This window comes from Diabrotica virgifera, chromosome 5, assembly GCF_917563875.1.
Source record: "Diabrotica virgifera virgifera chromosome 5, PGI_DIABVI_V3a".
Classification (NCBI taxonomy): Eukaryota; Metazoa; Arthropoda; class Insecta; order Coleoptera; family Chrysomelidae; genus Diabrotica; species Diabrotica virgifera.
In genome coordinates, this window is record NC_065447.1 from 37,891,030 (window position 1) to 38,035,208 (window position 144,179).

The following is a 144,179-nucleotide window of genomic DNA, read 5'->3' on the forward strand; positions in this document are numbered from 1 at the left end:
TTGGTATACATATCATACTAGTGACGTCATCCATCTGGGCGTGATGACGCAATCGATGATTTTTTTAAATGAGAATAGGGCCGCGTGTAAAATTTTTGAATTAATTTAATTAAGACAAAATAGCTATTTGTATATCAAGGGAAGAAAGTGCTACTTTTCCTCCCGAGAATGAAGTTTACTGTAATCATTCAAGGGAGGAAAAGACACTTTACTCCCATGTTATACATATGTTTTTTCCACCTTCCTCAAATTAATAACAAGTCATTTTCCATTTTTACTTAATTTATTTATGTAACTAACCAACAAAATTTATTAAAACTAAAACTAACAAGTAGGTACAATATAACTGTCAACTGTCAAATATAAGTCAAATTATTAATGTAAACATTGTTAAATCAAAATAACAATTTACTGTTTTTTACCATTCTGCAGAAATGTTTTATTCTGTTTTATAAATAAACGTTAAAATGTATACTTTCGTAATAGAAAATAGATATTCTCCCTAGGGATGAAAAGTACAACTTTGCTCCCCACAATCAGGTCCGGAAAAGTTTACTTTCGGTAGAGGTAGGTGGAAATAGTTATTTTCCTAACTAGTGCGGAAAGTGATACTTTTACGCACGAGACTGCCGTTGACCCGAACGACGCGATAGCGGAGTTCGGGCAAGCAGTCGAGTGCGGTGAAGACACTTTACACATGAGTTAGGAACAATATTTTTTTAGGGCCGTACGTTTGGAAAAAAGCCACAAAAAATAGAGTTAAATCAATTTTTGTTTATAAGTGAAAATACACAAATTAATTATTTGACAAGGTTGACGACGATTCAAAACCATTGTAATTGTCTACTGATCTGACTTTTAAATATTATGTCAAAATAATTTTATTTCATCGAATTATCAGTAGTAATTGCACAAGAGCTCTAAAATTATTTAATTTTTCCCGAGAGATACTTTGACAGTTTTAATTTCACGAGCCGAAGGCGAGTGAAATTATGTCGAAGTGTCACGAGGGCAAAAATTCTATATTAATTTTAGAGATCGAGTGCGATTTGTTGCGATTATTTCATTAATAAAACTGTTCAAAACCAAAATTTTATTGCAATTTATTTATGTAAGTACAAATTAGTTCAATTAAACACACAGTTATTATAAGTATTTGACGGTTGAAAGTAATCATTTTTATAATTTTTAAAACATTAATTGTCATTAATGTCACTGAATGTATTTTTTTCATAGCAACCAAGGGCATCTGACGTAATATACTTGACGACGGGAAATTATCAAAAATTATCAGTTTAGTTTGTATATCTGTAGCTTGAGTTTGAATAGCTTTGAATTTGAAAAATAAACATTGCTTTTCGCTTAAATTAAATGTTAAAACTGCTAAGAGGCTGGTGGGTGGCAACTAATATTGAATTAAGTGAAAAACAATAGTTGTTTATCAAATAAAACATTTTTTTTCTGTTTTAGGACAACAGTAAAATGTATTTCGAATTAAATAAATTATATACCTACATTCTTCTTTTGTCTCAATTTAATTAAAAAAAAATTATTTCGACTTTCTCATGTAACTCGTCCAAGAGACAATACACATAAATGATGCTTTTACACCACCTTCAAAGAGGGTAATTTATACAAGTACATACCTGAAATACCAGTATTAGTTTATCAACATCGTTAGTAACTACTTTAGAAAAGAAAGTTACAAATTTACCGGTACTTGATGGGTTACCGAAAATTTACCTGCGCGGCAGGGTTACCAGTTGGCCTGTAATTAGGATGGGGGATTAAAATAGTTACGAATTCACCGGGACCTATTTCGTAAACCGGCAGCTTTAACGAAAAATCCCGAAACAGGTAAATTTTTATATTTAAATTATAATTTTTTGGCATATACATCATACTCGTGACGTCATCCACCTGGGAGTGATGACGCAATCGATGATTTTTTTAAATGAGAAAAGTGGTCACGTAATAGCTCATGTGAAAGGTAATTTAATTGTCTATTCAGCAATATCAACATCAATATAATTATTTATACAGGGTGTCCAAATTTTTTTTAATTAAATTAATTGAGACCAAAAGGTGAATGTATGTAATTTGTTTAATTGTAAAATAAGCATTGATTTTCCCTTAAACGAAATGTTGAAATTTCCAAGAGGCAGGTGGGTGGCATCTTTAACGTTGAACTTAAGCGAAAAGCAATATTTATTGGTCAAATAGACAAGCTTTTTCTGTTTTCCGACAACAGTTAAACGTATTTTGAATTAAATAAATTACATATATTCTTCCTTTTGTTTCAATTAATTTAATAAAAAAAAATTTTTTAATACCTTGTATAAATCATTATGTTAATGTTTATATTAGTTAATAGAGAATCGAATACCCTTTCAAATGAGCTATTGCGTGACCCTATTCTTATTTAAAAAATTACCGATTACGTCATCAAGCCCAGATGGATGACGTCACGAGTATGATATATATTATGCCAAAAAAATGTAATTTAAAAATAAAAATCAACCTGCTTCGGGATTTTTCATTAAAGTCGCCGGTTTACGAAATAATTAATTTATGCCTTACATTATGGACGCACTGCATACAAGAGGAAGTTACAATGATGACTCAGAAACATCGGATGGTGTAGAAGCTGGTATAGTAGGGTGAAAGCAAGGGATACATTCCTGGTAAGTCTATCTAAGGATGAAACAATTTTCCAGGTGGAAATAACGGCATATCATCAATGCTTGGAAGAAATGAAAAGCCATTAAATTACGCACTGCTCAATTGCCATCTTCTGTAGAGATCAATTCTAAAGTAGTGTGGGATTGTATGGGTGTCCTAAACAAACTAGGAGAACGTAGCCGATTAAATAGCCAAACAAGGCTCATTAATCTCATTAATTGGACCGGAACACCCTTTTGTGGTGGTGCAAAAGCAGTAACAAGAATTAGACCAGGGCGCATCTGTAAAAATATTAGTACATTTCGATACCTCAGTTCCAGACTATTTCAAGTCTGAAAATCAAATTGTGGAGATAATTGCAAATTGAGTTTTGCGTTGCTTCGTAAGTTTAATTTTCATCTATTAGTAGTGGATAGATTTTATTGAAATTATTACACTCCATGGAACAATACTTCAGTTTGAATATGATATAAAAATAGGAGTGATTTTATTACCACAATTAATGTTATTTAAGATTATTAAAAATTGTTAGCGTTTGGAACTGATATTTTTACCAATTTTCAGAGTAAATTTAAGATTATTAAGGGTTGTTAGCGTTTGGAACTGACATTTATATCAATTTGCAGAATAATTTTGACATGTGTTCATAGGTCTCTGTACGAGTGACTATCAATAATACAAAAATTTCTATCGAGCAACCTTTTTTACTACATTTATACCCTCACTAAGGGGCACAGGCCTCTGCGAACCTCCCAAACAATGGTGAGACACAACAACACTACTTGGTGGGTTGCTCCTCAAAGTATTAAGATGACAGTACGCTAGCAAAGCGACGGTAGCGCAATGGCTAGCATAGGAGGTTCGTAATCCGGAGGTTCTTGGTGCGAACCTCGGTCCCGCCTCCCATCCTGCTATCGGGTTTTCCTCTTGCAATACAGCTAATGACCACGAAGAGCATGACTAATAGCCCACGTCAGTGGGAGAGACCCATACAAAAATCTGTGAACCAAGAAATTCTGTTTTAAACATCGCTAACAAGAAAAAAAGAAAACTACATCTAGGTTTAATACTTTATTTAAAGAATTATTTAATCAGTGTGAATCTTCTTCCGTCGGTCTTTCATTGGTAGATAGGCTATTGTAGAAGTCCCATTAAGGTCTTGGAATCGCTCCAGTCTTACATAGTGATAGTAAATCTTTCTTTTTTGCTATAGTAACGCCCGGTGGTCGAGTATACGCTGGTTTCATTGTTGGCATTTCTGTTTGTCGCCGAGTTCTTCTACGGGTGTTTATAATTTTGAAATACTCATCAGCAAATGAATTCTTGTACGAAATCAGATGTGGACTCTCTTTCCGTATTTCTATTATATGAATATCATTCCACTTAACTACTGCACCGTCCTCATTTATGGTGAAATTGTCCCCTTTCATCACCAAGGACTTTATGTCATAGAAGTCTACCATTTCCATGTGGTGTATGGTTGGCCGGTCTATTTAGCAAGGGAGATTATTGGCAGGAGTTGTGTTGGCACGTACAATGGTCCAGCCTTGAGAGCTCCTTTTTTTGTCGCTCTATCCCAGCATGCATTGCATCTCCTTCGTTCTGCGAATGCTCGACCACGAAAAATTTGTAGTAATCGATTCAATTTCCAGATTCCTCACACAAAACATAAATAGGGCTACAATGAATTTATTTTTATTTTGCCCTGGGTAGTTGTCAGAATAGAATACAATTTTATTTGTTGGATTGTCTTTCAAATAATTGAAGATGCAGCTTGAAGCGTTTTACATGTCTGCTCATATGGGGACAAGGAAAGAAGTAACAATAAAAATACTGGGGGGTCTAAATTGGGCTAGTAGAAGGAACAGACACGCAAACCTTCATGCGAACGACAGCTCATTTGTTGTGCGGTGGCTGGGTCGTAGATTCGTTAAGGGGGGTAGGAGGGTGTTAAGAGCACTAACTACCATAACCAATACAAAAGGGTACTTACTCAGACTAGAGGATCTTTCTACTATTTAACAAAAAGGACGCCGTTCGAAATAAATCCTCTGGTTTCCATATGGGTACTTAATGGGGGACATTCATCTTTGATTCCTCTTTGGGGTTAAACTGGGCAACATCTTTTCTCAATACTGGCTTCTATGCCATTTTCTTTCTTCGATACTAAAATTTATTTCATTTGTATTAGAACCTAGTTAATATTTTTCCAAGAAAGGTTACAGAAATAAAATGGTAGATACCCTTACAAAAACGTTTATTTAAAACTTCAAACTTTTATTATGTTTATTCAAAACTTTTGACTGGTTTTAAACATTACTAACAAAACAATTACAAATAAACTTGTTGGGCAGTATATATGTCAAATTAAATTTGACCCACTTATTTCAACACAAAAGTTTGACTTTGACAGGACATTGGAATTTAGCAAAATTTAAAAAACGTCTCATACCTCTTTATTTCAACAAAATCCATCGTCACAGGTCACAAATTACACGGGAAAAGGGTTTCATAATTTCGACACAAAGGCTTCATCTTCAATAGAACGGGAAACAAGACATCGGTGTCTTTTTGACATGAGGAGTGGCAGGGCATTCAAAGCGGGACAGGAAAGACATTTCTTCTGTGAAATCAGGGCTTGACATCATAAATAAGACAGGAAACAAAGGACAATGCCGGCTTCTAGAACTGCGTCATTAAGTCGTAGGAGTACTGATTTTCACCATACAAATCCATTATCATGGGTAAAAAAATCTTCCTAGGGCACTCACTACAGATTTAGATCTTCATATCTTCCCAAAACGACAATTCTACACATTACCAGCGAGACACAACGGGCAACGCCCTATTCAAGCGAGTACCAGCGAGCGGAGCAGATGTTACTCCCTCAGATCTTAAAACTGGACTAATCTTCTGACCTTCCTCACCTCTCTTGCTCGTCAAGCCGAAGCATTTCTCCTCGGCCTTCCGACCAGAGATGCGACCAATCATCTGAGACCACTCTCAGATCTTTTAAAATTCAGGCCAATAGTATAATGAGTTCTTCGCGCTCAAAAGAAAATACCCAGTACTTTTAACAAATTTTGTAACAGCGTACCAAATAAATATGAATTTTCCTAACATAGTGCAATGTTGTGCAATAGTTTGTAATACTCTAAACAGGGAAGGCTTTAAAATATTTTGGGTAAATTACTTCATGAAACAAATTAGAAAAATAGGTATTTTTTTGGGGATTAGGATATTAAATTAATGAATGATATTAATAAAATATTATAGCGGGAAATCCAACTGCTATAAGCTCCCTATTTCATTTACTTCGCGACGAGCTACTCCTTCGTGCCAGAAGTAACTGAATCCAGCTTTTTTTATTTCATATATGGGGAAATTATAACATGATAATCTTCTCTTGTAGAAGAAGTCACTTTTGCTGACCTCTGGAATTGTTTGCACCGCTTGAAGATCGAAACAGCTCACGGTCGTATCTTCCGATGAATTTTTGACGTCATTGTCCTTTTCAATACGACTCCTCCTTTTTTCCTGAATATGTACATTGAAGTTCCTTTGTTGGGCAATTTTTTTATCTGCATTCAAATTTTCGTAATTCATGCATGTACACATGTACAGCATGCATCTTTTTTTGGAGTAAAAAAAGCTATATTATATTCGGTATTAAATATGGATTCATAAAGATGTTTTTTCATTTGTACTTTATTTTCCTCGGTACATTTTATACTGTATTGTCTGTACATCTCCGTCAAATTCAAGTCACCTTGTAAATATTGCCGTTCTATTCGAGCCCTACGGTAATGGGAATCCATTATTGGAAAGGATTCGATATGCCTTCGAGCAAAATTCTTGACATCCTCGTGAATCCTTGGTCTCCCCGCATTGGGATTACCTCCTATGTTGACTTTGTCAACAAATCCTTCGTCAGTCTTCTTTTCTTGGGCTGTTGAAATCACAGCGCTATTTATATCTAATGTGTTCATAAAATATAATTTACATAGGTACTTTCACTTTGACGTGGTTTATCTCAAAGTAATATGCAAAATTGTGCGTCCGTGTGCCTTCTGGCTTTTTCACCGAATACTTTGGTATTACGGGCTGCATGCTTTTGACCAGGAAATCACGTTGACGATTGATGTCTCCTAGGTTCCAGTAGCTTTTATGCACTTTTTGTCTCGTCTCGTCATCAATTTTTGTTTTACATTTTAGACGGCACTTATCAGTACAGGCATCTCTTACTTGTCTAACTTGAACATCTTTCCCTGGAGAATTGACATATGCCTCACCATGATTCCTTTTATTTTTTTTTTATATTTTTAGCCCAATTTCTAGAGTCTCTAAGCCGTTTTTGAGTTTTTTTAGGTTCATTTGTTTGGTCAGTATTTTCTTGTTCTCTCTCTTGTGTCTGTACTGAATTTGGTGGTGGCGACGGAGTATTGGATTTCTTAGGCATGCGGTGGTGAAGATGGGGTCTTGGAGATCTGCGTCTGTACTGCATGTAGTGGTGGTAGGTGATTGGTGGTAGGATTGGATATGGTGATTGTAGTGGTGGCGATGGAGTGTTGAAGATCTGCTTTCGTAGTGCATGCGGAGTATTGGAGATCTCATCTGATGATTCATACTCATCTAATGATTCATAAGGGCTCTCAGGAATGAACACTTCATCTGATCCTGACGAATAATCGCAACTCGAAGAATCATCATGATTTAGTATAGTCTTTGTATAGTTGCACAGAGTTTGGGAATTATAAGCTGGAGTCATTGACGGGCAGTTGATCTCAAAGTTTTTTAACTCTGTGTAGGTTGCATCACTCAGGGAACTCTGAAATAAAGTCAAGAATTATAAATCTCAAATTACACGTACATAAGGTAAAAACGGACCTGTCAGTAACAATTACCTCGGATTAGTGACCTAGGTCCATTTTTATGGTGCTATGAGTTGACAACTAAATTTACTTAATCGTTTTCCTACCAACAGATGTAAAACCTTAACGGTATTGTAGGTATTTCATTATTGTTTATTACGTAAACCATTTCTTCGTTGTTATAATTCTAGAGATAAAATTGTAAATTTAGTTTTAAATTGTATCAGTTGATCAGCACCACACAGCTGGGCATTTATTTGTGATGATGATTAAGAAAGTCTATTATATATTAAAAACAAAAATAAGTAAACATTTTAATGTCTATTTTAATAGTTTAAGTACCTCAATATCGATGTCCATGTCTGTGTTTGGCATAAACTTGTTTGCTTCTGTGAGCTCCACTGATGATGAAACTCTGTTCCGATCATCTGGTTGTAATGGTCCACCCGTTATAATATCATTTTTAGCGCTTTAATTATTTTTATAATTATTTTCTTTGATCGCTTAATTAATTTCTTTAATTTTCTCGTAAAGGACCACTTCCGTGACGTCACACGTCCGCGTCTACGGAACACTTGTCGAATCGTTCCGTGACATTTAATTCATGTTCTGTGGTCGTTTGAGGTTCTCCTCTTTGAAGTAGCGAGGAAGGATGAAGACTTGACTTGTGGCTGTAAGTAAGGTTGGTACGTTGGTACCATGAAATGGCGGATGATTTCCAACTAGAGTCTGAATTATTTAACATCTTAAGTTTATTTAAAGTAAAAAGTTACCATCAAGGGTGGTCTGGAGTTAGGGAGACATGTGTGTGACACAACTCCTTTTGGAGTCTGAATAGGAATCATTCGGTAAGATTTATTTTTTATAATAATTTTTTGTTAGCCTTATAACTATATGTTAGCTTGTATAATATTTGAAATGGTACTTTCGTTGATAAATTTTCTGAGTCAACCCATTAAGTGAAATATATAGATTATTTCGATTATTTAATATCCATTCAAGGAAAATTATATATTAATAGATTTTGGTTAGACATAACCAAACATATGCAATTCTCAATTAATATTGGAAATAATTATCATTTCTCTGTAGGTTTTATATTTATTGAACATCCAATATTTTATAAATTCAATATATTTTTGCAGATACTCCCTCAGATAAATCATATTCAAATTTAACCTTCAATGTAATTATTATTTGTTCATATCGATGGCGTCACGACAAAAAGGCGTAAGCGCCAAAAATTCTAAATTTATGTTTTGGTATCAAAATAACATAGTTTTTGCGTCCTATCGACTATTAAAAAGACGCAGCTGTAAAAAAATTCCAAACCAACTAAAAGGGGCTTTGAATGTTCTAACCGCCAAACGAGTTTCTTAAAAGATGAGACACTGAAATCAGTAAGCGACAAGATCCGTAGTGGAAGGTGGTGCTTACGTCTTGGGTCTGAAAACGTGGTTATATCAATAAGATAAAAAATAACTTGAAATATTATTAATATTTAATGGTTTGTTAAGCGTTTAGTTACATTATTTATGTTGAGAAATCATAATATACCATAAGAATCCACAATGTTACCGACTGTCGGTTACGCCTTTTCAGAAAAAAATTTTGCGTTTATGTAACCGCCATTTGGCTATTTAAAATACACTATGACTTAAATTTGCCATAAACAAATTACTACTTAGCCGACTTAAATAAAGTTTGAACCTAAATAAAATATATATCTACTCTGTTGTATAGTCGTCTTTTTTTTTTAATTTTAAGTTATATTTTGGTAGTAATATTATTTTAAAAAACTAACATTTGAGTGGCGCTTACTTCTTTTTTTTAATGGTTTTAGAATGGTTTCTCGGGGGCACAAAATAATAAATCTTGCATTGCTATCCATTTTGGAGGATCTGGATAGTAATGTGCAGGAATTCAGCGGAAATAATAAAAACCATGGTTCATTTTCCACTGAAAATGAGATCCTCAATGAAGCACTAAAGCATGATATTCTTTTAGAGCCTATACTAAAAGACCATAAACAAGAACTCCAAATGCCTAGTTCTGTTCTAGATGATAATGCCATTGTGGATTTCAGTTTTCCTCTAAGTCCAAATTTGAATATTGACAGCCGTTTATTTTCGAACATTGATGAGACTGCCGAAGAAGAGACTGATTTATTAACCTGTGATAAAAAGCTTGTGCCTTACTCAGATAGTGATGATACTAATGATAGTAGTAATAATGCCGCAATAGTATTTAGTCCATTAGTTAATGATAAAATAGGTTGTAATGATTTTATACAAGATAATGATTCTTTATTAAACTCCGAATCAGATTCATCATCCTTGACAGTATTTCTTAAAAATGGGAGTGAAATTGACAGTATTAGTTCTAGCTCATCAACTGGTTTAATTTCTAGTAAAACATCAGGTAGTTCATCTCAAAGCACTCAACCTGAAGGTAGAGGACAAAAGAGAAAAAAAAAAGGAAAGTAATTTATTACGTCAATGAAAGTTACGTAACTTGGGGAAAAGTTACTGTAATTATAAAAACGAACTCGTTGATGAAAAAGTTTTGCTTCCTAATCCATGTTTAGGCAAAACATGTGTCAATCAATGTAAAAGCTTCAGCACTGAGGACAGAAATAGTATTTTTTAAAATTTTTGGAACCTAAGTAATAATTTAGATAAGAAACATTTCATTAATGGTTGAGTTAATGTCATACTCTAAAGAGAAAAAGAACAGTTTCTGATTCACGTCGTAATCTAACTTATCAATACTTTCTTTTGAAAAATGATGTACAAAAACGTGTTTGCTCACAATTCTTTAAAAAGCCAGTTTATTTTCTTGTTATAATTAATATAACGTGATAATTAAATTAACGTTATTTTTGTTTGATACTTTTTTACACAAATATAACTCTAAGAAACTCATAAATATATTGCGTATTGTTTATTTTGTATTATTTTTACTTAATAGGGATGTTCACAAAAAATTAAAAAGTCATTTCAAACATGTAAAACGATTAAGAAACACCCTAGGAATAATTGTACAAAATTTCAACAAAATTTAAAAAGCCTTTCTATAAAAAATCTTTATTAGAAATCTAGCATTATTTTAAATTTCAAGAACGCTTCTCTATTGGCCTGACGTCACTAGTTGCATACCCCAAGCGCGCGCCATTCTCATAGTGTTACTGTTTACCTGTTTGACGTTTCAGGTCATTTTATTTTGTTCTCTTCTTGTTTTATCAGGGTTAAAGTGGAGTTTTATAGTCAATTTGTTTAGTTTAAAGTGGATAGACTGTTTGTAAGGACATATTTTGGGTTTTACAAAAATAAACAAATAAAATGGAAGAAGGTTTTCAGAAAGCCGATTCGTATAAACTACCGACTGTAGTGTAGATGTAACAATGGTGTATGATTTATTGGCATCTTGTAAAAAAATAAATCTACCACAGCTTTACTGAGTGTATATTCCATATAATTTTCCATGTCTTCTTTAAGCTAAAAAAATAAATGCTTAATACTCCACAAAAAAAAATAGAGAAAGTTGTACGCATGCAGCATGCATATTGTATACATACATTGGCTGGTTATTACTTTACCTTAGTTAGGTGTATTAAAAATATTTTTATTCTTCTTCATGTGCCTTGTCCGTTGTGGACGTTGGCTATCATCATGGCAATTTTAATTTCATTTGAAGCGTTTCTGAATAACTCGATCGATTTTTGTCCAAATCATTGGCGTAAGTTTTTAAGTCATGAGTGTCTTTTCTTCCGGGTCCGCGTTTGCTCTCTATTTTACCTTGCGATATCAGTTGGAGTATACGATATTTATCATGCCTCATGATATGACCGAAATATTTAAGATTTCGCTTCTTAATTGTAAAAGAGATTTCTTTTTGTTTTCCCATTCGACGCAATACCTGTACGTTGGTGTGGGTCGCCCAGGATATTTTGAGGATACGTGGGTACACCCACATCTCGAATGCGTCTAGCTTTTTCATTAATGTTTCCATTATTGTCCAGGCCTCTGCGCCATATAGCAAGACCGGAAATAATAACATTTTAGCAGCCGCATTTTTAGTGGGAGAGATATTATGTCGCAATGGGTGAAAATATTTCTCAGGCATGTTGTTAAATGTTGCTATGTCCTTTTCAACTCTAGATCTTATTTCGGTTGTTTCGTATTTCGAGTTGACAACTGTTCCAAGGTAAAAAATATTTTTGAACTTGGGTATTATACATTTTCATTTCAAGCAATCTTTTCACTAAATTATTAATGATTTTAATATAATATAAAGTCATACCTATATCCACATGTAGTTATTTCAAGGTTTACTTTTACTGTATGTATTATTAGAATCCCGTTTTTAGGAATATCCCAGTTTAAGGAATACAAATTTGAGGTCCCGAAACTTTTTCATTTACTTTTTAAGGGGGTAGATGCAAAATCTTGGTTCAATGCTATTTAAATTCATTCATTTTTTTCGAATACTGAGAAAACTAATAAGTATTTTTGAAAAATGTAAATGCAGAAAGAACAATTACATTATTACCAAAGGCCGAAAGTCTCTGGAAAACTTCTATAATCTTTATTTTATTAAGTTAGTTCTTTAAGTTAGTTATTTTAAGTTCTAGCTGCAACAAACCATTTCTTTTTCTGTTTTAAATTGGCTGGAACGGTAATAAAAATCTTGTCAGAACTGTTTTTTGATGTATTTACACACCCAGGAACAAAACACCACTTATCTGGCTTTATTTTTTAAAATTAAATAAGTAAAAAACTGCGCACATTCAAATACACTGAGTAAATAAGTATACAAAACTAGTCGTCGATCAAAGACGTTACGACTGCTGACGTCACAGACCGTAGCCTCGCTGCAGGTTACCGTTTTTCTAGCCTCCAAGAAAATCAACATTATGAACTCATTTATCTTAAAAAATATACATTTTTAAACAGTTTTATGATTGTTACGTTTTTATGTACCTTGTAATCTATTGAATTTAACTATATTTAAAAATTAGTGAACATCCCTATTGTTATGCTTTAAAATGAAAAGATTTATTCTCCATTTTTATTATACTTCCGTAAAATTAAAAGGCGTACAAGTTCCTAAGCGACATTTTTTGATCAAAATATTTTTTCCAAATAGGCTAACCGCCTTTCAAAAAGGCTTAAACACCACAGAACCTAACATTAAAGGCGTAAGCACCAAAATTTTAAATATCTCATGTTTATAATAATTGTTTTATAACTAACATATAATAAGTCAAAATGCCTCAGTTCTATATTAATAAAATGCCAAAAAATGTAAAAAAAAGAAATATTAAGCGATGTTAAACGTTTTTTGTGTCTCCTGAAAAAAACTGTCAATGGCGCTTATGCCTTTCTGTCGTGACGCCGTCGATATCTTCACACCCAAAATAGTTCAAGGTTACCTGATATTAGTTTTTGTTCCATTTAATGGTCGTTTTTTTTTTGTATTATTTCTGCTAAAAAGTTTCCTCATTTATTTCTTCTCTTCACTTTTTGCTCATGTCTATATGGGAAATAAAACTGGGAATGTTTTTTAGCCATTTTTGAGAAACCACAACGTGAAGTCGTTGCCCCTTTGACCACCTTGGGAAACCATTACAGCCACAGTCAAATCACTCTGGGATTATGTCATTTGGGAAACACTTAAGGCGTTCTTGCTCCTGATTTTCATTCTACACCTGGACATATAGGAGGTACCGTTTCGTACCACCCAGGTGTTCATTTTGGGATGCAGTAGCGGACTTTTTAGGAGTCATTTGGATTTGTTTGGGAACATTTAAGTTTGTGTGTTAATTGTTAAATGTTAAATAATTTTTTTTCCAGATTTAGTTTACCTCTGGTTTTTTTATTTGACATATTTGTATACTATTGTTCCGAACTTATTTACGATCTATGGTAAGTTACTTGTGTGCACAAGGTAATCAGGCCTAGAAAATTAGGGTTTTATACGTTATTGGTTTGATATTTATTTTGTAATATTACTTGCTTGTTTCCCAAATATTTATTTGTTTATTCGCTTTATTCCATTTGTTCGGTTAATTTAGGTCATCGTTTCGGTATTTATCTCAGCTTCATTTTTATAACTTTTATTAATTAATTTTGCTAAATTTTATTGTATCTTCTTTAGTCAGGCTTGTGTCTGCTTATTTATAGGTTTCATATTCGTCGGTCTTTAATTTAGTTGTACGTAGCAAGCGTACTATAACCATTTAGTAGAAATCTCATGTGAGTTTTACCCTATATGTAAGTAAGAGGTACTTATACCTATAATTTTGTAACAGGTAACATGATTGTTGTTATCTTAGATAGATATAACTTTTGTATAACTTTTGTCATGTTAGAGTCACATTATATGCATTGTTTAACTCAGAGATTGTCAAAGATCTAGTAGTTATCTTTAATAAATATTTATTTATTTTGCATATCATTTCTTATTATTCCTTTATATTTACATTTACTCATATATTTAATATTTGACAGCAGTGTAAGATACCTGGGAGAGGGATCGAAGACCATTTTCCTGGCGCCCATGATTTGTTAGTTTTATTTATTTTATTCGTCTTTAGCAATTATTCATCTTCATTCATTTTCAGTACATTATTCTTATTTTATTATTTCATCTTTTAGTCATCATTACTATCTACTTAGAGCTACTGTTCTTCGACAGGCATGCAAACGAGCCGTATCCATCCTTGAGTGTCAAGTTGTTCTCTTGCATCTCTTGCTAGCCAATTTTATTCAGTTTGCCTCTGTCTCTTCCCACTTCTACGTCTATCCCTTTTAATCTCCCTTTCTGCAGTACTGCTGCAAAGTAGTATTTTTATTACTTCAGCCTTCCAGCGAGCAGCTATTTTCTGTTTATTTTCATTTTACTTCCACTTTCTTCCACTACACTATCTTATCATTATTTATTTTATATATCTAGCTTACAGTTACTTTCTTTTTCCTTACTTCTGTTGGAGTTTATCACTCTCTTTACTTTCACTCCAACAGAAGTTCTTCTTTTTTTTGTTTCATGGTGTTGTCGCCAATGGGCAGGGCTGAAATAATGAACAGAATTTTTAGCATAAAAAAGAGAAAATTTTACCAACAGACCCAACCCACTTTTTATGTTTTTTTTCTTTTAATACCTTAAAATCAATAGTCTAACCTAAAGGATTCTCTATTTACAATTTTGACACAGTTCAAAGAACATAATAATATGCTAGGCTAAATTATGGGAGGTAGAGTGATCAAAAACAATTTTAAAACATTGTTAAAGGGCAAGGGAAATTCCTACTCAACTATATTTTTATTTTATAGTCGTGCTCTGTAAAGATCCGTTTATTTTAAACATTTAAGGTTGTTGTGATCGTTAGTAAGGTATGTTCGTAGAGCAGAATGCTGATAAACGTACTATCCTAAATATGTATTTATACGTTTATTTACAGTATTGTTTCATTGTTGACATTCCGTAACAGTCTTTCCCCGTGGTGCAGTAAGTTTTACTTTTCTACGGGAAATTGAAACAATTCTGGCAACATTGTAAAGCTATATGTCATCATCATCATTCACTTTGACAGACCAAAGAAGCCATTTCAGAAAGAAGAGGGAGATAAACATAACCTATGTACTTCTATGCTAAAAAAAGAGAGTGTGAAAAATGTTGCCATTGAAAATAGTGAAAATTAAATTAAAAAAATATCTTATTTCCGTGCATTTCCATTGCAATCGGCATTAGAACAGTGATATTTAGTTATGTGAAAAAGAAAATTATCAAAAAGTATGTTGCTCCTATAAGTAAATATTACCAGTTAATTGTTTAAGTTAGTTTAAAAAGGACGTTATTTAAAACAATTGCTCAATGAAAGCAAAAAAACACACGTGTTACTTACCGCGATGTACTTTTCTTCATGTACAAGGGATAACATGTAAGCAATTCTTCCGATTTTTCGTTTCCACTTCGGGATGTCCATATTTTAAATAAAAGATTTAGAAATAACAATAATCTCCAGAAGCGGCTTTACCTATTGTGCAGGGTGTGCGGTGCACACTGGCGTCGGGATGTGAGGGGCGCCGAGCGAAAAAAAGAGCGGGTCCTTTAATTTGTTTCAACATAAAATATGCTTTAAAACGATTAATGAAAAATTACATTGACACTTCAGCGCGATTTATAGATTGCCGCCCGCCCGGCTGTCCGTCCAACGGACGGGCGGCAATCTTTTGATTCGTTTGACGACATACCGACAATGTTTCCGAAATCGGTTACGGAATGTATAAAGGTCAAATTGCTTGGGACTTACCGGGCATTTTCAAAGTCTTTTGTACACGAGTCGGTGGGTAATTTTGCGAAATAAGCTTTGACGGAATGGATTAAGTATTATATTTAAGTTAACATGTAAATATAAAATTAAGCGGCTTTTATCACTAGTAAGTATTGAACATGAAATAAAAATTGATATTATTCAAGATTTTGGTACTGCAAAATCACGAAAAGTATCTTTTTTATAATTGTCTGTTGTAGTATGTGCGTCCTGTAATAATTTGTTAATACATTATTTTTTTTTTAATAATCACAAAGGCGTCCTTTTTTATTCATCTAACCAATTCTTCCCTAAAAGTACTGTGGACTCAAGCCCCTCAAATTTCCTCAATCAATTTTCAACCTTACCTCATAGATAAAAAAGTTAATTTTTAATTAAATATTTTTAACAGATTTGGGTAGGTTGTTCTGAGGCCGTGAATACATATTGGCTCCCGACATCATTTAATATTGCACTATTTGCATCTGGTTTTTTGTTTACATTATAAGCGTACATAATACCCTATGTACTAGTGCTAGGTATTAGGTATTGTACCCTCGGAGATCCGTGGAAAAAATTTACACCCAAAATAACAAAATTCAGTTTGGCAACACTGTGTAAATGTTGATAGTAACAAATCATTTTTAAGATAAACACCAAATATTTTCAACCAAATAATGTTTCAAATATGATGTGCAAAACAATTTTTAATTGGGTTCTGCTAATGGGCTTGCTCTTTTTGTCATTAAAGTAAAAAAACTTCAAATTTCACTCACTAAATCATTATTGTCCGGTTATCGTCTTAATTATTTTAACTGTACTAATATCCGTCGAGTAATTCTGAATGGTTAATAGGTTGTTAAAACATTTTATCTGTGGCAACTTCTGGAATATCTTAAAAATATCGAGTTTCATTGATAAAATGTACATATGCCACATATCTTCGCTTCGACACCTACTCGACTACTCCATTTTGACTGCGCGTCTATCAAAGGGCGCCAGGGCATCGACTGCACAGGGCGCTAAATGGGCTAGAGCCGCCTCTGATAATCTCACAAAATTTTGAACACTAAAAACTATAAAGCTTCGACCATGAAAGAAAACTCAAAACAACACACTTCGACCGTCAACAACTCGGCGGCATCGGAATGACAGTGCCAATGTTGCCAGTTCCAGACCGTAATATTCCGAGTTATCATTCTTTGAAATTGGGAGACTAAACATAAATTTTGTTTTCGTAGCATACTATTTCGAAATGTAATCGTATGAAACTGACAAAAGTGATTTTTTTTTAAATTTCCAAAGTTGAATATTTGATTTTATGGATTTGTTTTATATCCAATCGACTTGTAAGTCTTTGTAACTGATAGAAATGATGATTAGGCACATTTCTTCATATTTAACTCAAAATAAAAAAATCTGACTTGTAATAGTCTGGAAGTGAGGTATCGATTTGGATGTTGAGAGGTGACTCATATTTTTTTGCAGAGATTGTTTGAAAATAACTATATATATATATATATATATATATATATATATATATATATATATATATATATATATATATATATATATATGTTCGGAAAGATTTCCGCGGTCAGGTAAATGAAAATTACTAAGTTCTCGGGAAGAACCGCGTTGAGAATTTATAACTCGACGTTTCGGCACCCTTTTTGGAGCCATTATCAAGAGGGGTATGGTTCCGTTCGAGTTCGGGGTCTCAATCTGCCTACTCCCCTCACTCGTGACGTACCAGTAGTGTCTTGTTCTCTAGGAGAACGGTCAAGCGGCACTGAGGTCTCAATCTGCCTACTCCTCAGTGTCGAGTGACGACCTGTCTTCGCCTGTGTAGCTCCTTTTATACTCTCAGTGCGCGCGGGAACTGTATGCGCGGGAGAGGCCTGAGTGGGATCGACTGACGTGGGGATTCGCCGAAGCAGCGGTCGCCATGTTGCCGGCAGTCTTTTGGCGTCATCGCGTGTGTTTAGGCTGTGAGGGCGTTTTTCAATTTCGATGGCTTCACGGATGATTCTCGATTTTAAGGAGCGGACAGGGGCGATGGTTTTTGCTTTCTCGAAATCTATTTGGTGACCTGTCTGAATATGATGTTGGGCAAGGGCTGAAGTAGTGTCGGAATGTTTTACAGATATGGAATGTTCGTAGATACGGTTTTGGATTCGTCGGTTTGTCTGTCCTATGTATGTCCGTGGGCAACTGGAACAAGGTATCACAGACCATCTGAAATAAATTCAATAAGGCAAACACTCTTACAAAACGGCTACCATAAAACCCAAATCAATAGGAGCATTCAGAAACATCTAAATCCCATTCCATCTAATAAAGAAAACTTGCCGCCCGATCAACCCAAAATCTTTCTACCTTTTATCAAAGGTGTCACTGACAAGATTAGTACAATTCTTACCCCTCTAAATATCAAAACCGTCTTCACTACTCACTCCAAGTTGTGCAATCTTGTCAGATCCGTAAAAGACCAAATCCCCAATGAAGACCATGGTGTCTACGAGATACCTTGTTCCAGTTGCCCACGGACATACATAGGACAGACAAACCGACGAATCCAAAACCGTATCTACGAACATTCCATATCTGTAAAACATTCCGACACTACTTCAGCCCTTGCCCAACATCATATTCAGACAGGTCACCAAATAGATTTCGAGAAAGCAAAAACCATCGCCCCTGTCCGCTCCTTAAAATCGAGAATCATCCGTGAAGCCATCGAAATTGAAAAACGCCCTCACAGCCTAAACACACGCGATGACGCCAAAAGACTGCCGGCAACATGGCGACCGCTGCTTCGGCGAATCCCCACGTCAGTCGATCCCACTCAGGCCTCTCCCGCGCATACAGTTCCCGCGCGCACTGAGAGTATAAAAGGAGCTACACAGGCGAAGACAGGTCGTCACTCGACACTGAGGAGTAGGCAGATTGAGACCTCAGTGCCGCTTGACCGTTCTCCTAGAGAACAAGACACTACTGGTACGTCACGAGTGAGGGGAGTAGGCAGATTGAGACCCCGAACTCGAACGGAACCATACCCCTCTTGATAATGGCTCCAAAAAGGGTGCCGAAACGTCGAGTTATAAATTCTCAACGCGGTTCTTCCCGAGAACTTAGTAATTTTCATATATATATATATATATATATATATATATATATATATATATATATATATATATATATATATATATATATATATATATATATATATATATATAACAAATGAAATAGAGAATGTGGAAAAATCCCCTTACGAATAACTCACACATCCACTATTTCTGGCTGGGAAAAATTTTTCGAATAGAATCAAAGATCCAAACACCAGTTCTTAGAAATGTGTTTCGCCCTCTTCAACCTCCGTGGGCTCATCGATAAAGATGAGAGGTTGAATATCTTTAGACACATTCCATCAAAAAACAACATCCGAGACATAGACATAACAGGAGCGTAAATCTACGCCCAACCTGAAAATGACAGTCTCAAGTTTTAATTCCCTAATTACTTTAGAGTAAGTACATATATATATATATATATATATATATATATATATATATATATATATATATATATATATATATATATATATATATATATATATATATGTATTTTATATTTTAGCTTTTATCGCTTTATACTCAGATTTTTATAAGTTTTTATATAGTTTTTACTTTAATTTATATTATTTACTATTTACCAAGACAAAATTTCATTGTTATGTCAGTATTTAACAACTAGGCTCTACATCCTCAAATAATGTAAGTACCAAAACATATAAATAATTTTTTAGTAAGGTTGTTCTGTGATATGCGGTGTTTATAGTGAGAGTATTAGCTCTGCATTTCTCAGAGCAATATTTTGTTATTTTTGTGTTTCTGGGGATCCTAGACACCTAGTTTAGTAAGAGAAAACTATGGTGTTTTGGATTTTTGATGGCACAAAGATAACAATTTTTATTGATTTTAGTTAGACTAATTGTTAAATACTGTATATTTATATTTGTAGTTTCCCTGAAGATGATAATAAACATTATCGAAAGCTTGGAATTATTATAAAGAGTTTTCTTTGAGATTGCTGCTACCCCAATATTTCAAGATAAAACACCTAAAGACCAATTATCTAACATAATCTACTGTATTCCTTGTGGAAGTTGTAATAAACAATAAATCGGCCAATCGTCTAGACACCTAAAAAGCCGTATAACTTCACACAAAAGTGACAGTAGATTATACCCTGATAGATGTTCCCTTGCAAAACACGTACATGATGAACAACATATAATGAACTACAACGAAACAAAAATACTTGCAATAGAAAATAATCTTAACAAAAGACTATTCCTCGAGATGGCATTTATCAGTCAAACAGATAATTTAATAAATAAGAAATCAGACGTCGAACATCTAAGTGAAATTTATGCTTATTTATTACAATTAGAAAAATAACATCAAATTTATAACACATTTTTAATATATAATTAACATAATAAAAAATAATATTAAATTTCTAAACTAAAAGACAACCGATATGTTAAATTTCAATTAAATAAACCTTTATGATATTAGCAATATATAACTAAACTATTTTTCTACATAAAACACTTAATAACATTCAATATTTAATATGTCTAGTACTTCACCTGATTGACATTAATCAACTTCAAATAAAATTTTCATTCTTGTCAATATAAAACTAATTTCAATTAATCCTATTACATAATTAACTAAATTTAACCCACATTTTATCAAAATTGCAGTATCTCGATGTCATCTAAATATCTTACTACCATCAACCTCAATTAGGTAAGATAAAAATTGTAAAAAACCATACTATAAAATTGTACCATTTTTTAAATATTGTAGCTTTCGTCTGATGATGCAGATGAAAATCAGCGAAATATAACGTTTTGTTAAACAGAGTACCACTTGGTTTTATTCAGCTGGATACCCAATAAACTTCAACCCCATTTTCATCTAAAAAGTCAGCTGTTATTTAAAGGATATATATATATATATATATATATATATATATATATATATATATATATATATATATATATATATATATATACTTAGGTCAGTTCATATTGTATTAGTTGTCAAAATATATTTATCAAAATGTCCTACTTATTCAATCTGAAGGTATAATAGGTTCACTATCGCCTCTTAGGTTGCAATGGGGCATGTTGACATTGCACCTGTGCTTCTCAGACAAACTAGCAGCTGCACTTTTTGTAGCTTGGCGTAAGCTGTTGTTTTGTGCTTTTGGCCACCATACGAGTGATGCGTACGTGAACATACTAGAAACTAGAAAATTTTGGCATTCGCTGACAACGCCTTAAGTGGATTAATGATTTTTTAACAAATCGGGATTTTTTGTTAAAGTTGGCAAATCGATGTCATCAAAAATCCAGTTTTAAGTGGTGTACCACAAGGGTCTGGTTTAGGTCCACTATTATTCGGTCCTGTTATTCCGGTCTTGAACTATGGTTGTACAGAAGGATCCTGAAGATACCATGGACAGACAAAGTCTCGATTTAAGAAGTACTACAGAGGATGAACACAACCGCAGATTTAGTCAACATCGTGAAGGGCCGTAAGCTGGAGTCCTTGAGAGATATAATGAAAAATCAAGGCAGATACGAGCTACTCCAATGCATTTTACAATTTAAAATTGAAGGAAAAATGGCCCCAGGACGAAGAAGAATATCCTGGCTTGTTAATCTGAGAGCATGGTATAGAAAGACCTGAACACAACTATTCCGTATAGCAACCAACAAAGTCATCATAACCAGAATGATCGCCAACGCTTAGAACGGACAGGCATCCTAAGAAGAAGATCTCCTTTCCAGAAGTCCGGTTTCTGTTTCTCTTTATTTTTTTCAAGAATCCGCGTTGAGTAATTGTTTTGTAAAAAACTATGTTCTGATAATTATTTGAATTTTAAATAATTACTTTACTGTCGCAGAAAACTCAAAGGCCTAAAGAGCAAACATATAGATATAAACCAAAAAAGTGTGCAGATGGGGTATTTTATTGATAAGGGAAATATTTTTTTGCGATTTAAAACCTATAGCTGGTAACTATGATATTAATTGGGTTTAGCAAAATCATACGTGACTATAAAAGAGGGTTTTAGCACGGCTTTTTGTAATAATCGTTTAAAAAATATGTTTAAAAGGAAGAACAGCAGCATCATCCAGCATTGTGGGTAAGTTTGTCTCGCTAATACAGTCACAATGGTCCGGGCGTTTCATATTCTGGCAACGTTGCTTGCTCTACAACTCAGGTAAGGCAATAGATATATATATATATATATATATATATATATATATATATATATATATAGTGGTTTGAAGTTTCAGCAATTCGGTCAGGTGAAATAAAATTCTATTTGTTATTTCTCAATATTTATTTCGAATTGCTGAAACTTCAAACCACTATAACACAGTACGGTCGAAAATATTTGTACTATATATATATATATATATATATATATATATATATATATATATATATATATATATATATATATATATATATATATATATGTTCGGAAAGGTTTCCGCGGTTAATACAATGAAACTTAAAGCTAAAATCAATATCAACAAAAGAATTAATATTAAAATTAAACTCACCAGGCTTCCGGGTTGAACCGCGTCGTTGGTTTCTAGGCCGAGCTTTCGACGTCCTCTCTGACGTCATCTTCAGGGCTTCCGGGGTCTCAGTCTCCTGAGGCTCCAGACACTACACTCACTACTCACTACTCACTACTTCACTACTCACTGCAATACTGTTGTTGCTGACGCTGGGGCGGTCATTTATACCGTGGACTGATGTGACTGACGTGGCTGTCGATGACGTGGCGGAGTGGGAATTAGCGCGAAGACTATTTGGAGTGGCGCGAAGATTTTTGACGGCTGGAATTGTATTTGTAGATGGAGCGGACGATGTTTTCTTTAGGAGGGGTCTCCAAGTCGAAGGTAAACGGATGCCGTCATCTCTTTTATTGAGACAACTTGGCCGTTTTTCGATTTCTATGGCTTCTCGGATAATCCTTTGTTTATAGAAGCGGATGGGGGCTATGGTTCTGGAGTTTTCAAAGTCAATTTTGTGACCTGTATGAAGATGGTGTTGGCCTAGGGCTGAAACTGAATCGGAATTGCGAACAGATATGGAATGTTCATAAATCCTATTTTGGATTCTACGATTGGTTTGTCCTATGTAAGATCGGGGGCAGTCTGCACAAGGAATTTCATAAACTCCGTGTTGTTCATTTGGAATGTTGTCTTTGACGGATCGGACAAGAAATGAAAGTTTTTGTTGGGGGGTAAATACTGTTTTTATTCCTCGTGGTTTAAGAATTCTGTCGATTTTGTCAGTAACACCTTTGATATAGGGAAGAAAAGCTTTCGTATGATCAGGATCTGAACGGTTACCGCGAAAATCACATCGATAGGAGCATCCATAAACTTCAATCTCCCGCTCAATCACAACCCAAAGAGTCAGATCCTGAAGATGGTGTTGGCCTAGGGCTGAAACTGAATCGGAATTGCGAACAGATATGGAATGTTCATAAATCCTATTTTGGATTCTACGATTGGTTTGTCCTATGTAAGATCGGGGGCAGTCTGCACAAGGAATTTCATAAACTCCGTGTTGTTCATTTGGAATGTTGTCTTTGACGGATCGGACAAGAGATGAAAGTTTTTGTTGGGGGTTAAATACTGTTTTTATTCCTCGTGGTTTAAGAATTCTGTCGATTTTGTCAGTAACACCTTTGATATAGGGAAGAAAAGCTTTCGTATGATCAGGATCTGACTCTTTGGGTTGTGATTGAGCGGGAGATTGAAGTTTATGGATGCTCCTATCGATGTGATTTTCGCGGTAACCGTTTTGGATGAGGGCTTGTTTTAAAGGTTCCGGTTCAACCCGGAAGCCTGGTGAGTTTAATTTTAATATTAATTCTTTTGTTGATATTGATTTTAGCTTTAAGTTTCATATATATATATATATATATATATATATATATAGTTTGAATATGATTCTGAAATGATTCTGAAATGATTCTGATGAATTTGAAATCAAAAAATATATATATATATATATATATATATACATATATATATATATATATATATATATATATATATATATATATATATATATATATATATATATATATATATATATATATATATATATCAAGCAGTAAATATTTATATGCTTGATATTTAAATATAAAGTCAAGAATACCATAATCTTATATATATATATATATATATATATATATATATATATATATATATATATATTATGATATTTATTTAATTTAATCAATTAAGCCCATTCGTACCTTTCGGTGTTGGGCTGTTTACAACTAGTTCAATATCTACATTTCAATATATTTTAATAATTATACAATACTTATTTTAACAATACAATTTTAATGAATATAAATTACTTATTTGACGCATCTTTCTGTCCATATATTTTAATCTTGTGGTTCTTCTTTGATACATCTTTTCCATGCTGTTCTATTTTGAGCTAATTGTTTTGCCATACTCTATTGCAGTCCTCTCTTCTCTGCTTCTTGTCTAACTTGTTCTTCCCATCTCATTCTTGGGCGACCTACTTTATTTTTCCCTTGTACTTTGACTTCATATACTTTTTTCGTTATTCTTGTGTCGTTTATTCTATGGATGTATCCCAACCATCCTAACTGTCGTTCCCCTATAATTGTCTCTATGGGTTTTATCTTTAGAGCTTGAGTTATTGCGTCGTCTCTTATTTTGTCTCTTCGTGTGACCCCTTCTATTTTTCTCAAGAATCTCATCTGTGTAGCTTTGATTTTTCTTTTGTTGTTCTTTGTTAGCTTCCACGACTCCCTCCCGTAGTGATTGATGGTCGAACCACTTTTTGGTACACTTGTGTTTTGACTTCTTTCGGTACCTCTTTCTTTCCAAAGAACGCATTTCTTAATGTATTATAAATTGTCCCTGCTTTTCCTATTTTATTGTTTATTTCTTTGTCTATTTTACCATCTTCTTCAATAATTGTACCTAAGTAGTTGTAGCTGTTTACTTGTTCCAACACTTGTCCTTCTACTTTAATTTTTATCACTTTTTTTGTAGTTGCCATAAACATTGTTTTATTTTATCGGTGTTTATTTCCATGTTCAGTTTTCTTAGTTCTTTTATATAAGTGATTCTTATTTGTTGGAGTTTCTCTTCCGTGTCAGCTAACAATACCGTATCATCCGCAAATAGTAATTCTTGTATTTGTACATTGTTCATTTTCCATTTTCCCAATATCATGTCTTTAGATTTCTCTTTGCATAGTTTTATTGCGTCATCTAGTACCATTGAGAAAAGTAATGGATTTAGTACGCCGCCTCGTTTTAGTCCTATCTTTGCCTGGAATTCATCAGATTCTTGATTGTGCGTCCTTATTTTTATTTTATTATTTCTATAAAAGGCTTTAATTATTTCTATCATATCCTTTTCTATTCCATTTTCTTTAAACATTTCCATATATCTTCCCTTCTTATTCTATCAAAAGCTTTTTTCAGATCGATAAAGCATATATGTATCTCTTTGCCTTTCATCAATAATTTTTCTCCTATTTGTCTCAATATGAAAATCAGATCTTGGGTACTCCTTGCATTTCTGAAGCCATGCTGGGATTCCTCTAATTTTATTTCTAGTTTTTCCCTTGGCCTTTTTTCAATTAATCAGTTATCAATAAATATTATTATATATACATTTAATTTGGAAATAGATTAAATAAATTAAAACTTTTTAAGTAGCGCATTGATTTTTTCAAATAAAATATTTCACCTAAACCTTTTCTCTCACTTATATCTATCTTCAATTTTCTATCTTCGTCTGCTAATAAAATAATAAAAAAAATTAATAACAAATTTATTCAAAAATTTGTCTTATATCTAGTTCTTCCTGATGTTTTCTTTGTGATACCTTGGCATTTTAAACCGTTAAAACTATATGCGTGGAGCCTCTCTGTCATTTGCTCGATCAACTTTATTATTATATTTTGTTATATTTTTTATGATATTACAGATATTTACCTAGTTTATTGTTGCCTATATAGTTTTTTATATGTTCTTAGCAAGTTTTGATAATATTGCCTTTTTTTAATCATGCATTTTATATTTAATTGATTTATTCGAAGAAATAAATAGTCAAAAGTTGAATGGGTTCAACAAGTCAAATAAATAGTCCTTTCAGAGACAAATTCAATAGTACAGAATTTATACTTTTTTATCCTTCTTTATTCTTTTCTAATTTCTTTGTAAAATATTTAGTGAAATTTTAAGGATAATATAATTTTTTTCTTTGATTTTTCTTCTTATGGTGTCTCATTCAATTAATGAATGTCATTGATTACTTCAGCATTTGTTATTCTATTCTCTACGGTTTTTGATTAGTTTTCATTTAACCATTCCATTGTGATCTAAACAGGTGCCAAAGATATGATATTTTGCACATTTTGATGGATTTGAGTCACTCCCTTTCTATCCTCATGTAATCAAGAACCTGTCTATTTATTATAGCTCTCCCCAGAGAATTTTAAATATTCTCCTGAAAGACCTCAAATAATTCTTGATCATGGCTGCAATTGTGAGTGCTCATATTAGACTCCCTATAGCATAGTTGGAACCTTCTGAGACCGATAAAAGGTTTTATCACGATTTATTTCATCTTGATATTTTATATCACTATTCATTTAGATTTTGCCTTTTTCCCACTATTTATTTTCGTGCTAAATTATGTTACGGCAAGATTAACTCTATCGCCTTTAAAGCCATATACTTGACTTCTCCATCAAAATTATATCATCTGCATATCTGATGCTTGATATTTTAATTCAAATAATTTCTATACCTTGTATATTTTGAAATTCTTCTGATCTTCGCTGTTTGTTGCCAGTCCAGGTTTCTAATTAGCCTTTATTATATCTCATACCTTTTGCAGTAGTTTAGTTTACCAAAAGCTTTCCCGAAATCAAAAAACGTGTTTTTACTTTTGTTTCTGATCCCTTTTATTAAAAACACCTAACAGTACAGAAGACTAACAAAAGAAATTCAAATCCGTCGAGGAGTCTGACAGGGATATATTATCTTATCGCCACTTTTATTTAATCTGTATAGAGAAGCCATCTTTCAACAAACACTCGCGTAAGAAGTTGTTGGTCTGAAAATAAATGGTGAGACGATCAACAATATAACGTATGCTGACGATACAGTTCTCCTATCGGAAACACTAGTAGAACTACAACATATCGTTCAAAGTCTCAATATATACCGTACCAGTTACGGCTAGAACATTAATTTAAAGAAAAACTAAATAGAAAAACTAAGTGCTTGGATCACAGACGATACTGATCAAACAGAAGAGATTAAACGGAGAATAGAAATTTCTGGATCAGTGTTTAGTAGAATGAGCAAACTCTTTTGCAATCGGGATATCAACATAAAATTTCGAATACGAATGCTTCGGTTTTATGTCGTTTCCACTTTGTTATATGAAGTTGAGCCTTGGAAACTAAAACCGTCGACCATAAAAAACATCGAAGCATTCGAGGCGTGGTGATATAGGAGCATTCTCAAAATATCATGGATCGACCGCGTCACTAACACGCCAGTAATCCAAACTTTAGACAAAAGATGCGAAATTGTAAATGATATAACAACTAGAAAGATGGAATACTTGGGCCACATTATGGGGGAGAGTGAAAAGTACGAGAATTTAAGAAATATCATGCAGGGCAAAAGAAATAATGTGGGAAGACGAAAAATATCGTGGCTTCGCAATCTACGTGATTGGTTCGGGTGTAGTTCGATTTAAATTTATAGGCGCGCTGCTAACATAGCTGCAGTGTCCATGATGATTTCCATTCTCCGCTTGGAGTGGCAGAAAGAAGAACAGTACTTATTAACAACCCAAACACAATGACAGAACTATCCCAGAACTCCATTACTACCATTGTTAAACTCTTGTTGATGTCGTTGATATTGTTTGAACTTAATCAATCTTACCGAACGTTTGAGAAGAATTTGAAATTTAAAACAGATTTTCTCGTATTCGATCCACTTTTTGATTGCTGCTTACTATATTCTCATGTGACTTATAACTCAAAGTTGATTGTACAGTTGTTGATATATTATAATACAAGATTTTTGTTTATTTTAATCGTCTTAGATTTATTTTCGTTTTTTTATATTTATCCTTTTTTTATTTTTCAGTTATGGAAATCCCCAACCTGGATATCCTGTTCATCCTCATTTCCCACCTGAAAATTGTGAACCGTATCCAGTGCACTGTCCTTACCCAATACCTGAACCAGTATGTGAAATTCCGGTAATACCACCACCACACTGTCCTCACCCAATACCCGAACCAGCCTGTGAAATTCCTGTAATACCATCACCACACTATCCTCACCCAATAATCAAACCAGCATGTTAAATTCCTGTAATACCACTACTACACTACCCTCATCCAATACCCGAACCAGCATCTGAAGTTCCTGTGATACCACCACTACACTACCCTCATCCAATACCTGAACCAGCCTGTGAAATTCCTGTAATACCATGACCACACTACCCTCACCCAATACTTGAACCAGCATGTTAAATTCCTGTAATACCACCACTACACTACCCTTATCCAATACCCGAACCAGTATGTGAAATTCCTATAATACCACTACCACCAAATCTCCCACATAGCCGACCAATCTTGGAGTATGATGATTGTGAATATCCGTATCGTGGATATCCTTATGGCCCCGTAAATCATGGTCCACTTCCACTACACCTACCACATGCAGGACCATTACATCTTGTTACCTAGTCGAGAATTTGTTGGAAAAAGGACCAGTAAAAATAATAAACTCATATTTTTTGCCGAAGAAATTGAAAAACTATCACCTAAATTTTCAGCTGCTGGATTCTTTCAGATCAATAGAACCATTTTGTCTGTGCTCTTTTCATCACTTGTGTCTTATTTTATAATAATTATCCAGTTTAATTCTTCATTCTAAGCTTTGTCAGGTATTAGGAAATAATGTTTAGTTCGCATAAGTTGGTATCATGACTTATATTTTATTGAATATGTACTAAAATATAAATGATTAACAAAAAATAATGTTTGAAACGTTTTTCTTTATTTACCTACATATATTGCTAATTTCAACAGTTGGTATACAAGATGACAGGATATGTCAAATTGGTAAGATTTAAAGGGTATACCGAAAACTATAGGAGAGGAGAGAAAGGAGGAAAGGAGTGACATCTAAACAAGTAATTATGTCACCACTTATTTTTTCGTTAAAGCAACAACTGGACCGGCTTACACACAGAGACGTTTAAAAAAAAAGCAGAAGATAGAGACGAATTTGCAATAGCAAATCCTCATTAGTGGAGCCAGCACTGGAAAGAGAAGAAGAATTATTGTCCAATCAAATGATAAACACATTCCTATAATATCGAGATACAGGGCGATTATTAAAAAATGTCGAAACATGTTGATACATGGTTGTTTTCGTTTTTTATTAAGAAAATTTTGATGGATATATTATGGAAAAATTTTCGGGAGTTTCTCAAAGGATTTCGTTTACATTTTTAAGTATCTGTCATCTGATATGGCATAGTATATTTTATTTATTTTCAGTCATAGCTACTCTGCAAATAAAATGTTGCCGTCATGTTAAAGGTAGTTAAAAATAAAACATTCTGTAACGCATTTTAACATTTTGTTCTGAGGATGGGACTTTTTATAGGCAAAAATAAAATAAGTATATTATAAGACAAGGGCATAGTGCTGACACAAATTCCATCAATATATCAGCTACGAAATATAGCTTTAACAATATGTTCATATTATATTCAAAATTAATATACTAAGCAGGGAAGACTGGAAGACAAGCTACAATGATGGCTCAAAAACATCGGATGGTGTAGAAGCTGGTATAGTAGGGTGAAAGCAAGGCATACATTTCTGGTAAGTCTATCTAAGGATGAAATAATTTTCCAGGTGGAAATAACGGCAATCCATCAATGCTTGGAAGAAATGAAAAGGCATTAAATTACGCACTGCTCAATTACCATCTGCTGTAGAGGTCAATCCTAAAGTATTATGGGATTTTATGGGTGTCCTAAACAAACTAAAAGACCGTAGCCGATGAAATAGCCAAACAAGGTTCACTAATATAATTAATTGGACGGAACACCCTTCTTAGTCCAGAGAAATAAAGTTCTTGTCGGGACACTTGAGCAGCCAGGTTGGAAATGGATTTTTTGGGTACTATATACCTAATATATTATAAATACAAAAATGCCCGTCACAGTTCGGACGAGAAATTTAGTTATTAACAAATAAGGGTCAAAACTGGCAGTTTTCTCGTTTAAATCGCTACATTTAAAAACAGGGTAAATAAATATCTTATTTATAATATTCTTCTTTTTGTAGATGAGCCAAGGTTTAAAATGGCACTTTTTGAATTTTGGTCCGATACTTTTTTGTTTCGGAAAGTGCAAAATAAAACTAAAATTTTAAAAATAAAAAATGTGCTAGAACTTTTGAGAAAATGGCCTTAACTTTCATATTGTACGATAAGTTGAGTCAAACATTCCGTATAATGCACAAAAAAATTTAAGACGATTCGTCAATTAGTTTAAATTTTATTTAATTTGTTTATCGCAAAGAGCTTTTTTTCGCAATGTTATTGTTCAGAAAATAATAATGACATTGCAATTCTGTGAAAACCACATGCAAGAATAATAGTTATGTTTTTAAAGTGTTGAAAGAAATCATTAAAAAATCGTTTTTATCACTCCGAAAAATGTTTAGTAAAATGGAGTCATTTTTGGCTTCAAAATAATTTGAATAACTTTGTTAATATCGACTATAGAGTAAATCTACTTTAGGATTTCAAAAGCTGGTATTTTATATGAATTTTATAAATAAGAAAAAAAACTTTTTGCCTAGGTTAATTAGGTTTAAAATTAGCCATTTTTATTCTTTAATTCGCAGTTACTTCTATATACATCAAATACTCCTGTAACAGTGTTAGTAACCATACTACTCCGAAACGGCTTGGCCGATTTTTATAAAATTTTACACGTTTATCCTGTAGGACGTTGAAGAGCTTTTAATCTATTTTTTATACCCATAAGTTATAAGGGGGGTTGCTCCCCTGACATTTTTTTTTATTTTTTTTGGACAAAATGGTCTACCTTAATTTTATATAATGTAGAAATAAAAAATACATGCAACCCTTAATTTTCACTCTTCTATCACCAGCCCCTATTGGTTAATAGCCATCTATATATTTGTATGTATACACCGTTCTTAGGCGTCAACGCCCTTCGGTAGGGATCTATGGAGGAGAATCACAAAGCCGGAAGCCCTTATCCCTTCCCGTACCGCTCCTCCATAGGTCGATCAGACGCCAGTTTATTCCAGACCAAGCCGTAGACTCTATTGAGTTTTATACTACGGCGTTGGCCTTTTTATAAATTTCATGACCTAGCTGAGGCTCGAACCAGCGACCGCAAATCGCAAATCCACTAAACTTGTCGATCGACTGAGCCCCAGCTAACTGGACCGTCAAGACCGACATCTATATATTTACATCTATAAAATTCTCCTGTCACAGTGTTAGTTTCCATATTCCTCCGAGACCGCTTGACCGATTTTTATGAAATTATATGTGTATATTCGGTAGGTCTTAGAATCGGTCGTAATCTATTTTTCATATACCTGAGTGATAAGGGGAGTTCTCCCTAACAATTTGTAATGGTAGGTGGGGTTGTGTGTACATAACGTACTCTATAAAACTACGAGAACAAACAAATTAAAAAAAATTATGACCAAAATCCATCAACAAGTTCCTGCGATATTAATCGCAGCATATGTTTGGAGAATCAGTTTCATTTTTTGAGTGCACGTATTTTAGTAATCCCGACCACGAATTAATTCCGTTCGGACGCCATTTTTAAAGCTTTATTAACCACTCTGTTGAGGTTCAAAATTTACTCAAACTTTTACACATAACCTATATATCTTCAACTTCAAAATGGCTCTACTTAGGTTGCTTAATTATTATAAACAAAGTAGCCGTCATTTAAATAAGAAAAGTGGCTAACTTTGACCGTAATTAACCTGGGTGAAAAGTTTTTCTTTCAAAAAGTTTTTCAAATTGCATTGTAGTTTTAGCCTACAGTCCATATTAACAAAGTTATTCAAATTGTGTATAAGCCAAAAATGACTATGTTATTAAAATGTTTTCTGAGTGATAAAAATTACTTTTTAATGTTTTTTTAAATGCTTTGACAACATGACTATTCTTCTTTCATGTTGTTTTCACTGAATTGTTGTATCATTATTATTTTCTGAACAATAACGTTGCGAAAAAAACCACTTTAGAATAAACAAATTGAATAAAATTTAAACTAATTGACGCATCGTCTTAAAATTTTTTGTGCATTTTACGGACTGTTTGACTAAACTTTTCATGCAATATGAAAGTCCTAAATTTATTTTCTCAAAAGTTATAGCAATTTTTTTGTTTTCGAAATTTTAGTTTTATTTTGCAATATCCGAACCAACAAATAATCGGACCAAAATTCAAAAAACGCTATTTTTAACCTTGGCTCATCTACTAAAAGAAATATATTATAAATTAAATATTTAATCACCCTATTTTTACCTGTAGCGATTTAAACGAAAAAACTCTCATTTTTGATCCTTATTTGTTAATAACTAAATTTCTCGTCCAAGTGTGACGGGCATTTTTGTATTTCTAATGTATTAGGTATATAGCACCCAAAAAACCGATTTGCAACCTGGCTGCTCAAGTGTCCCGAACATGGTATATTTTTGCCTTATTTCCCTGGTGTATCTGTGGTGTTGCAAAAGCAGTAACAAGAATGGATATAAGAAAGTGGGTCGCTCATATTTATCAGAATGACATTAGATATGTGGCACGAGTAACACGTGTTTTCGTTCGCTCTTGGCAAAAGTCTTTAGTTTTGTGTGAAAAAAGAAATTAACAGTTATAAAAAGACGTGTAGGTAATCATTTGATGGTAGTACTTGTTAAAAGTGTACCCAAATTTTGGAAAACTCCAAAAACAAGTCGTTATCAAAGATGCCGGATACAAGGCAAACGAAACAAACTCCACAGGCGACTCAAGATGGAATGTTGAGTGAAGAACTGTTAACGAAAATTTGTAAACAACAGTCTAATTTTATTACGAACGAAATAGTTGTTAAGTTTACACAATTCAAAGTCAGTCTGGACTCATTAATTGGGCAAGTTACTGAGAATAGGGAGAAAATAAATACCATATCCATGAATCAAAATTTGATCGAACAGCGCTATAAGCTTAATAATTTACTACTTTTTGGTATGGAAGAAAAAAACCAAGTGGGAAAATCTTTAGAAGACACAGTGGTAAAATTTTTAAATGATAAATTATCAGTAAACCTAACCCAAAGTGACGTAGATATGTGTTTTAGAATAGGTAAATTTTCTGATAAAAACAGTACCAGTCCTCGACCAATTCTCCTACGGTTTTTGTCATATAAAGTTAGAAGAAGTGTTTTTGATAGGAAAAAAATGTTAAAAGTTCCGGAATAAGTATTAAAGAAGATTTAACCACTACTGCTAGTAAGATTTTGAGGGCGGCTATGGAGAAATACGGGAAACATCGAGTTTGGACATTGGATGGAAGAGTTTATGCGTTAATTAATAATATAAAAAAGTGTCTTTCTGATCATTCATTCAACTAATTTTAAATGTTAATAATTACTTTATCGAACAGGTACTACTACTAGTTTTAGTTTCAATATAAATTTGTTTTAAACATGAATCAATTATTCTTAATGGGTTTTGTGTTTTATTAGTGATAAAAAATATATGGGTTTATTTTATGCTCGTTATTTTAACTGGAACGAAAGTTCTGCGTATTATCATTGTATTTATTATATTTCTTTTTCAATACTGGTTATTTATTTATTTAGGAACTATGATGGGTATTTTGTCAGGAGCAGCGTGCTCATTTTATTTGTTATATTTAATAGATTTCATACAGATTCTTTTTGTGTTGTTATTTTAGATATCAGGTACTTTTATGAAAAAATTTTCTTTTGCTTTCTTTAACGCTAATTCATTATGTAATAAATTTAACGAATTTAAATCTTATGTTTTAAGAGAGGAATATGATGTAATAGGTATTGGGGAAACTTGGTTTAATCAGAATATTACTGATCATTTTGTGCACATTGACGGATTCAACCTTATAAGGAATGACCGAATTACAAGAGGGGGAGGAACTGCAATATACATTCGATCTTCACTTAATTATAATATTCTTTGTGATTTTACTAATACAGATTCTGTTGAACAATTGTGGATTAGTTTCAAATTACATAATACAAAATACGCATTTGGAAATATATATAGACCCCCGGATAAAAATATAAATGATTTTTTAAGCGACTTTGAAGAAAATTTAGCTGAAATTTTCACACAGTTTGATGAAATAATTTGTGGAGGGGACATAAATATTGACATGTTAAAGGGGCCGTCCTGCAATAACGTAACAAAGTTTATTAACATTACAGAAATATTTAATCTACAACAAATAATTAATGAACCTACTCGAATCACAGCTACTGGTGAATCACTTATTGATGTCATTTTAATTTCAAATCAAAACGATAGTTACGCCACTGGATTCTGCAGATTCTAGGATACTAGAATCTGCGCAATAATACCTTATAAATAGAGGGACTTTCATATCATAATAACTTTTTGCTACTTGTATTCAACTTTTGCTTAACTTAGTTCAATTTGTTTAACACTTCTGTTGTTTCACATTTTTGATATATATTTTGAAAATAAAATACTTTTTTAAAAACTCCTTCTCGAACATCAAATACATAATTGGCGCAGTCAGTAGGATACGTGCGGGATCGGAAAAGACAATTTTACGCATACAGTGATAGAACTTTTTCGGTCTTTGGTGTTTTACATCGCAGCGCGTATCGAAAGAATCTCTACCCCACAGTGGTATCCAGCGAGAAGCAGAGTTCCAGAAGAAGCAAAAGTTCGGAGAAGAGAACCAGGTGCTCCAGATAACTGTAAGTGCCTTTCCTTTTCGCCTTTCCTTTCATATCTTTGTGAGGAAAGATAGATTAATTTTTTGAATTTTGAAAAAGAATACATTTTTGATACATTTCTGATACATTTTTGATATATTTATATACTGTTGCAAATATTGAATTTTATTGAATAATTTTTTGAAATATTTGAAAAATATTTATATTGCATATATATTTTTATTTTATTTACATACGTATTATTGTGTTAGATATTTTGAATTTGAATTTATATTTTATCTGATAATATGGCTACTGCAGCTCAAGCTCAAACACAAACTCCCCTTAATTGGGATTTTCTCAAATCAAAACTAAAAAATATTAGACCCTACGACGGAGATTCTAATAACCTGAACAAATTTATCTCAAGATGCGACGAATTAATGCGAACATATACTGTATATAAAGATGCAGATTTAAATAAACATATTTTGGAATGCATACAGGATAAACTAGTTGGAAAAGCAGAAGCACTAGTAGGAAATCGCATGGAATTAACTACATGGAATAGTATAAAGAAAGCATTACAACAATGCTTCGCAGATAGACGTGATTTAGACTGCTTAATGCAAGAACTGACACGAACAAAACCATATAAAAGTGAAAGCCTCCATAATTTTGGAACAAGGATACAACTCTTAAGAAGTAATGTAGCCCAAAGAATAAGTAACGATACTAGTATAGAACTTGCAGATAAAGTATGCCAAATTAACCATTGCGACAAGATCGCACTTAACACCTTTATTGCGGGATGTACAGGTGTTCTTAAAAATAATATGCACCTTAAGAAACCAAATTCTCTTGAAGATGCCATTGCATATGTCGACGAGTTTCATAATTTTGAAAATTTATATGGACATTCCAGTAATAATTTTCCAAAAAATAATCATAATTTTAAGCCACACAATTCTTTTAATCAATCTAGCAGGCAAACTCAGCCTAACAACTATTATCAACCCCTAAGTTCGAAACCCACACATCAATATCAAACAAATCCAAACTTTACTTATCAAAATCAAAACCCTTTCAATTCTAATTATTTTAGTCGTAATCAAGGTTATCAAAACCAAAATCCTTCAGGACCCAGACATTTTGAAAATCATTCCACATCTCAGAATCGTTCCACAAATGTTCGACCAGAAAGTAATGTCTTCAGGCCCAACCGAATTTCTAGTGATAGGTTGCCTAAGCCACAACCGATGGAAATAGCATCCAGAAATACATTAAATTCAAACTCTAGATCAAATTCCAATAGATACAATAATTATCGAAAAAATTATTTCCCAAGAAGAATTCCCGATACTATAGCTGAAGAGCTATACACAAATAATTATCAAAACGAAAATATTAATTCAAGAGAGCCTCAACATGCTAGTCAATTTGACTATTTTAGAAATCCTGAGTATGATGATGATCAAAATTTTTATATGGAAGCATTGGGAAGAAAACCGTCAACAGAAATATTTTTCAATAATCCCCTACCATATATTGAAGTAGGAAATTCAAAAATAAAATTATTGATTGATACCGGTAGTGCCAGGTCCTTTCTACGACCAAGTATTGCAAAAAAATATTTTCCTAATTGCATCTACCAGTCAAATGTAGATATAAAAACTGTTCTTAATAGTAAGACTATCAAATATCAAGCCGAAATACCAGCATTTCCAGAATTCGGAAGTGACTTTTATATCAATTATGTCCTATATGATTTTCACGAATATTTTGATGGAATCTTAGGATTAGAAGATATGATGAGAATGAATTTAGTTATAGATTTAACTAATAAACTAATTTATAACAACAATGTAATGATACCGATTAATTTATATCACCACAAAATAACGAGTATTAATATAAGAGAAGAAATGTATAATAATAAGAAGAGAAGATACAATAAAAATCAACATAGAAGAAATAATGGAAATAAAAGCAGAACATATAGAGATAGAGGGTATAATAATTATAATGAAGGAATATGTAATCAAAATTATTATCGTAAATATAACGATAATGGAAGAAGTTATTATAATAATAATGATAGAAGGTATAATGGAAATAAAAGAAGAATATATAGACGATATAACAAAAATACGAGAAGAACATATAGAAGATATAATGAAAATAAAAGAAACATATATAATCATGAATATTTTCTAGACCAAACTTCAAGAAATATCATTGCAACGAAGAATACGAAGCCATAAGTAAATTATGTAATAAGGACAGATATTGTTTATACAAACTCGGAACGCCCTAGGTTTTACGATTAAAATAAAGCATAAAATAGATTTATCTAATGATGCCCCATTTTATACAAGAAACTATAAATATCCAGAAGTTTATAAGAAAGAAGTCAGCAGAAATAAATTATTCCACTATTGAAAAAGAATTATTAGCTATAGTATGGAGTTGCAAATACTTTAGACCATACTTATTTGGAAGAGAATTTATAATTTTTACGGATCATAAACCATTACAATGGTTGTTCTCATTAAAAGAACGTAACTCACGATTAGTGAGATGGCGGTTACAACTCGAAGAATTTGATTATACAATTAAATACCAAAAAGGAACCCTTAACAAAGTTGCGGATTGTCTTTCACGAATAGACACCGACAATGAAATAAATGTACTAGAATCTGAATCTTTGTGTGTAAATCTAGATGACATAGATGAAATAATACAAAAGAGATAGAAAACATATCAATTCCAAATCAAGAAAATACCGATCAATTATTTGATCCAAATGAACTTTATTTACCTGAGCTAAGTAACGAAGACATTTCTGAAACATTAAAAGACAAATATGAACAAGAAAAAAGGATAAATGTAATATCTGATGTACAAATTAGACCTCCAGATATTAATCAAAGTGGAAACGAAGATAGCGAAGGAAATACAGTACATACTTCAGCCGAAAATCCAATTCTTAGCATACCAATAACAGATCGAGCCTTGAACTTATACAAGAACCAAATTTTACTAACTTGTGGAGAAATTAACGAAATAAAAACTAAAAGAGAAAAGATATTCGACAACACAAGACTATTTGTTATCTTACCCCAAAGAGATTTACAAAAAGGAATAATAAATTTTGTAAAAGATCCAAGAAAATTATACGCCTTGTATTTTAGAGCACCGCTATCACCTGAAACATTTGTAGTTTCATTACAAAATTATTTTAAAAATTCTGCATTCAAATTTGTACACTGTACAAAAATATTAGATGATATTGAGACTACCGACGAACAGAAAGAAAAACTTAATTATTATCATGTTTATAAAAAAGGACATCGTGGCATGAATGAGCTAAAAATGTCATTAAGTTCACGATACTACTGGCCCAATATGTCAGAAGATATAGAACAATATGTCAATAATTGTGAAGTTTGTTTAAAAAATAAATATGATAGAAACCCACCAGTCATTAAATTTAATCTTACGCCAACGGCTTCTAAGCCATTTGATCATATTCACATGGATGTATTTAGAATATCCAATACACCATTTCTTACAATAATCGACACATTTTCTCGATACGGATAAGCATATCAAATTCCCAGCATTAGTGGAATTTCAATAGTCGATGGTTTATTAAATTATATCACACATCATGGATTACCCTATAAAATAACAACTTACTCCGGCACTGAATTCAAAAATTATGACTTAGAAGATTTTTGCAAATTACATAAAATAGAATTACATTTTACCACTCCTAAAAATAGTAATTCGAATTCTCCGGTAGAACGCTTTCATTCTTCCTTAATAGAACATTTTAGATGCCTTAAAGAAACAAATAAAGACATGTCAGTTGAACAATTAATGAAACATTGTATATTATCATATAATAATTCCATTCATTCTGTAACTAAATTTACGCCGTTCGAAATTATAAAAGGGCATATAAATAACCCAGATCCATTCGATAACAATGATCATCTTATTTTATCACAATATGTGCAAAATCATAAAGAACAATGCAAGATATTATACGGGAAAATACACGAAAGGAATGCCAACGTGAAAACTCAGCAGATAGATAAACGCAATTTATCGAGGTCAGAACCTGATGAATACACAAATGAAGACAAAGCCTATATTAAAAGTGGAAACCGTAGCAAGGCACTTCCTAAGTTTAAACAAACAACTATTCTTAAAGACGATAAGCTGACATTACAGACTAATAAAGGAGTTTATCACAAAAGCACAGCTCGCAAACCAAGATCTAATAGAAAAAACTTTTTACAGGTTCAACAAAATGAAGACGATAATCGTGTTGACTCTGATACAAGTGATATACCGGAAGTCTCACCAGGTTAAAGGAGATGACATCGATATCAATATATCGCCCCTTGAAAACCTTTTACTCCCAATTAAATTAGGCACATGTAGATTAATTTATAGTAAACATACATTTATCCATTATATTAACTTAAACGAAATAGTTAGGCAAGTAGAATCTCTTAAAGATAATTATCAAATAATAAAAACTAGTGTAGTAAAAGTTAATGCCTCAAATCCTATTTCATACCATGGATTGGCAGAACACATGTTAGAAAGAACAGAAGTTTTAATTAATACATTAGAGAAAAAATTAGAAAATATCTATCCCCATATTCGATCAAAAAGAGGCCTAATTGATGGCATAGGTAAAGTTAATAAATATTTATTTGGAAACTTAGATTCAGATGACGGAGATAGATATGATAAAGCGATAGAAGTCCTGGAAAATAATCAGAAACATATTATCCATGAGACGAACTTACAAATATCTTTGTATAAAAAACTAATCGATCACTACAACAAATCTTTAGCCACATTTTGGCAAAACCAAGAAAAACTGCAACGTAACTTACAGAAATTCCAATTAGAAATCCAAAACACTATAAATACTTTAGGAAATTATATTACTTTTCAAGGTACCATATGTCAGATAAATTTAGATTGTCAAAATATGATAGATTTTATTGAGAATATCGCAAACGGAATTATGTTCTCCAAATTAAACTCATTGCATAGTTCAATTATTTCAAGTAAGGAAATTCAAGATATGATTGAATATTTGCACAGTATTTATCAACCTTCTCAAATCCCAAAATTTACAAATATTTTAACATATTACATGCTATTAGGGACACAAGTAACTTTTTCAAGTTCAAAACTGATTTTTGCTACTCACATTCCTATCCTAAAACCAAAAGTCCTTGATTTTTATCATATATACCCAATAATCCAAAAGAACAAAATGTATACTCCCACATACCCTTATTTGGCACGAACCTCCGACGAAATGCACCTACAAAAAGACGAATGCCCAATTTTAGAAGAAATATATTATTGTAAAGAAGACACCATACTACAAGACAATTGTACCTTACGTTTCCTCAATGGTCAAAGTTCAACCCAATGTTTTACCACAGAAGTCACTCTTCAAGAATCCATTATCGAACAAGTAACCAATAATGAAGTATTGATAATGCCATCCACATCTGAACGAGTCCAATCAAAGTGCAAGAGAGACCAAATTTTCGAAGTCCACAGTCCATCTCTCATCAGTATACCAGAAAATTGTGAAGTGACAATCAGTCAATTGAAATTCAATAATAATATCAAAATACACAGAGGGAAAGCTCTAATTTTACAAAAAATAAAATATTTTTCTACAGAAAATCTACGAAAATTCCAAAGCCATAATATTACCAAAATTGATTTTGAAAATCTGTACGCAATTAATAATATGGCGAAACAATTATTAGTACCAATAAGAGAAACAAATACTACATTGCATACAACTCCATTAGTGACAACCTCAGTCATAGCAGTTATCCTAATCCTGATAATTCTATATATTATTAAACAAAGAAGACCAAAGCAACGGAACGAGAATGAAATAGAATTACAAGAAGATTCCGGCTTTGAAGAAGAAGATCCAGCAACCAGCAACCAGCATCCCAAAAATAACTCCATTATTTTTCGGACTCAGTGAGGGAGAAGTTACGCCACTGGATTCTGCAGATTCTAGGATACTAGAATCTGCGCAATAATACCTTATAAATAGAGGGACTTTCATATCATAATAACTTTTTGCTACTTGTATTCAACTTTTGCTTAACTTAGTTCAATTTGTTTAACACTTCTGTTGTTTCACATTTTTGATTTATATTTTGAAAATAAAATACTTTTTTAAAAACTCCTTCTCGAACATCAAATACATAATTCGATTCTTACATTCATGGTAATAAAGAACTATTTATTACTTCTGATCATCAGTTAGTATTTTGTGCATTAAATTTTGATATCAGTAATAAAGAAAATGTTATATATACAAGAAATTTAACTAACATAGATAAAAATTTATTGGAAGATTTTTTATATTCGTCTCCTTTCGAAGAAATATTTCGGTTAGAAAATATTAATGATAAAGTTTCACTTTTTAATCAGTTAATGGTAAATATTTTTGATACATTAGCTCCTATTAGAAAAAGAAAAAACAAAAAAATAAATCCTCCATGGCTTACAGATAACATAAAACTATTGATAAAGCTGAGAGATAAAGCTCTTTCTAAATACCGAACAACAAAACGTCCAGCTCATTACCAGTATTGCAAAGATTTGAAAAATTTCACTACTGTTGCAATAAGAAACGAAAAAAGGGGGTATTTTAATTTTTGTTTGAATACTTATGGTAGAAATAGTAAACAAATGTGGCAACAAATCAGAAAGTTGGATATTCGTTCGAAACCGGCAAATAGAGAAATACCGCAAAATTTAGATAATCCTAATAATATAAATAATCATTTTCTTTTAGTAACTGGTAATATGACTGAGCCAGATCAGAACTTATTACTTTTCTATAATAATAATTTAAAGACAAATTTTAATGAATTATTGAATTTCATCACAGTTAATACAAATATTGTGTATAAATATTTACTAGAAATTAAAACTAAAGCAGTGGGAGTCGACGAATTACAAATTGACATGCTTTTTCTATGTTGCCCATACATTTTACCATTCATAACTAATATTGTTAATACCTGTATTGAATTATCAGTTTTTCCCGATGAATGGAAAATATCAAAAGTTTTTCCTTTGCCTAAGAAATCCAACATAACTAATATGAATGAACTCAGACCTATTTCCATTTTATCTGTGTTGTCGAAAGTTTTAGAAAAAATAATAAAAAATCAAATTGAACAACATACAAGTCAATATATTTTACCAACTAGTCAGTCAGGCTTTCGGCGGGGCTGCAGCTGTGCAACAGCGCTATTGGAAGTTACCGATGACATACTTCGAGACATAGATAAGGGAAATTCTAGTATACTAATACTTGTGAATTATACAAAAGCTTTTGATACAATAAATTATCAGTTATTATTCAATATTTTGCATTATGTAGGGTTCTCTCCAAATGCTATTAAATTTATTAAACATTATCTTACTAACAGATCTCAGTTTGTGGAAACAAGTTCGGGAATATCTAATAAAAAAAATATATTTTGTGGTGTGCCCCAAGGTTCAGTTTTGGGACCGGTTTTATTTTGTCTATATGCAAGTAACGTATCTACTGTTTTAGAAAATTGTAAAGCTTACATTTATGCAGATGATACTCAGATAAAAATTAGTATAACCGAGTTCGATAGTATTATCACAAATGAACGTATTAATACAGAATTGTCAAAACTTGTAAACTTTTCAAAAAGACATCAGTTAATCATAAATCCCACTAAAACTTAAATGTTAGTGTTCGGAAAAAACAAAGACGTCATTTCAGAGCAACTATCAGTCTCAATTGATGGTGTTGATGTATTATCTGTTAATGTGGCACGAAATTTAGGTTTAGAATTAGATGCAGATCTCAAATTTGGCAGTCATGTGAATAAGTGCATTAAACGGGCTTATACCAATCTAAAAATGCTTTTTCCGCATCGTCACATTTTAGATCAAAGACAAAAATTTTATTGTGTGATACAATGGTTCTCAGTCACTTTAATTATTGTGATACAGTATATGGTCCGTGCCTTGACAATATAGAAACAACACGTATTCAAAGGGCTCAAAACTCTTGTTTCCGGTACATCTACGGTATCAGAAAATTCGAAAGAATTAGCCATAAACTGATTGAAGCTAAATGGCTAAATATGAAGAGTAGAAGAGAGTTACATTTGACCACATTGTATCATAGAATAATATTATATAAGTCTCCACCATATTTATACAATAAAATTACGTTTCGCAGTGATGTGCACAACATACATACTCGTTTCAGAGGCCAAATATCACCACCTGCTCACCGAACTACTAAATTTCAAGGATCATTCACATATATGATTTTTAAAATATATAACCAAGTACCCCAACATCTAAAATATCTACCAATAAGTACGTTTAAGACTAAGTACAAAAGTATTTTACAAGAAAGTAAATAGCAATCCTTTTTCTTTGTATTTTTTTTTAATGTCATATATCATTTGTTTTTGTTTATAGTAATAAAGGGATGACACTTCATTGTATCAGCCTAGCTGTTTGTCATCTCTTTTTTGCAGAAATGTATTAGTGAATTTAATATGTAAGTATTATAATGTATTGTTACATATCATTCTGCAAATAAAACATATTATTATTATTATTATTATTATTATATATCTCTAGAATGGTTGAGGAATTCACCAGAACACTGAGAGGCGAAACAGTTATTTATAGAACATTCAAAATTTACAGCTGATCTATTAATTAGGCTAAGCCACAAAAACAGTCAAAGCTAAAGTAGGGCTTTTAACAGTGCACTGTCAGCTTAATAGGCAGTCGATGTTGATAGGATTGGCAGATGATGACAAGACAGTTAAAAAATAATTATACTTTCTAAAATAAATTCAAAAGTAAATTCGTGATTTAACTCGGCATTTAATTTTATAATCAACATTTTCTTATCTGAACCGTAAACGTGTATAAAAATTTGAAACATCAAGACTATCTTAACTGCAACTTCCACATGTTGAATTGCATTTTGATAAAAACTATACGAATGTTGTTAACTGTTATTGATAAAAATACGACCACCACAAAACCGTGCAAACAAGTATAATGATTGTCACTTTACTTTCTAATATTACTATTCAACTTGCAGCTTGATAAGCTTGGCAAGAGAATGAGCGGCAAATTGAGATAATACACTATACCAACCTATTTATAACACATTAATTTTAAGTTTTAAACATAAAACGTAAACTAATATATCAAAAACTTAAAATGTTTTAAATAATTATTATTGTTATAATAATAATCGTACTAACAGTAATAATGCTAATAAACCGCATGAATGGTTTATACGTAGATATATTGAGAATATACAAAGTCGATGATAACATATTGGCCTTTTAATGCATATAATGACAGATTGAAAGACTAAAATTCACCTCCAAATACCTGGTGAAAACAATATGGAAACGGAAAATATCACAATCAACCGGGCCTATTTCAAGGAGAATCGTTGAGTTCATTGTGGTTCTGTTTAGCTTTGAACCCCCTTTCCCAGCTGTTAAACTGCACTGACTCAGGTTTTGGCATTAAAAACAATAATACTGTGGTAGCGAACCTCAATCATCTGTTGTATATAGATGATTTGAAATTAATGGCTTCCACTCGAGAATACCTAGAACTGATGCTGAAAACTATAGAAACATTCCCTAATGATATTAGTATGCAGTTCGGCCTAGACAAGTGCCGTGTTTTGAATATAGTCAGAGGAAAGGTACAGCCCGGTGGATACAATATGCAAAATGGCCAGTACATCGAGGCCATGGGCGAAAACGAAATTTACAAATATCTTGTAGTAAAGCTGGCGCGGAAAATTGACCATAAGCAAATGAAAACTGTGATAACTACTGAGTTTATACGAAGGGTAAAACAGCTGTTTCGTTCACAGCTTAACAGTAAAAATTAGTTTAATGCACTAAACACCTACGCTTGTTCCGCGCTTAGCTATTCATTTGATATTGTTAAGTGAAGAAAAACGGATATAGAAAACCTTCAGCGAAAAGTACGAACACACCTCACGAAAGCACAAAAACACCACCCTAAAAGTGCAGTAGAACGAACGACATTACCGCAGTGTTTAGGAGGAAGAGGACTTATGGATATAGGTGAGGAATTAGATAAACAGATTGCTAATTGAAGGACTTACTTTCAGATGCAGGCTGAGACATCTAATCTACACCGCGCTATTTGCGCAGTAGATGACACAACATCGATCAAACTGAGGGAAAAAATGCGCACCTGGATGGGCAAACCTCTGCACGGGCGACATCCGAATGAAGTCAGCCAAGACTATATTGACAATACGGCGTCGAACTATTGGTTGACATCAGGAAAGATGTTCCCTGAAACAGAAGGTTCATTATTGGCCATTCAAGAATAGGTTATACCAACTAAAAATTACCTGAAATATATCGTGAAAGACCCTGAGATCCAGAACGAGAAATGACGATATTTTTGCCGAACCCAAGAGACCATCCAACATCTTACAGGGGGCTTCCAGGCATTTGCTGCAACTGAATACAAGGAACGGCATGACGCAGGAGGGAAAAATCCTTGATCTAGAGATAGCTATCAAGCTGGGACTTCTCCAAACAGACCATCTCCCATATTATCAATACGACCCTGAGACTATGCTTGAAGATGGCAACTACAAGTTATACTTTGACCGTACTGTGCTCACATACCAAACACTGGCACATACACCGAGAGAACAATTTCTTTTCTCCTAAAACACCGATTTCTTTGAGCAATATTTCTTAATAGTTAACATATCCTATTAACTTAAACATACCGGTTCACATATAAAGAAACGAGTTTTTTAAACACAACTCAATAATTTCTTACAGATAATTTCTTCAATACTAATAAATGCATTAATGGTTACATTTAATTTTCTGATCCTAAAGTTTTTATTTCTTAAATTGAAAACTACAAATATTTTGCAGTATAAGAAATATAATGTTAAGTTAATCCATATTTATATTAGTGAACAAGAAATTTTCTTGCAATCAAATAAATATTTTAAACCACAAGAAATAATTCTTCAGAAATACCCTCTGTAGTAACTGTGGTTATAAAATAAAAACTTTGTCATTAATGTCGAAATGTTACATGCAAAGAGATTTTCTTCCACAAAAGAATTGAGCAGATTAACTATTTATGATTCAGTCGTCAGTGTTTGTCAAGATGGCGTGATATGTTCATGTTAATATAGATGGATGTTGGATTTATTGGTGTACTTTAAAAATTAACGGATATTTTGAAGGTACGTACATATATAGGTATTAAATAAAAGTAAATTGAGTAATTTAAGATGTAATAATAATATTGTTGCGTATCCGAATGGTTAAAAAAGAAACATAATAGTATCTTTATATGCTTTTTAGGTATAATGATGGACGACTCTGAAATAAAGGAGCTTATTATTCTAACTGGGAAATATGCCACAATTTAAAGCTGGGACAGAATGATAGACTTAATATATAGCTTCAGAACAATATTAAGAAAGGAGTTATTAACCAACTGCGGGGCCTTCCAGAAATGGTAGAACTTCATACATGTAAGTACCTTTTTAAAAATGTGTATACCTATGTATCAACCATAATAGGTTTCTTGAATGTATCGTCTTCTATAAAAAATATACAAAACAACGCTATATCAAACATGGCGGGTGCAACGCTGAGGATTTTTTCTGTTAATTTATTTGAGATAAAGAAATCAGTTAGTCTAAAAGAAATATATGTTTATGGTTAAGAAATGTTATTGCCGAAAACCGTGAATTAGTTAATATGTATTAAATGACTTAGATGTAAACTAATAATACTTTCCCGTAATAAAATTTCTTAATGATTAGGTATGCTGTCTCTTTTAGATTATAAAAATTAAGAAAATTATATATTATTATGTCTGCTTCAATGTTTTACATTGGTTGTATTTTCCCTCTTGTTTTAGCTAAACAATGTTTATTGTGTGACTTAATATTATACAGATAAATAATTAATATTTCATTAACAAAAAGCAAAAAAATAAACAAAGATGTATAGGTTAAATAATGCCATGTTTGAACTAAATATGATTGATTATTATTAGTATTAATAGTTCTTATGTGGGGCCGTGTATTTGTTTTTTTTTTTGTATTTCCTAAATTTGTCAAAATAAATATCTATATCTTTATAAAAAATTTTTATTAAAGTAAGTTTATTCTTTCTACATAATGATTTTGTTTTAGTGAATTACTGATATACAAAGTGTTATTAACCAAAGAAGGAAAATTTGAGGAAGTTGGATTTGCTTCTCCATCCCTTTATTGTTGTGTAGAAGCCAGTGGTTTACGAGTGGAGAAAATATTTGTATGTAATAATAACGTTTTATATCTTGTTTTATTAATAAATAATGATCTTACCTTAACACAATGATTTATTTCGCCGTATGTAATATCACTTTATTTTCAAGAAATATTAACTTAACTCTAAATATACGTTTATCTCTGCGAAATATATTTCTTAACATTAAATAAATTAATTATTAATAGTAAAATAGTAATATTCCTTACTAAGAAATATTATTGCTCAGAAAGAATAGTTTTCTAATGTGTAGAAAATATATTTTTATGACTAATAAAATTAATTAACATCAAGTGTAATTTCTTTCTGATAAATGGGTTTAAAGTTTGCCAGAAAGTGATAGTTCAATCATGTTTAAGATATATTTCTTTGGCTGTAATAGAATTTATTTGAAATATTTCAGAAAATTATATCTTACATACAAAGATATATTTCTTAGGCAATATGCCAAGTCGATCTTTCTTAAATATTAATAAAGTTTCTTTATGTCAAGAATTTTTTTCTCTCGGTGTAGTAGACCAGATCTCGTACTAGTTAATAAATTAACAAGACAAACAACACTAATTGATGTGGCGATACCTAACAAAAATAATCTACGTAGTAAATTTACTGAAAAGTTCGCCAAGTATAGAGATTTGGAAATTCAAATACGAAGACAATGGAGAATGGAAAGTACCCAGACGATACCTATTATTATGTCTACTACTGGAGTCATTCCGAAGAACCTCCTCGAAAACATAAAAAGCAGGGTCTAAATGAACACCTTTATAAGACCATGCAGAAAGCTGTACTACTCGCGACGGCCAGATGTGTACGAAAATTTCTGGGAGATACGCCAGCATACCAAGTCACCTAGGGCTCGATAACAAGCCACCTCCTCACCGCCGACGAGGGACGCAGGTTCGCCTGTCGTTGTACAAGGGTTTCTAGGGAGACTGCTCGAGAGCAAAACACGGACAGTACACGTAAATGTCTATGGAACCAACAACAACTCCATCAAACTTTCTTCTCTGTCGTTTTTTTAGCCTTCTGGACACCACCGTCCGGCATAACCCAGGAACACCAGAAACACCATGACACGACACTTGCCCCAGTGTGTTTTTCGGACTGTTTGCTTTTACGGCCACATTTTACATTCACTACAAACCCTGAAGAGGACAAAATCCTAAACGGGGACACTCATTGATAGCATTTTTACATAGCAATTTATTCTATACACGCAAATCAAACAATTTGAAGAAGGCTCGATAACACGGAAAGAGTCCGACCAGAGCTCAATCCTTTTGATACCGTAGGTATCTGGGATGAGTTAGTTTTCCCCCTTAGAGGGAGTGTGAGCCGTATGGCTAAATCTGACAGTAATAATATTTTAGAAAAAAATTAATACACATAGAACGCCAATAAAACTAAGGATTGATGATAAGTCAGATAAATTAATAGCAATGTCCCAAAAAGCAAGAAGCGATATGAAAGAACAAAAGGGAAACTTAAAAATAAAGCAATAAGCAAAACAAAATAAGAAGTTTAAGACGAAATCCAAATCAAAAACAGAGAAAACAGTATCCTAAAAAATAGGAATAAAATACTCAAGGCGAAGAAATAAATTTTTTGACTTTTTAAAAGTTTTATTACTTTTTAAAGGAGTCGAGAAAATAAGATTGTAATTTATTATTTTATTGGAATATAGCCACAATTTAAGGGGGGGGGTATAGTTAATTCTACGTTTTTTTGCATAATTTTAAAACGTTTTCCCTTGAAAGTGATACGGTTAAATTAAATTGGTAAAAGGATATCTTAAAGAGCAACACTTGAAGATTATTCAGTTAAATTTTTATTGAAAAATATTAAAAATACAGGGTGCGGCAAAAGTCAGTTCCCGCTATGTAGTTTCGTGCATAAGCGCTATAAGTACATGCTAACAATCGGCCTCGCATAACAGCTAGGTGCCCCCTACTGTTTGTAGGGTTAACCTTGAGTTTCGTTCATCTGCCTGTCACGTGTTGCTGTTCGTTGTGTGTGTCGGTGCGTTGTTAGTAACGAGTTAAACATGCAGGCGGGCGGCAAATACACGAAATAAGAACGCGCTTGCAAGCAAGCAATTTGATTTAACCCGACCTGTGGGAATGTCCACCCTCTCGGAAGAGTACATTCGGGTGTAACAATTCATTGGGGCGAGGTGTTTTGACCCGAGTATATACAGGGATCACCCCACCTCGCTCCAATGCCCCAGGCCATCCCTTTCCCCCCCATAGCACGCTGATGCGCGATGGGGGCACAACTATCGTAGCCAAATGCTCTTCACAATGGAATCCTGGGTAATAAGATTCCATTGTGGTACCCTAATCGAATGCAAAAAACTAGGCCAGCGTGATGCGCTCTATGCCTTTATCTTCTTTCTTACTTATCCGCGGAACTAAAAATTGCTTGCTTGGGCCCCGAGTCATCGTGCTGAGCCCTAGTGGGCTCCGCCCGATGACTCGTTGCTCGAGTTTGTATGTGTTTTATGGTTTTTTATAATTTTTTTGGGGGCTTTCGCCATTTTTTATTTTATTTATATTTTTTTGGGGGCTTATGCCCTTCTATAATTTTCTAATATTCACTTACCTTAGAGGCGGTCGTGGTACTTGATCTTCGTATGTAACGCTGTCTTCGGCACTTGTTTTCGAGCTACGAACTCACTACTATCACTTATCACTTTTGTACTCTTATCCCACTATTTGTTGCTTCGGACGTCTGTGCTTCCATCGGTGGAACTCATCATACCTTAGCGTCTCTCGCAGTATGTAATTTGGGTGGTGCTCCAGTTCCGCGAATTTGGTCCTTGCCTTATCTGTCATGATTTCGGTGACTCTCACCTGTTGGAGTTCTCTGAACAGGAATCTTTCAGCTACATATCTTGGGACTCTGGCGGCCTCCCTCAAGCTGTTGTTGTGGGCTGCTTGGATCTTCTTCTTGTGTGTGTTACTTACGTGTCCCCATGCGAGAGACGCGTATGTTAATACCGGTAGGATTATACTATTGATCAGTCTTAACCTTGTTTTCAGTCTTAATTTGCTTTTTCTGCTTGTGAGTCCTCTTAGTGTTGCTTTTGCTATGTTGGCCTTCCGGACTGTGGCTTCTACGTGTTTTTGGAAGGTTAATCATTTGTCCATGATGACTCCTAGGTATTTAGCTTCGTTTTTCCACTCGATGGGTCTGTTCTGCACCGTCAGCTGTTCCTCTGGCTGTTGTCTTCCTTTCTTGTATAGAACCGCTTGCGTTTTATCTGAGTTGATGGCTATCTTCCATTTTATACTCCATTCTTCTATTTCTTCTAACGCTGTTTGCAGGTTGGTCACTGCTATATCTACATTTCTATGTTTGGCCGCTATCGCTGTGTCGTCGGCGTAGAGGCTCATGAGGGTACCTGGTGTTCTAGGTACATCAGCGGTGTATATCGTGTACAGCAGGGGTGACAGGACCGCTCCCTGGGGTACTCCAGCTTCCGGGTTTCCGAGCTCGGACAGGACTTGTCCTATCCGAATCCTGAAAGTCCGGCCGCTCAAGTACGACGAGATTAGTCTCGTCATCGCCCCGCTGTACCCGTAATCCCGCATTTTGTATAAGAGCCCCTTGTGCCGGACTCTATCGAACGCTTTACTTACGTCCAGGAACGCTGCTCCAGTGTACTGCTTGTCGTTGAAACCAGCTGCTATGTACTCGGTTAGTCTGAGTACTTATAGCTCGCTGGTGTGCTCTGCTCTGAATCCGAATTGAGCTTCTGGGATGATATTTAGCCTGTTCGTTTGCGCTTGCAGTCTGCTTAGAATGATTCTTTCCACTATCTTGCTGATCGCTGGAAGTAAGCTGATTGGCCTGTAGTTCTGCGGGAATGTGTGGTTCTTGCCAGGTTTTGGGATCATGATGACATGGGCCTCTTTCCATCTGTTTGGGAATATCTTGTATCTTAGTATCGCGTTCACTATGTTTGTGAAGTACACTATAGCTTTTCTGGGCAAATATTTTAGGGCTCTGTTTGTTATTTCGTCTAAGCCAGGCGCTTTTCTCGGCGAACTGTTTTTGATGTGTTCGTTGATTTCTTCCGGTGATGTTGGGGGAATGAAGTCCTCTGGGTCTTCTGGTCCTTCTTCTTGTTCTTCAACTTCTTCCAGGAAGTCGTCGTCTTCGTCTTGGTGGTAGTTTAGGTCGCATTCTCTTTCGAGTGTAGCCCTCATCGCTTCTGCTTTATCCTCTATGGTGTATACCATACCGTGTCTTCCATGTAGTGGGGGGATGGGTTTTCTGTCGCTTCTCAACATTTTCTGGAGTTTCCAAACATTTTTCATGTTTGAGTCTTGTTCTTTCGTCTCTTGTACAAAGTTGTCCCATTTTTTACTACGGTGGAGTTGTAGGGCCGTTTTGACCTCTCTGTTTAAAATATTTGCCCAGGATTTATCTACTAGATTTCTTGTTCTTCTTGCTGTTTGTTTTGCTCTATTTTTTCCCTTATCAAATCTTGTGTTTCTTGTGGAATATCTTTGAACCTTCCCATGTAGATCTCGACTTCTTCCTCTGTTGTGCTGCTTCTGATTGCCTCTTGTATGATGTTTTCGAGCTCTAGGACTTTTCCTTTTATTTCTTCTGGATTGTTTATCACTGGCACTATATTTATTCCTTCACTTACTAGTCTTTTGTAGTTTGTCCACTTTATTTTCTTTTTTGTTCTTTTTGGTGGGTTTGTCTCTTCCCATGTTCCGATCTCTAGTAGGATGGGGTGGTGGTCAGTTGATCCTTCGTCCAGCGTAATTAATTCTGATTGCAGTCCTAAGTTTTTGGCCACAACTATGTCGATATGGGTTGGAAGTCCATTTCCTGGGTAGTGGGTAGGTTCTTCTGGGCCCATTGTTATTGTGTCTTCATTGTTTTCTATGTATCTATTTAGTAATCGTCCGTTTCGGTTCGTAGCTCTGTCGTTCCAGATGGGGGATCTTGCATTCAGGTCTCCTATTATGATGGATGATTCGGCGATGTTTAGGAACGCATCTAGGTCATCGTCCATTAAAGGGTCTTGTGGTCTTACGTAAGCTGACGTGATTCTGACTGCTCCTTGCCTCATTTTCACTTCTACTGTTGTAGCCTCCATGTTGACCAGTGGTGGAGTCGTGAAACTGGTGTGTCTGATTCCCTTTTTTACTAAGATGGCCGTTCCTCCTGATCTTCTGATGTGGTCGTTCCTGTAAATATCGTATCCAGGGAATTTTAAGTTAAAGTTGTTAGTTAACTTGGTTTCCTGGATTGCTACGATGTCCATCTCGTATCTACTTGCGATTTCATCCATGATGTTCTGGTTTGTTGATATTCCTCCTGGATTCCAGGAGCCTATCCTCAAGTATCCCCTGTCTGTCAGCATTACTTCTGTGCCTCCCTGGTGCTTAATATGACCTCTTTGACTACCCTAGTCACTATTCTGACTAAGTAGTCCTCGTCAGGGTCGCTGTTTGTTGTTGTTGTGCGTTCTGCGCGGCCTGGGCGTAAGATATCCCGGTGGCTTGCGGTCTTCTTGCTTGTGGCTGTTGTTGTGGCCTCCTTGGTGGGGGTCTTCCCCATGTAGGGCATCTGGGGCATCCTCTGTAGCTGGCCGGGTGGCTGCCTTGACAATTGACACAAGTGGCTTTGACTTCTCTGGCCCTCTTGCATTGTTTCGTGGGGTGGTCCTCACCGCATTTGACGCACCTAGGGTCCTTGTGGCACGCGTTCTGGGCGTGGTGGTATCCCTGGCAGTTGAAGCACTGCGTTGGTCCTGTCGATTTTCGAAGGTTTTCTACCACGACCTTCATATGGCACAAGTTGGTGATGCGCCTCGCCGCCTCGACGTCCTCCTTGTTCAGGGTTATGACGAACATTGGAAGTTGTCGTCTTGGACCTGATCTCGTCGACATGTTTTTTGCAGCTTGGCAGTCGATGTTGTACTGCACTGCTATGTCGTTTTTGATTTCCTCTTCTGTCGTGTTGGTGGGTAGCCCTCTTATTACCATTTTTGGCTTGACTTCCTCTTCGAATGGGAAGGCTATCCACTGGAGTCTCCTGTCTTTCAGTGACTTTGCATATTCTTCGATGATATGCGTCATCTTTCTGTAGTCATCTGGGCTATTCGCCTGGATGAGGGTTTCTCGTCCGCTCCTGGAGATCCTGTTGGTAGTGATCACTTTTTGTGATTGGGCTATTTTGAGGATAGCTGACGCTCTGTAATTTTATTACAGGCGGTTTTCTTGTGCGGGTTACCTGTTGTTCAGGCAACGCGGTGTTTTCTTCTTCCTGGTTTGTCTCCATGTTCGTCTCTGTAACACTGGGGTGCCGTGCGGCAGGCGCATCTCCACTTGTGCTTGTAGTTGGGTGGATGGGTGGTCCTCGGGGCAGATTATAAGAATCCTGCGCTTTTGGTGAAGCGGCACTCATGGCGGATTTGGCTTTATCTTCCCATGTTCTCTTCTCGTCTTCTGGGGGTGGTGGGAATTCCTCTCTGTTCTTTGGAGTTTGGCCTCTGATTTTTTGGATCCTTTCGCCCGCTGACGGCTTTTTGGCTTCAGGGATCGGCTGCTGAGTTTCAGAAACTGGCTTCTGTTGGGTTTCAGCGATTGGCCTCTGTTGAGTAGTGTCAGTAACTGGCTGGGAAACTACTGGAGTTTGGCTCCGTGCGTGTGCAAGGAGGTCCTCGAAGAATATTCTTTGGGCTGTCAATTCTCCCCTCAATTGTTTAATCTCTTCAGACATCCTGGCCATCTCGGTATTCATTCCGTTTATAACTGTCATTTGTTGGTCTCTCTGTGCCGTCACTTCGTCCAGGAGTTTCCTCAAATCGCCGTCTTGGTTATTTTCTCCGACATAACCTCTGCCTCACCGTCGCTTTCTTTTCCACGCTTGGTGGTACCTCTGTTGGTTTCTGCTATCTCGTCTTCCATGGGCTCCTCTTTTTTCTTCTCTTCTTTCCTCGTTTCTTCCTCACTCTTTTTCTTCTTTTCCCTCTTCTTCCTCTTGTCGCTGCTCTTAGGCTGCTTGAAGCCGTCTTTCTCGTCCATGGATGAGGATGAGTACCCCTCGTTATCAGTCTGCAGGTGCTGAAACAGGTTAGAGCCCACTTTCCGTGGGCTCTCATTAATTGGCGGGGGTTGCGCCATGGATCGGGGCGGTGATCGAGAGCTAGCTCGATCAGTTGGTTGGGGGCGAACGGTCCTAATTTTGGATGAAGCCTTTTTGTCTACCGATTGGCCCGACACCACATCGGTTTCAGGGTTGGCTCCCTGCACAATTTCGCGGTTGTTCACGTACCCAGACAGAACTGAGTACGGGTTCCACTTGAGTTTCTCGATCTACTGACCTAGGGACCGGGGCTGCATCGATGTAGTTTCACAAAAGCTACACCCTGCAGTGTCGAGGTGCAGTGTTTTAAACTACACCCTTCCCTTACGGAGGCACAGTAGATATCCCGTAGCGGGCTCCCGTCGAGCCCGCCTTTCTTCTTCTGCTAACCGATCTCTAGCTGCGGCGTCTCAGAGAATCCAATAAAATAAAATTCCCTAAGTTTCACCACATCCAGTCGATCGGCCTTTGCCTCTCCTTCTTGCCTAAGGCTTAGAAGTGCACGATTTCGCTATCACGCTTACATTCGTGATGGAATGAAAATTCCTGCTAGTCGTACAACCTCTTTCACCGTTGGCTCCTCGTCGTCTTCTCGCCTCGGAGAGTGAAAACGCTCAACTGTTACCTCGCTTACATTCGAGGTAGGACTAAAAAGTCCCCAGCCGAACAATCCCCACTACTCGTTGGCTTCTCTTCGCTGCTTTTCTGCTCCGCTCCGCTCGCACGCGTGTTACTAGTCTAGTGGTCTGCACTAGACTAACTTGAAACTAAAAAATGATAGTATAAGAACGCGTTTTTCTTTTGCGATTTCTTTTTATGTGGTCTGCTGAAAAATAGTGTGTATGCTAGGCGACCGCAAACTCTCCCACAGTTGAAGACAAAATTATTGAGGAAGAATTTGAACACCTCCGTCAGAACAAGGCAATCCTCAACCGAACATGCCGTAGCGTTGCGAGCCGTTGTGAACGTTGTATCGAGGAAGATGGACACCAGTTCTAACATAAAGCTTAGATTTTTATATGCACCTTTGTAACCCAAATTTACGACTTAATTAAACGTTTTGCATTTTCATTTTCCGATATTTTTCGATTGTGCAAATCGGGGAACTGACTTTTGCCGCACCCTGTATCGAGTTTTTATGATTATATTGATTTTTAAATTCATGGGATAACTTTAAAATGAAAAAATCGAAAAAAAAAACAAAAAAAAAGTGTGTTCGGTAAAGAGAAAAATGGTAATATAAACAAAAAAAAAATATTAAAATAAGCAAAAACTCGACGTCACTACCTAGTAAAATATCTAAAAAAGAAGTGTGCAAAATTTCAGAAAGACAGGTGCATTGCTTTTTAAGTTATGATGTACACCGCCTCAAAAAACATGTTTTTCAGAAAACGCGTTTAAAAAAATGTAGTTTTGTCAATATAATACTAAGAAAATTTTTGTATATATCCATATCTCCGTCAATTTTGCTCGGATTAACTTGAAATTTTAATGGTATACTCTGAAAATATTTACAATCAAATAAGCCAATAAAAAAAATTGAAAAAAATAATCAAAAATACTATACTCCCCAACCCCCTTAAGTTAAAAATTAAATCTATTGTTGTTATGTCAGAATTATATGTACTTAAAGGGCTCAAAATGGATACAAGTAATGGAAATGATTTGCAAACTGTAATGGCGAAATTTTCAAACACAAATAAGGTCTACTGATCTAAACAGTAAAGGCAAGGAAACTACGAGCAAAATAATACATGATAAAATTGATAAACGTAGATAATAAATTAATAGTCATGGAAAAACGACATAAGCTTAAGCAAGTCAGAACCAAAAAGAAAAAATTATTAACAGGTTGTGCAAAAAATGGAAAATCTATTAATTGGTGTCACAAATATAAAAATTGAAGGGAACCAACGGATTTGAAACTAATAAATAAAACTAAGCAAAGGAAGAAAATGATCATTAAAAAGAAAAAAGGTACAAATATACAGGAAGGTAACTTTAAGTAGTGAGAAAACAGATGGCCACGTGAAATGTGAAGGGAATCTATAACGAGGGGGCTGCACAAGGCTAAATAAGCTGGAAATAAGATATCTGAAAGAAAAGATTTTATACCTTACTGGAGCAAAGGAAATTATATAGATCTGGTATAGGGAATATTGTTTCTTAAGTGGTTTAAGAAGGTTAATAAACTTTGAACCGATGCATATTGAGAAATAAAACAATTCACAATTTACAGGCTTTCAGAGAAGAGCAGGATGGTAACAAAAACATTTCATTTATTTATTTATTTATTTATTTATACGGGCAAGCCCAATTCGGTAATACATTAATAAGATATTGATAATTACAGTGTTGAATATATAAGAATAAAATGAGAGAGTACAAAACATTTAAAAAGACATGACAAAGTAAAATAATTACAAAACATTAATTACTAACAAATAACAAGGTTATGACATTGCTAAATATTTCATTTGGTTAAATGGTTCTTAAAAACATCAACAGAGTTACCAAAAAGTAAAAGGTCACCTAGGGAGTTAGCAAGTCTTAGTGTTCTAGGAACAAAAGTAAAATATGAGTAATTATATCTATGAAAAGAAATATGAAAGGTTTGAATTTGTCTTGTTGATCGTGGTGGAACAAACAACAATATTTTAGCAAGGAGTTCAGGGCAGTAATATATGCCATTGATAATATTAAACAATACTGTGAGATCTTTACGCTTCCTACGGACATCCAGAGAAGAGATATTCAAAAATCGTTCCATATCTGTATAATTATAATTGATGTGTTTTTTGAACCCAATATATCTAAGAAAATTATGTTGACCACTATCAAGTTTGTTCATGAGGTGTAAATAATGTGGGGACCAAACTGGAGAACAGTAGTCAAGGTGCGTCCTGACTAAAGAACAATAGAGCATTTTAATAGTGAACACGTTCGTGAAATCACGAGTTGTCCTTTTAACAAAGCCAAGCATTTTCATGGATCTTTGAGTAATATTGTTGATGTGATGGTTAAAGCTCAGAGAGGAATCAAGAACAACACCTAAATCTTTAATTGAGTCTACCGTATCCAATAATTGATCATTTATGGTATAATTAAATACTGATAAATGATGATTCCGACAAAACCGGATAATGTGACACTTGTTGACATTCAAATCCATCCCATTATCAAGACACCAGTTGGCTAAATTATCTAAATCTGATTGCAATGATATTGCATCATCTTGATTATTAATGATTTGATAACATTTAAGATCATCAGCGAATAAGAGAGCAGAAGTGTTAGAGAAGCAGGTGACGATGTCGTTAATATACAGGTTAAAAAAAAGTGGACCCAAATGAGAGCCCTGAGGTACACCAGAGGTTACTAGAAAAGTGTTGGAGTAATGATGATTAACCCTAACCTGATGTGTTCTATTTGTTAGATAACTGCCCAACCACTTCAACACAGAACCTTCTATGCCATATAATTTGAGCTTATGTAACAAAAGATCATGGTTCACCCTATCAAAAGCCTTGGAGAAGTCAGTATACACTGAATCAATCTGCAACCCCCTCTCCAAAGCTTCAGACAAGGTATCAACATAAAGCAACAAACTAAGTTCTGCTGATTTACCACAAGAAAATCCGAACTGTTGAGAATTTAGTATCCAAGAGCAGTCATAATTAAGGTAATCAGTAACAATACTCTCAAATACCCTGGGAATTGTGCCGAGAATAGAAATAGGACGATAATTCGTTATGTCAGCTTTATTACCTGCTTTGTAAATTGGAGTGACATAGGATAGTTTCCAAAAGTCAGGAAATTCCCCCAACTGAAGGGATTTATTAAAAATATGATAAAGCGGCCGAGACAGAATAAAGGAGAATCGTTTAAGAAAAATGGGAGAAATACCATCTTGCCCAGGTCCCTTATTGACATTAAGAGTTGAAAGTTTTTCGTATATTTTTGAAATTGGTATGATATAGGAAGATACACAGACCTTAGACTGTATTAAATTGTCATTATGCTTAAGAGTTTTATTACTAAAAACTGAAGAGAAATGGCTAGCAAATAAATTTGCAATATCGTTGCCATTAGAGGCTAGTGTATTGTTGAGTGACATTGAGACAGGCATACTATTATTTTCTTTCTTACTGTTTACAAATTTCCAAAAATTTTTTGGATTAGCTTGGATCGAAATCTCAGTTGAATGTATATAATTAGCATAACAATTTTTTGATAAAATTTTGCACTGAGCTCTAAGTCGACTAAAACCTGCATAATTCTCAGGAGACCTGTTACTCTTGTAAATTAAATGGGCAGTCTTTTTGGGAACATACATATTAAGCACACAGTAAAGAATATCATAGAAAGTACCTATCATCTCGGAAAGTTCTTTATCACTTATAAGACTGTCCCAATCAATTGCTTCTAAGTATTGATAAATGCAAGGAAGATTAGCTTTATGAAAATCATAGTAGTATTCACCATCGCCTGCAGTAGTGTTCTGATCAAAGTGTAGCTGTAAGATAGTTTCAAGTGGAGGATGATATAAGTCTGGAGGAATCAATATATCAACTGCCGAGGTTATCACAAGCTCTTCTGATGAGAGAACAAGGTCTAGAATAGCGCCTCTAGAATTGACAATGTTATTTGATTGGAATAGATTATGAAGAGCACACATATTTGAGATAACACCAATCGCCTCCGTTTCTGCAAACGATGTATTAGGTTTAGCAGTTGCCGATGAGCAAAAGTCTTCAAGTTCCCAATCAGCTGATGGCAGGTTGTAGTCACCAAAGAGGTAAAATTTAGAATTTGAATATTGTTCACCTATACTAATAAGCTTATCGAAGTGCACTTGGTACTTGTTAGGTGTAGACTTTGGTGGAATATACAATGCTCCCAAGATAAACTTACCACACAAGTGAACAAAAAGTTGCTCAATGGAGGAATCTGACGGAATAATTTTTACGGAAAATTTCTTCTTAGTGGCTATTAAAACTCCTCCTCCTCTTACAAATTTGCTAGATTCAGGTGTATGGTCTTGTCTGAAAATGTTGTAATTTGTCAATCCAAGTTCAGCATCATTGAAATCGGCAGTAAGCCAAGTTTCTGTAAAAATGATTACATCGTAGACACAGTTTGACACATTAATACTTAAATCAGTTAATTTGGTACGGAGTCCTCTAACGTTTTGGTAATAAAGAGATAGCTTGCCCGGATTTAGTGGTTTTTTTGGTTCCTTTGGACAATTTTTGGTACGTTATTGATATATTTAATTATTAGATCTTGTTCACCTGCATCTTGACGGGCTAGTAGTTCAGTCTTGACGGTGTCCATGAATTATTACGAGAAGATTTTACCAAATCTGACACAATTGATACGACTTGATACCTCAAACCAGATGGACTAACGACATAAGCTATTCGCTTGGTGTCGTTAGTCAATTTGTTTTGAGGTCTGCATCTATTTTTTTATTTGCTCTTGGTTACTATTTAACAATTCGCTTCGTCTAACTGTTGTCTTCCATTCTCCCCTATGTGTCCTACCCACCTCCATTTTGACATAGCAATATTTTGGATTACCTTTGTGATTTACTAAATATACCTTGTATTATAATTAATGTATTTTACATACAAAAATTAAACCTTAAAATAAATTTTTATACAAAGAGTAGGCGAATAGTTGACTTTTGCAAAAATGCATACGATGTCATCGTAATTTTAGCAGCTAATGTAAATACCGTCTATAAGTTGGCCAATCAGTTTAACAAACACTACATTATCAATATCTGACAAGAGCAGGCTTAATACCTTATATAAGTAGGAGATCATTTGAAGGAGAAACAAAAAATACACATCGTGTTTTCTTTGTCAAGTAATTGGTTTATCTTTGTATTGACTTAATGTGTAATATAAGATCTTGTCTTATGTAATCTTTTTCGGTCAAATTAAAAAATGACTAAAAGTTCACCCATTTAAAAATATTTTTTGTTCAAATGTTACTAGGCAAAAATAAAATACAATAAAAGCTGTAATTTGAAAATGCTCTACGACTCAAACATTTAATTTATTCAGACGAAATACCCTGATTCTAATTCTGTAACGTAGGCCCTAGTCTTTTGTTGAAGAGGTAATGCCAGAAACTCTGGAAGATTAAACAGTCGGCATAAGAGTAAATGGAGTCTTAGATAAAAACATCAGATATGCCGATGATACAGTAATAATAGCCGATAGTTTACAAGACCCGCAAAGACTCATGAGTAAAATAGTAAGGTGTAGTAGGGAGTACGGACTCCCTCGCAATAACAAAATACGAAGTTTTTGAAAATTAGTAACAACAACCATAATACTAACGAAATCTTGATAGTAGAGGGCCAGCAGGTCGAAAGAGTAAAAAAGTACACTTACCTAGGAACACTTATAACAGAAAATAATGACTACACTGCAGAAATCAAAGTCAGAATCGAAAAAGCACATTCTAATTTTATGAAAATGAAAAACGTCCTATGTAGCAAAGATTTAACATTAGCTCTTAAAGTACGCCTAACAAAATGTTACGAATAGAGTGTACTATACTATGGAGTGGAATCATGGACGTTAAATGTAGAGACAATGAGACGGCTTAACGCCTTTAAAATGTGGACCTATAGAAGAATTATGAGGGCTGCCCTGGGTAGATAGAGTTACGAACAATGAAGTACTGAGAAGAATGGGTAAAGAGCAGGAAGTTAAACTTACAATTAAAGAAAGAAAACTACATTATCTTGGGCATGTGATGCGGGGCGGAAAGTATGGCATTCTGCGACTCATAATGCAAGGGAAGATATATGGCAGAAGAAGCATCGGAAGAAGACGAATTTCGTGGCTGATGAACCTGAGAGAATGTTTTGGATGCAGCTCAAAACAACTATTTAGAGCTACTGCCTCAAAAATTAAAATAGCTGTGATGATTGTCAACCTCCGTAGCGGAGATGACACTTGAAGAAGAAGAAGAACGTAAGCCCATTGCAGACGTAATTTTCCAACTAAGATCGGAGCTTAACTCTGTCTGTGTTTTATACTTTACAATAGATATTATTTTCTTCTATATTTCAAGAATGAATCTGTATTTAAATTCATATAATACAGTGTGTCAGTTTGAAAAGTTGCCACCCCCTATAATTTGGTCCCTATAGAAAATCTAAAAATATGCAAAAACACGTCAAATTTATTTGTGAGGGGGATATTTTGTAGACCAGTTTTCAACTAAATTACATCAATCCACTAGTGGAGGCGGACACTACCCCCAAAATCTTTAATGGAAAGGGGGGTTGAGTGATACCTCATTTTAGAGGTCATTCAATTACCTTTTCAAAAATGCCTTATATTTATTTTCAGTACTTTTGGAAAAATCTTGGACTCAATACTCTAAAAAAATTTTGGAGTTCTGAACTCGATACTTAATATCTTTACGGTTTTCCTTGATTGTTTCAAAAATACTCCAAAAAAATACCCTAAGTACTCCAATACCCAAAACAAATTCAAGTTGGAGTTCAATACTCCAAAAAAAGATTTGGAGTTCTGAACTCGATGCTTAATATCTGTGTGGTTTCACTTGATTTTTCCAAGAGTACTGAAAATAAATATAACCTATGTGGTATTTTTGAAAAGGTAGGTAATCGAACGATCTTTAAAATGAGGTATCACTAAACCCCCCTTTCCATTAAAGATTTTGGGAGTTGTGTCCGCCCCCGTTAGAGGGTTTATGTAATTTAGTTGAAAAGTGGTTTATAAAATGTGCCCCTCGCAAATAAATTTGACGTGATTTTGTATATTTTTAAAATTTCTATAGGGACCAAATTATACGGGGTGGCAACTTTTTAAATTGACAGCCTGTATGTACAAATGTTAAGGTTTTAGTAATACGTATTCTATAGAAAATTCTAAATTACACTTATAAAACACAATAAAAAATATGGAGAACACAGAAACGTACAGGTCATACAGGGTGTACCGAAAAGATTGGTCATAAATTATACCACAGATTCTGGGGTCAAAAAAAGGGTTGATTGAACCTCACTTACCTATATACAATAGTGCACACAAAAAAAGTTACAGCCCTTTGGAGTTACAAAATTAACATCGATATTTTTTCATACATATATCGAAAACTCTTAAAGATTTTTTATTGAAAATGAACATGTGGAATTTTTATGGCAGCAATATCTTCAAAAAAAAATTAAAGTGAAATTTGTGCACCCCATAAAAATTTTAGGGGGGTTTTTTCCAATTAAATTATTATTGTGGCACCATTAGTTAAACACTATATTTTTAAAACTTTTTTGCCTCTTAGTACTTTTTTGATAAGCCAGTGTTTATCGAGATATTTTGAATATTTGTCGAATACACCACATATTTGTATATGGTTAAGTATGATTATAGACACCTGCTAATAATCTGAAAATTTAATTATAACTTACATTTTTAGGTATATTTTGAAAAAGAAGCCCCATCTCGATAAAAGGTGACTTATCAAAAGAAGACTAAGAGGCAAAAAAGTTTTAAAAACACTGCGTTTAACTAATGGTACCACAATAATAGTTTAATTGGAATGTACACAAACATTTGGGGGGTTTAAAGGAACAAAACCCCCATAAATTTTTGATGTAAATATATTAAAAAACAAGCCGCATCTCGATAAAAACTGGCTTATCGAAAAAATACTAAGTGGCAAAAAAGTTTTAAAAACGGTTTGTTTAACTAATGGTACCACAATAATGAATTAATTGGAAGTAACAAAAAGTTTGGGGTGGTTTAAGGGAACAAAACCCCCATAAAATTTTTATGGGGTGAACAAATTTCACTATAATTTGTTTTAAGATGCTCCTGCCATAAGAATGATACATGTCCATTTTGAATAAAAAATCTCTAGTAGTTTTCGATAGATTGAAAAAAAATCGATTTTCATTTTGTAACTTCAAAGGGCTGCAACTTTTTTAAGAGCACATTTGTACTAAGGTAAGTTAGGTTCAACTGAACAATTTTTACCCCAGAATGTGTGGTATAATTTATGACAAACTCACAAACTCACAAAAACTACACAGTAATACGATAACACTAAAAAAGTATAGCAATGAAACCAGAATGTCATATGAAGTTGAAAGTTTCAATGACTCTAAAAACAGAACACGTATGAGGTAGCTAACATTCTTGCAGATATATTTTCTAAAGTTTTTGTTGTTGAAGAGTCTGAAGATTTCTATATTATTTTTGAAAAAATGTTCAGATGTCCTCTCTCTTCCACTATCACTAATAATGTGTTGATTTAATGCACTTCTTCTTCTTCATGTGCCTTGTCCATTCCCAACGTTGGCAATTAACATAATATTTTGACTATATTCATAACTTTCCTCGATGTTTTAGTCTCAAAGAAGGATACTGGATATGAGACTTAAGTGTATAGAAAACCAACACATACCAAGAGATATCTCAATTACAAATCAAATCACATTAACGTTAAAAAGAGAATAATTAAATCCTTATATGATAGAGCCAAAATTAAATGTCTTAACGAAAATTCAGTCTTAGAAGAAAAACAATTGTTAACATTTGTTTTATTAAAAAATGATTATCCTTTATCGTTTATAAATTAGGAATTGTCAAGATTTGATCGAATGGAACAGAACAACATAGAACGGCATCCTATAGCATTCACAAGAAATAATACGAGGAAAATATCAATCCCATATAAAAAACTATCCGAGAAACTTAAAACAATAGGAAATAAATTCAACATTTCAACAACATTCAAAACAACAAACACGTTGAGATCTATTCTGTCTAAAATTAACCTAACAGTGAACAAAAAAGTACAAAGAATTGTATTTTTAAAATACCTTGTGAATTCGAACAATTTTATTTAGGTGAAACATCAAGGCCATTGAACGTTAGAATAAGTGAACATCAGTCTTATAATAAAAATAGAGAATTTGATAGATCTCAAATATGTCAACACGCATGGGATAATGAACATAGAGTTCAGCAGTGGAGAGATTCAAAATATAGTCCTGAAAGAAACAGATAGTAAAAAAAATCAAAGAAACGGTTTTAATTATTATGCTAAATGAAACCAATTGTGTCGCAAATTCCTCGGTAGAATGCAGTAGGATGTAGTTACCCACACTAAAAGAGGAAGTCAATAGAAAAAAATACCAGGATTAGTAAGTAAATAACATATCGAGTTAGTACATATTTTATATTTTATTTTTGTTTATATATCTATGTATTATTAATATTATTTATAATTTAAAATAACATATGTACATATTAAGGTCAGAATTTGGTATTAGTTTTGAGAGTAAACTAAAGTGAGACTTAATACTTACGATGTCGGGATAGTATCACGAGGTTTCTTCCTGTTTTTCCCTCCTGATTTACTATGGAATCTCTAGCGCGAGAATTTCACTGTCACCATTGCATGTGGTTGTCTTTTTAAATACAGATCACATGTTATGATTTTTTTGTGACGGATATTCTTGAGATGAGGTTGATTTCATGTAATAGAATGAACTATCTTTCAGTAAAGTCGTCCCAGGAACGCAATTCATAAGTATTGGCAATATCATTTTAAAGTCTTCTACTTTAAAATGTATAAGATATGTTTGAATTGCCGATTTAAATGAGTCAGATTATAGCTATTTATGTACCAAGTCAGTAAAGTTACTCTTTTTCAAACGAGTCTGATATTTATGAGCAGAGCGAACATAGCGAGCGAGGCGAATAACAGACGAGTTCGATGAAGAGACTTTACTGACGTGGTGCATACAAAATTTTATCGCCAAGAATTTGATATTGGTTTTAACACTTAGTTACAATTTACAATTTAAGAGTTGTTTAAATTTTAGACGTAATATAAATTCATGACAGTGATGACAGATGACTTTTGCATGATGGCCGCCTTCGATTTTAAATCGATAGTTATCAATATTGAATAATTATTAAATCGGTAAAATTTTGATTTATTTTATATGAATATAATTGTTACAAAATACTACAGAATTTCACTTTTGACATAAATTTAATTAACAATGTCGTAAATTTTGTATAATATTTTTAATAATTAAAATAAATAAATTTGAAGTTAACTCAATTACATAATTGATTACTGCCATCGACAACTTACATCCAATCTCGATTAATCGCGGCAGGTAAAATAAAATTCTTCTTTCAGTACAATAAAGTGTTACTTTACTGCAGCAAATGGCGGCAAATTAGTATAATAATGAATGACTTTAGTGACGGTTGGCGATAAAATAAATTATTAGAAGAATTTTTTACTAAGCAACAACATTTTTGTTTAATTCATTAATATTTTTTGTATTTTGACAACGACACCCGATTTGGCCGTCGAAGCGTTAATAAAATAATTTTTTTTAGTAAAATTGTGCCTTATTTCCCATTAAAACTAGTTAATTCTGACTTTGTTTGCGGCAGATCTGAATAGTTCGGCAGATGACTATCCGAAACATTACCGCAGGTTTTGGATCCACGAGAGTATTCTCCTTCCTGGACCCCTTCTGCTGTCTACTTTGCCTGGGATGATTAACTGTAGTACTCTACAATTATTGTCCCTCATAACGGGACACAAGTATTCCAATATTCTTTCTTTATAGTTATTCCTACCTCTCTTGCTTTACCTATTCGGCATAGTACCTCCTCGTTGGTCACGTGCTCGTCCAGGATATACGTCGGCAAGCCCACATTTCGAAGGCCTCTACTTTTTTCATTAACGTTGCAGTCATTGTCCACGCCTCCATTCCATATAACAAATCCGGTAATACATAGCACTTCAGAAGTCGGATTTTGAGAGGTAGGGTGAGGCTGTTAGAGGTGAAAATTTGCTTCATGCTAGTGAACGACGCTCTTGCTTTTTCTATTTTATAGGCATTTCCTTCACTTGATCCAAACTTGAAATAATGTACGAATCCACTTGTTCAATTCTTTGATTGTATAATATCAGTTGTCTTGGACGTTGGTGGGTTTTGCTTACTAACATTCATTTGGTTTTTGTGATGTTTAGTTTGAGTCCCAAAATGGGAGGAAACAAAAGCATTGGCCATGGATAGAAGGAAATAGAAGGAAATGTGGAAGAAAACGACTGACAACCAAACCCGATAGAGATCTTTTGTGCATACTTAAATCCAGGTAAATCCTAGGACGCCAAATAATTCTACTGAGGTTGAGTAGCATCCTAGTTGACCGGTTTCCTATGTCAGAGGGCGCTAGGGTAACCTCTTCTAGGACTTTCAGTCATTTGCAGAACAATGCTACGCAGTTGCATAGTATACTGCCGTTTGTGTTTCGTTGTCATAGAAAAAACAGTTCTCACTCTCTTATTTGCCCATTTTTTTGAGATGGTGTCTCAGAGGGCATTGACCAGTGAGAAGGCCAGTGACCATTTTTATATATCTTTAATTATTTTAAGAAGGTGGGTTGTTGCAGTAGGTAACAGTTTTATGAGCCTTTTTGCTTGCCTTTGTCCTGGTGTGTTAGACCAGTATAGTTGTAGTTGATTTAGTTCCCAGTTCTGGAGTTCCTCTCTTATGTGACTTTTTGTGTCCACAGAAGGGTTCTGAACTTTGGATTGGTGTGTTGACCCCTTCTTTTGTGAGGCTATCAATTTACTCATTCCCTGCAATTCCCTTGTGACCTGGCACCCACATCGAAGCGGCTTGGTTGCATTCCGCCAGCTTCCCGAGGGATTGCTTACAGTCTCAAAGCAACTTTGACTCACATGTAAATAACTTTAGAGCCTTTAAAGCAGCTTGACTGTCTGATAAAATAAGGAATTTTACCCTACGAGTGTCTCGGTGGAGACATTCTTCGGCAACCATGTTTGTGGCATGTATTTCTGCCTGAAAGATAGTTGTGGCGTTCACAATAGATTTGGATAGCCTGAATTTGTGCCCAGTAACTCCCACTCCTGCTCTTTTATCTGTCTTAGATCCGTCCGTACACCATACGAGTGAACCTTATTCCAGTTTCGGTTCAACTGATTCGCCCATTTGGTGGTTTTTATGACCACTTCATAGGGTGTTTCGAAGTCTAATTTGACCGATATGACATCTGTTGGCCTATCCTTAGAATTCAAACAAAATTTCTTCCAAGATGTTAAGATCGCCTACTAGACCGCCAGCTTTTATTATTTGTGTCTGTCGCAGATTTAATGCAGTGGTTACTGCCTCCCTCCTTATGCAAAATTTCAGGGGAGGAAGGTTCACTATCGCCTCTTAGGTTGCATTGGGACATGTTGATATTGCACCTGTGATTCGCAGACAAAGTAGCAGCTGCACATTTTATAGCTTGGCGTTAGCTGTTGTTTTGGGCTTTTGGCCACCATACGAGTGATGCCTATGTGAACATACTAGAAACTAGAAAATTTGGCATTCGCTGACAACGCCTTGAGTGGATTAATGATTTTTTAACAAATCGGGATTTTTTTGTTAAAGTTGGCGAATCGCTGTCATCTAATAACTAGTTTATAGTGGTGTACCACAAGGGCCTCTTTTGGATCGACTAGTATTCGGTCCTGTAATTCCGGTCTTGAACTATGGTTGTACAGAAGGATCCTGAAGAAACCATGGACAAAGTCTCGATTGAAGAAGTACTACAGAGGATGAACACAACCGCAGATTTAGTCAACATCGTGAAGGGCCGTAAGCTGGAGTCCTTGAGAGATATAATGATAAATCAACAGATACGAGCTACTCCAATGCATTTTACAAGGTAAAATTGAAGAAAAAAGGGCCCCAGGACCAAGAAGGATATCCTGGCTTGCCAATCTGAGTACATGGTATAGAAAGACTTCAACACAACTACTCCGTATAGCAACCAAAAAAGTCCGGTCCCTATTACTCTTTATTTTTTTTAAGAATCCGCGTTGAGTAATTGTTTTGTAAATAACTTATATTCGGATAATTATTTGAACATTGAATAATTACTTTACTATCGCAGACAACTCCAAGGCCTAAAGAGCAAACATATAGATATAAACCAAAAGAAGTATGCAGATGTGGTATTTAATTGATAAGGGAAATATTTTTTTGAGTTTTAACACATATAGCTGGTAACTATGATATTAATTGTGTTTAGCAAAATCATACGTGACTATATAAGAGGGTTTTAGCACGGCTTTTTGTAATAATCGTTTAAAAAATCTGTTTAAAAGGAAGAACAGCAGCTTCATCCAGCATTGTGGGCAAGTTTGTCTCGCTAACACAGTCACAATGGTTCGGGCGTTGCATATTCTTGCAACGTTGCTTGCTCTACAACTCAGGTAAGGCAATAGATATATAATATATAACTTTAATTTGGATATAAATTAAATAAATTAAAACTTTTTATATAGCGCATTGATTTTTGCAAATACAATATTTCACCTATAAATTTTCGCTCACTTATAATCTATCTTCAATTTTCTATCTTCGCCTGTTAATAAAATAATAAAAAAAAATTACTAACAAATTTATTCAAATAGTCTTAGAAATATATCTATTTCTTCCTGACGTTTTCTTTGTGATACCTTGGCATTTTAAACCGTTAAGCTATATCCGTGGAACCTTTCTCTCATTTGCTCGATCAACTTTATTATTATATTTTGTTATATTTTTTTTTACAGTTCTGGCGTTTCCTAGAATAAAACAAACGAGTGAGGTTCTTAAAAATTATATTGTATTTCTCAAAAGTCATGCATAAAATTCATAGTTTTATTCTTCACGGAATTTATAAAAAAAAAACACAGAAAAATATATCGATTTTTTTTGTTGCTTATATAGCTTTTTATATGTTCTTAGAAAGTTTTGATTTTATTGCCTTTTTTAAATCATGTCTTTTATATTTAATTGATTTATTCGAAGAAATAAATAGTCCTTTCAGAGACAAATTCAATAGTACAGAGTTTATCCTTTTTTTTATTTTTTTTTCTCCTTTTCTAATTGCTTTGTAAAATATTTAATGAAATTTTAAGGATATTATAATTTGGTTTTTCTTTGATTTTTCTTGTTATGGTGTCTCATTCAATTAATGAATGTTGGCAATTACTTCAGCATTTGTTATTCTATTCTCTACGATTTTTATTAGTTCTTCATTTAAACCATTCCATTATCATATAAACAGGTGCAAAATATATGATATTTTGCACATTTTGACGGATTGGGGTCACTCCCTTTCTTTCCTTATATGATCAAGGACCTGTCTATATATAGCTCTCCCCAGGGAATTTTAAGTATTCTCCTGAAAGAAATCAAATAATTAGACAATCTAAGGTATGCTGACGATACGGTTCTCCTGTCGGAAACGCTAGTAGAGCTACAACATCTCGTTCAAAGTCTTAATATATACTCTAATAGTTACGGCTTGAAAATTAATTTAAAAAAAAAACTAAATATATGATAATCGCGAAATCAAAGAACATCAGATCTAATCTTCTAATAGACAATACAGCGATTGAGCTTGTGTCCTGTTATAAATATCTAGGTGCTTGAACACTAAAACAGTCGACCATAAAAAACATCGAAGCATTCGAGGCGTGGTGCTATAGGAGCATTCTCAAAATATCATGGGTCGACTGCGTCACTAACACGCAAGTACTCCAAAATTTAGCAAAAATGCGAAATTGTAAACGAGATAAAAACTAGAAATATTTTATATCATACTTGGGCCACATTATGGGGGAGGGTAAAAAGTACGAACTTTTAAGAAATATGATGCATGGCAAAATTAAGGCCAAAAGAAATGTGGGAAGGCAAAAAATGTCGTCGTCAATGGTTCGAGTGTAGTTCGATTGAAATTTTTAGCCGCGCTGCTAACGAAGTTGCAGTGGCAATGATGATTTCCATTCTCCGCTAGGGGTGGCAGAAAGAAGAACAGTACTAATAACAACTCAAACGAATTGACAGAACTATGCCAAAACTCCATTACTACCAGTGTTAAACTGTTGTTGATGTCGTTGATATTGTTTATACTTAATCAATCTTACGTAACGGTCGTACGAGTATTATATTTGATCATAGCATGTTTTCAGAAGAATTTGTAATTTAAAAGAGATTTTCTCGTATCCTATCCACTTTTTGATTGCTGCTTACTCTATTCTCATGTGACTTATAACTCAAAGTTGATTGTACAGTTGTTGATATATTATAATACAAGGTTTTTGTTTATTGTAATCTTTTTAGATTTATTTTCGTTTTTTAATATTTATCCTTTTTTATTTTTCAGTTATGGAGATCCCCAACCTGGATATCCTGTTCATCCTCATTTACCACCTAAAGATTGTGAACCGTATCCAGTACACTATCCTCACCCAATACCTGAGCCAGCATGTGAAATTCCTGTAATACCACCACCACACTACCCTCATATAATACTCGAACCAGTATGTGAAATTCCTGTATTACCAGTAATTGTCGGACCAATCTTGGACTATGATGATTGTGACTATCCGTATCCTGGATATCCTCATGGCCCCATAAATCCTGGTCCACTACCACCACATCTACCACTTCCTCATCATCTTCCAATTCCTGAACCATGTGATGGTCTACCAGACTGGCTAGTTGCCTGGCCAAATGAATGGCCGCGTTATTTCCCATGTGGTTGGCCAGATGATTGGCCTTGCGATTTTCCCCTTGGTTTGCCCAATAACTGGCCTATTGATTTTCCACACGGATTACCACATGACTGGCCTAATCACTTCCCACATGGTTGGCTACCAGATCATTTACCACATGGATATCCCAATGCTTGGCCCTGTGACTGGCCTGAAAACTGGAGGGATTACTGGCCTGATTGCTGGCCTAATTACTGGAATGACTGTGAACTTCCAATACCATTACCACATGGACATGCATATCCACACGGACCATACCCAGGACCAGGACCATATCCAGGCCCAGGTCCCTTAGGACCATACCCAGGTCCAGGTCCCTTACCACTACCTCTACCATACCCACATCCTTCTTTACCAATTGAATCATGTGATGTAATTCCATATTCACACGGTTCACCACATGGCTTGCCTCTTTGTTTTCCACAAGGTTGGCCAAATGAATGGCCCAGACATTTCCCAAATGGTTGGCCAGACGATTGGCCTTGCGATTTTCCCCTTGGTTTGCCCAATAACTGGCCTATTGATTTTCCACACGGCTTACCACATGACTGGCCTAATAATTTCCCACACGGTTGGCCTGTACCCCATGGATATCCCAATGAGTGGCCCTGTGAATGGCCTGACAACTGGCAAGAATACTGGCCAGACTGCTGGCCCAACTATTGGGATGGTTGTGATTACCCCTATCCGGCTGGTTCAGTTCCTGCTATACCTCCACCAGTTGAAAGCTGCGATGTCTTTCCCAAAGAATTTTCATTTGGAGTAGCTAGCGGTGCCTACCATATTGAAGGTAAAACTATTGTGTAGCTATTTTATTCTATTATTTAAACTAATAATTTACCAATGAATATCTCACCAGACAGAATTTCGCATGGTTGATGACTAAATTACCTTATATTTTTTAAAGGGGCCTGGGATCAGGATTGCAGAAGCGAAAGCATTTGGGATCGTTGGCTTCACACATGTCCATCAGTAGTCCTTGATGGTTCAAATGGTGATATTTCTGCAGATGCATACAATCATATTAAGGGAGACATTGAACTCTTGAACAATCTAACTGTTAGGCATTACGTATTCTCCATTTCATGGCCTAGAATCATATACGACGGATGTGGTGAAGTTAATCCCTACGGAATTGAACATTATCGTAAGCTTATTAAGCTATTAAAACTTAATCACATTGAACCAATCGTAGTTCTCTACTATGGCGATCTTCCTCAAGCTCTTCAAGATCAAGGAGGATTCCTGTGTCCATCTTTTGTTGAATGGTACACTGAATATGCAAGAGTTTGTTTCGAATGCTTTGGAGATGATGTTAAATATTGGATAACTTTCCACAAACCAACGGTTATCTGCAAAGATGGCTATGGTCAAGGAACATTTGCTCCTGGTATAAACGATGGACCTGGAAATTATGAATACATTTGTGGTCACAACCTCCTTAAAGCTCATGCTGCTGCTTACCATTTATACGATGACTACTACAGACCATGCCAAAATGGTAATACGTGTGTTTTTTTAAATATTTGTAAAAGAATACTATTATTTTATTATTTTAGGAAAGATATCAATCACTCTTAACTCCGATTGGTATGAACCTCAATCTTGTTGTGACACTGACTTATGTGCTTCTGAAACTAAACTTCAATTCCAAGTAAGTCGTAGGGTTTACTTTTATCTACATTGTACTTGGCTTGTTAACAAATAATGTAATTTAACTTAAATTTGAATTTTATTTATTTAAGATTGGTTGGTTTGCCCATCCTATTTACCTTGGAGATTATCCAGAAGTTATGATTGAAAGAATTCGTCTAAATTGCGACTACAACGGTTACTACAACGCAAGACTTCCAGTCTTTTCGCACGCAGAAATCGAATACATTAAAGGAACTCATGACTTCTTCTCCCTTGCCTACGATTCAGCATTCTATGTTACAGCTTGTGTTGACAATTACTGGGGCAACATATGTTATGAATCAGATGTGGGAGTGCAATTAGTTGGCTGTGAAGGGGTAAGTAAAGTTTATAAAAAATGAGGAAAATTTGTTAAGTCAAAAATATTTAGCTTTTTTACCTATACCTACATATTTATGTGTTTCTTTATTTAAGGAATTCCTTACCTGTGGAATTAGATCACTTCTTGGATGGATCAGCAGAAACTACTATAACCCATCTGTATTCATTACTAATGACGGATACGCGTCATGTTCAAGAGACTGTTATGATTGTGATAGAATTGAATATATTAAGGTAAATGATTTATTTCTATTAAAATATTGTGCTTTATACACTCTATATATATGTTGTGCCAATATTTTTAGGCTATCCTTAGAAATGTCAGACTTTCAATGATTGAGGACTACACCAGAGTATATGGATACACCTACTACAGTTATATCGATGGATTTGAATGGAACCTAGTCGATGGAAGACTAGGTGGATACACGTAAGAATAATTATTTATTGCCTGTATATTACAAATATAATTATATATTTGATTTTATATTTACCAATAAGTATATGTATTTTGCAATTATCATTAGTATTCCATTCTATAAATTAATTTGTTTATTGAAAAGGCAGTGTATGTTTCCTTTCGATTCAGAGGCCATGCACAATCTCCAGACAGCTATTTCTGTCCTACTATTTCATCAGTGGAGCTGCGTGCATACCTATGAAGCAGAACGTAACCAAACTGTCTATTCTGTTTACTGTTTCACAATGAGTTCTTACCGATATTTAACATTAATTTAATTATTTATATTACAGCCTTAAATATGGTTTATATGATGTGGAATTCGACTGCCCTCAGAAGACAAGGACAGCCAGATCTTCAGCAGCATACTATCAACATCTCGCTTCTACTGGATGTATCGACAACCCTTGCCCAATCCCGTACTGCTACGACTATAATTACGACTATTACCATTACTAGGTAATAATAGTATGACTAATATTATGTACTTACCTTGGCAAATGATTAGATTTAATAAACGAGCATTTTAAAAACCCATGTTTGCATTTTTATTTATTTAACTGGTAAAAAAATTTAAATTCTCAAGAAAGATTCCAAAATTTATGATGACGACCCAGATGGAACTACTCTTTCCAGATTTAGATTCCCGCTACAATAATGTAGACTAAATAATTTTCAAAATAAGTACAATAGTTAACATCTTAAGACTTTTGGTCTCAACTATTATCTAGAACGTGTTTTTAATACTGTTTAATATATAATTTACGCATCCCAAATTTAAAAAATTTACATACCTTTTCTTGAACTAAAATCTGAAAAAAACATTATTTACCTCCAAAAATAGGGATGAAAATACCCACAGTATTAAATTAATATAAATTAGACAGGGTTTGCTTGAGGAGCTTGAGGAAGTTTTACAAATTATTGTAAAATGTGTATGAATAAAGCTCAATATGATAAAGATATTACAATTATTGTTACTGATATATTACAGGATGAGAGTAGAAGTTATTTAGCTTTTCTGGTATTTTTGAAAATTTAGTTTTCATTATAATACGATGTTTAACCAATAGAATCGCGGATTAACGTTATGTATCCAAGATGGCACATACTCAATAGGGAACTTGCATAAAATTTTACATTCGAAAAAAATGCTATAAATCGCAACAGAATTTAAAACATATATCAAAGAAAAAAAAGATTTTTTTGTCTTTGGTTTGGCTCTTAAAAACGATTAAAAAAACGCACCCTCATTGGTCGTGGCCACATATAATTATTGTAGGATTTGTTGTACTCACGATTAATTCATTAGGTTTGACATTCGTTTTGACAATGACACTCAGTTTTATAAATATTTTGATAGTTGCTTTTTCTGACTAATATTTTTAGAGTGTTTTTGTTTAGACAATTTCGAACTAATATTTAAGTGTTTTTGTTAAGCAGACAACATATATTATACTTACGATAAAATGATATTGACATACATGAAGACCTTGTGTATTAACTGAAATATCTTTAAAGTCTTCTATCGGCTGGTAATTGAATAAATATTTTATTGGGATTTTTAGTAGTTGTACTTTTACAAAATGGCACTAAACAACACTTACAGTGTTTTCTTTTATTTTTCATAGTAAACCATCTTTCCTTTCCTTCAAAAACTGTATTAAACTTCAACCTCAACAAAATTAGAATGGCATACAATAAATGTCATTAAAATATAAATATAACCGTAAACATAAACATAAATAAAGTATAATTATGTGACGTCAAGGGTCGTTTGAACTCTTTTAAATACCTACACAGAAGATTTTAAATTTGTACTTCTAAGTTATTATGAGTTTTTAAAGCGTGAAATTTTGGAAATTTCATTTTTAAATAAAACTGAACATTATTATGTAATAAAAAAAGTGCAAGTTACCTATTAGAAATGTGAAGTCAAATGCATACGCTTTTACATTTCACAATATTTAAACAAACTGATAAATGTCAAGAATAAATATTGTTTTGAAGAAAATTTCTGAAGACGGTAGGGATATTGAAAATTTAACCCCACCTGAAATAAATATGTGAGCAAAAATAACATCAGAAAAGTCACTGAGGGAAAAATCGCATTAAAATTTAAAAAGATGTTTTGTAAATTTTTGGAGTCAACGATTAACAATAAGTTAAAAAGATTTTACGAAAATGTTTTACTTTTCTTTTTTGATGAGATGCCTAAAAAATTTAAAAATTATCTATTTACCTTTTGGACTCATTACTCAACATTATAATCTATGTTGTCCATTGGACAAAACGTAGATATATCCAAATATTTTGAATTACTATCCTTATTAAGCGAAAATGTATTTTTTTATGTCTTGTGTCTACTTAATGCAAAAATAATTTGGATATCTTCAATTTTCTTGGATTTATTGTACTAATATTAATTTATGTCAAATTATTTGACAAATAATGACATGATTTCAAAGTCAGTTAAATATGAACAGCCAGGGCGTTATTTTTCAAAATAACACCTTATAGTCCGTTCTTTAACGGTAAAATATTGCAAAACCTCTAAATTTTAAAGAACCGCTTGGATTGACATGAAATTTGGCATACACATAGCTAACAAGTCAACCAAAAAAAGTGATATAATGCCGATATGTGCTTTTGCCCCGGGGGTGGTTTTCACCCCCTCTTGATGGTGAAAAAATATTCGTCCAAAGTAAGTCCGGAAATCGATAAACTGACTAATTTTAAGTAACTTTTGTTCTTTAGATTTTTTCCACTAAGTCAATACTTTTCGAGTTATTTTCCAGTGAATATGTTCATTTTTCCTACAAAATAACCACGTTTTTAGACGGTTTTTCGCAAATAACTCAAATAATAAGTATTTTGTCGAAAAAACATTTGTATCAAAAATATAACCGGTAAAAAATTTAAAAAATGGTGGAAATGTCACCTCTCTGTACCTAGTAGAAGCAGAGTTATAGCTAATTGAAAATTGTTTCATATTCGTCAAATTGCAAATGGAATAATTTAACGTGAAATAACCAAAAATGAATCATATTTCGGGGAAAACTCATTACAACTTTTATTAAGGTGTTTAAAAAAGCTTCATTTTTGTTTTATAAAAAAAAATTCTAGCATCAAAATAAACAAGTTACGCTCAAAATAAAGTTGGTCCCTTTTTTTCTGTAAAAAAATCGGGAAAATCACCCCCTAATTACTGTCTCAAATGAACTTAATCCTTACGACTTCACAAGTTTCTTGACTCCTGTATGTATTGTTTATAGGATCTGTAAGCTTCATCGGTTCAAAGTCCTTATTTTTGAAAGGGCTGTAGTTAAAAGGGGTTGAACGAGTCGCTGATTACGAATGTATGCAAATTTAGAAACACCAAATCTTAATCAATTTTTGTCTAACAGAAAAACAAAAAAATACATGGTATTCAGAAAAGCAATTCTGACTTTTTTTGTTTCTCGAGATTTTTGGTATCTCTAACAATTTTTAAGTTATTTTGAAAAAAACATATTTTTCAAAATTAAAATTTTTGAAAATTTTACGTTAAAACCAATTTTTTTTTAAATAAGCACTTTGAATCGATGAAACTTAAAGATCATATTAACACAACGTAAGTAAAATAATATGTGGAGCGGTAACCATTAATTTCGTTTAAGTTGCTAATTAGGGGGTAGTCTTTCCAATTTTTTTTGCCAAAACAAAAGGGACCAACTTTGTGTTGAGCGTAATTTGCTTAAATTTAATGCTAGAAACTTTTTATAAAAACAAAAATAAAGCTTTTTTAAACACTTTAAAAAAGTTATAATGTCTTTTCCCCAAAAATTGCTTAATTTTTTGGATATTTCACTTCGAAATATTCTATTTAAAATTTGGTGAATGTGAATCTATTTTTCATTGGCTATAACTCTGGTTCTGCGAGGCCCAGAGACCTAACGCGCACACCATGTTTTTTAGTTTTTTACGTGCTATATTTTTGCTAAGAACGTTTTTTTCGGTATCGTACTTAATTTTTGAATTATTTGCGAAAAACCGTCTAAAAATGTAGTTATTTTGTTGAAAATTGAACATACTCACTCGCAAATATCTCGACAAGTGTTGACTTGGCGAAAAAGCTCTATAGAACAAAAGTTACTTAAAATTAGTCAGTTTATCCATTTCCGGACTTATTTTGGACATATACTTTTTCACCTCCAACAGGGGGTGAAAGTCACCCCTAGGGGAAAAGCACACATCGGCACAATATCACTTTTTTTCTTTGACGTGTAAGCTATGCGTATGCCAAATTTCATGTCAATCCAAGCGGTTTTTTAAAATTTAGAGCAAAAACCGTGAAAGAATGGACTATTAGGGTATTAAATTTAAATAACTGGTTAAATACTGTCAACTTGACAAATAACAGCCTAAGTAAAACTATGGTTACCACAATTACATTACGACTATTGCTGTTAAATGAACTTATTATATATACTAAGGATTTCCACAGTTTTAACTGTATCCCTTCACTCAACCGTTCTCACCAGCTCTTTCTGTCTTGCCACTCCCCTTCCTGTAGATTTCTTCTCTCCATTGCTTCGTCTACTTCCTCTGTGAGAAACTTCGGGGTTTGCCTCTCTTTCTTTTTCCTATCGGGCGCCACTCTGTTATTCGGTTTATCCACCGATTTTGGTCTGTTCTTCTGACATGTCCGTACCAGGTTAATCTCTTCTGTTCGATGTAGTCTATTATGTCTGAGTTCACTCCTATCCATCCCTTAATTTCTATGTTATTTATTCTATCTCTCCTTGTTACTCTGCAGCTTCTCCTTAGGAATTCCATCTCCGTCGCTCTTATTTTATTTTTGGTTTTCTTATTTATGGTCCAATTTTCACACCCATAAATGAGGATACCTCTTGGCATGGTATTATATATCATTCTTTTTGTTTTTATGCTGATGTTCTTATTCCACAGTATCGGGTTCAATTTTCGTATGCAGTCTCTTTTTTGTCCTACTCTATTTTTTATATCTTCCTCAGTTGTTCCTTTGTTTGATATTATACAACCTAAATACTTGTATTTATCTGTTTCTCTGATTTGTTTACCTTCGTCTATTTCCAGTTGTTTTATTTCTGTATTATCCGTTGTTAGGTATTCAGTTTTATTTAGGTTTATTTCCATCCCATTCTTTGTATATCTAGTTCTGTCACACTATATTTGCGTTCATGTGTTTTTGTCACCCGGGAGATAAAATATATTGGCACTTCTTGTTCGTTTTGTATTTGCGATAATAATACTCCTGCAAACTTTTGGATGGACGAAGTATACCCTATTCCACGAACATACGCCTGTCTTGGATTATCGCGACAACGCATATTTTACTATGCAAATTATGAAGAACGAAAGTAAATTGCAAAATACATTGTTGTTTATTGGAACAATTATATTATAGCCATTTATTTTCGCACTTCTTATGTTGCACACTAAAATATTCGTTGTCGCAATAATCCAAGACAGGCGTATATTCGTGGAATAGCCCATATAAATGATAGATTATACATGGGATGATATATTTTCGTTCCTTTTGAAAATTCTTCTTTTAGAATTTGAAAAGCCTTCTCCTGTTCCTCTTTCCAATTCCATTTTATCCCTTTCTTTAGTAATTTTATTAAAGTATATCCTTTTGACTTAAATAGTTGATCGTACCGAGAAAACTCCTCAAAATTTTCAGATTTGTTGTTCTTGGATATTCATCAATGAGCTTGACTCTGTCTTCGGCTAAACTAACTCCTTTCGTGTCCAATTTAAAACCCAAATATATCACTTCCTTTGGGAAAATTGACATCTTTCGATGTTCAATTTCAATCCGGATGTCTCCAATTCTTCCAGAATTACTTTTATATGTTCTAAATGACTCTGTTTATCTTGTGGAAAAATCAGTAAATCATCTATGTAGTGGACTATGAAATCTTCATGGCGGTTTAGGATGGTGTGTAGCGCTCTTACCAATGCTGAACGCGCACTTTGCAATCCAAAAGGTACTATCTTAAACCGGTACACAATACCATCGATGGAAAATGCTGTGTAATTTCTACATTTTTCAGCTAAAAGTACCAACCAAAAACTATGCTTTAAATCAATTTTAGAAAATATGTGTGAACCCGTAATTCTTCCAAAAATGGCCTCGATGTTTAAAGGTGATTCATATTGTGATACAGTGTGTTGGTTGATATTTCGGGCATCCAAGCATAGCCTCAATTATCCACTGCTTTTCTTTACTATCACGATTGGATTGATATAAGGTGAGTCACATCTCTCGATGATTTGATCTTCCAACATTTTGTTTATCTCTTCTTTCACCTGTTGTCGATACTTATATGGAATCGGATATGTTTTCGATCGAAAGTTTTCCAAGTTTTTCACCTCGATTGAATGTTCATACTTTTTTGCCACTCTATTTTCTTCATTTACTAATTTTTCAGTCCCATAAAATCAACCGCATCTCCTTTTCTTTTCCTTCTCCGCAGATAATTTCTCTTTCTTTTTCCTAAAGTTCTTTACACATGTTTATCGGATATTCTGTATTCTCGTTGTCACCTCCCTCTTCTTCAAACACCACTGTTTCAAATGTATTATTTTCATCTATTAATCTCACTTCTTCTTTTTCTGAGAGTTTCATCTTTTTCATTTTTGAAATCAATTACTACATGTTTTTCTGTTAATTCGTCAACACCGACGATCATGTCATGCGACATATTTGGCATTATTACACATTGTAGTGCATAAAATCTCTTACTCAATCGTACCTTTATTCGTATGCCTTCATTTATCGTTGCCATTGACCGTTTATTTGCACCTACTAAGTTCACCCTAGGTATTTTGTAAATTAATAAATTCCTTCGGGTGACAAAAAATTTCTGTTTGGTATTTTGTTTCTAGTGAGCGCCTTCGTGAAAAGACGCCGGTTGCTCCTCATTGTTTATATTTTCGTCGTAGTGTCTCTCTTCGTCATATTCTTCTGTATGTGTATTATTTATCCCTCTTCTATTTTCTCTTGGCCTGTCGGATCTGTTTCGGTTTTCTCGATATCCCTGTTCATTTTGCCTACCATTATTTCTGTTTTCTTGATTTGTGTGTGTGGTGTTTCTATTCTGGTTTTCTCGATTTCTGTCCTCATTCCTTAGCCTATTTCTTTGTTCATAATTTCCCCTTCCGTTGTCTCTATTTTCGTTTTCCCTCCTGGGATTAAAATATCGTCTTGTATAGTCCCTCCTATAATTTTGTCTTCTATCTCTGTAATCCTGTGTTTCTTGGTGTCTGTAATCTTCTTGCGATCTTCTTGACTTTCTTTCTCTTAGACGCGAATCTCTTATTTGTAGGAATTGGCACAAACTATATATGTCTTTGTAATTTTGCAACGTGATATGGTCTTCTAGCGTTTCTTCGAAATGTCTTGCAAACAGTTCGACTAATTGTTCTAACGAATAATTATACTGTAAATGTATAGCATTATTGTATACTTGTAATGCGTATGTTTTTTCTGAGATACCCATCCTATCATTGTATTTCCCATTTTGTAATTCCTTGATGATTTCCAATTGTTGGGCTATTCCCCAGAAATAATTTGAAATTTTTTGTTTAAACTGTTTCTGATGCCTTCTGTTAAGATGGTTTCTGATCGTTTCTTTAGCTGCGTCAAAATTTCCGATGTGTTGTACTTTTTTTAGGCTATTTATGAAGGGCACTGGGTGCAATCATCTTACATCCCCGCCAGTCCGTATTTTCACGTCATATGTACTATGTATAACCATTTCTCTTCTGTCTCCGAAATTTTGTTGAGTCTTGTTTTCGGTGACTTGTTTTTCTATTTCTTTGATTCTTTTTTCCACTTCTTCTATGTCTACTTGAATAGCGTTTTCCAACTTGTTTTCCAAATTTTCTAGTTCCTTTTTCTGGCAATTTGTTAAATCCTTCATTTTATTTTGAATTTTCATTTCTTGTTCTTTCATGTGATCTTTCATCCTCATTTCTTGTCCTTTCATATGATCTTTAATTCTCATTTCTTGTTGTTCTATCTCGTCTTTCATTGTTGTCAAACATCCTTTTATTTCCTTTTCATATTTTCCTATGCGTTCCTCTATTTTCTTGTTGTTTTCTTCTATTGCTTGTTTTGTTTCCTTCTGATTTTCTTGCATTTTTGTTGTGTTTCTTCCATGAATCTTTTTGTTTCATCCATTTTTTCCGATGTTTCTTTCATGGCTTGTTTTGATTCTTCCTGATTTTTATCGCTTTTTTCTGATTGTATTTGCATAAGTTGTAATATTTTTTCTAATTCTCATATTTCCTTTTTTCCTGTTGCCATGATTGTTGTATCTAAAATGTCTTCTTGTTCTAAATGTCCTTCTTTGTCTGAATATTCTTCTTTTTCCAATTGTCCTCCTTGTTTTTTTTTTCTTTGCTTTCTTTTCTTGTCCCATACATTTCTTTTCAAGAAATACTATCCCCGCCAAATAGGAAACTTTAAAACACCCTATCTGTTGCAGACACGAACATTATCCCTTACCCAATGTAATAATTGTCAAATATTCCAAAAAATCATCAAATGAAAATATGAAATAAATAAAATAAATTATTAGAAACTGTACCTCAAGGAGATTTATATGTCGTAATTCAAATATATAAATTTTGACCACTCAATAAATACATTTTCAATCTCCTGCTTTCCTCTGTCTTCCCTTTCAAAGTTGCAACAAGAAATACTCTCTAATGCACCATCAGTTGGGACGCCATGTTGTTATGCTCTACGTTATAACTTATATTAGATTGATTGGCCAATTCTTAATTTAATTAATCAATCAACTAATTTAATTGCTGCCTATGTAAACCAAACCAACTTCAAATTAAATTTTCTAATAAACTTTATTCTCAGGGCTAATTTTGTATTCGATGCAATACCTTTAACTCCTGGCTTCCAGTATCTCTAGTGGCTTACCCCTGGCAGGATAAGACAGGGCAATTAAACACATTCAATATCATATAAATGTAATCTATTACTAATTTATTCAATATGCCGTGTAAATAAGATTTAAACAAAAATGCTAATATAAAATCTAAATGTGTTGCAACAATTTCTTACTTAATAAATCAAGTTTTAACTCTGATGTCTCCTTGTTTTAACAGAAAAAAATTATTTAAAAAAAATTCATATACTTATTCATACTAAATTTAATAACATTTAATTTTTCCTTTTGAATTGATTACTTAAATCAAAAATGAATAACCATTTTCAATTTCGTTGCAAAACGAAAATACAGCCGAACCATATTCTAGTCCAATCAGAGAGTGCAGCAAGCACCTCTACCCGTTTCGAAACTTATTAGTCTCTCATCAGGAGGCACATATCCTGCTCTCTCTGATCCAACCAAAACAAACCCCAGCATGCAGTCCCGGATTGCAACGAACGAAATGGCATAGATGCCCTAGCGGCAACTGCTAGCAAAAAGATTAAGTTCACTCTAATGGCATATAAAACAACATAATGCTATTCTACATCCCACCAGAATGAAAACAATGGGAACCTTCTCTGGTTACACCTCCGGGGCTTCTACAATTTGCAAGCCATACGGATGCTGAGACTAAGGAAGATGAGGGAGATGATGCTCGTTGGAACTTTACCGCGCTGAGCAGATGTGACGTGAATTGTAAATTTTAGGATTCCCTCATCTTCCTTAGTCTCAACATCCGTATGGCTTGCAAATTGTAGAAGCCTCGGAGGTGTAACCAGAGAAGGTTCCCATTTTTTTCATTCTGGTGGGATGTAAAATAGCACTATGTTGTTTTATATGCCATTAGATTGAATACTTAGTCTTTCTGATTACTTAAAGTTGGAATGACTCACTGAGTAATAGAACTATCCATACAAAAAATTTGCATATATGGTGTGGATAAAAACAAACTCTCTCAGTTTCAACAAATGATTTGACTAAACTTTTTGTTCCTTCACTCCTTCTTCTCCCAGATTGCGTCGTCCTTGATTCTTCCTCACGTACTCTTTGGATGTTGCGACAAAGTTTCTCTCGTCCAAACTGCTTCAAAAACAAACAAAACCAGGACTCGCTCGAATTCTCCTCAGTTTCTCCTTGCTCGATATCTTGTGCAAATAGATACTAATCAGCTACTCGTTCTAGACAGAACAAAGAATATCCCTCGGACACAGGAAAATTTTACTTCTCAACCGGTCAACAATTTCATTTCAACTTGATTCTGCTCGCAAAGGCCGATTTCACCACTTTACACTGACCTCTCACTTTTCAAAAACTGGAATGCTCTCTCCCGATAATAATCACACAGTGACTATCTTTTCTCTCTCAAATTCAGACTCCACATTCTCATCCCTTCCATCGATCTTTCTCTACCCAAAACATTCATACTTTCCTTTCCTAAGAAACCAACTTAGTTTGTATCAAACTTTCCATTTTGTTAAAAGTCTAAGAGACATCAAATTACTATCGTTTCGATTGAAATTGTATCGTTTTTACACTTCACTATCGTAGAACTTAACAAAAGGCCTTACATTTTAAACTCAATAAAATTTGTTTACCTTTTAAATCTTCTACGAATTATTTACAAAAATCCTATTGACGCACTTTCCAATATTTTCGAAACCATTGTCTGTAAATCCTTTAAAAAAAACCCATTAACGAAAACCACATTAACGGTTTCACCTTCCCCGAAAAAGCACTGTTTATTAACTAAATTCGACTCCATACAATTTTTAGTCATATTCAGGGTGAATAAAATCTATGATCTCGTGGTCTATGATATAAATTTATTTTCTGAATTTTTCCAAAAAACAATTCTACAACAATATATTTCTAATTTTTCTTTTATGGTCTTTCCATAGTCTGCCTGTAGATGATATTATGCTGATTCCTCGATAGTTTTCGCAGTTTTTTCTATTGCCTTTCTTATATATTGATGTCATATATGCCTGAGTCCATTCTGCCGGTAAGTCTTCTCCATTCAGTGTTCTCTCAAACATTTTGTGTATCATGCGGAATAGCTTTTCTGATCCGTTCTTTATCAATTCATTTGGTATTCCGCCGGGGCCTTCTGCTTTTTTGTTCTTTAGTGTTTTGATCGTTCTTTTCACCTCAGCTAGGTTTAATTCGATTTCGTCATGTGTATAGATTTCTATTCCGTCTCTGTCTACTTCTTTGAATTGGGGGCGACTTTCGGTTAGCAATTTTTTATAGTATTCTTGCCACTCGTTTTCTTTGATCTGACCGATCTTGACCTTCTCTGTCTTATTTCTTTGGAGTGTCCTTTTCGTCAAATCGAACAAATCTTAGCAAATTTTTGAATCGTTTTAACCCCATGGTAGCTTTAAATATAGTAGGTCCATAAAACTTACTCCAAAGTGTATCTACATTATGGATTTTGGCACTCATGTGCCCTGCAATTAGTAGTAGTCCAATAAAGGCATATAGCTCTGTAGAGTCGCAATATTTCCAGTTCTCTATTCCCAGGGCTTTTTCGGCATCTTGATTTGTACACTTCTCTATTTCGTTCACAATGTTTTCGTCCACAAACAAACCAAAGGAATCAACAGGATCATCTTCACTTTGACCAGGAGCTAACATTACTTTGTGCACTTTGCTTTTTATTATGTCGTATGATCGCATACATCCTGTCGGTTGTGGTTGACTTTTCCAGTTAATTCCATCCTTAGTTTCAAAAATTAGACACTCTGAAATCTGGGAACTTGTAGCTACACATTCTTCTTCATTATCACTCAATACTACTTGCTGATCGTCCTCTTCATTTGCTTCCGAAAGATGATCTTCAATTTCAGAGTCACTTTCAATGCCACCTACTTCAGGAGATTCTTCATCATCGGAATCCCATAGATTATTAGCAATATTTTGCAGTTCTGCAGCTGATAATGGTTTTCGGGACATTTTATTCACACTATCTACTTTCACTGTAATTCACTAATATAATTTTAGGAGCTTAGTTGTCGACACTAACATCGATATAAAACGACTGATAGCAGATGCATTATTTATTTTAAAATGTGTATAGGTACCTACCTAACAATATTATTGCATTTCAACAATGATTATTAGTTTTTTTTTCTTTCCTTATTGGCTTTGGATTACTTGATCCGTTCAGCCACGATAGATACTAACTTACTGTTGGCTACAACATTCCAAATATAATAAGATTACGTACATATGCTCACATATAATATTTATTCACGTACATACATACAAAGCTAGATACTGAAATCAATTAATTATTTATATGGGAAATAAGCCACAATTAAAATGAAAAAAATAATTTTATTAACGTTTCGACTATGAATTTATGTAATTTATGTAATCGAATGAACTATCTTTCAGTAAGTCGTCCCAGGAACGCAACTCATAAATATTGGCAATATCATTTTAAAGTCTTCTACTTTAAAATGTATAATATATGTCTGAATTGCCAATATAGATGAGTGAGATTAAATAAATTATTAGAAGAATTTTTTTGCTTAGCAACAACACTTTAGTTTATTTTAGTAATATTTTGTATTTTGACAACGGCACCCGATTTGGGCGTCGAAACGTTAATAAAATTATTTTTTTCATTTTAATTGTGGCTTATTTCCCATATAAATAATTAATCATAAAAATGCCACAAGGAAATAGCTTCAGAACAACACTGAAATCAATAAAAAGCAAAAAAACCAAAAAGGGGGGTGGAAACATTAAATTGACCGGCAGGTATACCCTTAACTCATTATTAGTTTTCAAAATTCATTTAGAATAGATATAACACCTATTATAAGCATATCTTTGATGTTCACATTAAAGAGACGTTTACATTGTTTGTTACACGTTTATACTTTATTATTGGATTTCCGGAATCATAAAAGTCGTTTAGATGATCCACAAAAACTTTACCTGACTGCCAGATTAACTTCAATAATAAAGATTTAGGCTTTAGGTATAAATACAAATAGGGTCCGACGGGCCCGTGTTGCCCCTTTACGTGACAAAATTTTTTCGACGCAATAATTTCAAAAATGGTAATGAATAATTTGAATAGCTCATAACTATGTTGAAGGAAACATATTTCTAAACAAATTCAGTGATGCATAAAATTCAATAAAAAAATTGTTGTCAGTTTATGATAAAAGAATTGGCGTCTTGGGCCCGTTGGAACCACCTTGCCCGGATAAGGGTTAAAAATAGTTTCATTTTATTATGTGATTGTAGAAAAAATGTTGCATGTACTACAAGTGCAAAGTGACATTATTGCTTTCGAGTGACTCTTACTCTCAAGCAATAATGTATCACTTTTCGCTCTTAATACATAAATAACCATTATTTAAATTCTGGCGTAACGTTACAAAACGGGTAATTTCATTATGCAAGTTCTCTTTGGTTTCATCAACATATTTTTTATATTTCTCGCACAAAGTATTAATTGACGTCTTGACTTCTTCTTTATCTAGCGTAAAAGAACATCTAAAATCTGATGTTACATCCTTGTAGCATTCAATTCTCTTTAAAAGATTTTGAGTAATATTGTCGCATATAACATTAAATAACTCAATTCTGAATCTCTCCTACACCTTTAAAATGATCTGACTTTCACCTGCTTCTTCTAAATACCCATTTATTTTCGTTATTCTTTGAAGCTCAGTTGTATAGTAGATGTTTGAGATATCCTCGCCCTCGCAAAAGAAAGTTTTCGCTTCTTCTTCAATTTCGCAAAACTTATTTCTTACGTCTCCAACAAAGCTAAAAAAAATGCCATTAATTCTAGTCCATTTGACACGTTGTACGTTTAAGCCCATAGTTTCTAACGTTTTGCTTGTTGATTTACTCGTTCCAAAATTCTTGCCCAAATCAGTGTCAATAGAGCTGTCTAAAAGATATCCATTTTATTGTACAGTGCCTTGGCTTCATTTTTAACTGCTGATTTTTTATCTCTATTATTGCTTAACTGGAGAAAACATATTTGATGGATCCATAGTTTTCAAATAATGCATTTCCAGCGTCAAATCGGGCGGACCATCTAGTTTCAATTAATCTTTTTACACAACATTTGCCGCTTTCTTTCAATAAATTACACCTTTAAGGAGAAGCCGAAAAAAATTTGTAGATACTCTGAAGATTTCTGAAATAACTAGTTGTTTCCAAGCTGGGTTGGATTTACATGCAAAATTTACTGCAATTCGAGACATCTTTCTGACAACTTTCTGTAGCTTTTGGAAAAGGGCCCCGCCACAAACATTGACACGGGGCCCCTGTGGGGCTAGGCTACGCTACTGTGTATAGGCGTGAAAAGATGTAACAATCGAACATAGGCGTTTGCAGTGTATTGGCGTATCTGCGTATGAGATTATTTTCGGAAAATATGTAGATTATTTGGCGACTACATTTTTTTATAATTAAAAGGAACGGGCCCCAGGACGAAGAAGAATATCCTGGCTTGCTAATCTGAGAGCGTATAAGATTCTATCAATTATCTTACTAAAGAGACTCACTCCGTATTCGGAAGATATTCTAGGCGACTACCAATGCGGCTTTCGAAGTGGAAGGTCAACAATAGATCAAATATTTACCATCCGACAAATATTAGAAAAAAACTGGGAATTCAACCGAGATGTACACCAAATCTTCGTAGATTTCCAGCAAGCATATGATCCGATAAAAAGAAGCAAACTATGGCTAGCAATCCTAGAAATAGGAATACCAAGAAAATTAGTGCAGCTGACTCAAATGTGCGTGGCAAACTCATATGCACAGGTAAAGATAGAAAACAGAACATCGATGCCATTTAGTATAACATCAGGGCTTAGACAAGGAGACCCTTTATCACCATTGCTATTCAATTTGGCTTTAGAATACGCAATAAGTAAAATATCGTCTGAACTAACAGGGGGATTCGCAAATCGAGGATCAAAACTATTGTTGGCCTTTGCCGATGATCTAGATGCAGTCGCTCATTATACAAGAGATGTAAGAGAGGTGTTTTCACAGTTCGAGGAGGAAACAGGTAACCTGGGCCTTCGAATAAATGAAGAGAAGAATCACATAGAAAAAGAGGTCTCAGCAAGAATAGCTGCGGGAAATAGAGCATTATACTCCCTATCATCATTATTAAGATCTAAGCTGCTGTAAATACAATTTAAATTAAGACTGTACATGTCAATTATTCGCCCAGTTGTTACATATGGGAGTGAAACATGGACTCTACATCAGCGAGAAATAAATAAATTGCTGATATTTGAAAGGAAAGTCCTCAGAATGATATTTGGTCCTCAAAGAGATGAATTGACAGGAGAGTGGAGAAGGCGCCGCAATGCTGAATTGGTGACCCTATATGGTACTTAAAACATCGTCAGACATAAATAAGCTAATCGGATAAGATGGGCAGGTCATGTAGTAAGATCAGAGGAAGACAAAGGGCTAAAGACAGTGTTCTTCGAGAGACCAGACGGTAGAAGATCAGTGGGCCGTCCCAGAAAAAGATGGAAGGATGATGTTGAAACCGATCTATCTAGGATTGGGGTACAACAATGGCAAATCGAAGCGCAAGATCATAGACGATGGAGGGCCATAGTGGATGCGGCGAAGTCTCACCCCGAGTTGTAAAGCCAGTCAAGAAGAAGAAGAAGCTAATCTGAGAGCATGGTATAGAAAGACCTTAACACAACTATTCCGTATAGCAACCAACAAAGTCATCATAACCAGAATGATCGCCAACGCTTAGAACGGACAGGCACCCTAAGAAGAAGAACTCCGGTCCAGAAGTCCGGTTCCTGTTACTTTATATTTTTTTTAAGAATCCGCGTTGATTTTGTAAAAAACTATATTCTGATAATTATTTGGACTTTATATAATTACTTTACTATCTCAGTCAACTCCAAGGCCTAAAGAGCAAACATATAGATATAAACCAAAAGAAGTATGCAGATGTGGTATTTTATTGATAAGGGAAATATTTTTTTGCGATTTAACACCTATAGCTGGCAACTATTATATTAATTGGGTTTAACAAAATCATACGTGACTAGAAAAAAGGATTTTAGCACGGATTTTTGTAATAATCGTTTAAAAAATTTGTTTAAAAGGAAGAACAGCAGCATCATCCAGCATTGTGAGCAAGTTTGTCTCGCTAACACAGTCACAATGGTCCGGGCGTTGCATATTCTTGCAACGTTGCTTGCTGTACAACTCAGGTAAGGCAATAGATATATTATATACCTTTAATTTGGATATAAATTAAAAAAAGTAAAACTTTTTAAGTAGCGCATTGATTTTTTCAAATAAAATATTTCACCTAAACCTTTTCTCTCACTTATATCTATCTTCAATTTTCTATCTTCGCCTGCTAATAAAATAATAAAAAAAAACTAATAACAAATTTATTCAAAAATTCTTCTTATATCTAGTTCTTCCATGTTTTCTTTGTGACACTTTGGCAATTTAAACCATTAAAGCTATATCCGTGGAGCCTTTCTCTCATTTGATCGATCAACTTTATTATTATACTTTGTTATATTTTTTATGATATTATGCTTTTTAAGATATGGATTATACTCACCGGAGGGACCGCAGACGTTCGGATACAATTAGCGTCTGTTTGCAAAGACAATGACGTCGACTTTGCAAAGTAACAAGACACTTACTCAACACACACTACACATTACACCTGAGTTAGTGATAAGATATACAATTACGTGGCTAAAGGTTCTAGTTCTAAACCAAGGCCAGCATCAGAGAAAAAAAAGTTATGGATTATCTCAAAACAATACATCCTGAATTGATTTGCCTAGAGCATTACAGTTCTGGCGTTTCCTAGAATAAAACAAACGGGTGAGGTACTTACAAAATATATTGTACGTCTCAAAAGTAACGCATAAAATTCATAGTTTTATTCTTCACGGGATTTGAAAAAAAAAACAGAAAAATAGGTCGATTTTTTTTGTTGCCTATATAGTTTTTTATACGTTCTTAGAAAGTTTTAATGTTGTTGCCTTTTTTAAATCATACATTTTATATTTAATTGATTTATTCGAAGAAATCAATAGTCCTTTCAGAGACAAATTCAATAGTACAGAGTTTATCCTTTTTTCATCATTTTTTATCCTTTTCTAATTGCTTTGTAAAATATTTAATGAAATTTTAAGGATATTATAATTATGTTTTTTTTTTATTTTTTTTCTTATGGTGTCTTGTTCAAGTAATCAATATTGGTGATTACTTCAGCATTTGTTATTCTATTCTCTACGGTTTTTATTAGTTCATTATTTAAACCATTCCATTATCATATAAACAGGTGCCAAAGATATGATGTTCTGCACATTTTGATGGACTGGAGTCACTCCCTTTCTTTCCTTGTATGATCAAGAACCTGTCTATTTATTATAACTCTCCCCAGGGAATTTTCAGTATTTTCCTGAAATACCTCAAATAATTCTTGATCATGGCTGAAATTGTGAGTGCTCATATTACACTCTCTATAGCATAGTTGGAACCTTCTGAGATCGATTAAAGTTTTATCACGATTTATTTCACCTTTATATTTTATACCACTATTCATTTAGATTTTGCCTTTTTCCACTATTTATTTTCGTGCTAAATTATTTTACGGCAAGATTTATTCTATCGCCTTTAAAGCCATATACTTGACTTCTCCATCAGAATTATATCATCTGCATATCTGATGCTTGATATCTTAATTCAAATAATTTCTATACCTTGTATATTTTGAAATTCTTCTGAACTTTATTGTTTGTTGCCAGTCCAGGTTTCTAATTACCCTTTATTGTATCTCATACCCTTTGCAGTAGTTTACAATCCGAAAAACGAGCGCTGGCGAATGACCTTGCGCGAAAATACACAACGATAAATACACAATACGAGAAGGTCACCCGCCAGTTATCGCTTGTCAGATTGTAATTTACCAAATGCTTTCCCGAAATCAAAAAGCGTGTTGTTACACTTGTTTCTGGTCCCTTTTATTGCAAACACCTAACAGTACAGAAGGCTAATAGAAGAAATTCAAATCCGTCGAGGAGTCCGACAGGGATGTATCTTATCGCCACTTTTATTTAATCTGTTTAGTGAAGCCATCTGTCAACAAACACTCACGAAAGAATTTGTTGGTCTGATAATAAATGGTGAGACGATCAACAATATAACGTATGCTGGCGATACGGTTCTCCTATCGGGAACGCTAGTAGAACTACAACATCTCGTTCAAAGTCTCAATATATACTGTAACAGTTACGGCTTCAAAATTAATTTGAAAAAAACTAAATTTATGATAATCGCGAAATCAAAGAACATCAGAAATAATCTTATAATAGATAATACAGTGATTGAGCGTGTGTCTTGTTATTAATATCTAGGTGCTTGGATCACAGACGATACTGATCAAACAGAAATGATTAAATGCAGAATAGAAATTGCTAGATCAGTCTTTAGTAGAATACGCAAACTCTTTTGTAATCGGGATAACAACATTAAGTTTCGAATACGAATGCTGCGGTGTCATGTATTTTCCACCCTGTTATATGGAGTTAAGGCTTGGACACTAAAACAGTCGACCATAAAAACATCGAAGCATTCGAGGCGTGGTGCTATAGGAGCATTCTCAAAATATCATGGATCGACTGCGTCACTAAAACGCAAGTACTCCAAACTTTAGACAAAAGATGCGAAATTGTAAATGAGATAAAAACTAGAAAGATGGAACACTTGGGTCACATTGGGGGGGGGGGGTGAAGAGTACAAGCTTTTAAGAAATATCATGCAGGGCCAAATTAAGGGAAAGGGAAAAATATCGAGGCTTCGCAATCTACGTGAATGGTTCGGGTGTAGTTCGATTGAACTTTATAGGCACGCTGCTAACAAAGTTGCAGTGGCCATGATGAATTCCATTCTCCGCTAGGAGTGGCAGAAAGAAGAACTGTACTTAATAACAACTCAAACGGAATGACAGAACTATCACAAAATTCCATTACTAGTTTACTAGTTAAACTGTTGCTGATGTCGTTGACATTGTTTATACTTAATCAATCTTACGGAACTGTCGACGAGTATTATATTTGATCATGACATGTTTTCAGAAGAATTTGTAATTTAAAAGAGATTCTCTCCTGTCCGATCCACTTTTTAACTGCTGGTTACTATATTCTTATGTGAATTATAACTCAAAGTTGATTGTACAGTTGTTTATATTATAATACAAGATTTCTGTTTATTGTAATCTTCTTGGATTTATTTTCATTTTTTAATATTTGTCCTTTTTTTATTTTTTAGTTATGGAAATCCCCAACCTGGATATCCTGTTGATCCTCATTTCCCACCTGAAGATTGTGAACCGTATCCAGTACACTGTCCTTACCCAATACCTGAACCAGTATGTGAAATTCCGGTAATACCACCACCACACTGCCCTAATCCAATACCTGATTGTGACTATCCGTATCCTGGATATCCTCATGGCCCCATAAATCCTGGTCCATTACCACCACATCTACCACTTCCTCCTCATCTTCCAATTCCTGAACCATGTGTTGGTCTACCAGGTTCCTGGCCAAATGAATGGCCATGTTATTTCCCATGTGGTTGGCCAGATGATTAGCCTTGCGATTTTCCACTTGGTTTGCCCAATAACTGGCCTATTGATTTTCCACACGGATTACCACATGACTGGCCTAATCACTTCCCACATGGTTGGCTACCAGATAATTTACCACATGGATATCCCAATGCTTGGCCCTGTGACTGGCCTGAAAACTGGAGGGATTACTGGCCTGATTGCTGGCCTAATTACTGGAATGATTGTGAACTTCCAATACCATTACCACATGGACATGGATATCCACACGGACCATACCCAGGACCAGGACCATACCCATGCCCAGGTCCCTTATGAACATACCCAAGTCCAGGTCCCTTAACACTATCCAGTTATCCAGTTTAATTCTGCATTCTAAGCTTTGTAAGGTATTAGGAATAATGTTCAGTTAGCATAAGTAGGTATTGTGACTTATATTTTATTGAATATGTACTAAAATATAATGGTTAACAAAAAATAATGGTTGAAACGTTTTTCTTTATGTACCTACATATATTGTTAATTTCAACAGTTGGTATACAAGGTGACAGGATATATCAAATTGGTGAGATTTAACGGGTATACAGAAAACTATAGAAGAGGAGAAAAGGGAGGAAAGGAGTGACATCTAAACAAGTAATTAAGATGTCACTACTTATTTTTTCGTTAAAGCAACAACTGGACCGGCTTACACACAGAGACGTTTAAAAAAAGCAGAAGATGGAGACGAATTTGCAATAACAAATCCTCATTAGTGGAGCCAGCACTGGAAAGAGAAGACGAATGATTGTCCCATCAAATGATCAACAGAGTCCTATAATATCGAGATACAGGGCGATTATTAAAAAATGACGAAACATGTTAATATAGGGTTGTTTTCTTTTTTTATTAAGAAAACTTTTGATGGATATATTATGTAAAATGTTCGGGAGTATCTCAAAGGATTTCGTTTACATTTTTAATTATCTGTCATCTGATATGGCATAGTACATTTTATTTTTTTTTCAGTCATAGCTACCCTGCACATAAAATGTTGGCGTCATGTTAAAGGTAGTTAAAAATAAAACATTCTGTAACGCATTTTAACGTTTTGTTCTGAGGATACTATCCCTTGGCACTTTTTATAGGCAAAAATAAAATAAGTATATCATAAGACAAGAGCATAGTGCTGACAAAAATGCCATCAATGTATCGGAGATATAGCTTTAACAATATGTACATATTATATTCAAAATTAATATACTAAGCAGGGAAGACTGGAAGGAAGATGTACATACAGTTCGTCCATAAAGTAACGCATAAATTAATTATTTCGTAAACCGGCAGCTTTAACGGAAAATCCCGAAACAGGTCAATTTTTATTTTTATATTATAATTTTTTGGCATATATATCATACTCGTGACGTCATCCACCTGGGAGTGATGACGCAATCGATGATTTTTTTAAATGAGAAAAGTGGTCACGTAATAGCTCATGTGAAAGGTAATTAAATTATCTATTCAGCAATATCAACATCAATATAATTATTTATACAGGGTGTCCAAATTTTTTTTTATTAAATTAATTGAGACCAAAAGGTGAATGTATGTAATTGGTTTAATTGTAAAATAAGCATTGATTTTCCCTTAAACGAAATGTTGAAATTTCCAAGAGGCAGGTGGGTGGCATCTTTAACATTGAACTTAAGCGAAAAGCAATATTTATTGGTCAAATAGACAAGCTTTTTCTGTTTTCCGGCAACAATTAAACGTATTTTGAATTAAATAAATTACATACAGTGGAACCACGATAAGTCGGCCCCCGATAACCCGGAAATCCGGCTAACCCGGACCGATTTTCATCAGATAAACATTTTGATTTTCAATATTTTGTAATTTTCAATTTAATTGTGGCTTATTTCCCATCAAAATAGTTAATTATCAGACAAACCTTTCAACAATAAAAATGTATGTAATATAATATTTGAGAGATAATGTGTATGTGGGTAATTTGAACTATACGATATTAAAAATGTCTCAGCACACGCCGCAGAAACAACAGCCGCCTGTCTGTAGTATCTATTCCTTTTTATTTCAAACTGTCAGCATTGTTTAGGAAAGACTATTTAAAAAATTCTTTTAAAAACAATGGTCTTTAGTTTTCACTGTTCTAATAATAACATTACATTATTGTAACTGTATTGTGTGTCTTGTATTGTTCGCTTCCATTTGCTTACGTTTGTGTTTGGTGTTTTTTTTTTAGTACTTTTAATGAGTAGGTACTGTGCATATTTATAAATATATTTCATGTTATTTCAATTCTAACGGAGTTTATCTGTAAGTATACCGTATTTTATTAATTTTTACCATATTCTCCGACTATCTCGGATTTTCGATAACCCGGATCGGTCGCGGTCCCGATTAATCCGAGTTATCGAGGTTCCACTGTATATTCTTCTTTTTGTTTCAATTAATTTAATAAAAAAAAATTTTTGATTACCTTGTATAAATCATTATGTTAATGTTTATATTAGTTAATAGAGAATTGAATACCCTTTCAAATGAGCTATTGCGTGACCCTATTCTTATTAAAAAAATTACCGATTACGTCATCAAGCCCAGATGGATGACGTCACGAGTATGATATATATTATGCCAAAAAAGTGTAATTTAAAAATAAAAATCAACCTGCCGGTTTACGAAATAATTAATTTATGCGTTACATTATGGACGCACTGTATACAAGAGGAAGTTACAATGATGACTCAGAAACATCGGATGGTGTAGAAGCTGGTATAGTAGGGTGAAAGCAAGGGATACATTCCTGGTATGTCTATCTAAGGATGAAATAATTTTCCAGGTGGAAATAACGGCATATCATCAATGCATGGAAGAAATGAAAAGGCATTAAATTACGCACTGCTCAATTGCCATCTTCTGTAGAGGTCAATTCTAAAGTAGTGTGGGATTGTATGGGTGTCCTAAACAAACGAGGAGAACGTAGCCGATTAAATAGCCAAACAAGGCTCATTAATCTCATTAATTGGACCGGAACACCCTTTTGTGGTGGTGCAAAAGCAGTAACAAGAATTAGACCAGGGCGCATCTGTAAAAATATTAGTACATTTCGATACCTCAGTTCCAGACTATTTCAAGTCTGAAAATCAAATTGTGGAGATAATTGCAAATTGAGTTTTGCGTTGCTTCGTAAGTTTAATTTTCATCTATTAGTAGTGGATAGATTTTATTGAAATTATTACACTCCATGGAACAATACTTCAGTTTGAATATGATATAAAAATAGGAGTGAGTTTATTACCACAATTAATGTTATTTAAGATTATTAAGAATTGTTAGCGTTTGGAACTGATATTTTTACCAATTTTCAGAGTAAATTTAAGATCATTAAGGGTTGTTAGCGTTTGGAACTGATATTTTTACCAATTTGCAGAATAATTTTGACATGTGTTCATAGGTCTCTGTACGAGTGACTATCAATAATACAAAAATTTCTATCGAGCAACCTTTTTTACTAGATTTATACTCTCACTGAAGGGCACAGGCTTCTGCGAACCTCCCAAACAATGGTGAGACACAACAACACTACTTGGTGGGTTGCTCCTCAAAGTATTAAGATGACAGTATGCTAGCAAAGCGACGGTAGCGCAATGGCTAGCATAGGAGGTTCGTAATCCGGAGGTTCTTGGTGCGAACCTCGGTCCCGCCTCCCATCCTGCTATCGGGTTTTCCTCTTGCAATACAGCTAATGACCACGAAGAGCATGACTAATAACCCACGTCAGTGGGAGAGACCCATACAAAAATCTGTGAACCAAGAAAGTCTGTTTTAAACATCGCTAAGAAGAAAAGACGAAAACTACATCTAGGTTTAATACTTTATTTAAAGAATTATTTAATCAGTCTGAATCTACTTCCGTCGGTCTTGCATTGGTAGATAGGCTATTGTAGAAGTCCCAGTAAGGTCTTGGAATCGCTCCAGTCTTACATAGTGATAGTAAGTCTTTCTTTTTTGCTACAGTAACGCCCGGTGGCCGAGTATACGCTGGTTTGATTGTTGACATTTCTGTTTGTCGCCAAGTTCTTCTACGGGTGTTTATAATTTTGAAATTCTCATCAGCAAATGAATTCTTGTACGAAATCAGATGTGGACTCTCTTTCCGTATTTCTATTATATGAATATCATTCCACTTAACTGCTGCACCGTCCTCATTTATGGTGAAATTGTCCCCTTTGATCACCAAAAACTTTATGTCATAGAAGTCTACCATTTCCATGGTGGTGTATGGTTTGCCGGTCTATTTAGCAAGGGAGATTATTGGCAGGAGTTGTTTTGGCACGTACAATGGTCCAGCCTTGAGAGCTCCTTTTTTTGTCGCTCTATCAGAGCATGCATTGCATCTCCTTCGTTCTGCGAATGCTCGACCACGAAAAATTTGTAGTAATCGATTCAATAGAGAAAGTAGTGGAATACAATAAACCCCTAGTTCTAGTTTTTATCGATTGTCATAAAGCCTTTGACACAGTTGAACTTAGCAAAATATTACAGGCGCTTAAAGAATGCAGGCTAGATTATAGGTATACAAAATTATTACACAAAATATACTTACAGGCAACAACCACTGTCAAATTACATACTAACAGTAATCGCTTAAAAATAGAACGGGGGGTTAGACAAGGAGACCCAATGTCACCTAAACTTTTTAATACGGTCTTAGAACATGCTTTCAAGAGTTTGGATTGGATGACAAAGGGAATAAAAATAGATGGAGAATACCTAAACAACTTACGTTTCGCCGATGATATAGTCATAGTAGCTGAGGATCTAGGTATGGCAAGAGAGATGGCACAAGAACTCGTTGTAGCTACAGAAAATGTAGCTTTAAATATAAACATCTCAAAAACAAAAATAATGACAAATTTGGTACCCAACCAGAACATCAGTATTGGTGGGAAGGAAATAGGACTCGTAGATAGATATAAATACCTGGGACATGAAATTACGATTGGCAGGGATAACCAGACTCATGAGCTGAAGAGAAGAATCGGTCTTGGGTGGGCAGCATTTGGAAAACTGAGAGAAACTTTTAAAAGTGAGTTACCCACATGTCTAAAGAGAAAGGTATTCGATCAGTGCGTCCTCCCAGTCTTGACGTACGGATCAGAAACACTTACCTTAACTAAAGCCTCGGCTACCAAACTAAGAGTCACGCAGAGAAGAATGGAGCGGTCAATGCTAGGAATAACTCTGCGAGACAAAATCAGAAACGAAGAAATCAGGCGAAGAACAAAGGTGACTGACGTCATCGAGAGGATAGCCAGGTTGAAGTGGAGATGGGCAGGACACGTAGCCAGAATGACAGATGGGCGATGGACGAAGAGGTTATTGGAATGGAGGCCAAGAGAAGACAAGAGAAGCGTCGGTCGACCGCCTACAAGATGGACTGACGACTTAAGAAAGGTAAATAAAAACTGGATGAGGGCGGCGCAGGATAGATGGGGTTGGAAACGAGGGGAGGAGGCCTATGTTCAGCAGTGGACTTTTGAGGCTGGATGATAATGATTCAATTTCCAGATTCCTCACACAAAACATAAATAGGGCTAAAATGAATTTATTTTTACTTTGCCCTGGGCAGTTGTCAGAATAGAATACAATTTTATTTGTTGGATTGTCTTTTAAATAATTGAAGATGCAGCTCCCTATTTCATTTACTCCGCGACGAGCTACTCCTTCGTGCCAGAAGTAACTGAATCCAGCTTTTTTTTTTATTTCATATATGGTGAAATTATAACATGATAATCTTCTCTTGTAGAAGAAGTCACTTTTGCTGCCCCCTAGAATTATTTGCACCGCTTGAAGATCGAAACAGCTCACGGTCGTATCTTCCGATGAATTTTTGACGTCATTGTCCTTTTCAATACGACTCCTCCTTTTTTCCTGAATATGTACATTGAAGTATATAGTAATGTTATTTTAATTATATCTATGGTGATGTTATCTTATTTATAAATGTAGCTTTTATTATTTGATAGTTAGATGTTGTGTTGGGTGTGCGACTTTAAGAAAAAATTGTTCGTTTGTGTAATAAATATGATCTGTTTGTGAATATTTATTTTCTCTGTTTAAAAAATTGTAGTTGAATATAAAATTGAACAGTAGTAATTTGTTAAAACTTTTTTATATTTAAAAAATATTAAAATTTTCACAATTAGTCAAAATTTAAAATCATTCATAACTTACTCAGAGTTGAAGCTGTGTTAAGGTAATGCAGTAAGTAAATTATATTAAATTAAACCAATTGTAATGTGAACTTATAATTATTTATAGTATAATGAAAAACTATGGAATATCACTAAGAAGTTTAAAAAAAGTGAAAATGTAGAAAAAATTTTTAATAATAAATGAATGATGAAAAAAGCTATGTAAAAACTTTTTTCCTATTGTATAGAAATATTTGTTTATATTTATATTTATATTTATATATTAGTTTAATGAATAGTTGTGTAGATCAAAATTTACTTTAATTTAAAAAATTTATGGTGAAACATTACCTTTATTGTTGCATTGATGGTTTCTTTATTGGTAAAAAAGATTTCTTTTGTTTTTTTTAACTTTGATAAACAACACATAACAAAACTTTTGAACAAACACATAGGATAGACAAACAGGAGTTTTGAATTTTGAAAAGGAAAGTGATTGTTAAGCACTACATCTTATTATATTTCTTTTTGATTTTAAATTATCAAGAAATTCCTCTGAGTTCTTTATGAGGTGCCAATGTCACTGCATGTCACTGTCATTGAGAGTGACTTTAAGTCAATGTCATAATTCTACTTCTCCTAAGATGTAGTGAGAGTTGCCTGCTTAGCTAGTATAAAATGAAGTGATTTTCGAAAATATTTCTATGAAATATGGAAATATAAAAATATTGATAATATGATATTGGCCGGATATAATACAATTTTGTACTACAATGATGAACTACAATTCAACAATAATCAATGCAAAAATAAAGGTAATGTTTCACCATAAATTTTTTAAATTAAAGTAAATTTTGATCTACACAACTATTCATTAAACTAAACAAATATTTCTATACAATAGGAAAAAAGTTTTTACATAGCTTTTTTCATCATTCATTTATTATTAAAAATTTTTTCTACATTTTCACTTTTTTTAAACTTCTTAGTGATATTCCATAGTTTTTCATTATACTATAGATAATTATAGCTTCACATTACAATTGGTTTAATTTAATTTAATTTACTTACTGCATTACCTTAACACAGCTTCAACTCTGAGTCAGTTATGAATGATTTTAAATTTTGACTAATTTTGACAATTTTAATATTTTTTAAATATAAAAAAGTTTTAACAAATTACTACTGTTCAATTTTATATTCAACTACAATTTTTTAAACAGAGAAAATAAATATTCACAAACAGATCATATTTATTACACAAACGAACAATTTTTTCTTAAAGTCGCACACACAACACAACATCTAACTATCAAATAATAAAAGCTACATTTATAAATAAGATAACATCACCATAGATATAATTAAAATAACATTACTCTATATAACTAACCAATTGGATTATCAGTTTAATGTCGTATTTTCCTACTAAACTCTTCAAGACCCCATCGATGTTTAGTTAATATATTACATTGAAATCTTTCCCTTCACCAACCATCCCTCTAGCAAGGTGCATGAAAAGTATGATATTGAATACTACTACTTTTTTCCCTTATACCGGAAAGTAAGTATATATCTTATACTTGACATACTATAGTTTGCCGCTGCACATGGATGCGTGCATGTTTGTGAGTATGAGGATTGTACACCATGCGCGCGTACATGTGGGTATTCATGTGCATGCTTTGACAGATGTACTTTGATATTGGCTGTATGATTAAAAATTTATTCAAACCAGACCACCTCACTAACTCTGGTTTTTTGTTTTGTAGCATTTGATTTTACTTTAGCCGGATCTGATGATGCTGTATAAATTGTAAACAGCGAAACCGGTCGTCAGTAGTAAAATAAATTTTTTGTGAGAACGTCTCTCTTTTCTTTACTACACCTTATTTGTTAATAACTAAATTTCTCGTCCAACTGTGACGGGCATTTTTGTATTTATAATATATTAGGTATATAGTACCCAAAAAACCGATTTGCAACCTGGCTGCTCAAGTGTCCCGAACATGGTATATTTTTGCCTTATTTCCCTGGTGTATCTGTGGTGTTGCAAAAGCAGTAACAAGAATGGATATAAGAAAGTGGGTAGCTCATATATCTCTAGAATAGTTGAGGAATTCACCAGAACACAGAGAGGCGAAACAGTTATTTATAGAACATTCAAAATTTACAGCGGAGCTATTAGGCAAAGACAGAAAAACAGTCAAAGCTAAAGTAGGGCTTTTAACAGTGCACTGTAAGCTTAATAGGCAGTCGATGTTGATGGGATTGGCAGATGATGACAGGACAGTTAAAAAATAATTATATGTACTTTCTAAAATAAATTCAAAAGTAAATTCGTGATTTAACTCGGCATTTAATTTTATAATCAAAATTTTCTTATCTGAACCGTAAACGTGTATAAAAATTTGAAACATCAAGACTATCTTAACTGCAACTTCCACATGTTGAATTGCATTTTGATAAAAACTATACGACATAATATGTTGTTAACTGTTATTGATAAAAATACGACCACCACAAAACCGTGCAAACAAGTATAATGATTGTTACTTTACTTTCTAATATTACTATTCAACTTGCAGCTTGATAAGCTTGGCAATAGAATGAGCGGCAAATTGAGATAATACACTATACCAACCTATTTATAACACATTAATTTTAAGTTTTAAACATAAAACGTAAACTAATATATCAAAAACTTAAAATGTTTTAAATAATTATTATTGTTATAATAATAATCGTAATAACAGTAATAATGATAATAAACCGCATGAATGGCTTATACGTAGATATATTGAGAATATACAAAGTCGATGATAACATAGTGACCTTTTAATGCATATAATGACAGATTGGAAGAATAAAATTCACCTCCAAATACCTGGTGAAAACAAAATGGAAACGGAAAATATCACAATCAACCGGGCCTATTTCAAGGAGACTCGATGAGTTCATTGTGGTTCTGTTTAGCTTTGAACCCCCTTTCCCAGCTGTTAAACTGCACTGACTCAGGTTTTGGCATTAAAAACAATAATACTGTGGTAGCGAAGCTCAATAATCTGTTGTATATAGATGATTTGAAATTAATGGTTTACACTCGAGAATACCTAGAACTGATGCTGAAAACTGTAGAAACATTCCCTAATGATATTAGTATGCAGTTCGGCCTAGACAAGTGCCGTGTTTTGAATATAGTCAGAGGAAAGGTACAGCCCGGTGGATACGATATGCAAAATGGCCAGAACATCGAAGCCATGGGCGAAAACGAAATTTACAAATATCTTGGAGTAAAGCTGGCGCGGAAAATTGACCATAAGCAAATGAAAACTGTGATAACTACTGAGTTTATACGAAGGGTAAAACAGCTGCTTCGTTCACAGCTTAACAGTAAAAATTTGTTTAACGCACTAAACACCTACGCTTGTTCCACGCTTAGCTATTCATTTGATATTGTTAAGTGGAGAAAAACGGATATAGAAAACCTTCAGCGAAAAGTACGAACACACCTCACGAAAGCACAAAAACACCACTCTAAAAGTGCAGTAGAACGAACGACATTACCGCAGTATTTAGGAGGAAGAGGACTTATGGATATAGGTGAGCAATTAGATAAACAGATTGCTAATTGAAGGACTTATTTTCAGATGCAGGCTGAGACATCTAATCTACACCGCGCTATTTGCGCAGTAGATGACACAACATAGATCAAACTGAGGGAAAAAATGCGCACCTGGATGGTCAAACCTCTGCACGGGCGACATCCGAATGAGGTCAGCCAAGACTATCTCGACAATACGGCGTCGAACTATTGGTTGACATCAGGAAAGATGTTCCCTGAAACAGAAGGTTCATTATTGGCCATTCAAGAATAGGTTATACCAACTAAAAATTACCTGAAATATATCGTGAAAGACCCTGATATCCAGAACGAGAAATGACGATATTTTTGCCAAACCGAAGAGCCCATCCAACATCTTACAGGGTGCTTCCAGGCATTTGCAGCAACTGAATACAAGGAACGGCATGACGCAGAAGGGAAAAATCCTTGATCTAGAGATAGCTATCAAGCTGGGACTTCTCCAAACAGACCATCTCCCATATTATCAATACGACCCTGAGACTATGCTTGAGGATGGCAACTACAAGTTATACTGGGACCGTACTGTGCTCACAGACCAAACACTGGCACATAGTAGACCAGATCTCGTACTAGTTAATAAAATAACAAGACAAACAACACTAATTGATGTGGCGATACCTAACAAAAATAATCTACGTAGCAAATTTACTGAAAAGTTCGCCAAGTACAGAGATTTGGAAATTCAAATACGAAGACAATGGAGAATGCAAAGTACCCAGACGATACCTATTATTATGTCTACTACTGGAGCCATTCCGAAGAACCTCCTCGAAAACATAAAAAGCAGGGTCTAAATGAACACCTTTATAAGACCATGCAGAAATCTGTACTACTCGCGACGGCCAGATGTGTACGAAAATTTCTGGGAGATACGCCAGCATACCAAGTCACCTTGGGCTTGATAACACGGAAAGAGTCCGACCAGAGCTCAATCCTTTTGATACCGTAGGTATCTGGGATGAGTTAGTTTTCCCCCTTAGAGGGAGTGTGAGCCGTGTGGCTAAATCTGACAGTAATAATATTTCAGAAAAAATTTAATATACATAGAACGCCAATAAAACTAAGGATTCATGATAAGTCAGATCAATTAATAGCAATGTCCCAAAAAGCAAGAAGCGATATGAAAGAACAAAAGGGAAACTTAAAAATAAAGCAATAAGCAAAACAAAATAAGAAGTTTAAGAAGAAATCCAAATCAAAAACAGAGAAAACAATATCCTAAAAAATAGGAATAAAATACTCAAGGCGAAGAAATAAATTTTTTGACTTTTTAAAAGTTTTATTACTTTTTAAAGGAGTCGAGAAAATAAGATTGTAATTTATTATTTTATTGGAGTATAGGCCACAATTTAAGGGGGGTATAGTTAATTCTACATTTTTTACATAATTTTAAAACGTTTTCCCTTGAAAGTGATACGGTTAAATTAAATTGGTAAAAGGATATCTTAAAGAACAACACTTGAAGATTATTCAGTTAAATTTTTATTGAAAAATATTAAACATATCGAGTTTTTAAGATTATATTGATTTTTAAATTCATGGGATAACTTTAAAATGAAAAAATCGAAAAAAAAAACAGAAAAAAAGTGTGTTCGGTAAAGAGAAAAATGGTAATATAAACAAAAAAAAATATTAAAATAAGCAAAAACTCGACGTCACTACCTAGTAAAATATCTAAAAAAGAAGTGTGCAAAATTTCAGAAAGACAGGTGCATTACTTTTTAAGTTATGATCTACACCGCCTCAAAAAAACATGTTTTTCAGAAAACGCGTTTAAAAAAATGTAGTTTTGTCAATATAATACTAAGAAAATTTTTGAAAATATTCATGTCTCCGTCAATTTTGCTCGGATTAACTTGAAATTTTAATGGTATACTCTGAAAATATTTACAATCAAATAAGCCAATAAAAAAAATCGAAAAAAATAATCAAAAATACTATATCCCCCCCTTAAGTTAAAAATTAAATCTATTGTTGTTATGTCAGAATTATATGTACTTAAAGGGCTCAAAATGGATACAAGTAATGGAAATGATTTGCAAACTGTAATGGCGAAATTTTCAAACACAAACAAGGTCTACTGATCTAAACAGTAAAGGGAAGGAAACTACGAGCAAAATAATACATGATAAAATTGATAAACGTAGATAATAAATTAGTAGTCATGGAAAAGCGACATAAGCTTAAGCAACTCAGAACCAAAAAGAAAAAATTATTAACAGGTTGTGCAAAAAATGGAAAATCTATTAATTGGTGTCGCAAATATAAAAATTGAAGGGAAGCAACGGATTTGAAACTAATAAATAAAACTAAGCAAAGGAAGAAAATGATCATTAAAAAGAAAAAAGGTACAAATATACAGGAAGGTAACTTTAAGTAGTGAGAAAACAGATGGCCACGTAAAATGTGAAGGGTATCTATAACGAGGGGGCTGCACAAGGCTAAATAAGCTGGAAATAAGATATCTGAAAGAAAAGATTTTATACCTTACTGGAGCAAAGGGAATTATATAGATCTGGTATCGGGAATATTGTTTCTTAAGTGGTTTAAGAAGAAGGTTAATAAACTTTGAACCGATGCATATTGAGAAATAAATCAATTCACAATTTACAGGCTTTCAGAGAAGAGCAGGATGTTAACAAAAACATTTCATGAATTATTACGAGAAGATTTTACCAAATCTGACACAATTGATACGACTTGATACCTCAAACCAGATGGACTAACGACATAAGCTATTCGCTTGGTGTCGTTAGTCCATTTGTTTTGAGGTCTGCATCTATTTGTTTATTTGCTCTTGGTTACTATTTAACAATTTGCTTCGTCTAACTGTTGTCTTCCATTCTCCCCTATGTGTCCTACCCACCTCCATTTTAACATAGCAATATTTTGGATTACTTTTGTGATTTACTAAATATACCTTGTATTATAATTAATGTATTTTACATACAAAAATTAAACCTTAAAATAAATTTTTATACAAAGAGTAGGCGAATAGTTGACTTTTGCAAAAATTCATACGATGTCATCGTAATTTTAGCAGCTAATGTAAATACCGTCTATAAGTTGGCCAATCAGTTTAACAAACACTACATTATGAATATCTGACAAGAGCAGGCTTAATACCTTATATAAGTAGGAGATCATTTGAAGGAGAAACAAAAAATACACATTGTGTTTTCTTTGCCAAGTAATTGGTTTATCTTTGTATTGACTTAATGTGTAATATAAGATCTTGTCTTATGTAATCTTTTTCGGTCAAATTAAAAAATGACTAAAAGTTCACCCATTTAAAAATATTTTTTGTTCAAATGTTACTAGGCCAAAATAAAATAAAATAAAAACTGTAATTTGAAAATGCTCTACGACTCAAACATTTAATTTATTCAGACCAAATACCCTTATTCTAATTTTGTAACGTAGGCCCTAGTCTTTTGTTGAAGAGGTAATGCCAGAAACTCTGGAAGATTAAACAGTCGGCATAAGAGTAAATGGAGTCTTAGTTAAAAACATCAAATATGCCGATGATACAGTAATAATAGCCGATAGTTTACAAGACCTGCAAAGACTCATGAGTAAAATAGTAAGGTGTAGTAGGGAGTACGGACTCCCTCTCAATAACAAAATACGAAGTTTTTGAAAATTAGTAACAACAACCATAATACTAACGAAATCTTGATAGTAGAGGGCCAGCAGATCGAAAGAGTAAAAAAGTACACTTACCTGGGAACACTTATAACAGAAAATAATGACTACACTGCAGAAATCAAAGTCAGAATCGAAAAAGCACATTCTAATTTTATGAAAATTAAAAAGGTCCTATGTAGCAAAGATTTATCATTAGCTCTTAAAGTACGCCTAACAAAATGTTACGAATACAGTGTACTATACTATGGAGTGGAATCATGGACGTTAAATGTAGAGACAATGAGACGGCTTAACGCCTTTAAAATGTGGACCTATAGAAGAATTATGAGGGCTGCTCTGGGTAGATAGAGTTACGAACAATGAAGTACTGAGAAGAATAGGTAAAGAGCAGGAAGTTAAACTTACAATTAAAGAAAGAAAACTACATTACCTTGGGCATGTGATGCGGGGCGGAAAGTATGGCATTCTGCGACTCATAATGCAAGGAAAGATATATGGCAGAAGAAGCATCGGATGAAGACGAATTTCGTGGCTGATGAACCTGAGAGGATGTTTTGGATGCAGCTCAAAACAACTATTTAGAGCTACTGCCTCAAAAATTAAAATAGCTGTGATGATTGTCAACCTCCGTAGCGGAGATGACACCTGAAGGAGAAGAAGAACGTAAGCCCATTGCAGACGTAATTTTCCAACTAAGATCGGAGCTTAACTCTGTCTGTGTTTTATACTTTACAATAGATATTATTTTCTTCTATATTTCAAGAATGAATCTGTATTGAAATTCATATAATACAGTGTGTCAATTTGAAAAGTTGCCACCCCCTATAATTTGGTCCCTATAGAAAATCTAAAAATATGCAAAAACACGTCAAATTTATTTGTGAGGGGGACATTTTGTAGACCAGTTTTCAACTTAATTACATCAATAGTTGAAAGACTGATAAGTTTGTACACACTTGAATGAATAAGGGAAAATGAAAATGTAGTATGTCAAAGTGTGTAAATAATTTTATTTCCTTAGCTGAGCGCTTTCGACATAAACGTCATCATCGGAGCTAATGGTCAAATACTAAAAAAGTACCGCTACATATAGGTGTAAAAAAGTGCATCTTAGGAATGTACATTTGATTTTTAAATTTTGAATGCTAGCTTAGTCCTCCGTACAACAGCAAACAGCAAAAAAACAGAAAGAAACGGCCACATACACGTTGCACAAAAAAAAACATATAAACTTTTTTCATGGTCCGGGTGTCGATATCACCCGTCCATCCTTGGCCTAGTAACAAGGTCAGTCAGCTGTTGTTACTAGGCCAAGGATGGACGGGTGATATCGACACCCGGACCATGAAAAAAGTTTATATGTTTTTTTTGTGCAACGTGTATGTGGCCGTTTCTTTCTGTTTTTTTGCTGTTTGCTGTTGTACGGAGGACTAAGCTAGCATTCAAAATTTAAAAATCAAATGTACATTCCTAAGATGCACTTTTTTACACCTCTATGTAGCGGTACTTTTTTAGTATTTGACCATTAGCTCCGATGATGACGTTTATGTCGAAAGCGCTCAGCTAAGGAAATAAAATTATTTACACACTTTGACATACTACATTTTCATTTTCCCTTATTAATTACATCAATCCACTAGTGGAGGCGGACACTACCCCCAAAATCTTTAATGGAAAGGGGGTAGAGTGATACCTCATTTTAGAGGTCATTCAATTACCTTTTCAAAAATACCTTATATTTATTTTCAGTAGTTTTGGAAAAATCTTGGACTCAATACTCTAAAAAAATTTTGGAGTTCTGAACTCGATACATAATATCTTTACGGTTTTCCTTGATTTTTTCAAAAATACTCCAAAAAAATACCCTAAGTACTCCAATACACAAAACAAATTCAATTTGGAGTTCAATACTCCAAAAAAAGATTTGGAGTTCTGAACTCGATGCTTAATATATGTGTGGTTTCACTTGATTTTTCCAAAAGTACTGAAAATAAATATAACCTATGTGGTATTTTTGAACAGGTAGGTAATCGAACGATCTTTAAAATGAGGTATCACTAAACCCCCCTTTCCATTAAAGATTTTGGGAGTTGTGTCCGCCCCCGTTAGAGGGTTTATGTAATTTAGTTGAAAAGTGGTCTATAAAATGTGCCCCTCGCAAATAAATTTGACGTGATTTTGTATATTTTTAAATTTTCTATAGGGACCAAATTATAGGGGGTGGCAACTTTTCAAATTGACACCCTGTATGTACAAATGTTAAGGTTTTAGTAATACGTATTCTATAGAAAATTCTAAATTACACTTATAAAACACAACAAAAAATATGGAGAACACAGAAACGTACAGGTCATACAGGGTGTACCGAAAAGATTGTTCATAAATTATACCACAGATTCTGGGGTGAAAAAAGGGTTGATTGAACCTCACTTACCTATATACAATAATGCACACAAAAAAAGTTACAGCCCTTTGAAGTTACAAAATGAACATCGATTTTTTTTCATATATCGAAAACTCTTAGAGATTTTTTATTGAAAATGAACATGTGGAATTTTTATGGCAACAATGTCTTCAAAAAAAATTAAAGTGAAATTTGTGCACCCCATAAAAATTTTATGGGGGTTTTTTCCAATTAAATTATTATTGTGGCACCATAAGTTAAACACAATCTTTTTAAAACTTTTTTGCCTCTTAGTACTTTTTTGATAAGCCTGTGTTTATCGAGATATTTTGAATATTTGTCGAATACACCACATATTTGTATATGGTTAAGTATGATTATAGACACCTGCTAATAATCTGAAAATTTAATTATAACTTACATTTTTAGGTATATTTTGAAAAAGAAGCCCCATCTCGATAAAAGGTGACTTATCAAAAGAAGACTAAGAGGCAAAAAAGTTTTAAAAACACTGCGTTTAACTAATGGTACCACAATAATAGTTTAATTGGAACGTACACAAACATTTGGGGGGTTTAAAGGAACAAAACCCCCATAATTTTTTATGTAAATATATTAAAAAACAAGCCGCATCTCGATAAAAACTGGCTTATCGAAAAAATACTAAGAGGCAAAAAAGTTTTAAAAACGGTTTGTTTAACTAATGGTACCACAATAATGAATTAATTGGAAGGAACAAAAAGTTTGGGGTGGTTTAATGGAACAAAACCCCCATAAAATTTATATGGGGTGTACAAATTTCACTATAATTTGTTTTAAGATGCTCCTGCCATAAGAATGATACATGTCCATTTTGAATAAAAAATCTCTAGTAGTTTTCGATAGATTGAAAAAAAAATCGATTTTCATTTTGTAACTTCAAAGGGCTGCAACTTTTTTTATGAGCACATTTGTACTAAGGTAAGTTAGGTTCAACTGAACAATTTTTACCCCAGAATGTGTGGAATAATTTATGACAAACTCACAAACTCACAAAAACTACACAGTAATACGATAACACTAAAAAAATATAGCAATGAACCAGAATGGCATATGAAGTTGAAAGTTTCAATAACTCTAAAAACAGAACACGTATGAGGTAGCTAACATTCTTGCAGATATATTTTCTAAAGTTTTTGTTGTTGAAGCGTCTGAAAATTTCTATATTATTTTTGAAAAAATGTTCAGATATCCTCTCTCTTCCACTATCACTAATCATGTGTTGATTTAATGCACTTCTTCTTCTTGATGTGCTTGTCCATTCCCAACGTTGGCAATTAACATAATATTTTGACTATATTCAAAACATTCCTCGATGTTTTAGTCTCAAAGAAGGATACTGGATATGAGACTCAAGTGTATAGAAAACCAACACATACCAAGAGATATCTCAATTACAAATCAAATCACATCAACGTTAAAAAGAGAATAATTAAATCCTTATATGATAGAGCCAAAATTACTTGTCCTAACGAAAATTCAGTCTTAGAAGAAAAACAATTGTTAACATTTGTTTTATTAAAAAATGATTACCCTTTATCGTTTAGAAATTAGGAATTGTCAAGATTGGATCGAATGGAACAGAACAACTTAGAGCGGGATCCTACAGCATTCACAAGAAATAATACGAGGAAAATATCAATCCCATATAAAAAAACTATCCAAGAAACTTAAAACAATAGGAAATAAATTCAACATTTCAACAACATTCAAAACAACAAACACGTTGAGATCTATTCTGTCTAAAACTAAACCTAACAGTGAACAAAAAAGAACAAAGAATTGTATTTTTAAAATACCTTGTGAATTCGAACAATTTTATTTAGGTGAAACATCAAGGCCATTGAACGTTAGAATAAGTGAACATCAGTCTTATAATAAAAATAGAGAATTTGATAGATCTCAAATATGTCAACACGCATGGGATAATGAACATAGAGTTCAGCAGTGGAGAGATTCAAAAGTATAGTCCTGAAAGAAACGGATAGTAAAAAAAAATCAAAGTAACGGTTTTAATTATTATGCTAAATGAAACCAATTGTGTCGCAAATTCCTCGGTAGAATGCAGTAGGATGTAGTTACCCACACTAAAAGAGGAAGTCAATAGAAAAAAATACCAGGATTAGTAAGTAAATAACATATCGAGTTAGTACATATTTTATATTTTATTTTTGTTTATATATCTATGTATTATTAATATTATTTATAATTTAAAATAACATATGTACATATTAAGGTCAGAATTTGGTATTAGTTTTGAAAGTAAACTAAAGTGAGACTTAATACTTACGATGTCGGGATAGTATCACGAGGTTTCTTCCTGTTTTTCCCTCGTGATTTACTATGGAATCTCTAGCGCGAGAATTTTACTGTCACCATTGCATGTGGTTGTCTTTTTAAAGACAGATCACATGTTATGATTTTTTTGTGACGGATATTCTTGAGATGAGGTTGATTTTATGTAATAGAATGAACTATCTTTCAGTAAAGTCGTCCCAGTTTCATAAATATTGGCAATATCATTTTAAAGTCTTCTACTTTAAAATGTATAATATATGTTTGAATTGCCGATTTAAATGAGTCAGATTATAGCTATTTATGTACCAGGTCAGTAAAGTTACTCTTTTTCAAACGAGTCTGATATTTATGAGCAGAGCGATCATAGCGAGCGAGGCGAATAACAGACGAGTTTGATGAACAGACTTTACTGACGTGGTGCATACAAAATTTTATCGCCAAGCATTTGATATTGTTTTTAACACTTAGTTACAATTTACAATTTAAGAGTTGTTTAAATTTTAGACGTAATATAAATTCATGACAGTGATGACAGATGACTTTTGCATGATGGCCGCCTTCGATTTTAAATCGATAGTTATCAATATTGAATAATTATTAAATCGGTAAAATTTTGATTTATTTTATATGAATATAATTGTTACAAAATACTATAGTCTGGGCTGATTATCGGAGAATAGGCCATTTTTGGGAAAAGTTATTTACCAGCAATTTTATTGCTGGAATCGAATTATAAGATCCTATATATTAATAATATAGGTATGCAAAGTCCTCAGATAGTGTGCTACTTTTTTTATAAACAAAATGGCGCCCGAAAATCGTGTTTTTTTCAATTATTGCTCTATAAATCCGAAGATTTTATTTTTACAACAAAAACACCCAAATAAAAATTCACCGTGATTAAATTCTGCAAAATTTTCCTCGGAAAATGCGGGTTTTCCCAACAAAATCTTTAATTTTCAAATAAAGTTTTAGATAAGTAATTATCTACCAATAATTAAATAATTTGGTGACTTAAAAGCCTTCTTGGCTTAGATTATAGTTTCAGAAGCTGATGAAAATTAAACGAATATTTTAGCAACAATTCAATTGTTAATTAATAATTTACGGCCGCAATAATAACCAAAATAACTATGATACACTGATCAAACTTTGAAACCTTATAAAGATGAGATGCCTATTTAATATTTTGTCGACAAAATATAAATTTTTTATTTTTTTGCATTATCTTTAAATGTTAAAAAAAATAGTTATAAACAAATTAACGTTTCTCAGAAAGTTTTTATTATATTGTAATTTTAAAAAATAGCTAAAATGCGCATTTCAAATATCTTGAAAATGAATGCTTTAATACTTTTTTGCAACTATTTGCAAAAAAGTTATGAAACAGCAAAGTAAACATACGATTTCTACGGTGTTTATAATTTTTTTTAATTCTTTCAAAGCGTAGAAGTGAGTTTAAAGTACAAGCTAATTATTTACAAAAAAATGTCGATTATCAGTTTAATCCTTATATTTTAATTAAAGATTATAAATATATTTTTTTGTAATTTACACGCGCGAAAGTAGAATAATACAGCACTGTAACTAAAATTTTCACTCGGAGCGACGACGGGCCGCGCGAGACGTACACTTTTATAAATAATGCATGCTGCGTGTCAGTCGCTTCGAGTGAACATTTAAGCTCCGACTCTGTATCAGGCCTACTTTTGCACTAAAAATTACAAAAAAAAGTATTTTTAATCTTTGATTAAAATATAACCATTGCACTAATTTTTGATATTCTTTGTGAGTAATTATATTATACCATACACTCACTTTTAAGCTTTGAAACAATTAAAACAAATTATAAACAACGGAGAAAACGTATATTTACTTTGCTGTTTCATAACTTTTTTGCAAATGGTTGGAAATTTTTTTAAAGCATTCATTTTCAAGACCTATGAAATACGCATTTTAAGTATTTTATAAAATTAGAATATAATAAACAATTTCTGAGAAATGTTCATTTTTTTATAACAATTTTTTTAAACATTTAAAGATTATGCAAAAAAATGAAAAATTTATATTTTGTCGACAAAATATTAAATAGGCATCACACCTTTATAATCTTTCAAAATTTAATCAATGTCTCATGATTATTTTGGTTGTTATTGCGACTGTAAATTGTTAATTAACAATTGAATTGTTGCTAAAATATTCGTTTCATTTTCACCGGCTTCTGAATTTATAATCTATACTAAGAAAGCTTTTATTTCACCAATCTGTATAATTATTGATAAATAATTACTGGTCCAAAAAATTTATTTGAAAATTCGAGATTTTGTTGGGAAAACCCACATTTTCCGAGGAAAATTTTCGTCGGAGCAAATCGTGAAAACATATCTCTATGCAGAATTTAATTGCGGTGAATTTTTATTTGAGTGTTTTTGGTGTAAAGTTAAAATCTTCGGAGTTATAGAGCAATAATTGAAAAAAATAAGATTTGTCGGCGCCATTTTGTTTATAAAAAAAGTAGCACACTATCTGCGGACTTTGCATACCTATATTAATAATATTTAGGATCTTATAATTCGATTCCAGCAATAAAATTGCTGGTAAATAACTTTTCTTTGTACTTTACTAAGAATACCAGCGTATTATAACTATTTTTTTTTTGAAAATTTAAAGATTATGCAAAAAAAAGAAAAATTTATATTTTGTCGATAAAATATTAAATAAACATCTCATCTTTATAGTCTTTATAAGTTTGATCATTGTATCTTGATTATTTTGGTTATTATTACGATCGTAAATTGTTAATTAACAATTGAATTGTTGCTAAAATATTCGTTTAATTTTCACCGGCTTCTGAAATTACAATCTATACCAAGAAAGCTTTGATGTCACTAAGTTATTTAATTATTGATTAATAATTACTTACCTAAAACTTTATTTGAAAATTAAAGTTTTTGTTAGGAAAACCCGCATTTACCGAGGAAAATTTTCGTCGGAGCAAATCGTAAAAAACATATGTCTATGCAGAATTTAATTGCGGTGAATTTTTATTTGAGTGTTTTTGTTGTAAAGTTAAAATCTTCGGAGTTATAGAGAAATAATTGAAAAAAATACGATTTGTCGGCGCCATTTTGTTTATAAAAAAAGTAGCACACTATCTGCGGACTTTGCATACCTATATTATTAATATATAGGATCTTATAATTCGATTCCAGCAATAAAATTGCTGGTAAATAACTTTTCCATGAATTTTGCTAATTAGCCCAGAGTACTACAGAATTTCACTTTTGACATAAATTTAATTAACAATGTCGTAAATTTTGTATAATATTTTTAATAATTAAAATAAATAAATTGGAAGTTAACTCAATTACATAATTAATTACTTCCATCGACAACTTACATTTATTCTCGATTAATCGCGGCAGGTAAAAGAAAATTCTTCTTTCAGTACAATAAAGTGTTACTTTACTGCCGTAAATGAGGGCAAATGAGTACAATAATGAAGGACTTTAGTGACGGTTGGCGATAAAATAAATTATTAGAAGAATTTTTTTGCTAAGCAACAACATTTTTGTTTAATTCATTAATATTTTTTGTATTTTGACAACGACACCCGATTTGGCCGTCGAAACGTTAATAAAATAATTTTTTTTAGTAAAATTGTGCCTTATTTCCCATCAAAACTAGTTAATTCTGACTTTGTTTGCGGCAGATCTGAATAGTTCAGCAGATGACTATCCGAAATATTACCGCAAGTTTTGGATCCACGAGAGTATTCTCTTTCCTGGACCCCTTCTGCTGTCTATTTTGCCTGGGATGATTAACTGTAGTACTCTATATTTATTGTCCCTCATAACGTGACCCAAGTATTCCAATATTCTTTCCTTTATAGTTATTCTTACCTCTCTTGCTTTACCTATTCGGCGTAGTACCTCCTCGTTGGTCACGTTCTCGTCCAGGATATACGTCGGTAAGCCCACATTTCGAAGGCCTCTACTTTTTTCATCAACGTTGCAGTCATTGTCCACGCCTCCATTCCATATAACAAATCCGGTAATACATAGCACTTCAGAAGTCGGATTTTGAGAGGTAGGGTGAGGCTGTTAGAGGTGAAAATTTGCTTCATGCTAGTGAACGACGCTCTTGCTTTTTCTATTTTATAGGCATTTCCTTCACTTGATCCAAACTTGAAATAATGTACGAATCCATTTGTTCAATTCTTTGATTGTATAATATCAGTTGTCTTGGCCGTTGGTGGGTTTTGCTTACTAACATTCATTTGGTTTTTGTGATGTTTAGTTTGAGTCCCAAAATGGGAGGAAACAAAAGCATTGGCCATGGATAGAAGGAAATGGAAGGAAATGTGGAAGAAAACGACTGACAACCAAATCCGATAGAGATCTTTTTTGCATACTTAAATCCAGGTAAATCCTAGGACGCCAATAATTCTACTGAAGTTGAGTAGCATCCTAGTTGACCGGTTTCCTATGTCAGAGGGCGCTAGGGTAACCTCTTCTAGGACTTTCAGTAATTTGCAGAACAATGCTACGCAGTTGCATAGTATACTGCCGTTTGTGTTTCGTTGTCATAGAAAAAACAGTTCTCACTCTCTTATTTGCCCATTTTTTTTTAAATGGTGTCTCAGAGGGCATTGACCAGTGAGAAGGCCAGTGACCATTTTTATATCTCTTTAATTATTTTAAGGTGGGTTGTTGCAGTAGGCAACAGTTTTATGAGCCTTTTTGCTTGCCTTTGTTCTGGTGTGTTAGACAAGTATAGTTGTAGTTGATTTAGTTCCCAGTTCCGGAGTTCCTCTCTTATGTGACTTTTTGTGTCCACAGAAGGGTTCTGAAATTTGGAATGGTGTATTGACCCCTTCTTTTGTGAGGCTATCAATTTACTCATTCCCTGCAATTCCCTTGTGACCTGGCACCCACATCAAAGCGGCTTGGTTGCATTCCGCCAGCTTCCCGAGGGATTGCTTACAGTCTCAAAGCAACTTTGACTCACATGTAAATAACTTTAGAGCCTTTAAAGCAGCTTGACTGTCTGATAAAATAAGGAATTTTACCCTACGAGTGTCTCGGTTGAGACATTCTTGGGCAACCATGTTTGTGTCATGTATTTCTGCCTGAAAGATAGTTGTGGCGTTCACAAAAGATTTGGATAGCCTGAATTCGTGCCCAGTAACTCCCACTCCTGCTCTTTTATCTGTCTTAGATCCGTCCGTACACCATACCAGTGAACCTTATTCCAGTTTCGGTTCAACTGCTTCGCCCATTTGGCGGCTTTTATGACCACTTCATAGGGTGTTTCGAAGTCTAATTTGACTGATATGACATCTGTTGGCCTATCCTTAGAATTCAAACAAAATTTCTTCCAAGATGTTAAGATCGGCTACTAGACCGCCAGCTTTTATTATTTGTGTCTGTCGCAGATTTAATGCCGTGGTTACTGCCTCCCTCCTTATGCAAAATTTCAGGGGAGGAAGGTTCACTATCGCCTCTTAGGTTGCATTGGGACATGTTGATATTGCACCTGTGATTCCCAGACAAAGTAGCAGCTGCACATTTTATAGCTTGGCGCTAGCTGTTGTTTTGTGCTTTTGGCCACCATACGAGTGATGCCTATGTGAACATATTAGAAACTAGAAAATTTGGCATTCTCTGACAACGCCTTGAGTGGATTAATGATTTTTTAACAAATCGGGATTTTTTTGTTAAAGTTGGCAAATCGCTGTCATCTAATAACCAGTTTATAGTGGTGTACCACAAGGGCTTCTTTTGGATCGACTAGTATTCGGTCCTGTAATTCCGGTCTTGAACTATGGTTGTACAGAAGGATCCTGAAGAAACCATGGACAAAGTCTAGATTGAAGAAGTACTACAGAGGATGAACACAACCGCAGATTTAGTCAAAATCGTGAAGGGCTGTAAGCTGGAGTCCTTGAGAGATATAATGATAAATCAACAGATACGAGCTACTCCAATGCATTTTACAAGGTAAAATTGAAGGAAAAAGGGCCCCAGGACCAAGAAGGATATCCTGGCTTGCCAATCTGAGTACATGGTAGAGAAAGACCTCAACACAACTACTCCGTATAGCAACCAAAAAAGTCCGGTCCAGAAGTCCGGTCCCTATTACTCTTTATTTTTTTTTAAGAATCCGCGTTGAGTAATTGTTTTGTAAATAACTTATATTCGGATAATTATTTGAACATTGAATAATTACTTTACTATCGCCGACAACTCCAAGGCCTAAAGAGCAAACATATAGATATAAACCAAAAGAAGTATGCAGATGTGGTATTTAATTGATAAGTGAAATATTTTTTTGAGTTTTAACACATATAGCTGGTAACTATGATATTAATTGTGTTTATCAAAATCATACGTGACTATAAAAGAGGGTTTTAGCACGGCTTTTTGTAATAATCATTTAAAATATCTGTTTAAAAGGAAGAACGGCAGCATCATCCAGCATTGTGGGCAAGTTTGTCTCGCTAACACAGTCACAATGGTTCGGGCGTTGCATATTCTTGCAACGTTGCTTGCTCTACAACTCAGGTAAGGCAATAGATATATAATATATAACTTTAATTTGGATATAAATTAAATAAATTAAAACTTTTTATATAGCGCATTGATTTTTGCAAATAAAATATTTCACCTATACATTTTCGCTCACTTATAATCTATCTTCAATTTTCTATCTTCGCCTGTTAATAAAATAATAAAAAAAATTACTAACAAATTTATTCAAATAGCCTTAGAAATATATCTATTTCTTCCTGACGTGTTCTTTGTGATACCTTGGCATTTTAAACCATTAAGCTATATACGTGGAACCTTTCTCTCATTTTCTCGATCAACTTTATTATTATATTTTGTTATATTTTTTATATTATATTTTTTAAGTTATGGATTATCTCAATACATCTTGAATTGATTTGTCTAGAGCCTTACAGTTCTGGCGTTTCCTAGAATAACACAAACGAGTGAGGTTCTTAAAAATTATATTGTATGTCTCAAAAGTCATGCATAAAATTCATAGTTTTATTCTTCACGGAATTTATAAAAAAAAAACACAGAAAAATAGATCGATTTTTTTTGTTGCCTGTATAGCTTTTTATATGTTCTTAGAAAGTTTTGATTTTATTGCCTTTTTTAAATCATGCCTTTTATATTTAATTGATTTATTCGAAGAAATAAATAGTTTTTTCAGAGACAAATTAAATAGTACAGAGTTTATCCTTTTTTTATTTTTTTTCTCCTTTTCTAATTGCTTTGTAAAATATTTAATGAAATTTTAAGGATATTATAATTTGGTTTTTCTTTGATTTTTCTTCTTATGGTGTCTCATTCAATTAATGAATGTTGGCAATTCCTTCAGCATTTGTTATTCTATTCTCTACGGTTTTTATTAGTTCTTCATTTAAACCATTCCATTATCATATAAACAGGTGCAAAAGATATGATATTTTGCACATTTTGATGGATTGGGGTCACTCCATTTCTTTCCTTATATGATCAAGGACCTGTCTATTTATTATAGCTCTCCCCAGGGAATTTTAAGTATTCTCCTGAAAGAAATCAAATAATTAGACAATCTAAGGTATGCTGACGATACGGTTCTCCTATCGGAAACGCTAGTAGAACTACAACATCTCGTTCAAAGTCTCAATATATACTCTAACAGTTACGGCTTGAAAATTAATTTGAAAAAAATCTAAATTTATGATAATCGCGAAATCAAAGAACATCAGATCTAGTCTTCTAAAAGACATTACAGCGATTGAGCTTGTGTCCTGTTATAAATATCTAGGTGCTTGGACACAAAAACAGTCGACCATAAAAAACATCGAAGCATTCGAGGCGTGGTGCTATAGGAGCATTCTCAAAATATCATGGATCGACTGCGTCACTAACACGCAAGTACTCCAAAATTTAGAAAAAAGATGCGAAATTGTAAATGAGATAAAAACTAGAAATATTTTATATCATACTTGGGCCACATTATGGGGGAGGGTAAAAAGTACGAGCTTTTAAGAAATATCATGCATGGCAAAATTAAGGCCAAAAGAAATGTGGGAAGGCGAAAAATGTCGTCGTCAATGGTTCGAGTGTAGCTCGATTGAAATTTTTAGCCGCGCTGCTAACAAAGTTGCAGTGACAATGATGATTTCCGATCTACGCTAGGGGTGGCAGAAATAAGAACAGTACTAATAACAACTCAAACGAATTGACAGAACTATCCCAAAACTCAATTACTACCAGTGTTAAACTGTTGTTGATGTCGTTGATATTGTTTATACTTAATCCATCTTACGGAACGGTCGTACGAGTATTATGTTTGATCATAGCATGTTTTCAGAAGAATTTGTAATTTAAAACAGATTTTCTCGTATCCTATCCACTATTTGATTGCTGCTTACTCTATTCTCATGTGACTCAACACTCAAGGTTGATTGTACTGTTGTTGATATATTATAATACAAGGTTTTTGTTTATTGTAATCTTCTTAGATTTATTTTCGTTTTTTAATATTTATCCTTTTTTATTTTTCAGTTATGGAGATCCCCAACCTGGATATCCTGTTCATCCTAATTTCCCACCTAAAGATTGTGAACCGTATCCAGTACACTATCCTCACCCAATACCCGAACCAGCATGTGAAATTCCTGTAATACCACCACCACACTACCCTAATATAATACTTGAACCAGTATATGAAATTCCTGTATTACCAGTAATTGTCGGACCAATCTTGGACTATGATGATTGTGACTATCCGTATCCTGGATATCCTCATGGCCCCATAAATCCTGGTCCACTACCACCACATCTACCACTTCCTCATCATCTTCCAATTCCTGAACCATGTGGTGGTCTACCAGACTGGCTGGTTGCCTGGCCAAATGAATGGCCACGTTATTTCCCATGTGGTTGGCCAAATGATTGGCCTTGCGATTTTCCCCTTGGTTTGCCCAATAACTGGCCTATTGATTTTCCACACGGGTTACCACATGACTGGCCTAATCACTTCCCACATGGTTGGCTACCAGATAATTTACCACATGGATATCCTAATGCTTGGCCCTGTGACTGGCCTGAAAACTGGAGGGATTACTGGCCTGATTGCTGGCCTAATTACTGGAATGATTGTGAACTTCCAATACCATTACCACATGGACATGGATATCCACAGGGACCATACCCAGGACCAGGACCATACCCAGGCCCAGGTCCCTTAGGCCCATACCCAGGTCCAGGTCCCTTACCACTACCACATAATCTACCATACCCACATCCTTCTCTACCAATTGAATCATGTGATGTAATTCCGTATTCACATGGTTCGCCACATGGCTTGCCTCATGGTTTACCACAAGGATGGCCAAACCAATGGCCCAGGCATTTCCCAAATGGTTGGCCAGACAATTGGCCCTGTGACTATCCTCTTGAATTTGTTCCCGAATATCCTCACGATTTCCCACACGGTTTACCACATGACTGGCCCAATAATTTCCCACAAGGTTGGCCTGTACCCCATGGATATCCTAATGAGTGGCCCTGTGAATGGCCTGACAACTGGCAAGAATACTGGCCAGACTGCTGGCCCAACTATTGGGATGGTTGTGATTACCCCTACCCCGCTGGCTCAGTTCCTGCTATACCTCCACCAGCTGAAAGCTGCGATGTCTTTCCAAAAGAATTTTCATTTGGAGTAGCTAGCGGTGCCTACCATATTGAAGGTAACACTACTGTATAGCTCTTTTATTCTATTATTTAAACTAATACTTTACCAATTAAGATCTAACCAGACAGAATTTCACATGGTTGATGACTAAATTACCTTTTATTTTTTAAAGGGGCCTGGGATCAGGATTGCAAAAGCGAAAGCATTTGGGATCGTTGGCTTCACACATGTCCATCAGTAGTCCTTGATGGTTCAAATGGTGATATTTCTGCAGATGCGTACAATCATATTAAGGGAGACATTGAACTCTTGAACAATCTAACTGTTAGGCATTACGTATTCTCCATTTCGTGGCCTAGCATCATATACGACGGATGTGGTGAAGTTAATCCCTACGGAATTGAACATTATCGTACGCTTATTAAGCTATTAAAACTTAATCACATTGAACCGATCGTAGTTCTCTACTATGGCGATCTTCCTCAAGCTCTTCAAGATCAAGGAGGATTCCTGTGTCCATCTTTTGTTGAATGGTACACTGAATATGCAAGAGTTTGTTTCGAATGCTTTGGAGATGATGTTAAATATTGGATAACTTTCCACAAACCAACCGTTATCTGCAAAGATGGCTATGGTCAAGGAACATTTGCTCCTGGTATAAACGATGGACCTGGAAATTATGAATATATTTGCGGTCACAACCTCCTTAAAGCTCATGCTGCTGCTTACCATTTATACGATGACTACTACAGACCATGCCAAAATGGTAATACGTGTGTTTTTTTAAATATTTGTAAAATAATACTATTATTTTATTATTTTAGGAAAGATATCAATCACTCTTAACTCCGATTGGTATGAACCTCAATCTTGTTGTGACACTGACTTATGTGCTTCTGAAACTAAACTTCAATTCCAAGTAAGTCGTAGGCTTTACTTTTACCTACATTGTACTTGGCTTGTTAACAAATAATGTAATTTAACTTAAATTTGAATTTTATTTATTTAAGATTGGTTGGTTTGCCCATCCTATTTACCTTGGAGATTATCCAGAAGTTATGATTGAAAGAATTCGTCTAAATTGCGACTACAACGGTTACTACAACGCAAGACTTCCAGTCTTTTCGCACGCAGAAATCGAATACATTAAAGGAACTCATGACTTCTTCTCCCTTGCCTACGATTCAGCATTCTATGTTACAGCTTGTGTTGACAATTACTGGGGCAACATATGTTATGAATCAGATGTGGGAGTGCAATTAGTTGGCTGTGAAGGAGTAAGTAAAGTTTATAAAAAATGAGGCAAATTTGTTAAGCAAAAAATATTTAGCTTTTTTACCTATACCTACATATTTATGTGTTTCTTTATTTAAGGAATACCTTACCTGTGGAATTAGATCACTTCTTGGATGGATCAGCAGAAACTACTATAACCCATCTGTATTCATTACTAATGACGGATATGCGTCATGTTCAAGAGACTGTTATGATTGTGATAGAATTGAATATATTAAGGTAAATGATTTATTTCTATTAAAATATTGTGCTTTATACACTCTATATATATGTTCTGCCAATATTTTTAGGCTATCCTTAGAAATGTCAGACTTTCAATGATTGAGGACTACACCAGAGTATATGGATACACTTACTACAGTTATATCGATGGATTTGAATGGAACCTAGTCGATGGAAGACTAGGTGGATACACGTAAGAATAATTATTTATTGCCTGTATATTACAAATATAATTATATATTTGATTTTATATTCACCAATAAGTATATGTATTTTGCAATTATCATTAGTATTCTATTCTATAAATTAATTTGTTTATTGAAAAAGGCAGTGTATGTTTCCTTTCGATTCAGAGGCCATGCACAATCTCCAGACAGCTATTTCTGTCCTACTATTTCATTAGTGGAGCTGCGTGCATACCCATGAAGCAGAACGTAACCAAACTGTCTATTCTGTTTACTGTTTCACAATGAGTTCTTACCGATATATAACATTAATTTAATTATTTATATTACAGCCTTAAATATGGTTTATATGATGTGGAATTCGACTGCCCTCAGAAGACAAGGACAGCCAGATCTTCAGCAGCATACTATCAACATCTCGCTTCTACTGGATGTATCGACAACCCTTGCCCAATCCCGTACTGCTACGACTATAATTACGACTATTACCATTACTAGGTAATAATAGTATGACTAATATAATGTACTTAACTTGGCAAATGATCAATAATAAACGAGCATTTTAAAAACCCATGTTTGCATTTTTATTTATTTAACTGGTAAAAAAAATTTAAATTCTCAAGAAAGATTCCAAAATTTATGATGACGACCCAGATGGAACTACTCTTTCCAGATTTAGATTCCCGCTACAATAATGTAGACTAAATTAATTTCAAAATAAGTACAATAGTTAACATCTTAAGACTTTTGGTCTCAACTATATCTAGAAGGTGTTTTTAATACTGTTTAATATATAATTTACGCATCCCAAATTTAAAAAATTTACATACCTTTTCTTGAACTAAAATCTGAAAAAAACATTATTTACCTCCAAAAATAGGGATGAAAATACCCACAGTCCACAGTATTAAATTAATATAAATTAGACAGGGTTTGCTTGAGGAGCTTGAGGAAGTTTTACAAATTATTGTAAAATGTGTATGAATAAAGCTCAATATGATAAAGATATTACAATTACTGTTACTGATATATTACAGGAGGAGAGTAGAAGTTATTTAGCTTTTCTGGTATTTTTGAAAATTTAGTTTTCATTATAATACGATGTTTAACCAATAGAATCGCGGATTACCGTTATGTATCCAAGATGGCACATACTCAATAGGGAACTTGCATAAAATTTTAAATTCCAAAAAAATGCTATAAATCGCAACAGAATATAATTTAAAACATATATCAAAGAGAAAAAAGATTTTGTTGTCTTTTGACACTGACACTCAGTTTTATAAATATTTTGATAGTTGCTTTTTCTGACTAATATTTGAGTGTTTTTGTTAAGACAATTTCGAACTAATATTTTTGTGTTTTTTTTTATAGTCCGTTCTTTAAGGGTAAAATATTGCAAAATCTCTAAATTTTAAAGAACCGCTTGGATTGACATGAAATTTGGCATACACATAGCTAACAAGTCAAAGAAAAAAAGTGATATTGTGCCGATATGTGCTTTTGCCCTGGGGGTGCTTTTCACCCCATTTTGTGGGTGAAAAAATATCCGTCCAAAAAAAGTCAGGAAATAGATAAACTGGCTAATTTTAAGTAACTTTTGTTCTATAGTGTTTTTTAACTAAGTCAATACTTTTCGGGTTATTTGGCAGTGAATATGTTCATTTTTTTAACAAAATAAACACGCTTTTAGACAGTTTTTCGCAAATAACTCAAATAGCAAGTATTTTGTCGAAAAACATTTGTAGCAAAAATACAGCCTGTAAAATTTTTAAAAAAATGGTGTATATATCACGTCCTTAAACCTAGTAGAAGCAGAGTTATATCTAATGAAAAATAGGTTCATATTCGTCAAATTCCGAATGGAATACTTTACCGTGAAATAAACAAAAATGAAGCACATTTCGGGGAAAACTCATTACAACTTATTTAAAGTGTTTAAAAAAAGCTTCATTTTTGTTTAATAAAAAAAATTTCTAGCATCAAAATTAAACAAGTTACGCTCAAAATAAAGTTATTCCCTTTTGGTTTTGGTAAAAAAATCGAGAAAATGACCCCCTAATTAGTATCTTAAATGAACTTAATCGTTACGACTTCACAAGTTTGTTGACTCGTGTATATATTGTTTATATGATCGGTAAGTTTCATCGGTTCAAAGTCCTTAATATTGAAAGGGCTGTAGTTAAAAGGGGTTGAACGAGTCACTGATCACGAATGTATGCAAATTTAGAAACATCAAATTTTAATCAATGTTTGTCTAACAGAAAAACAAAAACATACATAATATTCAGAAAAGCCAATCTGACTTTTTTTTTGTTTTTCGAGATTTTTGGTATCTCTAACAATTTTTAAGTTATTTTGAAAAAAATCATATTTTTCAAAATTTAAATTTTTAAAAATTTTAATTTGAAACCAAATTTTTTCAAAAATAAGCACTTTGAATCGATGAAACTTACAGATCATATAAAAACAACCTAAGTAAAATAATTTGTGGAGCGGTAACGATTAATTTCATTTAAGTTGCTAATTAGGGGGTGGTCTTCCCGATTTTTTTTTGCAAAAACAAAAGGGACCAACTTTATTTTGAGCGTACCTTGCTTAAATTTAATGCTAGAAACTTTTTGTAAAAACAGAAATAAATCTTTTTTTAAACACTTTAAACAAGTTATAATGGGTTTTCCCCAAAAAGTGCTTAATTTTTTGGATATTTCACGTCGAAATATTCTATTTGAAATTTGGTGAATATGAATCTATTTTTCATTGGCTATAACTCTGGTTCTACGAGATCCAGAGACCTAACGCGTACACCATTTTTTTTTTTTGCTTTTTTATAAACTATATTTTTAGTAAGAACATATTTTTCGAAAAATACTTACTTTTTGAGTTATTTGCGAAAAACCGTCTAAAAATGTGGTTATTTTGTTGAAAAATGAACATATTCACTCGCAAATAACTCGAAAAGTGTTGACTTGGCGAAAAAGCTCTATAGGACAAAAGTTACTTGAAATTAGTCAGTTTACCCATTTCCGGACTTCTTTCGGACATATATTTTTTCACCTCCAAGAGGGGGTGAAAGTCACCCCCAGGGCAAAAGCACACATCGGCACAATATCACTTTTTTTCTTTGACATGTAAGCTATACTTATGCCAAATTTCATGTCAATCCAAGAGGTTCTTTAAAATTGAGAGCAAAAACCGTGAAAGAATGGACTATTAAGCAGACATCGTATATTATACTTACGATAAAATGATATTGACATACATGAAGACCTTTTGTATTAACTGAAATATCTTTAAAGTTTTTTATCAGCTGGTAGTTGAATAAATATTTTATTGGGATTTTTAGTAGTTGTACTTTTACAAAATGGCACTAAACAACACTTAGAGTGTTTTTTTTTTCATAGTAAACCATCTTTCCTTTCCTTCAAAAACTGTATTAAACTCCAACCTCAACAAAATTACAATAGCATACAATAAATGTCATTAAAATATAAATATAACCGTAAAGATAAACATAAATAAAGTATAATTATGTGACGTCAAGGGTCGTTTCATTTTTAAATAAAACTAAACATTATTATGTAATAAAAAAAGTGAAAGTTACCTATTAGAAATGTGAAGTCAAATGCATACGCTTTTACATTTCACAATATTTAAACAAACTGATAAATGTCAAGAATAAATATTGTTTTGAAGAAAATTTCTGAAGACGGTAGGGATATTGAAAATTTAACCCCACCTGAAATAAATATGTGAGCAAAAATAACATCAGAAAAGTCACTGCGGGAAAAATCGCATAAAATTTAGAAAGATGTTTTGTAAATTTTTGGAGTCAACGATTTACAATAAGTTAAAAAGATTTTACAAAAATGTTTTACTTTTCTTTTTTGATGAGATGCCTAAAAAATTTAAAAATTATCTATGTATCTTTTGGACTCATTACTCAACATTATAATCTATGTTGTCCATTGGACAAAACGTAGATATATCAAAATATTTTGAATTACTATCCTTATTAAGCGGAAATGTATTTTTTGATGTCTTGTGTCTACTTAATGCAAAAATAATTTGGATATCTTCAATTTTCTTGGGTTTATTGTACTAATATTAATTTATGTCAAATTATTTGACAAATTATGGCATGATTTCAAAGTCAGTTAAATATGAACAGCAGGGCGTTATTTTTCAAAATAACACCTTATAGTCCGTTCTTTAACGGTAAAATATTGCAAAACCTCTACATTTTAAAGAATCGCTTGGATTGACATGAAATTTGTTGTACACATAGCTAACAAGTCAACCAAAAAAAGTGATATTATGCCGATATGTGCTTTTGCCCCGGGGGTGGTTTTCACCCCCTCTAGATGGTGAAAAAATATTCGTCCAAAGTAAGTCCGGAAATGGATAAACTGACTAATTTTAAGTAACTTTTGTTCTATAGATTTTTTTCACTAAGTCAATACTTTTCGAGTGATTTGCCAGTGAATATGTTCATTTTTTCAACAAAATAACCACGCTTTTAGACGGTTTTTCGCAAATAACTCAAATAGTAAGTATTTTGTCGAAAAAACATTTGTATCAAAAATATAACCTGTAAAAAATTTAAAAAAATGGTGTAAATACCACCTCTCTGTACCTAGTAGAAGCAGAGTTATAGCTAATTAAAAATTGGTTCATATTCGTCAAATTCCAAATGGAATACTTTAACGTGAAATAACTAAAAATGAATCATATTTCGGGCAAAACTCATTACAACTTTTTTTAAAGTGTTTAAAAAAGCTTCATTTTTATTTTACAAAAAAAAAATTCTAGCATCAAAAGTAAACAAGTTACGCTCAAAATAAAGTTGTTCCCTCTTTTCTGTAAAAAAATCGGGAAAATCACCCCCTAATTAGTGTCTCAAATGAACTTAATCGTTACGACTTCACAAGTTTCTTGACTCGTGTATGTATTGTTTATAGGATCTGTAAGCTTCGTCGGTTCAAAGTCCTTATTTTTGACAGGCCTGTAGTTAAAAGGGGTTGAACGAGTCGCTGATCACAAATGTATGCAAATTTAAAAACACCAAATCTTAATCAATTTTTGTCTAACAGAAAAACAAAAAAATACATGGTATTCAGAAAAGCAATTCTGACTTTTTTTGTTTCCCGAGATTTTTGGTATCTCTAACAATTTTTAAGTTATTTTGAAAAAAAACATATTTTTCAAAATTAAAATTTTTGAAAATTTTACGTTAAAACCAATTTTTTTTTAAATAAGCACTTTGAATCGATGAAACTTAAAGATCATATTAACAGAACGTATGTAAAATAATATGTGGAGCGGTAACGATTAATTTCATTTAAGTTGCTAATTAGGGGGTAGTCTTCCCAACTTTTTTTTGCCAAAACAAAAGGGACCAAATTTGTGTTGAGCGTAAGTTGCTTAAATTTAATGCTAGAAACTTTTTATAAAAACAAAAATAAAGCTTTTTTTAAACACTTTAAAAAAGTTATAATGTCTTTTCCCCAAAAATTGCTTAATTTTTTGGATATTTCACTTCAAAATATTCTCTTTGAAATTTGGTGAATGTGAATCTATTTTTCATTGTCTATAACTCTGGTCCTACGAGGTCCAGAGACCTAACGCGTACACCATGTTTTTTAGTTTTTTACATGCTATATTTTTGCTAAGAACGTTTTTTTTTTCGGTAACGTACTTAATTTTTGAATTATTTGCGAAAAACCGTCTAAAAATGTAGTTATTTTGTTGAAAATTGAACATATTCACTCGCAAATATCTCGAAAAGTGACTTGGCAAAAAAGCTCTATAGAACAAAAGTTACTTAAAATTAGTCAGTTTATCCATTTCCGGACTTATTTTGGACATATACTTTTTCACCCCCAAGAGGGGGTGAAAGTCACCCCTAGGGGAAAAGCACACATCGGTACAATATCACTTCTTTTCTTTGACATGTAAGCTATGCGTATGCCAAATTTCATGTCAATCCAAGCGGTTCTTTAAAATTTAGAGCAAAAACCGTGAAAGAATGGACTATTAGGGTATTAAATTTAAATAACTGGTTAAATACTGTCTACTTGACAAATAACAGCCTAAGTAAAACTATGGTTATCACAATTACATTACGACTATTGCTGTTAAATGGACTTATTATATATATTAAGGATTTCCACAGTTAACACTGTATTTCTTCACTCAACCGTTCTCTCCAGCTCTTTCTGTCTTGCCAGTCCCCTTCCTGTAGATTTCTTCTCTCCATTGTTCCGTCTACTTCTTTTCTGAAGGATCTTCGGGGTTTGCCTCTCTTTCTTTTTCCTATCGGGCTCCACTCTGTTATTCGGTTTATCCACCGATTTTGGTCTGTTCTTCTGACATGTCCGTACCAGGTTAATCTCTTCTGTTCGATGTAGTCTATTATGTCTGAGTTCACTCCTATCCATCCCTTAATCTCTATGTTATTTATTCTATCTCTCCTTGTTACTCTGCAGCTTCTCCTTAGGAATTCCATCTCCGTCGCTCTTATTTTATTTTTGGTTTTCTTATTTATAGTCCAATTTTCACACCCATAAGTGAGGATACCCCTTGGCATGGTATTATATATCCTTCTTTTTGTTTTTATGCTGATGTTTTTATTCCATAGTATCGGGTTCAATTTTCGTATGCAGTCTCTTTTTTTGTCCTACTCTATTTTTTATATCTTCCTCAGTTGTTCCTTTGTTTGATATTATACAACCTAAATACTTGTATTTACCTGTTTCTCTGATTTGTTTACCTTCGTCTATTTCCAGTTGTTTTATTTCTGTATTATCCGTTGTTAGGTATTCAGTTTTCATTAGGTTTATTTCCATCCCATTCTTTGTATATCTAGTTCTGTCACACTATATTTGCGTTCATGTGTTTTTGTCACCCGGGAGATAAAATATATTGGCACTTCTTGTTCGTTTTGTATTTGCGATAATACTCCTGCAAACTTTTGGATGGACGAAGTATAAATGGTAGATTATACATGGGATGATTTATTTCCGTTCCTTTTGAAAATTCTTCTTTTAGAATTTGAAAAGCCTTCTCCTGTTCCTCTTTCCAGTTCCATTTTATCCCTTCCTTTAGTAATTTTATTAAAGATATATCTTTTTGACTTAAATAGTTGATCTTACCGAGAAAACTCCTCAAAATTTTCAGATTTGTTGGTCTTGGGTATTTATCAATAATCTTGACTCTGTCTTCGGCTAAACTAACTCCTTTCGTGTCCAATTTTAAACCCAAATATATCACTTCCTTTGGGAAAATTGACATTTTTCGATGTTCAATTTCAATCCGGCTGTATCCAATTCTTCCAGAATTACTTTATATGTTCTAAATGACTCTGTTTCTCTTGTGAAAAAATCAGTAAATCATCTATGTAGTGGACTATGAAATCTTCATGGCGGTTTAGGATGGTGTGTAGCGCTCTTACCAATGCTGAACGCGCACTTTGCAATCCAAAAGGTACTACCTTAAACCGGTACACAATACCATTGATGGAAAATGCTGTGTAATTTCTACATTTTTCAGCTAAAGGTACCAACCAAAAACTATGCTTTAAATCAATTTTAGAAAATATGTGTGAACCCGTAATTCTTCCAAAAATGGCCTCGATGTTTAAAGGTGATTCATATTGTGATACAGTGTGTTGGTTGATATATCGGGCATCCAAGCATAGCCTCAATTCTCCACTGCTTTTCTTTACTATCACGATTAGATTGATATAAGGTGAGTCACATCTCTCGATGATTTGATCTTCCAACATTTTATTTTTCTCTTTTTTCACCTGTTTTCGATACTTATATGGAATCGGATATGTTTTCGATCGAAAGTTTTCCAAGTTTTTCACCTCGATTGAATGTTCATACTTTTTTGCCACTCTATTTTCTTCATTTACTAAATTTTCAGTCCCATAAAATCAACCGCATCTCCTTTTCTTTTCCTTCCCCGCAGATAATTTCTCTTTCTTTTTCCTAAAGTTCTTTACACATGTTTATCGTGTATTCTGTATTCTCGTTGTCACCTCCCTCTTCTTCAAATACCACTGTTTCAAATTTATTATTTTCGTCTATTAATCTCACTTCTTCTTTTTCTGAGAGTTTCATCTTTTTTATTTTTGAAATCAATTACTACATGTTTTTCTGTCAATTCGTCAACACCGACGATCATGTCATGCGACATATTTGGCATTATTACACATTGTAGTGCATAAAATCTCTTACTCAATCGTACCTTTATTCGTATGCCTTCATTTATCGTTGCCAATGATCGTTTATTTGCACCCACTAAGTTCACCCTAGGTATTTTGTAAATTAATAAATTCCTTCGGGTGACAAAAAATTTCTGTTTGGTTTTTTGTTTCTAGTGAGCGCCTTCGTGAAAAGACGCCGGTTGCTCCTCATTGTTTATATTTTCGTCGTAGTGTCTCTCTTCGTCATATTCTTCTGTATGTGTATTATTTATCCCTCTTCTATTTTCTCTTGGCCTGTCGGATCTGTTTCGGTTTTCTCGATATCCCTGTTCATTTTGCCTACCATTATTTCTGTTTTCTTGATTTGTGTGTGTGGTGTTTCTATTCTGGTTTTCTCGATTTCTGTCCTCATTCCTTAGCCTATTTCTTTGTTCATAATTTCCTCTTCCGTTGTCTCTATTTTCGTTTTCCCTCCTGGGATTAAAATATCGTCTTGTATAGTCCCTCCTATAATTTTGTCTTCTATCTCTGTAATCCTGTGTTTCTTGGTGTCTGTAATCTTCTTGCGATCTTCTTGACTTTCTTTCTCTTAGACGCGAATCTCTTATTTGTAGGAATTGGCACAAACTATCTATCTCTTTGTAATTTTGCAACGTGATATGGTCTTCTAGCGTTTCTTCGAAATGTCTTGCAATCAGTTCGACTAATTGTTCTAACGAATAATTATACTGTAAATGTATAGCATTATTGTATATTTGTAATGCGTATGTTTTTTCTGAGATACCCATCCTATCATTGTATTTCCCATTTTGTAATTCCTTGATGATTTCCAATTGTTGGGCTTTTCCCCAGAAATAATTTGAAATTTTTTGTTTAAACTGTTGCTAACTGTCAAATTATTCTTATTTGCTGTCAAGCCACAGACCTGCCTCATTCTTAAGATGGTTTCTGATCGTTTCTTTAGCTGCGTCAAAATTTCCGATGTGTTGTACTTTTTTTTTAGGCTATTTATGAAGGGCACTGGGTGCAATCATCTTACATCCCCGCCAGTCCGTATTTTCACGTCATATGTACTATGTATAACCATTTCTCTTCTGTCTCCGAAATTTTTGTTGAGTCTTGTTTTCGGTGACTTGTTTTTCCATTTTTTTGATTCTTTTTTCCACTTCTTCTATGTCTACTTGAATAGCGTTTTCCAACTTGTTTTCCAAATTTTCTAGTTCCTTTTTCTGGCAATTTGTTAAAACCTTCATTTTATTTTGAATTTTCATTTCTTGTTCTTTCATGTGATCTTTCATCCTCATTTCTTGTCCTTTCATATGATCTTTAATTCTCATTTCTTGTTGTTCTATCTCGTCTTTCATAGTTGTCAAACATCCTTTTATTTCCTTTTCATATTTTCCTATGCGTTCCTCTATTTTCTTGTTGTTTTCTTCTATTGCTTGTTTTGTTTCCTTCTGATTTTCTTGCATTTTTGTTGTGTTTCTTCCATGAATCTTTTTGTTTCATCCATTTTTTCCGATGTTTCTTTCATGGCTTGTTTTGATTCTTCCTGATTTTTATCGCTTTTTTCTGATTGTATTTGCATAAGTTGTAATATTTTTTCTAATTCTCATATTTCCTTTTTTCCTGTTGCCATGATTGTTGTATCTAAAATGTCTTCTTGTTCTAAATGTCCTTCTTTGTCCGAATATTCTTCTTTTTCCAATTGTCCTCCTTGTTTTTTTTTTCTCTGCTTTCTTTTCTTGTCCCATACATTTCTTTTCAAGAAATACTATCCCCGCCAAATAGGAAATTTTAAAACACCCTATCTATTGTAGACACGAACATTATCTCTTACCCAATGTAATAATTGTCAAATATTCCAAAAAATCATCAAATGAAAATATGAAATAAATAAAATAAATTATTAGAAACTGTACCTCAAGGAAATTTATATGTCGTAATTCAAATATATAAATTTTGACCACTCAATAAATACATTTTCAATCACCTGCTTTCCTCTGTCTTCCCTTTCAAAGTTGCAACAAGAAATACTCTCTAATGCACCATCAGTTGGGACGCTATGTTGTTATGCTCTACGTTATAACTTATATTAGATTGATTGGCCAATTCTTAATTTAATTAATCAATCAACTAATTTAATTGCTGCCTATGTAAACCAAACCAAATTCAAATTAAATTTTCTAATAAACTTTATTCTCAGGGCTAATTTTTTATTCGATGCAATACCTTTAACTCCTGGCTTCCAGTATCTCTAGTGGCTTACCTCTTCCAGGATAAGACAGGGAAATTAAACACATTCAATATCATATAAATGTAATCTATTACTAATTTATTCAATATGCCGTGTAAATAAGATTTAAACAAAAATGCTAATATAAAATCTAAATGTGTTGCAACAATTTCTTACTTAAATCAAGTTTTAACTCTGATGTCTCCTTGTTTTAACAGAAAAAAATTATTTAAAAAAAAATTCATATACTTATTCATACTAAATTTAATAACATTTAATTTTTCCTTTTGAATTGATTACTTAAATCAAAAATGAATAACCATTTTCAATTTCGTTGCAAAACGAAAATACAGCCGAACCATATTCTAGTCCAATCAGAGAGTGCAGCAAGCACCTCTACCCGTTTCGAAACTTATTAGTCTCTCATCAGGAGGCACATATGCTGCTCTCTCTGATCCAACCAAAACAAACCCCAGCATGCAGTCCCGGATTGCAACGAACGAAATGGCATAGATGCCCTAGCGGCAACTGCTAGCAAAAAGATTAAGTTCACTCTAATGGCATATAAAACAACATAATGCTATTCTAGATCCCACCAGAATGAAAATAATGGGAACCTTCTCTGGTTACACCTCCGAGGCTTCTACAATTTGCAAGCCATACGGATGCTGAGACTAAGGAAGATGAGGGAGATGATGCTCGTTGGAACTTTACCACGCTGAGCAGATGGGACGTGAATTGTAAATTCTAGGATTCCCTCATCTTCCTTAGTCTCAGCATCCGTATGGCTTGCAAATTGTAGAAGCCTCGGAGGTGTAACCAGAGAAGGTTCCCATTTTTTTCATTCTGGTGGGATGTAGAATAGCACTATGTTGTTTTATATGCCATTAGAGTGAATACTTAGTCTTTCTGATTACTTAAAGTTGGAATGACTCACTGAGTAATAGAACTATTCCATACAAAAAATTAGCATATATGGTGTGGATAAAAACAAACTCTCTCAGTTTCAACAAATGATTTGACTAACCTTTTTGTTCCTTCACTCCTTCTTCTCCCAGATTGCGTCGTCCTTGATTCTTCCTCACGTACTCTTTGGATGTTGCGACAAAGTCCCTCTCGTCCAAACTGCTTCAAAAACAAACAAAACCAGGACTCGCTCGTATTCTCCTCAGTTTCTCCTTGCTCGATATCTTGTGCAAATAGATACTAATCAGCTACTCGTTCTAGACAGAACAAAGAATCTCCCTCGGACACAGGAAAATTTTACTTCTCAACCGGTCAACAATTTCATTTCAACTTGATTCTGCTCGCAAAGGCCGATTTCACCACTTTACACTGACTTCTCACTTTTCAAAAACTGGACTGCTCTCTCCCGATAATAATCACACAGTGACTATCTTTTCTCTCTCAAATTCAGACTCCACATTCTCATCCCTTCCATCGATCTTTCTCTACCCAAAACATTCATACTTTCCTTTCTTAAGAAACCAACTTAGTTTGTATCAAACTTTCCATTTTGTTAAAAGTCTAAGAGACATCAAATTACTATCGTTTCGATTGAAATTGTATCGTTTTCACACTTCACTATCGTAGAACTAAACAAAAGGCCTTACATTTTAAACTCAATAAAATTTAAAAGACTAAGTTTTTCAACCTAATAAAAATATTTGTAAATTAAATATTTTTAAAAGATTTTTAATTGAAAAACTTTATTGGCCCATTTCCTGGTGACAACCTCCAAGGCTTCTACAATATGCAAGCACATGGATGCTGCAGTGAAGACTAAGGGGAAGGAATTCTACACTATGCAATTCACAACCCCCGTCTGCAGCGTGGTAAAGTTCCAGCGGAAAATGGACCTAGTTACTCTATAGGAGTAATACTAATAAAGATAAAAATGTAGATCATTTTTATTCATTCAGTTGCGGTGCGAAACCAAAACTGTCTTAATTTTTACTCAGATCAGAGAGTGCAGCCAGCACTCTTATCGACGATTTCACCTCTTTTTAGAGGTTCATCAGAGACTGCATAGGCTGCTTTTCTCTGGCCCAGGTAAAAATCTTCGACACATCCATCTCCCACCGCAACTGACGAGATGGTAGTAGGTGCCTAGCGGCATCTGCTAAATAAAAGACTAAGTTTTTCAACCTAATAAAAATATTTGTAAATTAAATATTTTTAAAAGATTTTTAATTGAAAAACTTTATTGGCCCATTTCCTGGTGACAACCTCCAAGGATTCTACAATATGCAAGCACATGGATGCTGCAGTGAAGACTAAGGGGAAGGAATTCTACACTATGCAATTCACAACCCCCGTCTGCAGCGTGGTAAAGTTCCAGCGGAAAATGGACCTAGTTACTCTATAGGAGTTATACTAATAAAAATAAAAATGTATACCATTTTTATTCATTCAGTTGCGGTGCGAAACCAAAACTGTCTTAATTTTTACTCAGATCAGAGAGTGCAGCCAGCACTCTTATCGACGATTTCACCTCTTTTTAGAGGTTCACCAGAGACTGCATAGGCTGCTTTTCTCTGGCCCAGGTAAAAATCTTCGACAAATCCATCTCCCACCGCAACTGACGAGATGGTAGTAGGTGCCTAGCGGCATCTGCTAAATAAAAGACTAAGTTTTTCGACCTAATAAAAATATTTGTAAATTAAATATTTTTAAAAGATTTTTAATTGAAAAACTTTATTGGCCCATTTCCTGGTGACAACCTCCAACGCTTCTACAATATGCAAGCACATGGATGCTGCAGTGAAGACTAAGGGGAAGGAATTCTACACTATGCAATTCACAACCCCCGTCTGCAGCGTGGTAAAGTTCCGGCGGAAAATGGACCTAGTTACTCTATAGGAGTAATACTAATAAAAATAAAAATGTATACAATTTTTATTCATTCAGTTGCGGTGCGAAACCAAAACTGTCTTAATTTTTACTCAGATCAGAGAGTGCAGCCAGCACTCAACATGCAGTCTCTGATGAATGTCTAAAAAGAGGTGAAATCGTCGATAAGAGTGCTGGCTGCACTCTCTGATCTGAGTAAAAATTAAGACAGTTTTGGTTTCGCACCGCAACTGACTAAATAAAAATGGTATACATTTTTATTTTTATTTTTATCAATAAAATTTGTTTACCTTTTAAATCTTCTACGAATTATTTACAAAAATCCTATTGACGCACTTTCCAATATTTTCGAAACCATTGTCTGTAAATCCTTTAAAAAAAACCCATTAACGAAAACCACATTAACGATTTCACCTTCCCCGAAAAAGCACTGTTTATTAACTAAATTCGACTCTATACAATTTTTAGTCATATTCAGGGTGAATAAAATCTATGATCTCGTGGTCTATGATATAAATTTATTTTCTGAATTTTTCCAAAAAACAATTCTACAACAATATATTTCTAATTTTTCTTTTATGGTCTTTCCATAGTCTGCCTGTAGATGATATTATGCTGATTCCTCGATAGTTTTCGCAGTTTTTTCTATTGCCTTTCTTATATATTGATGTCATATATGCCTGAGTCCATTCTGCCGGTAAGTCTTCTCCATTCAGTGTTCTCTCAAACATTTTGTGTATCATGCGGAATAGCTTTTCCGATCCGTTCTTTATCAATTCATTTGGTATTCCGCCGGGGCCTTCTGCTTTTTTGTTCTTTAGTGTTTTGATCGTTCTTTTCACCTCAGCTAGGTTTAATTCGATTTCGTCATGTGTATAGATTTCTATTCCTTCTCTGTCTACTTCTTTGAATTGGGGGCGACTTTCGGTTAGCAATTTTTTATAGTATTCTTGCCACTCGTTTTCTTTGATTTGACCGATCTTGACCTTCTCTGTCTTATTTCTTTGGAGTGTCCTTTTCGTCAAATCGAACAAATCTTAGCAAATTATTGAATCGTTTTAACCCCATGGTAGCTTTAAATATAGTAGGTCCATAAAACTTACTCCAAAGTGTATCTACATTATGGATTTTGGCACTCATGTGCCCTGCAATTAGTAGTAGTCCAATAAAGGCATATAGCTCTGTAGAGTCGCAATATTTCCAGTTCTCTATTCCCAGGGCTTTTTCGGCTTCTTGATTTGTACACTTCTCTATTTCGTTCACAATGTTTTCGTCCACAAACAAACCAAAGGAATCAACAGGATCATCTTCACTTTGACCAGGAGCTAACATTACTTTGTGCACTTTGCTTTTTATTATGTCGTATGATCGCAAACATCCTGTCGGTTGTGGTTGAATTTTCCAGTTAATTCCATCCTTAGTTTCAAAAATTAGACACTCTGAAATCTGGGAACTTGTAGCTACACATTCTTCTTCATTATCACTCAATACTACTTGCTGATCGTTCTCTTCATTTGCTTCCGAAAGATGATCTTCAATTTCAGAGTCACTTTCAATGCCACCTACTTCAGGAGATTCTTCATCATCGGAATCCCATAGATTATTAGCAATATTTTGCAGTTCTGCAGCTGATAATGGTTTTCGGGACATTTTGTTCACACTATCTACTTTCACTGTAATTCAATATAATTTTAGGAGCTTAGTTGTCGACACTAACATCGATATAAAACGACTGATAGCAGATGCATTATTTATTTTAAAATGTGTATAGGTACCTACCTAACAATATTATTGCATTTCAACAATGATTATTAGTTTTTTTTTCTTTCCTTATTGGCTTTGGATTACTTGATCCGTTCAGCCACGATAGATACTAACTTACTGTTGGCTACAATATTCCAAATATAATAAGATTACGTACATATGCTCACATATAATATTTATTCACGTACATACATACAAAGCTAGATACTGAAATCAATAAAAAGCAAAAAAACCAAAAAGGGGGGTGGAAACATTAAATTGACCGCCAGGTATACCCTTAACTCATTATTATTTTCAAAATTCATTTAGAATAGATATAACACCTATTATAAGCATATCTTTGATGTTCACATTAAAGAGACGTTTACATTGTTTGTTACACGTTTATACTTTATTATTGGATTTCCGGAATCATAAAAGTCGTTTAGATGATCCACAAAAACTTTACCTGACTGCCAGATTAACTTCAATAATAAAGATTTAGGCTTTAGGTATAAATACAAATAGGGTCCGACGGGCCCGTGTTGCCCCTTTAAGTGACAAAATTTTTTCGACGCAATAATTTCAAAAATGGTAATGAATAATTTGAATAGCTCATAACTATGTTGAAGGAAACATATTTCTAAACAAATTCAGTGATGCATAAAATTCAATAAAAAATTTGTTGTCAGTTTATGATAAAAGAATTGGCGTCTTGGGCCCGTTGGAACCACCTTGCCCGGATAAGGGTTAAAAATAGTTTCATTTTATTAAGTGATTGTAGAAAAAATGTTGCATGTACTACAAGTGCAAAGTGACATTATTGCTTTCGAGTAACTCTTACTCTCAAGCAATAATGTATCACTTTTCGCTCTTAATACATAAATAACCATTATTTAAATTCTGGCATAACGTTACAAAACGGGTAATTTCATTATGTAAGTTCTCTTTGGTTTCATCAACATATTTTTTATATTTCTCGCACAAAGTATTAATTGACGTCTTGACTTCTTCTTTATCTAGCGTAAAAGAACATCTAAAATCTGATGCTACATCCTTGTAGCATTCAATTCTCTTTAAAAGATTTTGAGTAATATTGTTGCATATAACATTAAATGCCTCAATTCTGAATCTCTCTTACACCTTTAAAATGATTTGACTTTCACCTGCTTCTTCCAAAAACCCATTTTTGAAATATCCTCGCCTTCGCAAAAGAAAGTTTTCGCTTCTTGTTCAATTTCGCAGAACTTATTTCTTACGTCTCCAACAAAGCTAAAAAAAATGCCATTAATTCTAGTCTACACGTTCTACGTTTAAGCCCATAGTTTCTAACGTTTTGCTTGTTGCATTTTCTCGTTCCAAAATTCTTGCCCAAATCAGTGTCACTAGAGCTGTCTCAAAGGTATCCATTTTATTGTACAGTGCCTTGGCTTCATTTTTAACTGCTGATTTTTTATCTCTATTATTGCTTAACTGGAAAAAACATATTTGATGGATCCATAGTTTTCAAATAATGCATTTCCAGCGTCAAATCGGGCGGACCATCTAGTTTCAATTAATCTTTTTACACAACATTTGCCGCTTTCTTTCAATAAATTACACCTTTAAGGAGAAGCCGAAAAAAATTTGTAGATACTCTGAAGATTTCTGAAATAACTAGTTGTTTCCAAGCTGGGTTGGATTTACATGCAAAATTTACTGCAATTCGAGACATCTTTCTGACAACTTTCTGTAGTTTTTGTAAAAGGGCCCCGCCACAAACATTGACACGGGGCCCCTGTGGGGCTAGGCACGTTACTGTGTATAGGCGTGAAAAGATGTAACAATCGAACATAGGCGTTTGCAGTGTATTGGCGTATCTGCGTATGAGATTATTTTCGGAAAATATGTAGATTATTTGGATTATTCGAAGTGGAAGGTCAACAATAGATCAAATATTTACCATCCGACAAATACTAGAAAAAAACTGGGAATTCAACCGAGATGTACACCAAATCTTCGTAGATTTCCAGCAAGCATATGACTCGATAAAAAGAAGCAGACTATGGCTAGCAATGCTAGAAATGGGAATACCAAGAAAATTAGTGCAGCTGACTCAAATGTGCGTGGCAGACTCATATGCACAGGTAAAGATAGAAAACAGAACATCGATGCCATTTAGTATAACATCAGGGCTTAGATAAGGAGACCCTTTATCGCCATTGCTATTCAATTTGGCTTTAGAATACGCAATAAGTAAAATATTGTCTGAACTAACAGGGGGATTCGCAAATCGAGGATCAAAATTATTGTTGGCCTTTGCCGTTGATCTAGATGCAGTCGCTCATTCTTCAAGAGACGTAAGAGAGGTGTTTTCACAGCTCGAGGAGGAAACAGGTAACCTGGGCCTTCGAATAAATGAAGAGAAGACGAAATATATGCTGGTGACCAAAAATCCAAGACCAAGAGTTAGGCAGAACGTAACTATTAATGACCACAACTTTGAAGTAGTAAAAGAGTTTAAATATCTGGGAGCAGTAATCACAGAGGACAATCACATAGAAAAAGAGGTCTCAGCAAGAATAGCTGCGGGAAATAGAGCATTATACTCCCTATCATCATTATTAAGATTTAATCTGCTGAAAAGACAATTTAAATTAAGACTGTACATGTCAATTATTCGCCCAGTTGTTACATATGGGAGTGAAACATGGACTCTACATCAGCGAGAAATAAATAAATTGCTGATATTTGAAAGGAAAGTCCTCAGAATGATATTTGGTCCTCAAAGAGATGAATTGACAGGAGAGTGGAGAAGGCGCCGCAATGCTGAATTGGTGACTCTATATGGTACTGAAAACATCGTCAGACATATAAAAGCTAATCGGATAAGATGGGCAGGTCATGTAGTAAGATCAGAGGAAGACAGAGGGCTAAAGACAGTGTTCTTCGAGAGACCAGACGGTAGAAGATCAGTGGGCCGTCCCAGAAAAAGATGGAAGGATGATGTTGAAACCGATCTATCTAGGATTGGGGTACAACAATGGCAAATCGAAGCGCAAGATCGCAGACGATAGAGGGCCATAGTGGATGCGGCGAAGACTCACCCCGAGTTTTAAAGCCAGTCAAGAAGAAGAAGAAGCTTATCTCAGAGCATGGTATAGAAAGACCTTAAGACAACTATTCCGTATAGCAACCAACAAAGTCATCATAACCAGAATGATCGCCAACGCTTAGAACGGACAGGCACCCTAAGAAGAAGAACTCCGGTCCAGAAGTCCGGTTCCTGTTACTTTTTATTTTTTTTTAAGAATCCGCGTTGAGTAATTGTTTTGTAAAAAACTATATTCTGATAATTATTTGGACTTTAAATAATTACTTTACTATCTCAGTCAACTCCAAGGCCTAAAGAGCAAACATATAGATATAAACCAAAAGAAGTATGTAGATGTGGTATTTTATTGATAAGGGAAATATTTTTTTGCGATTTAACACCTATAGCTGGCAACTATTATATTAATTGGGTTTAGCAAAATCATACGTGACTAGAAAAAAGGATTTTAGCACGGATTTTTGTAATAATCGTTTAAAAAATTTGTTTAAAAGGAAGAAGAGTAGCATCATCCAGCATTGTGGGCAAGTTTGTCTCGCTAACACAGTCACAATGGTCCGGGCGTTGCATATTCTTGCAACGTTGCTTGCTCTAAAACTCAGGTAAGGCAATAGATATATTATATACCTTTAATTTGGATATATATTAAAAAAAGTAAAACTTTTTAAGTAGCGCATTGATTTTTTCAAATAAAATATTTCACCTAAACCTTTTCTCTCACTTATATCTATCTTCAATTTTCTATCTTCGCCTGCTAATAAAATAATAAAAAAAATTAATAACAAATTTATTCAAAAATTCTTCTTACATCTAGTTCTTCCATGTTTTCTTTGTGACAGTTTGGCATTTTAAACCATTAAAGCTATATCCGAGGAGCCTTTCTCTCATTTGCTCGATCAACTTTATTATTATACTTTGTTATATTCTTTATGATACAATTCTACAATTAGCGTCTGTTTGCAAAGACAATGACGTCGACTTTGCAAAGTAACAAGACACTTACTCAACACACACTACACATTACACCTGAGTTAGTGATAAGATATACAATTACGTGGCTAAAGGTTCTAGTTCTAAACCAAGGCCAGCATCAGAGGAAAAAAAATTTATGGATTATCTCAAAACAATACATCCTGAACTGATTTGCCTAGAGCGTTACAGTTCTGGCGTTTCCTAGAATAAAACAACGAGTGAGGTACTTACAAAATATATTGTACGTCTCAAAAGTAACGCATAAAATTCATAGTTTTATTCTTCACGGAATTTGAAAAAAAAAAAAACAGAAAAATAGGTCGATTTTTTTTTGTTGCCTATATAGTTTTTTATACGTTCTTAGAAAGTTTTAATGTTGTTGCCTTTTTTAAGTCATACATTTTATATTTAATTGATTTATTCGAAGAAATCAATAGTCCTTTCAGAGACAAATTCAATAGTACAGAGTTTATCCTTTTTTCATCATTTTTTATCCTTTTCTAATTGCTTTGTAAAATATTTAATGAAATTTTAAGGATATTATAATTTTGTTTTTTTTTTTTTTTTTTTTTCTTATGGTGTCTTGTTCAATTAATCAATATTGGTGATTACTTCAGCATTTGTTATTCTATTCTCTACGGTTTTTATTAGTTCATTATTTAAACCATTCCATTATCATATAAACAGGTGCCAAAGATATGATGTTCTGCACATTTTGATGGACTGGAGTCACTCCCTTTCTTTCCTTGTATGATCAAGAACCTGTCTATTTATTATAACTCTCCCCAGGGAATTTTCAGTATTTTCCTGAAATACCTCAAATAATTCTTGATCATGGCTGAAATTGTGAGTGCTCATATTACACTCCCTATAGCATAGTTGGAACCTTCTGAGATCGATAAAAGTTTTATCACGATTTATTTCACCTTTATATTTTATACCACTATTCATTTAGATTTTGCCTTTTTCCACTATTTATTTTCGTGCTAAATTATCTTACGGCAAGATTTATTATATCGCCTTTAAAGCCATATAATTGACTTCTCCATCAGAATTATATCATCTGCATATCTGATGCTTGATATCTTAATTCAAATAATTTCTATACCTTGTATATTTTGAAATTCTTCTGAACTTTGTTGTTTGTTGCCAGTCCAGGTTTCTAATTAGCCTTTATTGTATCTCATACTCTTTGCAGTAGTTTACAATCCGAAAAGCAAGCGCTGGCGAATGACCTTGCGCGAAAATACACAACGATAAATACACAATACGAGAAGGTCACCCGCCAGTTATCGCTTGTCAGATTGTAATTTACCAAATGATTTCCCGAAATCAAAAAACGTGTTGTTACACTTGTTTCTGGTCCCTTTTATTACAAACACCTAACAGTACAGAAGGCTAACAGAAGAAATTCAAATCCGTCGAGGAGTCCGACAGGGATGTATCCTATCGCCACTTTTATTTAATCTGTTTAGTGAAGCCATCTGTCAACAAACACTCACGAAAGAATTTGTTGGTCTGATAATAAATGGTTAGACGATCAACAATATAACGTATGTCGACGATACGGTTCTCCTATCGGGAACGCTAGTAGAACTACAACATTTCTTTCAAAGTCTCAATATATACTGTAAGAGTTACGGCTTCAAAATTAATTTGAAAAAAACTAAATTTATGATAATCGCGAAATCAAAGAACATCAGAAATAATCTTATAATAGATAATACAGTGATTGAGCGTGTGTCCTGTTATTAATATCTAGGTGCTTGGATCACAGATGATACTGATCAAACAGAAATGATTAAATGCAAAATAGAAATTGCTAGATCAGTCTTTAGTAGAATGGGCAAACTCTTTTGTAATCGGGATAACAACATTAAGTTTCGAATACGAATGCTGCGGTGTCATGTATTTTCCACCATGTTATATGGAGTTGAGGCTTGGACACTAAAAAAATCGACCATAAAAAACATCGAAGCATTCGAGGCGTGGTGCTATAGGAGCATTCTCAAAATATCATGGATCGACTGCGTCACTAACACGCAAGTACTCCAAACTTTAGACAAAAGATGCGAAATTGTAAATAAGATAAAAACTAGAAAGATGGAACACTTGAGTCACATTGGGGGGAG

The 144,179-nt window shown here is 33.7% G+C and overlaps 4 protein-coding genes and 1 long non-coding RNA gene across 7 annotated transcripts in view; 4 read left to right on the top strand and 1 right to left on the bottom strand.

Annotated features, from left to right (window-relative positions):
• The first annotated feature begins 22,091 nt into the window (after positions 1-22,091).
• LOC126885003 (small proline-rich protein 2H-like) lies at positions 22,092-93,775 on the top strand. Of its 3 annotated transcripts, none has more exons than XM_050651393.1 (2): positions 22,092-22,173; positions 28,150-29,041. In XM_050651393.1, the coding sequence occupies exons 1-2, from the start codon at positions 22,124-22,126 to the stop codon at positions 28,370-28,372; spliced, it is 273 nt and encodes a 90-aa protein (XP_050507350.1). In that variant the 5' UTR covers positions 22,092-22,123; the 3' UTR covers positions 28,373-29,041. The 3 variants fall into 3 exon arrangements, with proteins under 3 accessions (XP_050507350.1, XP_050507349.1, XP_050507348.1); XM_050651392.1 differs by lacking the exon at positions 28,150-29,041 and adding an exon at positions 93,006-93,775 and having other exon boundaries at positions 22,106-22,173; XM_050651391.1 differs by lacking the exons at positions 22,092-22,173; positions 28,150-29,041 and adding exons at positions 89,839-89,917; positions 93,006-93,774.
• LOC126884993 (myrosinase 1-like) lies at positions 68,679-74,235 on the top strand. Its single transcript, XM_050651381.1, has 8 exons — positions 68,679-68,891; positions 70,832-72,012; positions 72,130-72,723; positions 72,782-72,876; positions 72,968-73,234; positions 73,332-73,472; positions 73,544-73,668; positions 73,992-74,235. Exons 1-8 carry the CDS (start codon positions 68,842-68,844, stop codon positions 74,155-74,157), a joined length of 2,619 nt encoding a protein of 872 aa, XP_050507338.1. The 5' UTR covers positions 68,679-68,841; the 3' UTR covers positions 74,158-74,235.
• On the bottom strand, positions 69,064-76,102 carry LOC126885005 (uncharacterized). The gene is made up of 2 exons (XR_007698222.1): positions 75,941-76,102; positions 69,064-69,245 (listed from the first exon to the last, which is right to left on the bottom strand). It is a non-coding gene; the product is annotated as an uncharacterized LOC126885005 (long non-coding RNA).
• Positions 93,776-118,025: 24,250 nt separating the features above from the next.
• Positions 118,026-123,513, top strand: LOC126884991 (myrosinase 1-like). Its single transcript, XM_050651379.1, has 8 exons — positions 118,026-118,104; positions 120,106-121,292; positions 121,410-122,003; positions 122,062-122,156; positions 122,248-122,514; positions 122,612-122,752; positions 122,824-122,948; positions 123,273-123,513. Exons 1-8 carry the CDS (start codon positions 118,055-118,057, stop codon positions 123,436-123,438), a joined length of 2,625 nt encoding a protein of 874 aa, XP_050507336.1. The 5' UTR covers positions 118,026-118,054; the 3' UTR covers positions 123,439-123,513.
• Positions 123,514-141,499: 17,986 nt separating this feature from the next.
• Positions 141,500-144,179, top strand: part of LOC126884996 (nematocyst expressed protein 4-like) — a 4,003-nt gene continuing 1,323 nt past the window's right edge. Inside the window, exon 1 of the mRNA XM_050651384.1 lies at positions 141,500-141,677. Coding sequence (XP_050507341.1) covers positions 141,628-141,677 — 50 coding nt within the window. The 5' untranslated portion in view covers positions 141,500-141,627. The remainder of the gene's footprint in view (positions 141,678-144,179) is intronic.

Coding starts and splice junctions, on each gene's coding strand:
- LOC126885003 (XM_050651392.1), top strand. CDS start 22,124: ATGGTCCGGGCGTTTCATATTCTGGCAACGTTGCTTGCTCTACAACTC. Junction 22,174..93,005: donor TTGCTTGCTCTACAACTCAG/GTAAGGCAATAG, acceptor TTTATTTTTTAG/TTATGGAAATCCCCAACCTG.
- LOC126884993 (XM_050651381.1), top strand. CDS start 68,842: ATGGTTCGGGCGTTGCATATTCTTGCAACGTTGCTTGCTCTACAACTC. Junction 72,013..72,129: donor CGGTGCCTACCATATTGAAG/GTAAAACTATTG, acceptor TATTTTTTAAAG/GGGCCTGGGATCAGGATTGC. Junction 72,724..72,781: donor CTACAGACCATGCCAAAATG/GTAATACGTGTG, acceptor TTATTATTTTAG/GAAAGATATCAATCACTCTT.
- LOC126884991 (XM_050651379.1), top strand. CDS start 118,055: ATGGTTCGGGCGTTGCATATTCTTGCAACGTTGCTTGCTCTACAACTC. Junction 122,515..122,611: donor AATTAGTTGGCTGTGAAGGA/GTAAGTAAAGTT, acceptor TCTTTATTTAAG/GAATACCTTACCTGTGGAAT. Junction 122,753..122,823: donor ATAGAATTGAATATATTAAG/GTAAATGATTTA, acceptor CAATATTTTTAG/GCTATCCTTAGAAATGTCAG.